Source organism: Tursiops truncatus, chromosome 5 (assembly GCF_011762595.2).
Source record: "Tursiops truncatus isolate mTurTru1 chromosome 5, mTurTru1.mat.Y, whole genome shotgun sequence".
NCBI lineage: Eukaryota > Metazoa > Chordata > Mammalia > Artiodactyla > Delphinidae > Tursiops > Tursiops truncatus.
The window spans coordinates 85904737-86048915 of record NC_047038.1 but is presented as its reverse complement, the minus strand read 5'-3'; the positions used below and the strand labels follow the sequence as shown (position 1 = coordinate 86048915).

The 144179-nt window shown below is 35.9% G+C and overlaps 2 protein-coding genes and 2 pseudogenes across 2 annotated transcripts; all 4 read left to right on the top strand.

The window, feature by feature from the left end:
• Positions 1 to 2841: 2841 nt before the first annotated feature.
• Positions 2842 to 37205, top strand: LOC101320247 (UDP-glucuronosyltransferase 2C1-like). Its single transcript, XM_019928030.2, has 6 exons — positions 2842 to 3562; positions 9604 to 9752; positions 16373 to 16504; positions 28752 to 28839; positions 30185 to 30404; positions 36747 to 37205. The coding sequence occupies exons 1-6, from the start codon at positions 2842 to 2844 to the stop codon at positions 37024 to 37026; spliced, it is 1590 nt and encodes a 529-aa protein (XP_019783589.1). The 3' UTR covers positions 37027 to 37205.
• A 17191-nt stretch (positions 37206 to 54396) lies between these two features.
• LOC101322630 (UDP-glucuronosyltransferase 2C1-like) lies at positions 54397 to 98260 on the top strand (annotated as a pseudogene).
• Positions 98261 to 102568: 4308 nt separating this feature from the next.
• LOC109548788 (UDP-glucuronosyltransferase 2B31-like) lies at positions 102569 to 119328 on the top strand (annotated as a pseudogene).
• Positions 119329 to 129724: 10396 nt separating this feature from the next.
• LOC101340031 (UDP-glucuronosyltransferase 2B4-like) lies at positions 129725 to 133575 on the top strand. Its single transcript, XM_019928032.2, is given in 4 exon segments — positions 129725 to 129788; positions 129791 to 130453; positions 131073 to 131221; positions 133543 to 133575. Coding segments are annotated over 4 exon segments (909 nt in total).
• Positions 133576 to 144179: the final 10604 nt, after the last annotated feature.

Here is a 144179-nt window from a genome sequence, read left to right as displayed (position 1 = left end):
TATTTGTTGTTCCTGGTGAAACTTCAGAGGGAAAGTTTTCAATGTTTTATTATTTGCTATTATGTTATCTGTGGGTTTGTCATGGATTGCCTTTATTATGTTGTCATGTTCTTTTTATACCGAGTTTAAGTGTTTTTATCATGAAAAGATGTTGTTTTTCCAAACTTTTTGCATCTATTGAGATGATCACATAATTTTTATTTTTCATTCTCTTAATGTTGTGTATCACATTATTGATTTACTTATGTTGACCCATCCTTGAATCCCAGGGATAAATCCCATTTGATCATGGTGTATGGTCCCTTTTTTTGCACTGTTTAATTTGGTTTGTTAATGTCCTATTGAAAAATTTTATGTCTATATTCATCAAAGATATTGGTCTGTAATTTTTTACTCACTCAGATTTTGTTTTTCTGGGAAATTATTTATCTCTATTTTTGAAGGACATCATTTTCAGGTAAAATATTTTGGGTCACAGATTTTGTCTTTCAGAACTTTGAATATATGAACCAACTCTGTCCTGGACTGTGAAGTTTCTACTGAGAAATCCAATAATATTCCAATGGGTATTTCTTTGTCTGATATGAGGTGTTTTTTAGACTTTCTCAGAACATTTCTATGGATACGTCTGTTCCACATTGCTTCTTCCCTCTTGTGGGGGATTTCTTTCAATTGTATGTCTCCTATTGATCCCACAATGCAAGCCACATGTTGAGAATCTTCCATTTATTTTCCCTAGTACTGAGTCCTGAAATGTTAGTTTGTGAGTATTCTTCCAATCCAACAGACATGGGTCTGATTTCTGCACTTGCTAATTCCTGCTGTCCATGGCAGTGCACAGAAGGATACATTTTTGTGGGTCAGGGAGGAGGAGCAGAGTGGTGTGGGTGAGATACACGAAGCACTGGAGAAACCTGTGGTCACTCAGAGGGGTCTGCAGATGAGGTGCCCAAGGAGATGGTGGGAATCCTGATGGAGTCCACAAATGGTTTAGCAGGAAGAATCACAAAGTGGTTAGTAGCAGTGCTTTGATGAGTTTAAGGCCTGGCAATGATCCCAGCCTTTCATAGCCCCTACGCTTTTCAGATCACCTCAGTAATCTCGGTAAGGTGAGGAAAAAGTGTACATTCCTTATTGCTGGGGAAACCAGGCACTCACTCATACAACTTCACTTTCCCCTGTGGGAGACATTACATTTCACATGTATCTTTCCTGGCACTAAGCCACAATAATGTGGAAAGGAATGACACAGAAAAATGAAACTATTCTTCTTACCCTCTTCAATGCACACATTTTTGGAATTATTTGCTTCAGTGGTGGAACAAAACTTCTTCACTAGACTTTCTGATTCCCAGAAAGTTATGCTCACCCCTGGGGGAATGCCAAAATCACTGTTCTCTGTGGGGATGACAGTAGAGATATCCTATTCTGCAGTCTTGCTGATGTCACTACAGAAAAGAAATTCTTACCATGAAAACCTCAAAGGAAGCTGATATCAATGGAGGTGGAACAACATAAGATTAGAAAACAAGTCAGGATCTTGTGGGTCATTTCAGAGAGTATAGGTTTTAATGTATAGACGAGAGAAAGTTATTAAAGCATTTTACTCAAGTATGATAATTTCTGAAACAGATTTTTTTTTGAAAATCAGAGAAGTTTCTCTATGGAGAGTGAGTTGCAGGTATGCAGAAGTTGAAGCAGTGATATCAGAAGGGTATTGCAGTAAGTCAAAGTTAGATATAAAAATGACTAGAGTCAGATAGATGCAGTGAAGACTACAAATGAAAATAGGTTGATTTATAATTTGTGAGTAGAATGTATAGAAATAGTAAGCAATTGAATAATTACACAATTATATTTTTATTAAGGACCAGTTATTCTCATGATAATGTTATTATCATCATATATTCTTATTGATTAATTGCTTGAGGAAAATCAACTTTTTAAGCAAAAGGATTATAGATGAAGTTATTGTCCTAAATATCATTGAATACATTTCTACATGGTATAGTGTCTTCCAGTGGTGAAGATCCAAGCAAAAAATGGAATTTTACATTATAAAAAGTACCTTAGAACAGGAAGGCAAGGAAAATAGAATTGGATGTGCTGGAAGGAAGGATAAGATTATCTAATTATGTTCTTCATGACTTCTGCATTCTAAGATATCTCTTCTCGATATAACATTAATCTGATGAGAACCAGAACTTGAACTCCTATCTTCAATAACAGTAAAAAGATATCTTTTTCTTCTTCTCTTAAAGATAGATGTGATTTAGCAGGAAAGGCACTGAATTTAGCTTCAGAACATTTGGATCTAAATCTCCCTGCCTTAACATCTCAAAGTGTGCATATTCTCTCCTTCTGGCAGTAAGTGATGGCCTCATTCTTATCTGCAATATTTGGCAGAATTATCAGTATGAGAAACACTACAGAGACCATTCTGTTCAAAAGAACATTCAAATAAAACCAGAGAAAAAGATCCAAACAATCTAGTCTTATTTGAATATGCATCAGATGATGATGGATTTTCTTAATATTATTTAGAAATTATTATGGATTTGTGTTTAACTTCACACACCCTTTTTTTGATATCCTCTAAAAGAAGTTTGGTAACTCTCATTCTGAGGTTTGTTTTTTCCTAACTTATTTTATTGACTTTATTGACATTTTTTTTTCCATCAAGGCACTTGCATTTCATTTTACTCCTCAATACAAAGTACACAACTCAAAGTTCAGCCCAACCTACTATAAATTGATTGGGAGGGTCAAGTACAAACCTTTGGATTGTGAGTTTCATGCACTTGGTTTAAGCCCAGATTTAGTTTGAGCAAACTTAATATCATGAAGACTGTGAAAGGCTTCTGTGTCCTTTTCATGCTGCATCTATGGTTCTTTGACTTTGGAAGGACTGGGAAGGTACTTGTGTGGCCCATGGATTTTAGTCATTGGATTAATCTAAAAGTTATTCTGGAAGAACTCCACCTTCATGGACATGAGATAACCATCCTGGTACCTTCAACAAGTTCTCTGCTTGATCATACCAAGATTCCCTTTAATGTGGAGATACTTCAACTTTCAATAAGTAAAGAAAGTTTCATGGAAGAATTCAGTGCTGATCTCTATACACTTTCTTTTGAACTGCCGAAACTTTCATGGTGGGACAGGCAAGTGAAAATGACAAAAGTTATAAAAAATTTTTTAGCATCAGCTAAAAGAGTATGTGACAGTGCTGTCACAAACAAGGATTTACTCAGCAGGCTACAGGCAGCTAAATTTGATATCTGTATTGCTGACCCTTTAAGCTTTTGTGGGGAATTGGTGGCTGAACTCCTCAATATTCCGTTTATATACTCTTTTCGGTTTTCCTATGGGAATGTCATTGAGAGATTGTGTGCCAGGCTTCCTATGCCTTCTTCATATGTTCCTGGCATCACATCAAGACTGACAGACAACATGACTTTTATACAGAGGCTGGAGAACTGGTTATTGTATACAATGAGTGATATGATGTCTTCATACTATGCATTTGCAGAATGGGATGAGTATTACAGCAAGATTTTAGGTAAGAGAAATTTGCATGTAATAATGATTCATATTTCATATGTAAAATGTGAATATTTATCTGACTGTAGGAAAACTTACAAAAGACTTTTTTTTTTTAAGTGAGGACCCAAGCTCCTGTTGCTTAACTGTTTTGAGTGAAAACAATAAAAACAGCTCTTTTTCTTTCTTTTTTTAAATTTTTCTTTTTCTTTTTTTTTTTTAGATCATTGAGTACTGCAAACATATCAGAGAAGGAATATTCTCTATATTTCTCCATAAATTCTATTTGATGCTACTAATTTTTTTTCCAGAGTATCTGGAAAAGCCAAATCTGACGTGTGCTTAAGTTCCATAACCTTAGACTACTTCTCTCTTGTTTACTTCTCCTTTTATACACTTGTGTTCTTTCTGATTAACCTGCTGTCTCTCAGGCTTTCTGTTTGCATCCTATCAAGGCTTGATTGACTGATTCCTGGGGTTGGAAAGTGGTAAGCATGAAACTGGAAAATAAATAAATATATCTTGATTTCATTTGCTCTTGTCTTCAAAAGGAGAAACAAGGAAGATTTTTCTCTAAAGGACCATGTTTCTAGACTTTTAAACTTATCCCATTGTTATCTTGTTATTGTTCTATTCATAATTGCATTAGAGGTCAACTAGAGAGCTTTGACCCTGAGCACAAAGCTTTTCTCAATTTAAGCAAGTCTGTAACCACTTTAATTTTCCTTTTGCATAATTGATTTTTTTATTAAAGAAACTTTTATTTAATTGTGTTAAGGATGATTTTGCATAGTATATTAGTTATCTTAGAGGAAGCAGTATCCTATTTATATTATTTAGATTTTTTGAGATATAATTAATATATAACATTGTATTAGTTTCAGGTGTGGATGAAAAAGTTAATCAATAGTCAATCTAAGAAATGGACAACTTTATTTGAGCCAATGTGGGGATTATAACCCAGGAGACAGTCTTTCAGAAAGCTCTGAGGAATGTTTCACCCATTAGAAGTCAAAGCACAGTTATATGTTTTTGAGACAAAGGGTTTTACATCAAAGGGTTATACATCAGAGTAATGTATTGACAGTTTACATAGGCCAACAAAGCGAGTAATGAGTTACTGTGACCCTTTAGGGGATTAAGGAAGGAATGTTATATCCTAAGGAGTTACCTTGTTGGCACCAGGAGGAAACTGGCTTTTTTGTTTGTTTCATTTTTGTTTTGTTTGTGAGCAGACATTCCTGTGTCTTCTAAGGAGATCTTGTTAATGTACAATGCAGATGCAAAATGGACACTAAAGGGGAGCAGGGTAGTAGCTCAAATGGCAGAGAAAATTTTACTTTAAATTTTTCTTGTCCTGCCTTAAAATCATTTTGTTTCATCACAGGTGGACAACATAATGATTTTATATTTGTACATATAGTGAAGTGATCACCACTATAACTCTAGTTAACATTCATCACCACACATAGTTAAAAGTCTTTTTTATCTTGAGATGAAAACTTTAGATCTATTCTCTTAGCACATTTCAAATATTCAATACAGTATTATTAGCTATAGTCACCATACTATACATTACATCCCCAGAACTGAAAGTTTATAACTCTCGTCCACCTTTACCTATCTATAGTGCCCACCCTCCAACCGTAGTATCTTGCAACAACCAATCTATTCTCTGAAACGTTTTTTTCTTTTTTTTTCTTTGAAGTTCCACATCTAAATGATATCAAACAGTATTTGTCTTTCTCAGTCTGACTTACTTCATTTACCACAATTTCAAGTTCCATTCTTGTTTATGCAAATGGAAGGTTGTCCCTTTTTTTCATGACTTAATATTACTCCATTGTTTATATAACCATGCTTTCTTTATCCATCACCCATTGGAAAACAGATTGTTTCCATATTATGGCTATTGTAAATAATGATGCAATGGACATGAGAGTACAGTAGGAATTTTATTTTGAGTTTTTTGAGGAATATCCATACTATTTTCCAAAGTACCTGCACCAATTTACATTCCCACCAACAGTGCACAAGTGCTCCCTTTTCTCCACATCCTCACCAGTATTTGTTAACTCTTGTCTTTTCGATGATAGCTATCCTAATAGGTGTGAGGTGATTCCTCATTGTGATTTTGATTTGCATTTCTCTGATGATTAGTGATGCTGAGCACCTTTTTATGTATTTGTTGGCTATTTGAATATCTTCTTTGGAAAGATGTCTACTCAGGTCCTTTGCTCATTTTTTTAAATGAATTATTTGCATTTTTGTTTGTTTGTTTTTTTGCTGTCAAATTCTATGAGTTCTTTAGACATTTTGGGTGGTAATGACAAATCAGATACATGGTTTGCAAATATTTTCTCTCATTTCATAGGTTGCTTTTTCATTTTGTTGATCATTTCTTTTGCTCTTCAGAAGCTTTTTAATTTGAAGTAGTCTTCACTTTTTTATTTTTAATTTTATTGCTTATGCTTTTGGTGTCATATTTTAAAAATTATTGCTAAGACCCATGTCAAGGAGCTTTTCTCCCATGTTTCCTTCTAGGAATTTTATGGTTTTTCAGGTCTTATATTTATGTTTTTAATCCTTTGCAAGTTAATTTTTGTAGCAGAGTAAAATGGGGGTCTAGTTTCATTCTTTTGCATGTGAATATCCAATTTTTTCAGCGAAAATTATTTAAAAGACTGTCTTCCTCCACTGTTTCTGGCTGCCTTGTGAAATATTAGTTGACCTTATATGCATGGGCTTATTTCTGGGCTGATCAATGGGTTTGTTTTCATGCCAGTACCATATTGTTTTGATTAGTACAGCTTTAAAATATTGCTTGAAATCAGAAAGTGTGATGCCTCCAGGTTTGTTCTTCTTTATCACAAATGCTTTGGCTATTTGGAGTCTTTTGCACTTCCATATGAATTTTAAAAGTGTTTTCTTTGGTACATATTTTAACAGAAGTATCTCTAATACCCTATCATTACTAAAAATTAATTTTATTCCTAAAGAATTAAAATTTACCCTTTTGGTTGTGATCTATTATTTTATGTAGCCACTTACATTTTTCTTTTTTGGATATCTGTTAAAAATTTCCTCTGAGAAATTATTTCTTCAACAACTCACAAACAATATGAGTGCTTCTAATGAAGTATGCTGCCCAGGAATATGCCATATATTCGAAAAAGGCATATGACTTAATCAAGGTCGACATGTTGCACTGAGGATTTTTCTGGGCACTCTGTGACAGAAACAGGTGCTTATATCTCTAGACTTGACCCTAAAACAAAAATAAATGTGGACAGAAACTGCTGTACCCATCACTTACCCAAAGTCACAGTCCAAGCTGCAAAAGGCAAAACCGAAAAAAGATAACTTAAAATCTCATCCTAGTGACATTTTCTGAGCCATGGATCAAGCAGTGACTGATCTATAGGTGTATTGAAGTTATTTGTTTACCTCTGGTTCCAGCAATTTTGTACTCAGTTTTGGAAGCTCTTTTATAGTGAGACATAAGTTATAGGACACAACTCTGTCTCTGATTCCTTGCTAGCTCTTGGCACCTTAGAACATTCTTTTGGGGAATATATCAATAATCTGAGAAAGAATAATAAAGTCTTGGTAAATAGAAGAAAAAAATTTCTTTTACTCTCATAAATTTTAAAATGCTATTAGATATAGATTATCATTCAGTATCAATTTAGTATCTCCATTATAAAATGTATTCCAAGTATATTTTTCAAATTTCAAAACTGTAACTCATAACTTATACAATTATAAATTGAATCATGTCATAGATATGTTCAAATAATTGAGGAGAAAACAAGTAAGAAGGTATCTGGTTCAAACCATATTTTGAGGAAATATTAATATAACATTTTGGGAGACAAAGGAATGTTAGGATAATACTATTGGGTTAGACACAAAAATGGTCAATGTCTAATAGGGCAATAAAATCATAATTTAGGGGATGATATTTTCTATCAGACAGAAATATACACACCAACTTTTTAACTTCACAGTGTCTGAACAAAAAAGTCCAAAATAAATCAATAATAACAAAATAAAATGTAGGCACACTTTCCTGAAGATGTAAATAATCCTTTAATCATTCAACAAATGCCCCAGCATTATATCAAATGTGGCATTGCTTTTGGAAATTTGGAAAAGTTTTTCCAAATTTGACATATTTTCTCACAATCTCCTTATTCAGATCAATTATTTTTTTATTTCTCCTACAATATTATCTTCATTTCAATAAGATGCATTAATCACACCAGATTACTAAATCAGTAGTGGAGAATTAACAGGAAAAAGATATCATCTTGATATGAAAGAAAGTGAACCAAACATATGACCCTGCAATTCTACTCCTAGGTTTATAACCAAGAAAAATGAACACATATGTCCACAGAAAACATATACATGAATGCTCAGAGCAGCATTATTCATAGTAGACAAACATGAAAACAACCCAAAAGTTCACCAACTAATGAATGAATAAACAAAATGACGTATATCCTTACAAAAATATCATTCAACAGCAAAAAGTAATGAAATACTGATACATACTACCACGTGGATGACCCATGAAAAACATTATGCTAAATGAAAGAAGGCAGCAAAAAAGACCACATAGTATATGATTTCATTTATATTAAGTTAAATAGGGTTTTTCTGGAATAGGCAAATGAAGCAAAAAGTAGATTAGTGGTTGTCACGGGCTGGGAAGAGGGAGAAATGAAGAATGACTGCCAATGGATACAGGATTTCTTTTGCAAGTAATAAAAATTTTTTTTAATTTAATAATGGTGATGGTTTCACAATGTTATAAATGTACTAAAAACTACTCAATAGTTTATTTAAAAAGAAGAATTGTACGGTATATAAATTATACCTCAATAAAACTGTCATTAAGAAAAGCGTGGGTGTAAAGCATCACACAAAGAGAATAAAATTATACCCATGGCTGATACAAATAAGGCTCCAATATGGGGTCTGTACTGGGTCTGAAACTGGATTTTGAATACTTTTGTCATTACCAGAATAAAACCCCTAAATTACTGAGATTTGCTTGTGATCTCTTACATAGATAGATTGTCCTGGTAAGATCAAAACCCTTATATTTTCTGATCAAAACTTTACCACACTTAGAACATCAAGGAGAATATTCAAAAAGCCATGCAGTGAGAAACCAGATAGCTATAGTTTCCTCCTATCAGTGATATGGAGTATGTATTTCAAAAGGACACCAAAACTCTGTGTAAGGTTTTTATACCACAGTAATTGAATAGAATTCAAAAATGAAGCTGTAGTTCCCAACTAAGTAAAATGATTTAATTCAGAGTCACTAATCTGAGTTCTTATTCTGTTAATGTTCACTTGGTTTCCACTTCAGTTCAAAGGTAACCCTTTTGTACTGTTTACCAGCTAAATATGTCAAAATAGCAAATATTTCATCACCAAATTATTATGCAGTGCTCTCTCTTCACCAAAGAGGACAAAGTCTTGTAAAACAGGAGCTATAATTATGTACAGCAAAGGAATAATCACTTTTAAATGTTTATGAAAAGATTTCCATTCCTGATAGGATATAATAAGTATGGAAGCATAGTCCCAAACACCAGAAGAAAAGATGGATACATTTCAAAAGCTGTTTTTAAAAGATATCAGAGGTTTTGGAGCAATGAGGATGAGATAAATTGGAATTCCAGAAGAGGAGGAGACTCTACCATAGTAGGCTGGGATCACTGGCTGAATTTCTTGTTCATTGCTAGGAGCACATGCTGATTCTGAGCTTGGAGTGGGACTCAGGTATGCTCAAGCAGAAAGAGTCTGTTGGCAGAGAGAAAGCAGCAGGCTTTTGCCTTGTTCCATACTTAAATCTGTGTTTGGTTATTCATAATCTCAGTATTGTGTACTCTTGGGGGGCAAAGTCCTATTGATTTCTCATGGGTTGCATAGAACTAATATTGCTTCTTTAAAGATTTTTCTTAGAAAATTCTATCGTAAAGCATGTCCCACTTAACATATCAGATTGTTTTCCCTCTATCGTCTTTTATTTTTGTTCAGGAAAACGTACCACATTATGTGAAATTATGGGGAAAGCTGAAATGTGGTTGATTCGAACATACTGGGATTTTGAATTTCCATTCCCTTACTTACCTAATGTTGAATTTGTTGGAGGACTGCACTGCAAGCCTGCAAAGCCCTTACCTAAGGTAATTAAATGTGCTTCTTTTTGCTTCTCTGAGTATTTACCTCCTGGAATCATTTCTAGTTTATTATTTTTTAGTATTTGACCCTCAAACTGAAAACCTGGACACAGGAATTATCCACCTTAGACTATTACATTACCATTAAGTATTTACTACATTATTGTGGTAATCATTAGTGATGCTTATCAAATATGCCACATATTTGACAACAGTAATGTCCCTAGCCCCTGAGTTTAGTGGAATTGTCCAATACTCTCAGGGCAATAAGAATGAACTGAAGTGACAGGTATCACTTCCAGGTCCAACACAATTATCAGGTGCACTTACTCCAGAGTTCTCTTTTCCTTTGTGATGTCTTTGGGCTGTGTTCCAGAGTAGCTACTCTGCCAATCTGAGTCCTGGTTAAAGAATATATATAACAGTTGCAGCTCAATGATGGACATATGACATGAGAAAGAAATAATGTAACAGGGAAGAGCCAAATCTTGACTACATGTTGGATCTGTTTCTTTTACTTTAACCTTTGCTTTCCGCTGCTGTTGTTCACTAAAAGGATACTGTCTATACATAATGGCTTGCCTTGGGGAACCCTACCCCTCTGCCTGAATGTTAAACCAAAGTGCCTTTGTTCAGGCAAACATCCAGACCCTGTCCACCTGTGGATGGCTGCAAGAAAGAAGAAATTAACACATCCCCTCCCCGAGGCTGGCCGTTCCAGGTGATATTTGCAAAACTTAAGGCCTTTTTACTTTACTCCCTCATATCCCCCCCACACACTTTGTGCTATAAAAGAAACTGGCATCCAAACCCCGATAAGATGGTTATTTTGAGACTTTAGTCTGCCATCTTCTCAGTTTGCCAGCTTTCTGAATAAAGTCATATTCCTTGCCTCAGCACCTCGTCTTCAGTTCATTGGGCAGTCCTGCAGTGAGCATAGCGAGTTTGGACTTGGTAACAATAAGGTGTTGTTTTAGGCCACTGAGATTTTGGAGCTGAAAGTTATTTTGCATAACCTAGTCTAAAAACTGGACATAGTAGGGAAATTATAATAGTTTGAGAAAAGATCAAATAGAGATTGATGGCCCACCCAAAATCCTGGCATAAATTCAGTAATGGTGACCTGTTTGGTTTGAATAGAGGAGAGAAATTAGCCTGGAGAGATTATCGGAGGATAGGTTATAAATAAACAAATGGGCAGTACTAAGTATTCTTTACTTCAAATTTAAGGTCAATGAATGATCAATGTATACTTTTTAAGCAGTAACGTGATACAACTTACCCTTTCATAAATATTATCTATTGAATTGTTTGGAATGGAGCAAGATTTAAAGGAGGGAAATGAGCTGAGATAGAAGTGCAATAGTTCCTGCAAGCCATTGTAGAGATCCAAACTACAATATGATAACAATTTTGAGTATAAATGGAGAGGTTTAGGAAGTATTTACAAAGAAAGTCAATAGGATTTTCTGATAGGCTAGAGATTAAGGGAGAGATTTCCAGAATTAATCTTTGGCTTTTTGTTTCTTTGTACATGTCATTTCTTTACATTTCTTTATTTATTTTTTGTACAGGCAATTTAGTAGAGAATATTATCATTTACGAGGAGAAGGAAAGGGGAACAGTTGTGAGGGAAAATGATTTGTTCATATTTGCATATGTTGAATGTGGTACAATGCAGTGTCTAGCAAGCATCTACCAAATACATTGGTTTATCTCAGGGAACAGATTTACATAGTATTTATGGTTTTTTAAATTAATAGACTATTTTTAGAGACACATTCACAGCAAAATGGAGCACAAAGTACAGAGAGTTCCACCTGTCTCTTGCCCCCTCCCATGCACAGCTTCCCCAACCATCAATATCCCACACTCCTGCAGCACATTTGTTACATTTTATGAACCAACATTCACATTAATCTCAACCAATGTCCACTGCATACAAAAATGTTAACTCTTTGTGTTGTACATTCTATATTTTGATAAATACGTAATGACATGTATCTACCCGTATACTGTCATACAGACTCTCCACTGTCCTAAAAATTCCCTGTGCTCCACTTCTTCATCCTTCCCTGTCCCTATATCTCTGGAAATCACCTTTTTTTTTTACTTTCTCCATAGATTTGCCTTTTCCATAAGCAGTAGTCTCACATTAGTAGTCAAGGAATAAGAACTCATGACTTTTTACTGGCTGCATTTTGTGAGCATTACATCACCCAGAGTGAAAAACAGAACTTGGGGTGGATCAAAATACTATAAACTAGATGCCTAAGGCTTCTGTGAAGAGGGGTTATTCCTGAAAACCTGACCATTGACATTAGAGAAATAGATGAAAGTATAGAATAAAGACATAAAGACAAGTATACTTTTTTAAAAAATTGAACTTTTAAAAAATATTTTATTATTTTTTTTTACTAAGGTATACTTGCTTTACAATGTTGTGTTAGTTTCTACTGTACAGTGAAGTGGAGTTCCCTGTGCTATACAGCAAGTTCTCACTAGTTATCTATTTTTTACATATTAGTGTATATATGTCAATCCCAATCTCCCTATTTATCCCACCCCCCTTTCCTCCCTGGTTGTCCATACATTTGTTCTCTACATCTGTGTTCTATTTCTACCATGCAAACAAGTTCATCTGTACCATTTTTCTAGATTCCACATACATGTGTTAATGTGTGATATTTTTCTCTTTCTGATTTAACTTCACTCTGTATGACAGTCTCTAGGTCCATCCACATTTCTACAAATGACCCAGTTTCATTCCTTTTTATGGCTAAGTAATATTCCATTGTCTATATGTACCACATCTTCTTTATCTATTCATCTGTCGATGGGCATTTAGGTTGCTTCCATTACCTGGCTATTGTAAATGGTGCCACAAAGAACATTGGGATACATGTGTCTTTTTGAATTTTAGTTTTCTCTGGGTTTATGCCCAGTAGTGGGATTGCTGGGTCATATGGTAATTCTATTTTTAGCTTTTTAAGGAACCTCCATAGTGTTCTCCATAGTGGTTGTATCAATTTACATTCTCACCAACAGTGCAAGAGGGTTCCCTTTTCTCCACATCCTCTCCAGCATTTATTGTTTGTAGATTTTTTGATGATGGCCATTCTGACTGGTCTGAGGTGATACATCATTGAAATTTTGATTTGCGTTTCTCTAATAATTAGTGATGTTGAGTAGCTTTTCATGTGTTTTTTGGCCATCTGTATATCTTCTTTGGATAAATGTCTATTTAGGTCTTCTGCCCATTTTTGGATTGGGTTGTTTGTTTTTTTGATATTGAGCTGCATGAGCTGTTTGTATATTTTGGAGATTAATCCTTTGTTGATTCATTTACAAATATTTTCTTCCATTCTGAGGGTTGTCTTTTTGTCGTTTTATGGTTTCCCTTGCTGTGCAAAAGCTTTTAAGTTTCATTAGGTCCCATTTGTTTATTTTTGTTTTTATTTCCATTACTCTAAAAGGTGGGTCAAAAAGATCTTGCTGTGATTTATGTCAAAGAGTGTTCTGCCTATGTTTTCTTCTAAGAGTTTTATGTTGTCCGGTCTTACATTTAGGTCTTTAATCCATTTTGAGTTTATTTTTGTGTATGGTGTAAGGGAGTGTTCTAATTTTATTCTTTTATGTGTAGCTGTCCAGTTTTCTCAGCACCACTTATTGAAGAGGCTGTCTTTTCTCCATTGTATATTCTTGCCTCCTATGTCATAGATTAGTTGACCATAGGTGCGTGGGTTTATCTCTGGGCTTTATATCCTGTTCCATTGATCTATATTTCTGTTTTTGTGCCAGTATCTTTGGAACATGGTCTTTTCTTCTTAAACTTTAGCCGCATCTACTGAAGAAATACAGGGAGAATCACAGTTAATCAGGTATGTGTGTTCTTATAACTCTCAGCACAACAATCCTCTAGTGAATGTGACCCAACTAGGGATCTGCAGTAAGACTCAGACTTTCATCTCTTTCTTGTAAGGAAGACGTACGAAAACGTTGGGGAGAGGAGTGAAAAATTTCCCTCGCACTACAACATGATAAAAATGTCAGTTTGATTTTGAATGCCACAACATAAGTTTGTGGAATTACAGAATTTGTTTTTCGTGCATCTCAGGGCAACAGAATGTATTACTCATACTCTCAGTTCATTCCACTCCATAATCAGCCCATGGCAAACATCTCTTTTGATTAATTTTTCTTACATTTTTTCTTTATCTTCTTCTCTTCCATTACCCCACAACCAGTGGGCACCCAGTCAAATGAATTTAATGTTTATCATCTTATTTCAACTTAAACAGATAACTGTGTATCCTTAAACTATATGTAGAAATGATTTGAGTTGTTTAATTATATAAATGATGTTATGCTATAATTCACATTTTCTCATTCTTATTAGTATATATAATTTTTTTCATATGTATCCAAGTTTCAATTTGTAAATTCATTTCATTCATTCTGACTGTAGCAGAGAATTTTGGTATCAGGAATGCTTAGGGGGTTACATCTTCCACATTTTACCTAGACCTTGATTATTATTCTATTTTCTAATACGGGTCAGTTTCACAGAGGTAAAGGGATATCACACTGATGAATTTTATTTGTAATCTCCATTTATAGCAAAGTTGAACATTGTTTCAGAAACTTATCAATTATCCTTATTTTCCCTTTGTGAAACTCATATATTTTGTATATTTTTTGGATAATCTTTTTTTTCCAAGTAATATCAATTCTTTCCATCATTTAGAATATCTAGGTATAAATCCTTGATCTAGCCATTGCAAATATCTTCTCCTATGAGTCCATATATTTGTTAATATTTTCTCTAATTACCTTTTTTAAACATAAAGTACCAAATTTGATGTAATCAAATCCATCTTTTTATACATTATGATTTGTACTTTTAAAAATCTCATTTAAAATACTTTTCTCTTTACTAAGGTTAAAAAGACATTCTCCTATATTTTATTGTTAAATGTATAATATTCTATTTTAACATGATACATTTAATCCATTCAGATTTTTAAAATTAATACATGATAGGAGGTAAATATTCACCTCCCTTTTTTGTCTGAATAATGAACATATTATTGTACCACCAGTTAATAAACCATCCACTTAGTGTGATATTTTCTCACTGATTATCCCAATGAATTATATCATCTTATCATACAGGAGGGTTTCACATACTCATGGCTCTCTTTCTGGCCTCACTACTTTATTCTATTGTTGACATTGTTAGCAGGTCAGTAGATTTCATTTTGTATTGTTTATTATTATCGGATTGAAATAGTCTCCAGTACTCCTTTTTCTTTTTCAAAGTTTATTCATTATTTATGAGAATATGATGATATAATTGAAAATAAATTTGAAGTGATTGATAGCTTTACATATTATATCAATCCATCTATAAATACAGTGTAACAGTTAATTTTATACATCAATTTACCTGGGCCAGGTACCCAGATATTTAGCCAAACATCACTCTGGAAGTTTCTGTGAGGGTATTTTTTTGATGACATAAACATTTAAATATGTGGACCTTGAGTAAACAAATTGCCCTCCATTATGTGGCTGAGGCTCATCCAATTAGTTGAAGACCTGAATAGAACAAAAGACTGAACACTCCCAAGAAAAATAAGAATTCTACCAGTAGACAGCCTTCAGACTTGAACTAGAGCAATGGCTCTTATCTGAGTCTCCAGCCTTATGGCCTATTCTGCAGATTAAACTTTCCAAACTCCATAATCATGTGAGTTAATTCCTTAATATAAATTTCTTCCTTGTCTTTCCACTTTAAGTCTTACACATTTTTATCTTCTCTTATTTGGTTGAATTAGTTTTGCTACTAGTTCAGCATAAGATGAAAAGATTTTTTTTTTACTTCATTATAATTAGATATGATATTTTTATTTTTAAGGGAAAGCCATATATTTCTACTATATTACTGTTAACCTCAGAGTATTCATTATAGTTCTTTCTGCATGTCTTATATGGTCAGGAATTTATATGTCTACCTCATTTCTAAATGTGTTTGTGGAAGCTTATACGAAGAGAAAATGTAACCAAAATAAAAGAAAATTGAAATTTAGAAAACAGAAAAAAGTAAATATACAAAAAATATGTCATTATACTGACTGTGATTCAGCAGAAAAATGAATGATAATCTTATTAGCATCCAAAACTAAATATAAAGTGAAGCACCAGAACTATTTAACTTAAACTAGAAATTTGGCTCTGCCAGCTACTGCTGCGTAGACTTGGACAAATTACTTAACCTTACTGAGATAGCTTTCTCATATGTAAATGTATACATATCTCTTAAGATTCCCGTATATCTAAGTTAAATCAGACATGTAAAGAGCTCTGTAATTGGGAGAAGATAACATGTAGTCAATAATTTGTAAACACACACACACACTACCCTCTATCATGCTGAAGGGAACCTCCATTTAAATCATTTTTAATTTGCTTAATAACCAGTGATTTCAGGTTATATTTTGTACACTGAAATGGTTAACATACGAAAAAACAGAAGTGTTCTAAGAATTCAGACATATTGAGAAAAGTGTGTGACATTCTTGTAAATATCAACTTTCATATAACAAAGACTATTTCCCTCACAGGAGTTAGAAAAGTTTGTTCAAAGCTCTGGAAAACATGGAGTTGTGGTGTTTACTCTGGGGTCAATGATCAAAAACCTCACAGAAGAAAAGTCTAATGTGATTGCATCAGCCCTTGCCCAGATTCCTCAGAAGGTCAGATAATCTTACTTTTTCAGTAACAGCTTCTTTAAATTCCATGAAGATATCCTTAAAAGTGTGCTTAAAAACGTAGGAAAAGTTATTGGTATTGTTAGTGTCAATTTAACTGAACTGTAAAGAAAAAATACTAAATGGTAAAACAGGATATTTGATTCTTATCTTGCTTTAAACCTGACATTACTAACAGGAAAACATATTGCACAATTTTCTTTAAATAGTGACCTAAAACTTAATCATTCACTACTGTCAAAAAATCAGTCAGCTTTGTGTCTAGGTTTTAAGGCTTCCATGTAATCTAACATTGTTTTTTGGTGTTTATTGAGTTTTTTGGTTTGTTTCTTCATTTTCTAATCTGAGACATATACACAAGTTACAACTACCTTGATGGAGAATAAAGGAATAGATATTCAAAAATACAGCCTTAATTCACTGGATGCCTTAGGACTATATTTCCTTATAATTAATGGATTTGTGCCAGGCCATGGTTGAGCCTGGAATTGACAACTTAGATTCCTGGAATACTCCTAAATAGATACTCTTCATTTTAAACAGTTAAAATCTTTAATAATACAGTACAAGATTTATGCAGTTCACTCTTTGAAGTTCCCCAAAATTATAACTTTTTATTTATACCATTCTAGGTTATAACTGAGTGGCACTGTTTTTAAACCACCATGAACACCTTTTTCCCCTACATTTAGTTAAAATAGAAAATTGCATGTAAATTTAAGTTACAAATGCTCACGATAATTATTGTATTCATAACCAAATTACTTTCAATAATTGTTTTGTGGAAGCAGCACCCATCTAAATATTTAATCTAAATTCCATCTTCATAAAAATATTAAACTTTCAATTGCATTAAAATACAATGTTTAGGGGTGAAACCAGGGTAGACTAGGAAGCACTAAGACCTGTCTCTCTATCTAAACAAAATTGTACTAGCAAAAACTGTCTGAAGTAACTATATTGGAACTCTGGACTCTAACTGAGCACTTGCAACTCGCAGTGGAAAAACTGAGCGGGAACTGTGGTTAATTTTAGTCAATGTCATCCCTTTAGAATAGCAGCATCTTCAAAGTCTTCATCACTCTGTCCCATGGCAGCCAACATGCCTGCATTCCTGGTGTAATTTGGTGGAACCGGTAGACAATAAGACCTTATCCTCCAAATACTGTGGTTCTGCATTCTAATTGCTGATTACTGCCCATGGTCATTGAGGTATATGCACAGAAGCTGGGCACAGTTGTTTCAACATTCATTAGAAGAAGCAACTTCCAGGGGTTTTAAAGGATAAGCTTTTTTTTTTTCTTTTTACTTTTTTCTCCATTTGGGAGCCAGGCATTAGAGAATTAGACATTTTAAAAAAACAACCTCACAAATAGTGGAATTTACAAAATTATGTGCATGTCCAGAGAAAAACACTGGCTCATAAAATACCTGAGAAGACCTAAAACTTTAACCTCACCCTGATTTCTAGCAAAGAGAAACACTTCAACAACAGCAACAACAAAATCAAACTCTAACAAGGGGCAAATCTGATGTCTGAAGATAGAACATTATAAAAAGCAAATGTACAATACTCGAAAAATATCACAAGGCATACAAAGATAGATGAAAGTATGGCCCAATCAAAGAAACAAAATAAACTGAGAGAAACCATTCTTGAGGGAGCCTGGATTTTGGAATTACTAGAAAAAGCCTTTAAAACCACATTTTTAAAGATGTACAAAGAACTAAGGGAAGACAATGACAAAGAGAAGAAAATGATGGAGGAACAAAAGGAAATATTGATAATGAGAAAGAAATTATTTTTAAAAAGAATCAAAAAGAAATTCCAGAGGTTAAAAATTACAATAACTATAATGAAAAGTTCACCTCAGGGGTTCAAAACCAGATATGAGCAGGCAAAATCATCAGCAAACTTGAAGAAAGGATATTTGAAATTATCGAGTTCAAGGAAGAAAAATGAATGAAGAAAAATGAACAAAGCCTAAGGGACTTGTGGGACACCATCCTGTGAATGAGCATACACATTGTGGGAGTCCCAGAAAGAGAGAAATGGGCAGAATGGGCAGAAAGAATATTTAAAGAAATAATGGCTTAACATAGTCCCAATTTAATAAAATACATAAATTTACAAATCCAAGAAGCTTAGTGAACTTCAAGTTGGATAAACTCAAAGACACCTACACCAAGACACATTATATTCAAGTTGGTGAAAAACAAAGATAATGAGTGACTATTGAAAGAAACAAGGGAAAGAATTCATCACCTAAAAGATATCTTCAATAAAGTGATCAGCCAATTTCTCATCAGAAACACTGGAGGCCAAAAGGCAGTGGATTGATAAATTCAAAGTGCTGAAATACAAACTTGTTAACTGAGAGTTTTATATCAGGCAAAATGTCCTTCAATAATGAAGTAGAGACTTCCCTGGTGGTCCAGTATTTAAGACTCCACCCTCCCAATGCGAGGGCCATGGGTTTGATCCCTGGTGGGGAACTAAGATCCCACATGCCACACAGTGTGGCCTTAAAAAAATTTTTTTAAAGAGTAGAAATTAAGACATTCCCAGATAAACAAAAGTTGAGGGACATCATTAACTCTAGACTTTCCCTGTAAAAAATGCAAAAGGGAATACTTCTTGTTGAAATGAAAGGTTGCTAAACAGTAACACAAAACCATAAGAAGAAATAAAGATCTGCAGTGAGGTAAAATTGCACTAAAGGCAATAATAAAAACTAGTATTATTGTTATTTTTGTTGTAACTCCATTTATTAAAATTTTTTCTTGGGCTTCCCTGGTGGCGCAGTGGTTGAGAGTCTGCCTGCCGATGCAGGGGACACGGGTTCATGTCCCAGTCTGGGAAGATCCCACATGCTGTGGAGTGGCTCGGCCTGTGAGCCATGGCCACTGAACCTGTGCATCCGGAGCCTGTGCTCCACAACAGGAGAGGCCACAACAGTGGGAGGCCCGTGTAACACAAAAAAAAAAAAAATTTTTCAATGATTAAAATAAAAATTTATAAAAACAATTATTGATCTATGTAATTAGGAACAGTATATATATGTATGTAATTTATGTCATCAATTATAGAGAGATGGATGGATCTATAAAGGAGCACATGTTTTTATGCTATTGCAGTTAACCATCAATAGGTCAAAGAATAAGTTACAAAAGTAATATAAAAATATTTGTTTAAATGAATGAAAACACAAGAGACCAAAGCAAGAGATGCAGAGAAAGCAGAGTTCAGAGAGAAATTTATAGCTGCAAGTACCTACATTGAAAAAGAATAATGATCTAAAATCAATTACCTAATCTTATATTTTAAAGAACTATAAAAAGAGGACAAACTAAACCAAAAGCTAGCAGAAGGAAAGAACTAATAAAGACTAGAGCAGAGATAAACAAAACAAACAAACAAAAAACAGAGAAAATCAATAAAACCAAAGGCTGGTTCTCTGAAAAAGTCAGGGAAATTATCAAAACTTTAGCTAGATTCGCAAAGAGGAAAAATCGAGTATATGCAAATAATTAAAATCAGAAATGAACCTAGGGAGATTACTAATGGCTGTACAGAGATTAAAATATTATCAGAGGATATGATGGAGCTGTGTCCAAGATGGAAGAGTAGGAAAACCCCAATCTCACCTCTTCTCACAGGCACACAAAAATAGCTCTGATTTGCAGAGCAACTACTGATGAGAAAAAGAAGATGAGCAGAAAAGATCTTCTACAACTAAAGATATAAAGAAGGAACCACAATGAGCCAGATAGGAGTGATGGAGAAGCAGTATGGTTAAGAGAAAAGAACAAAGAACCAAAATAAGAACAAAATAATGCCATTTGCAGCAACATGGTTGGACCTGGAGATTGGCATACTGAGTGAAGTGAGTCAGAGAAAGACAAATATATGATATCGTTTACATGTGGAATCTAAAAAAAGGCTTCAAGTTACCTTATCTATTGGCTTGGCCAAAAAGTTCTTTTGGGTTTTTCATACAATGTTATGGAAAAACCCAAAAGAACTTTTTGGCCAACCCAATACAAAACTGAAATAGAGTTACAGATGTAGAAAATAAACTTATGGTTACAGGGGGGTAAGAGTGGGGGAGGGATAAATTGGAAGACTGAGACTGACACATATACACTACTATATACAAAATAGATAACTAATAAGGACCTACTGCATAACACATGGAATCCTACTCAATACTCTGTAATGGCCTATATGAAAAAAGAATCTTAAAAAGAATGGATATATGTATATGCATAACAGATTCACTTTGCTGTACACATGAAACTAACACAACATTGTAAATCAACTATACCCCAATAAAAATTAAAATAAAATAAAACAAAAGTCATCTATAAAAAAAAAGATTCGTATTTCCAAGTGAGCAAATTAGCAGAGGTTGTTTCCAAGATGTGAACAGTTTGAGCCAAACATTGGGCTCCCCAGCACACATCTCCCGCACCAGGAAGTCAAGCCTTCAGAACACTGGCTTTGAAGGTGAGTGGGGATTACTTTCAGAAGAGCCAAGGGCTCATAGTACTCAACATACAGCACAGAAGATCCCAAGAAGCCCAAATTGGAGCTGCCCTACAGCATGTAGCTCTCATTACTAGAAGAGAGTGCAGTGCTTGGACACATAGGATGTCTCCTGCAAAAGGTCACTTCTCCAATGTCAGGCAATGTAACCAACCTACCAGATATACATTAAAAAAAATCAGCAAATTAGATGAAATAAGGTGACAGAGGAATATGTTCCAAATGAAGCAACAATATGAAACCCTAAAAAAAGAACTAAGTGAAGTGCATATAACAATCTACTTGATAGTGCAATGTAATGACTGTAAAGATGTTCAAAGAACTCAGGAGAAGATTAGATGAACAAAGTGAGAAGTTAGAAGTTTTTAACAAAGAGTTAGAAAATATAAAGAAGAATAAAATGGAGATGAATAATACAAAAAATGAAATGAAAAATATACTAGAAGGAATCAATAGCAGATTAGACGATACAGAGAAAGAGAGCAGTGAGCTGAAAGATAAAGTACTGGAAAACACTGAAGCTGAACAGAAAAAAAAAAAAAAAAAAGATGGAGAGATATACCATGTTCTTGGATTGGAAGAATCAACATTGTGAAAATGACTCTACTACTCAAAGCAATCTATAGATTCAATGAAATCCTTATCAAGCTATCAATGGCATTTTTCACAGACCTAGAACAAAAAAATTTCACAATTTGTATGGAAACACAAAAGACCCTGAATAGCTAAAGCAATCTTGAGAAAGAAACACAGCTGGAGAAGTCAGGCTCCTGGACTTTAGACTATACTACAGAGCTACAGTAATGAAGACAGTATGGTACTGGCACAAAAACAAATATAGATCAATGGAACAGGATAGAAAGCCCAGAGGTAAACCCACGCACATATGGTCACCTTATCTTTTTTTTTTTCCAGTATGCAGGCCTCTCACTGTTGTGGCCTCTCCTGTTGCGGAGCACAGGCTCCGGACGCGCAGGCCCAGTGGCCATGGCTCACGGGCCCAGCCGCTCCGCGGCACGCGGGATCCTCCAGGACCAGGGCACGAACCCGTGTCCCCTGCATAGGCAGGCGGACTCTCAACCACTGCGCCACCAGGGAAGCCCCTCATCACCTTATCTTTGATAAAAGAGGTAAGAACATACAATAGGGGAAAGACAGCCTCTTCAATAAGTGGTGCTGGGAAAACTGGACAGCTACATGTAAAAGAATGAAATTAGAACACTCCCTAACACCATACACAAAATTAAACTCAAAATGAATTAAAGACCTAAATGTAAGGCCAGACACTATAAAACTCTTAGAGGAAAACATAGGCACAGCACTCTATGATATAAATCACAGCAAGATGGTTTTTGACCCACCTCCTAGAGAAATGGAAATAAAAATAAACAAATGGGACCTAATGAAACTTAAAATCTTTTGCACAGCAAAGGAAACCATAAACAAGATGAAAAGACAACCTTCAGTCTGGAAGAAAATATTTGTATTTGAAGAAACTGACAAAGGATTAATCTCCAAAATTTACAAGCAGCTCATGCAGCTCAATATCAAAAAAACAAAAAACCCAATCCAAAATGGGCAGAAGACCTAAATAGACATTTCTCCAAAGATATAAAGATGGCTAACAAACACATGAAAAGATGCTCAACATCACTAATCATTAGAGAAATGCAAATCAAAACTACAATGAGATGTCACCTCACACAGGTCAGAATGACCATCATCAAAAAATCTACAAACAATAAATGCTGGAGAGGGTGTGGAGAAAAGGGAACCCTCTTGCACTGTTGGTGGGAATGTAAATTGATACAGCCACTATGGAGAACAGTATGGAAGTTCCTTAAAAAACTAAAAATAGAATTACCATATGACCCAGCAATCCCACTACTGGGCATATACCCAAAGGAAACCATAATTCAAAAAGATACATGCACCCCACTGTTCATTGCAGCACTATTTACAATAGTCAGGTCATGGAAGCAACCTAAATGCCCATCGACAGATTAATGGATAAAGAAGATGTTGTACACATATACAGTGGAATATTACTCAGCCATAAAAAGTAAAGAAATTGAGTTATTTGTAGTGAGGTGGATGGACCTAGAGACTGTCATACAGAGTGAAGTGAGTCAGAAAGAGAAAAACTAATGTTGTATATTAAAGCATAAATGTGGAACCTAGAAAAATGGTACAGATGAACCAGTTTGCAGGGCAGCAATAGAGACACAGACGTAGAGAACAAATGTATGGACACCAAGTGGAGAAAGTGGTGGAGGGGAGTGGTGTGATGAATTGAGATTGACATATATACACTAATATGTATAAAATGGATAACTAATGAGAACCTGCTGTATAAAAAAATAAATTAAATTAAATACAAAACTTCAAAAAAAAAGAAGAGTCATGGACCACAATGTTCATTGCACCTCTGTTTACAATAGCCAGGACATGGAAACAACCTAAGTGTCCATCGACAGATGAATGGATAAAGAAGATGTGGCACATATATACATAAAAAGAAACAAAATTGAGTTATTTGTAGTGAGGTGGATGGACCTAGAGTCTGTCCTACAGAGTGAAGTAAGTCAGAAAGAGAAAAACAAATACCATATGCTAACATATATATGGAATCTAAAAAAAGAAAAAATGGTTTTGAAGAACCTAAGAGCAGGACAGGAATAAAGACGCAGATGTAGAGAATGGACTTGAGGACATGGGGAGGAGGAAAGGTAAGCTGGGACGAAGTGAGAGAGTGGCATGGACATATATACACTACCAAATGTAAAATAGTTAGCTAGTGGGAAGCAGCCACATAGCACAGGGAGATCAGCTCAGTGCTTTGTGACCACCTAGAAGGGTGGGATAGGGAGGATGGGAGGGAGAGGCAAGAGGGAGGAGATATGGGTATCTATGTATATGTATAGCTAATTCACTTTGTTATAAAGCAGAAACTAACACACCATTGTAAAGCAATTATACTCCAATAAAGATTAAAAGAAAAAAAATCTTTAGCATTACTGTGAACTGGAAAATTAGTCACCCATAGCTTGTAGACCCCAAGTTGAAATTTTAATACAAAGAGAATTGGTGAGGGAGTTATATTAAAACATTAAACCTGTTAATATGTGAACTCTTCAAAAAAAAAAAAAAGTAATGAAGCCATAATAGCTGAAAACTTCCCTAACTTGGGAAAGGAAATGGTCATCCAAGCAGAGACAATCCCAAATAGAATGAACCCAAAGAAGACCACACCAAGACATGTTGTAATGAAACAGCAAAAATAAAACATAAAGAGAGAATTTTAAAAGCCCAAGGAAAAAGGAACAAGTTAAGTACAAGGAAACTCCCATAAGGCTAAAAGCTGACTAGTCAGCAGAAACACTGCAGACCTGAAGGGAGTGGCAGGATATATTTTAAATAATGAAAGGGGAAAACTTACAACCAAGAACACTCTACCCAGTAAGGCTCTCATTCAGATTTGATGGAGAGTTCAAAAGTTTTACAAGCAACCAAAAGCTAAGAGAGTTCAGCACCACCAAACTAGGTTTACAAGAAAAGTTAAGGGGACTTCTCTAAGTGAGAAAGAAAAGCCCACAACTAGAAACATAAAAATTGCAAAAGGAAAAATCTCATTGGTAAAGGCAAATATACTGCAAAGTCAGTAAATCAGCCATGTATTAAGCTAGAAGGAAGGCTAAAAGACAAAATTATACAATCATGTATACTCACAATAACTAGTTAAGGGATACACAAAACAAAAAGATTTAAAATATGATGTCAAAAACAGTAAGTGTGGTGAGGGAAGTAAAAAGGCAAGGTTGTTTAAAATGCATTTAATCTTAAGAGATCAGCAACTTAATCAAGTACATATATTTGTATTTATTTTGCTAAGTACAGTGTGAGGAACATGGACAATAAGTATGTAATATCTTCACATGTTTTAACTAGACTTATCATGATAATCATTTTGACACATATAGAAATACCAAATCACTATGTTGTGTAACAGATACTATCATAGTGTTGTAGGTCAGTTTTATTTCAAAAACAAAAAAGAAACAAACAAACTCACAGAAAAACAGATCAGATTTGTGGTTATCAGAGTCAGGGGATTGGGGAAGGGACAATTGGAAGAAGGTGGTTAAAAGGTTCAAACTTCCAGTTATAAGATAAATAAGTACTAGGGATGCAATAGACATCATAAATTTAGGTAACACTGCTGTACTTTATATGTGAAAATTGCTAAGAGAGTAAATCCTAAGAGTTTTCATGTCAAGAAACTTTTTTTAAAATTTCTTTAATGTTATACCTGCTGTGAGAATCATTTCATAATGTATGTGAGTAGAATCATAATGCTGTACACATTATACTTACACAGTGCTGTATGTCAATTATATCTCATAAAACTGGAAGATAAAAGAGGATATTATGAAAAGTTGCACAACAAAAATTAGACAATCTAGAAGAAGTGGATAAATGCTTTGAAAAACTCTATTTACTTACACTGACTAAAAAAGAAACAGATTACTTCAACAGACCTATATCAAATTAAGAGACTGAATTAGTAATCAAAGACCTGCCAAAAAGGAAAAATCAGGGTCAGATAACATCAATGGTAAATTCTACCAAATGTTTAAGGAATTGAATAATTAAGGTAATACTTTTCAAATATTCAAAAAATGTGGAAAGAAGGAAACAATAAATTACTCTATGAGGCCAGATGTTCCCTGTTACAAAAGCCAGATAAAGACATCACACAAGAATAAAATTAAGGACCATGATCATCTCTAAATATAGATATTAAAATACTCAAGAAAATATTTGCAGATCAGATCCGCTAGAATGTTGAAAACAGTATTCACCGTAGTAAAATAGTATTTATGCTATTTATGCAAAGTAAATAAATATTACATTCATTGAATTACCAAAAGTAAATCAATCAATGTAATACATTACATGATTATAATGAAGGGGAAATAAAAACACTATCAAATGACCATTTCAACTTACACAGAAAAGGAAGTTGAGAAAATCCAACATTCTCTGCTGATAAAAACTCTCAAGAAACTAGGAATAGAGGGAAAAGCCCTCAAAATGATACAGGGTATTTCTGAAAAACCCACAGCTAATATCATACTCAATGGTGGAAACTAAGATCAGGAACAATACAAGGATGTATTGTTTCACTGCTGTTATATAACCTTATACTAGAAGTTTTAGCATGGGAATTATACAGGAAAAAGAAATGAAAGGCATCCAAATTGGAAAGAGAGAGGTAAAACAATGTGTATTTGCAGATGACATGATCTTATGCATAGAAAATCTCAAGAATTCAGAAAAAGCTACTAGAACTAATTACCAAACTTAACAAAAGTGCAGAATACAAGATTAACATACAAAAATCAGTTTTGTTTATATAAATGTCAGTGAACACACTGAACATGAAATTTTTTAAACTCCATTTACGAAAACAACAAAACAAATACTTAAGAATGAACCTAATTAAGGAAGTAAAATATTTGCTGCTGAAAACCACAAAACATTATTGCTGCAAGAAATTAAAGAATACCTAAATACTTGGAAAGTCATCCCATGTTCATAGATAGGAAAGCTTAACATGGTTAAGAAGTCATTACTATCCAAAACAATCTACAGATTAATGCAATGCCTATCAAAACTCTAACAGCCTTTTTTATAGAAATGAGTAATCCAATCCTCAACCTCATATGGAACTATAAGAACTACAATCAGACAAAAAAATCTTGAAAAACAACAAAGTTAAAGGAGTCACATTTATAAACATTGAAATTAGAAATATGCTATAATACCTACAGTAAATTAACACTGTTGTACTGGAAGAAGGACAGGCATATAACCCAATGGAACAGAAGAAAATGCAGAAATTAATCCTCATATATATGGTCAATTGATTTTCAACAAGAGTGCAAGACCATTCAATTGGGGGAAAGGACAGTCTCTTCTCAACAAATAATGCTGATAAAATCTTGATATCCACATGCAAAAGATTGAAGTTGGATCCTTACCCTACACCATATGCAAAAGTTAACTGAAAATGGATCAGAGACAAACTTTAGCAGTAAAACTGTAACACTTTCCCAAGAAAATTCTCAGGGAAAACTTTATCACATTGGATTATGTCAGGATTTCATAGATATAACACCAAAGTATAAGTAAAAAAAGTAAAAAAATAAATAAATAAATTGGACTACATCAAATGCAGAACTTTTGTGCATCAAAAGATACTATCAAGAAAGTAAAATACAATGTACAGATTGGGAGAAAATCTTTGCAAATCATATCGCTGACAAGGAACTAACATGCACAATACATAAAGAACTCCTACAGCTCAACAACAGCAACAAAAACCCAATTGAAAAAGGGGAAAGTACTTGAATAGACATTTTTCCAAAGAAGGTATACAAGTGGTCAAAAAGTATATGAAAAGATGCTCAACATCGTTAATCATTAGGGAAATGCAAATCAAAGAACAAAGAGATACCACTTCACATAGGACAGCTATTATTAAAAAAAAAAAACAAGTGTTAATGGAGAAATGAGACCTCCTGCATTGCTAGTAAGAGAGCAAAATCATGCATCTTCTCTGGAAAACATTTTTGTCGTTCCTCAGAAAATTAAACACGGAGCTATCATATAACCCAATAATTCTAATCCTGGCTATATAGCCAAAAGAATTGAAATCAGGGGCTCAAACAAATACTTGCACACCAATGTTCACAGCAACATTATTCACAATAGTAAATGAGTGGATAAAGAAAATGTGATATACACACAAAACAGAATATTATTCAGCCTTAAAAAGAAAGGAAATTCTGGCATGGTACAACATGCATGACCTTGAAAACAATGCTAAGTGAAATAATGTTAAGTGGGAAAAGGGCAAATACTGTATGATTCCACTTATATCACAAGTCTAGAGTAGTCAAATTCAAAGAGACATGAAGTAGAATGTACTTTACCAGGGGCTAGGGAGTGGAGGAAATAGGGAGTTAGTTATTGCTTAATGGTACAGAGTCTATGTTAGGGAAGGTGAAAATATCTGGGGTATAGATAGTGCTTATGGTTACAAACATTATAGATGTATTTAATGCCACCAAATTCTATACTTACAATACTTTAAAATGATAAATATCATTATGTATATTTTACTATAATTAAAAAAGGCAATGCTTGATTCTATATTAATGTGTGTGTGTGTGTGTATATATATATATATATATATATATACACACACACACATACATATATATATATAACAAAGGTCAAAGCACTAACAGTTTCTTAGTGAGGTAAATAACATCTCTCCCCTTTGCCTCTGAAAACTGTTTCAAAAATCCTCTTTACCAGAATGGCTTAGTAACACCACTATGTAATTGTTTCAGGTACAGGTTATCTTTTTTCTTCATCTCCTAAGTAAGAATTAACCTGATGATGATAGCCTATCGATTAGGATTATTGCAAGCATTTGTAAACATGGTTATAGCATCAATGGTTTAAAAACATTCATTACTTAATCACTTCAGGTCTCAGTTTGCTTGTGTATTACCTGGAGGCACCGAACCAGATTAATTCTCAGTCAGTTGCTTCCTTCTGATAGGATGTGATTCTAAAAATTTTCTAGAGTAAAGGCATTTATCTTAACAGGTCCTATGGAGATACACAGGAAAGAAACCAGAAACTTTAGGAGCCAATACCCGACTATATGAGTGGATTCCACAGAATGATCTTCTTGGTAAGACCAAAGAGAAGCAAAATTAAATGGAAGTGAATGAGGGATAATCTGAATGATTACTCAGTAACAAATAAATCCAACAAATTTCTATTCAAAATAAGGAATAAACAACAACAACAAAAAACCCTTGATGTCTTCTTCACATTTCTTGTGGAGCTTGTTAAAGAAAAAATTATAAATGGCACTTGATAAAGACTGTAAGGCACACATTATTCAAAACCATCATGATACATATAGCTACTACTGCAATAGACTTCTACAGTAAGTCAGAGAGATTGGGCTCAACTCTGAGTGCAAAAAGGAAAAGTGGGAAATTTGTAGGCAAAGTTCAGAGTAGGGGGTGTCACTGGATGGCAGATTACTAAGGAAACCTCAGGGCCAAGTGGGTACCCTGGCAAAACTGCCTGAATCAGATTCTTGCTGAAGGCAAACATCACTTGGGGGATGGTGAAGTATGAAGCAACAGCTACATAGGGTGATCAGATATCAAGTTGGAAGAGTCTCGCTAAACTGACTTAGTAGGATGCTTGCTAAAATTGGGCAATGCAGAGATAAACAAATAAACCCCCAAATCAGGGCCTAGTTGAGAAGAGAGTTCAGAGGAGTTTGACTAGACTTTGGTCAAGGATAGAATCTTTGTTAAGTTCTAACATAAATATGGAATTTATAATTCTCGCATTTATGATACAATCTCTCCCTCCTCAGAATCAGAGTCAAGGAAAGTACCTTTAGATCAGGCTCTCATTAACTTTTGTATACAATATTTCAGCATCATCCTGACTCTGTATCCATTTTCTCCCACCTCTCTTCTCTTTTTCTCACTATAACTATTTGAAAAAAAATCTGATAAACCATTTCACCAACTATAATGTTATAAATGGTTCCATATTACTCAAAATAAAGGGCAAATTCCATTTTCCTAAACAGAAACCTCATGATCTTGCCCTCATCTATCTTTCTAGCCATTCTCACATTGAAACCCTGCATATATTACCCCCCTTCCCCAACCACAGAAGCATTTTTTTCTTAAATCCCTCAGTCCTGTTTACTAAAGAATTCTCACCCCAAAAACTTGTCCAAAGGCAAGTATTTTTCATCATTTAACTCTGTGCAAACCTTTCAGAGGCTTATGGGATCACTTAATTGCTGGAATCACTAGTTGCTGCTTAGCATGGAATAATCAATTGCTGCTTTCTTTAGAGTTTATAGGCATTTACATATGGCCTCATGGCACAGAATTATATAGAAGATGCTCCATAATTGAATTATTTATACAAGTGTCATGATTTTCTGTTTCTGAAACTCTTACAACATAGAATAATGATATATATTTTTTTCTTTTTAGGTCATCCCAAAACCAGAGCTTTTATTACTCACTGTGGAACCAATGGGATCTATGAAGCTATTTACCATGGGATCCCTATGGTGGGAATTCCTCTGTTTGGTGATCAGCATGATAATATTGCTCGTATAAAAGCCAAAGGGGCAGCTGTTGAAGTAGACTTGCAAAGAATGACAAGTTCCGATCTGCTTAACACTTTGAAAGCAGTTATTAACAACCCTTCGTGAGTATAGAATATATTCTTTTCTGAGAAGCATCAGTATTTTAAAAGGAGTAAATTGTTTTATTCTACTAAATTGATTACTTTTACATAATCACCAGGGGCTGGCTAACATTAAATATGATTGGCTTATACCTTTCAAATTTTATGAATGCATTTAGATTCACCTGGGCAATAGATTACTGGGCAACAACGTACAATCTCAAAGAAATACTAAATTTATTTAAATAAACTAAGCTATTACTAAATATTATTATTTTTATTAATAGTGTTTGTTGTTTATTTCTTAAAAATTGCAGATATTACCATTATAAAGAATTCAGGCAATATGACAAAAACATAAGGAGATAAAAATGAAAACCCACTTAACTCTCCTCATGTAGCTATAACCAATTACCAGTAGAAATATTACCTCAGCTATTTCCTTGTGCTAAATAATAAATAGAAAAGAAAAATAATCCTATAAAAATGGGATCATGTTACTTTTTAATTAAAAATATTTCAAGAGAAAGTCAATGAAGTAAAATTGAGAGCTCCAAGTGGAGCCATAGAAGACCCCAGCCTCCCTGTCCCCTGAAAAAGATCAACAATTAGACACTATCCATGAATAAAAATATCTCTGGGAGAGCTCTAAAGTTCACTTAAGAAATTTTAGCAACAATGTGGAACAAAAAAACTCTGAGAATAATCACACAAGAACAGTGAAGACAGCTTATTTATGCCTGCATCATCCCATCCCCAGGCCAGCATTGCTCAGCACCAACAGAGAAATTCCCAGCTAGAAAGAGTTCCTCACCAGGAAGGGAAGAGTGAACTGAGTGACCAGCTTCTAAAGCCTTTTGGGGCACAGAAGTAGAAAAACCAATCCTAAATTTGTATGAAGCCACAAAATATCTCAAATAGCCAAAGAAGTCCTGAGAAAGAAGAATGAAGCTGAAGGCATCCCACTTCCTACTTCAAACTATACTGCAAAGCTATAGTAAATTTAAAAGTATGGTATTGGCATAAAAATAGACACATAGACCAAAGGACAGGATTGAGAGCACTGAAACAAACCTTCATATACAAAGTTGAATAATATTTGAAAAAAGAGCCAAGAATAATCAATAGGAAAATGGTTGTCTCTTCATTAAATGGTACTGGGGTAAATTGATAATCATATGCAGGAGAATGAAATTTGGAACTCTATGTTCCATCACTTAGAATCATTGACTAGAAATGGATTAAATAGTAAAACATAACCTGAAACCATGAAACTCCCAGAAGAAAACAAAGGGGAAAAATTCCTTGACAAGGGTTTTGCCAACAATATTTTAGGTATGACACCAACAACACAAGGAACAAATGCAAAAATCAACAAGTGGGACTACATCAAACTTAAAAGCTTCTGCACAGCAAAATAAATGATCCACAAAATGAAAGGCAACTGGCAAAATGGAAGAAAATACTTGCAAAGTACATATCTGATAAGAGGTTAATATACAAAACATATAAAGAACTCTTATAAAGCAGAGTTACTGAATAGATACTTGTCCAAAGAAGACACACAAATGGCTAACACGTACATGAAAAGCAGTTTGATGTCACTAAGCATCAGGAAATGCAAATCCAAACCTTAATAAGGTATCACCTCACACCTGGTAGAATGGCCACCATCAAAAGACAAGGTATATTGTCTTTTCATCTTGTTTATTGTTTCCTTTGCTGTGCAAAAGCTTTTAAGTTTCATTAGGTCCCATTTGTTTATTTTTGTTTTTATTTTCATTACTCTAGGAGGTGGGTCAAAAAAGATCTTGCTGCAGTTTATGTCAAGGAGTTCCTACGTTTTCCTCTAAGACTTTTATAGTGTCTGGTCTTACATTTGAGTGTCTGGTCTTTAATCCACTTGAAGTTTATTTTTGTGTATGGTGTTAGGTAGTGTTCTAATTTCATTCTTTGACATGTAGCTGTCCAGTTTTCCCAGCACCACTTATTGAAGAGACTGTCTTTTCTCCATTGTATGTTCTTGCCTCCTTTGTCATAAATTAGGTGACCATATGTGCATGGGTCTATCTCTGGGCTTTCTATCCTGTACCATTGACCTATATTTCTGTTTTTGTGCCAGTACCATACTGTCTTGATTACTGTAGCTTTGTAGTATAGTTGGAAGTCTGGAAGCCTGATTCCTCCAGCTCCGTTTTTCTTTCTGAAAATTGCTTTGGCTATTTGGGGTCTTTTGTGTTTCCATACAAATTGTAAAAATTTTTGTTCTAATTCTGTGAAGAATGCCATTAGTTTGATAAGGATTGCATTGAATCTGTAGATTGCTTTGGGTAGTATAGTCATTTTCACAATATTGATTCTTCCAATCCAAGAACATGGTATATTTCTCCATCTGTTTATGTCATCTTTGATTTCTTTCATCAGAGTTTTATAGTTTTCTGAGTACAAGTCTTTCACCTCCTTAGGTAGGTTTATTCCTAGGTATTTTATTCTTTTTGTTGCAATGGTAAATGGGATTGTTTCCTTAATTTCTCTTTCTGATTTTTCGTTGTTAGAATATAGGAATGCCAGAGGTTTCTGTGCATTAATTTTGTATCCTGCAACCTTACCAAATTCATTGATTAATTCTAGTAGTTTTCTGGTGGCATCTATAGGATTTTCTATATATAGTATCATGTCATATGCAAACAGTGACAGTTTTACTTCTTCTTTTCCAATTTGTATTCCTCTTATGTCTTTTTCTTCTCTGATTTCTGTGGCTAGGACCTCCAAAACTGCTGAATAAGAGTGGCAAGAGTGAACATCCTTGTCTTGTTCCTGATCTTAGAGGAAACGCTTTCAGTTTTTCACCATTGAGTGTGATGTTTGCTGTGGGTTTGTCATACATGGCCTTTATTGTGTTGAGTAGGTTCCCTCTATGCCCATTTTCTGGAGAGTTTTTATCATAAATGGGTATTGAACAAAAGCTTTTTCTGCATCTATGGAGATGATCATATGGTTTTTATTCCTTAATTTGTTAATATGGTGTATCACATTGATTGATTTGCATATACTGAAGAATCCTTGCATCCCTGGGATAAATCCCACTTGATCATGGTGTATGATCGTAAGGACAACCTTCAGAATGTGAGAAAATATTTGCAAATGAAGCAATGGACAAAGGATTAATCTCCAAAATGTACAAACAGCTCATCATGGAGCTCAATATCAAAAAAAAAAAAACAAAAAAGAATCCAATTAAAAAATGGGCAGAAGACCTAAATAGACATTTCACCAAAGAAGACATACAGATTGCCAACAAACACATGAAAAGATGCTCGACATCACTAATTATTAGAGATAAAATCAAAACTACAATGAAGTATCACCTCACACTGGTCATAATGGCCATTATCAGAAAATCTAGAAACAATGAACGCTGGAAAGGGTGTGGTGAAAACGGAACCCTCTTGCACTGTTGATAGGAATGTAAATTGATACAACCACTATGGAGAATAGTATGGAGATGCCTTTAAAAACTAAAAATAGAACTACTATATGACCCAGCAATGCCACTCCTGGGCATATACCCTGAGAAAACCATAATTCAAAAAGAGATATGTACCACAATATTCATTGCAGCACTATTTACAATAGCCAGGACATGGAAGCAACCTAAATGCCCATTGACAGATGAATGGATAAAGAAGATGTGGCACATATATACAATGGAATATTACTCAGCCTTAAAAAAAATTGAGTTATATGTAGTGAGGTGGATGGACCTAGAATCTGTCACACAGAGTGAAATAAGTCAGAAAGAGAAAAACAAATACTGTATGCTAACGCATATATATGGAATTAAAAAAAATGGTACTGATGAACCTAGTGGCAGGGCAGGAATAAAGATGTAGACATAGAGAATGAACTTGAGGACACAGCGGGGGAGGGGGAAGCTGGGGTGAAGTTAGAGTAGCAGCGACATATATACACTACGAAATGTAAAATAATTAGCTAGTAGGAAACAGCAGCATAGCACAGGGAGATCAGCTTGGTGCTTTGCGATGACCTAGAGGGGTGGGATAGGGAGGGTGGGAGGGAGGCTCAAGAGGGAGGGGATATGGGGATATTTGCATGCATTTGGCTGATTCACTTTGTTGTACAAAAGAAAGTAACATAGATTGTGAAGCAATTATACTCCAGTAAAGATCTATTAAAAAAAAAATAAGACAAGTTATAACAAGTGTTGGTAAGGATATGAAGAATGGGGAACTCTAGTGCACTCTTGGTGGGAATGCAAATGGTGCAGTGACTATAAAAAAGAAGTATGGAGGCTCCTCAAAAGATCAAAAATAGAACTACTACACTCTCCAGTAATCCTACTTCTGGGTATGTATCTAAAGGGAATAAAAACAGAATATGGAAGAGATATCTTCACTCCCATGTTCATTGCAGCCTTGTTCACAATAGCCAAATATAAAAACAACCTAAGTTTCTGTCAGTGGATGAAAGGATAAAGAATATGTGGCATATGTATATAAAGGAATATTATTCAGCAAAGAGAAAATAGGAAATCTTTCCATTTGTGATAATATGGCATCATGCTAAATGAAATACATCAGAGAAGGAAAAATACTGTATGATAGCACTTATATTTGTATATAAAAAGTGAAACACACAGAAACAGATACTAGAGTGGTTGTTACCAGGAGCTAGGAGTTGGAGGAATGAAGAGATGTTATACAAAATTACAGACTTTCAGTAAATTGAAACTTACTTCAGTGAATAAGTTGTGGGGAACTTTGAACAACATGAAGATTAGCTGTAATCATAGATAAATAAATTCCTAATGATGAATGATTATATTTATTATGTTATTCTTTCTCATAAAAATCAAATAAATATACTCTGTGAGGAAAAAACATTAAAATTAAAAGTATTGCCAGCCTTTGGATAAATATTTCTTTAATATCAGATAAATTCTTACTAAAAATTTCATATAAATCTATGAAAAAATTTTGACAGTAGAGATTAGAATAATTATTTTGTAAATGTTTCCAATTTTGGTCAGTATAGAATGACTTTTACTTGAAGTCAATTCTCAACTTCCAGCCCATGTCTCTTAAACATCACATGTTAATTTCTGTCAGCTGCATTATCATTACAACATTATCAAAGCTTACAACATACACATCTTGTCCATGACCACATTTCCAACATTGTTTAGCATTAGTTTGGTGTTTATATGGACTTGATGTAATTCATGTTTTATTACAGTATTTCTATTCCTGAACGATTTTATTATTTTTTTATCTGACAAATATTTTGTTTCTGTGTCTTGGAGCTTTTGTTGTTGTTGTTTCCTTGTTTTCCTGAGATATATCCAGAGGTATTTACTCCTTAAATTCTTGTGTATTAAGAAAGGCCTGTAGTATTTTCTTTTTAAACAAAGAGCAACAGGACTTTGTATAATTTTTTTTTTTAGCCACAATTATCTTCCTCAGAACTTTCTACATGCTGTTCCACTATTTTCTATAATTTAATGTTCTGTATTCTCCATCAATGGTGACTGCACTTCAGTGTGGGAGAATAACCTCCCTTCTTCATGTCCTTCACAAACCCAAGGAAATCCTTTTTCTAAGTCAGCCGTTCAAAAACTTAAACCAAAACCAGGGACTGGTCTTCTGTTCCTTGACTAAAATTAGAAGGGTTAGTGTTCTAGTTATTGCCATTTTTCCCTCTCATCACTGCACTTGCATCCCTCTGTTGCTTGAAGCAAAGTTTCCAGCATCTACTCAATCTCAGGCCCTACTTCTTGCCCATAGGGTCATATTAAGCTTTTTGTTTTCAATTGAAATATCAGGGCCGTGAAGATCACAGACTGAAATCTTTCTTGCTACTGTTGAAGACTAGCTTCTTGTTAACACTAACACTCCAGACAGAACCTGGGGAAGGTTGAGGGGGAAGGGGAAGGGGTTCCTTTCTCATAGACCTACCCCTCAATGCTGCTTCCTGTCACTATCATGTTCCCAATACCATACTCAGCAAATGAGATCAAATTCTATATTCTCAACTCACATATTCTACATTCCTATTTCTGAACATTTAAAATTCTACTTCCAATTAGAAATTATTTTTTCCCCTACCTCCAATCATTACTAAGACTATGAAACATCCAATGAATTCCAGCTGATAGACCACCTTATCTAGAAATATCTCGAGGAAACAAACTTTCATGTGCATTCTGTGCCCTTAGTGATATATTTATGAAATAATGTATTAATAATTATGTAATATACCTTTGATAATATATAAAAATTTTAGGTATTTCATGTCCTTAACAAATTTTTCAAGTGAGTATCTACATATTTATTCAATCCTTAGCTATAAAGAGAATGCTATGAAGTTATCAAGAATTCACCATGATCAGCCTATGAAGCCCCTGGACCGAGCAGTCTTCTGGATTGAGTTTATCATGCGCCACAAAGGAGCCAAACACCTTCGGCCAGCCATCCACAACCTCACCTGGTACCAGTACAATTCTTTGGATGTGATTGGGTTCCTGCTAGCATGCGTGGCAACTTTTATATTCCTGGTCACTAAATGTTGCCTGTTTTGTTACTGGAAGTTTGGTAAAACTGCAAAGAAGAAAAAGAAAGAGTAGTGGGGTTTTTTTTTGTTTTTTTAACAGTTGGGCTGGAAACCTTGATAAACTCCATCTGAATTAATCCAGCCACTGATTTGAACAGATTCCTCTCCTACTCTCCTGGGTTCTTATCCATTCCTCAGCTTATCAGGTCAAAGATCAAAGACTCACCCCCAAAATGTGCCACATGATTTAGAATTAAGGTTTAAAATAATCTATTCTCTAAAAAGAGATGATAAACAAATAAACACATGGAAGTTGCTACCATTAAAGACTTAGTGTTTTACTTCATTCATTGCTTTCAGCTCAACAAATTGAGATGCTGCTTGAGGTCTTAGGAACATAATGATTAACAATTTTCAGTACTGATCATATTGAATATTTCCTAAATATCTAACATCATTTTGGGTCCAGCATGTAAGAATTATTACATATTATCTAAAGGAACTTTACAAGAAGTAGTGTAGAGCATACTCTCTCTAGTCAGAGTTTCCCTTCCAATCAGGAAGGTCAGGAGACTGTTAGGGTTTCTACTCTGCTATTAAGCACATTTTACACCATCACTTTCCTTTCATATGACACACTGGACTTTGTCTCTCTTAGAATACAAAACACTATTTTTTGTCTTTGATTTGAAGATTGTCTTTCATTTGGATATTAATAATGATAGTACTTCATTTGTATTGTAACACTTTGTGGCTTCAGAAAACTAGCTAATTATCATATGTTAGCATGGTTAATAGTATGATGGAGCAAAAGTAAATGATTGGAATTTAATACCCACTTTTTAAAAGTAACTTAATTTTTTAAAAAATTCTTTCCTACATTAATTTTACTTACAATAAACACATTTGGAAATAAGCAAACTTCTTAGACTACACTGCAGATTCTTTGGGGGAAAAATGCATTTCTCTGAAATACTATCTGCTGTGAGGATGATTTCTACATATAATCAGAAACTCGGTGAGTTTTCTCATTTCTTCCTTTTCTTTTACTCCATAACTTCCCCTGGTCTTCTCACAAACTGTATTGTGATCACTATACCAAGCACAAGTACTTAGGCTTCTTATTAACTAGTTGTCAGCCTGAAATCTGCAGTAAACATGAAGACAACATGTTGAATTTTAATAGAAAGTTCTCAAAAAAAAAAAAGAATATTCCCTCTCCTTCTTCTCTAACCATACAGGGTCAATTTTGGGGAGTTCTGACAGTGATTTTATTTTGAAATTCTGCCAAATTCTCCATTTAAAAAAAAGTCTCTTTCTTTCATTTCCAAAAAGTCTATCTTCAGTATGCTTGCCAATAATTTGCCCATGAGGTCAAAAAATTATTCAATATAATACATATCAACCAAGTTCAGTAATAATTTACTATGGACTTTGATATTTATAACCCAAGCAAAATAGACTGAAAGTTACTATCATAGAACAAACATAAGTCTATCAAATATAAAATTATTTTAGAAAATAATATAAAATTATCTTAGGACAAATGAAAATTATTTGGGCATTTATCTGTTTTTTTAAACAGGAATAGTGGCACAAATAAGTACAATGTAAATATAAATTTATTCTTAAATGGCAAATTAACTATAAAGAAATATAGCAGAAAAAATATATTTTCTTAATTTTATGAGATTTGAAATAAATAATTATTATACTTTAAGGTATAAAGTTTCAAAAATGTAAGCACTAATGCTGTTTGTTTTAAGATCTAATTCATGTAATCAAAACAATAACTTACCATACTTCTAAATCATTTATTCTGGCAATAAGGTAATGTTCTTTCCTATAATAATCTTTAAAATCATAGTTTAATCTTAATGTCAAGATATCTCTTTACTTTTTCATTCTTATAAAATGATTTAATATAAGGGAGTTTAAACTCAAGATTTGGATACGTTGTTAGCAATTTCTGTTTATTAAAAAAAACTACTCCTAAAAATAAATGAATATATTCTATTTATAGAGACCAAAGCTTTTCTTAAACACAAATATTTACCTATTTATATTATCTATGCATCATTATATTAACTAAATTAACAATCTGGTAATAATTTTAGGTATGCAGAGGTTAAACCTTTCTAATATGCTATATTTTTCCAGTTTAAGTTTCAATAAGAAGATTTTTCCTGGAGTTTGATGACCTCTGGCTTTCCTAGTCAGTTAAAACAATATGATTTAAAATACTCTATTTGTAAACTACATATAATCTATATTATATAATCTATATGTTAGGAAATCCTGCTCAAATATCTTCTGTGTCATGACTTATTTGAAAATGATAATAGGTGTATGCAGGTATTTTGTACATGTGCACATGCATATATGTGTGAACACAAAATGAAGCTCTATCTGTTATAAATAAAAAGTGATTCATATGGTTGTATGTCTTGATTGTCAAACTTGCTTCCCTTTTCTGATGAGGAGTGTTTGTTACTGTAATGTTCTACATATTTTACCAAAAATAATGATTAACCTACAGCCTCAGACCTACCATACTCCCCAAATTTATGGGACTATCAATGGTGATATTTCAAACGGCAATACAGTTGGGACTTTTGAGTCTGCTGCCTATGGAACAAGGAACTATCAGTTCAGCAATGCACATTGAATCACTACCTAACCTTGGCTTCTCAATGTCATTTCCTCTGCAGGTTCTTTGCTTATGAATCCCACTCCAATTCTACCATGGTTCTAGATTCTGGCTCTAATGTCTCACTCTCAATTCCTCCATTAATTTCCCACAGAGATGACCTTTTTATATCTTCAGATGTAAACCACTCCTATATGATATCAGAAGTCAACATGACACCATGAAATGCAGGCACCTGTTTTTCACCTTTGTCAGGTGGTAAAATCATGATTCTTCTACAGAGGGAAAGCTCCCCACATCGTGGATCATTTGCCCTGGTTAACATGCTTCATTTTAGATCCTGTCTCCTTTCCAGGACTCCTAGACATAAAATCTCATCATGCAGTTAGCAATAGTGATGATCCTAAAACTCATGGAGAGTTTGGAACAAATTAGACCTTTCTTCCTTTATTGATATAAAACTGCTATTTCATCATGCTCACTGAGAATGAAGAAATGCCCCAAGGTCGATATAAATGGTTAAATGAGAAATTGATTTCTAAAGATTATAATTTCTTCCATGCTAAGTATGGAAGTGCAGCATAAAGAATTTGCATCACTCACATGTGTCTCAATTTGGTCTCCAGTTGCACCTAGTCAGCCACCAGAGAATAAACAGGTTACACATGGGAAGGTGAATTTCCTTTTGGGGTGTAAAGAAAGGCAAGCAGAGAAACCCCAGTGGCTTAAGAGCCCTCCCTAATGATGCAGATCTCACCAGGAATCAACAAGTCTTCCCTTCCATAGCAAAAAGACTCATCCTCCTATGTATATTTTATAGAATAAAGGTTATTGCAGGACTAAATTCCTGGTTAATCCATGATCAGTAAGGTGAGTGATGAATGAGATGCACTAAGTGAAATGATGTCTTTCACCTCCATCTCCATGTCATTTATATATTTCTTCCTAGGTAAGCTGGAACTTCCTGAAATGTATTGATTATTGCAATTTAATATAAACAAAAGTTTGCTTGATAACTGCCTGGAAAGAACAAGTCCATGAAGAAGTATAGCATGATTTAATCTATCAAATGTTTTCCCATATCTAAATTTGTGTCTCTGGTTTCAAGAAAAAATATAAGTATTGGAAAAACTGAAAAATATTACTAAGCAAGGAGGAATGGGTAAAAGAGAGATTCAACAGCAAAAAGCTAAAAATTAGCACTTTTATATATTATAGCTTGGTCAAAATATCTCCTTTGTCAGCTTCTATCCATAGACTAAATCAACAATGCTGTGATGGGTGCCTGTTCAAGGAATGACATAAAAAATCTGGAGAGTTAGGCTGGAGAACTGACTTGGTTGTAAAAGCATATTGGCAGTAATAGTAGAATCAGAAAATAGATACTTGATAATAATAATTCTAATGTTAATCCCCAAAGCTTTAGTTTTCCTTAGCAAATGAATTTTAATCCATTGAGAAGGAAGGAGTAATAACAATGCCCAGAGACAACTCATCCATAACTAAGCAATTTTCCTTCCTAATAGAGAAATAGCACAGATACAGTAATAGAAAAATTTGATCTGGAGAAGAGATATCAGAGATATCATTCTGAAAGCTGCAGGAACATCAGGTGTGAGCCCTTAGAAATGTTTGATTTGTAAGGCAAACAAACATAAAGTTTACATAAAGTAGTCATACTTTCTTATGCTTAAAGTAGATTTTTTACTAAAACCATGTTTGAAAGATGTAGTTCCTCATGAGTTTATTTATATTTAATGAAGTTTCTTACTGCAGTATAATATAAATGGTTACGTTTTCTTTGTAACTCCTCCTATCAAGAGGTGAAGCTACTTCTCCAGCCTTGAGTTTGGTCCTGCCTCATGACCCGTTTTAAAACCCAATAGAAGGTAGCAGTGTTTGTGATATATCATGTATTTGATAAATATGGAAAAAGCAGAAATTATGAGGAAAATGAAGGTACATGTTTGTTTCTGCAGAATTAGTGCTTTGGAAAATATGATAGAATGAGAACTTTAGACCATCATAGTAAGACTAAGTGAGAAAGCCAGAGGAGCCTCCTTGTCAGAATATAAAGCAATTCTCATCTCTTGCAGAAGGCAAAAGAAAAAGAAAAATCAGTTTTATTTTAAAATAAAACATTTCCAGTTCTTCTTAAATTCCCAACGTAGTTTTAACTTTTTTGAAGAGCAGGACCCTGGTTGAGAAAGAAAAGAATGCCAAGACATCAGAGAAATAGTTAATGTATGTGAAAATCTTGAATTCCTAGATTCCCCTGAGCCCACTCCTCTCTGTGAAGGGGTAGCACTTCTCCATTGTTTGAGGATGATATAGGGTCCTCTACCCTACAGAACATCTTATGTCCCTCTCAGTATCTGCTCTTATCTCCCCTCTTGGCCACAGGCCAATGACTAGGGTTAAGTCACAGTGTATAAAGCCAGGTATAAGAAGGATCAACCAAGGGAGGAAACATAGTATAGCTCAAAAGAACTGGAGGACCTATCCAATATTTACCAGCAGGAACTGAGAGATTATATATGGAACTGTATGCTGAAGAATAGGATTAAGGAAAGTAAAACATAAAGTTGTATAAGGAAGCATCATTTAAAACTTTGGAGCACTCTCAGGACATAGGATTTAATACCTGGGTTCAGACTCCAGGAGATGGTGGTAACAGAGTACTAAGATTCCTGTAGAAACTTGGAAAAAGTGATGGCCCATAGGAAGTAAAACTGATATGCTGGAAGTGCCATGATAAACAGTGAAAGAAGGAATCCAAAGGCTTAGAATAGTGGATATATTAAGATTTATATGCTTGTAAGTCTGGAAAATCTACCACATGATTGTTTACTGAAGTTATAAATTGTTCAGTGTGGCCATATTCTGAGGGCCAGGTGGTTGGCAGTAACAAAACTGAGCTCAATGATGTTAATTGTAATCAAATCCAAAAATAAGAGAGACTAGGTGATGGTACTCAATCATCAGAAGTCAGACAGTCACAATGATCACAGTGAACAGTGAGGTTAGAGTGGCAGCCAAGCAGTCTTAACTCATGAAAAGCTATCAATATGGTGATAGAGATAAACAGGCCACCAAAAAGGGCATTGTCCTGTCTATACTACCAGAAGAGTTTGAGGATCAGTATCAGAAGGATGAGGACCATCGCTTCACTCAAATCATAATCACTTATCAAGCTTTTAGACCTGAGAGTTTTTAGACCTGATCCATTGACTAATGAAGAGACTAAGTCCTTTAGAGGAAGAACGCTGTAGCATCACAGTAAGTGTACATGCTAATAATTTCCTCAATTCTTTCCCAAGAAGATGACAGCATCCTGGGACAGCTAATGATGTTTTCAGTCCCTCAAATATATAATTGGATAGAAATACTTTGTCAGTGGCACAAATGCAAACTGTATCCTTGACATGTGGGATAAAAGTTATAATAGTGGGAAAGGTCGGGTAGAAGCACTCTGTATTAGATTCCTAGGGCTGCTATAACAAATTACCACAAACTTGGTAGTTTATAACAACTGAAATTTATTCTTTCACAGTTATGGAAGCCAGAAGTCTGAAATCAAGGTGTTGTTATGCTCCATTACTTTTTGAGATTTCTTGAAAAATCCATTCCATGGCTCGCTACAAGATTCTGTTGGCTTCTGACAATGCATGTTGTTCCTTGGCTGTGGTTTCTCTCCAATTGCTGTCTCTCTCTTCACATCACCTTTTCCTTTGTGTGTCTATAAACCCTTTCCATCCTTCTTGCCATAAGAATATCTGTCATTGGATTTAGAGCCCATCCTAAATCCAGTATGAACTTATCTCGATATCTTTAACTTAATTACAGGCATACATCAGAGGTATAGCAGGTTGGATTCCAGACCACCACAGCAAAGCAAAGGTCACAGTGAAGTGAGTCACAAATTTATTTGTTTCTCAGTAGATGTAAAAGTTATGTCTGCACTGTAATGTAATCTATTAAGTGTGTAAAAAAATGTACCTTCCTTAATTAAAAAAGATTTTATTGCTAATCAATGTTAATCATCATCTGAACCTTCAATGTGTCATAATCTTTTTGCTGGTGGAGGTCTTACCTTTTTGATGACTGTTAATGAATCAGGCTGGTGGTTGCTTAAGACAAGGGTGGCTGTGGCACATCAATTGACTCTTTCTTTTGTTTCTCTGTAACATACAATGCTATTTGAAAACATTTTGTGCTCAATAGAACTTCATTTGAAATTGGAGTCAATCCTCTCAAACCTTGCTGCCCCTTTATCAACTAAGTTTATGCAATATTCTAAATCATTTGTTTTCATTTCAACAATCTTCATAGCATCTGCACCAGCACTACTTTCCATCTCAAGAAGTCACTTTCTTTACTAATCCATAAGAAGCAACTCCTCACCCATTAGTTCTATCATGAGATTGCAGCAATTCAGTCACATCTTAAGTCTCCACTTCTTTTTTTTTGGCTGCTTCGGGTCTTAGTGGTAGCACGTGGGCTTCTCTCTAGTTATGGAGGGTGGGTTTTCTTTTCTCTAGTTGTGGTGTGGGCTCCAGAGTGCATGGGCTCTGTAGTTTACGGCACACAGGTTCTCTCATTGAGGTGCACAAGCTCAGTAGTTGTGGCGCGCAGACTTAATTGCCCCATGCCATGTGGGATCTTCGTTCCCTGACCAGGAATTGAACCCATGTCCCCTGCATTGGAAGGCGGATTCTTTACCACTGGACCACCAGGGAAATCCCTAGGCTCCACTTCTTTTTTTTTTTTAAACATTAAAATAAATTATTTTATTTATTTATTATTTATTTCTAAATCTTAGGTTCTATTACTTTTTATTTATTTATTTATTTTTTCACACACACACACACACACACACACACACACACACACACACACACACTGTATTTTATTTTTACAAAAGATAGACTGACACCAAGCACTGTAAATGGATGACCACAACAAAAGCAACAATGATTGCAATTACCAAACACGAAACATACTCATACTATGTCATAATATTGATATTCAGTCCAGTAATCCTTCACTGTAACAGTTCCTTTACTTTGCAGTAAAAATTGATTTGTATATTTTTTGCCTAGGCTCCACTTCTGAGTCCTCTTGCTATTTTCACACGTGCAGTTCCTTCCTCCACTGAAGTCTTGAACTCCTTAAAAATCATCCATTAGAGCTGGAATCAATTTCTTTGAAACTTCTGTTAATGTTGATATTTTGACCTTTTCCCATAAATCACAAATGTTCTTAATGGTATCTAAAATGATGAGTTTTTTTCAGAAGGCTTTCAATTCACTTTGACCAGATCCATCAGAGAAATCACTATCCATGACAGCTATAGCCTAACAAAATGTATTTCTTAAATAATAAGACTTGAAAGTTTTAGTTAGTCCTTGATCCATGTGATGCATGATGGACATTGTGTTAGAAGGTATGAAAACAATATTAGTCTCATTGTACATCTCCATGAGAGCTCTTGGATGATCAGGTGCCTTGTCAGTGAGCAGTAATATTTTGAAAGGTTCTTTTCTCTGACGGTAGGTCTCAGAGGTGGGCTGAAAATATTTAGCTGTAAATATACGTTGTAAAGAGATATGCTGTCATCGAGGCCTTGTTGTTCAATTTATAGAGCACAGGCAGAGTAGATTTATCATAATTCTTAAGGGCCTAGAATTTTCAAAATGGCAAATGAACTTTGGTTTCAACTTCAAATCACCAGCTGCTTGGCCCATAACAAGAGAGTCAGCCTGTTCTCTGAAAATTTGAAGCCAGATATTGATTTCTCCTCATTAGCTATGAATGTCCTAAATGGCATTTTCTTTCAATATAAGGCTGTTTCATCTACATTGAAAATCTGCTGCCTGTAGCCACCTTCATGAATTATCTTAGCTAGATCTTCTGGATAACTTACTACAGCTTCTACATCAGCACTTGTTGCTTTACCTTGCACTTTTATGTTTTGAAGAGGGCTTCTTTCCTTAAACCTTATGATCCAAACTCTGCTAGTTCCAATTTTTCTTAGGCAGCTTCCTCACCTCTTGCAGCCTTCTTAGAATTGAAAAGAGTTAGGACCTTGCTCTGGTTTAGGCTTTGGTTTAAGGGAATGTTGTGGCTGGTTTAATCTTCTAACTAGACCATGAAATCTTTCTCCATTTCAGCAATAAGGCTGTTTCACTTTATCGTTTGTGTGTTCACTGGAGTAGCATTTTTAATTTCCTTCAAGAACATTTCCTTTGCAAAAAAAAAAATCTTTGGTGCAAGAAGCCTAGATTTTGGTCTGTCTTAGCTTTCAATATGCCTTTCTCCTTAAGCTTTATTATTTTTACCTTTGATTTAAAGGAGAGATATTCAACTCTTTCAGTTGAAAACACAGAGACCATTGCAGGGTTTTTAATGGCCTAATTTCAATACTGTTGTGTCTAAGGGAATAGGGAGATCTGAAGAGCAGGAGAGTGACAGGTGAATAGCCAGTTGATGGAGCAGTTAGAACACATGTATTTATTGATTAAGTTCATCATTTTGTATGGGTGAGGTTCTGTGGCACCCCCTAAAATTACAATAGTAATATCAAAGATCACTGATCACAGATCACCACATCAAATATAATAATAATGAAAAAGTTTGAAATATTACAGGAATTACCCAGATGTGACACAGAGGTATGTAGTGAGCAAATGCTGTTGAAAATATGGCATTGATTGACTTGTTGACTCATGGTTGCCACAAACATTCAATTGTTAAAAAGCTGATATTTGTGAAACACAATAAAGCAAAGAACAATAAAATGAGGTATGCCTGTATATTTCAAAGACTGCTTTCTCCATATAAGGTCAATTTTATAGATCCTGGGAGTTACAACTTGGACATACTTTGGGGTGTCCACTAGTCAACCCATTAAAGACTTGAAACAACTTACTCTCACCACCACTTGACCCCAAAAACACAAACAGAAGACAGGATCACACTTCTGTGTATGGTGAAAATTAAAGATATTAAAGAGTTAAAGAATGCAGAATGATGAGCTCCATCCTATCTGGGCCCCTCAAAACCAAAAGATCCTGGAAAATGGTAGTGGATCCTGCAAACTCATACAAGAATTCATTCTACTCTCACACTCTGTGTCTGATGTGATATCTCTGCTAAAGCATACATCTTCAGGTACATGGGATGAGGTCATTGCTCTAGTAACTGTGTTCTCTGCCATCCCTATCTGAAAGGAGATCAGATACAGTTCTCATTCACTTGGAAAAGACAATAATATACATGTATATACAATTTTGCCTGAAGACTATATAAAATAAACTTTCTTCTCTTCCCTCATAATATAGGCCAATGAGATATGAATTATCTGGATATCCTTCAGAAAATTGTACTAACCAGCTATGTTGACAACACTATGCAAATCAGAAAGATGAGCAAAAAGTGGTTAGTATGTTGGGCAACTGTGTAAGACACATGAGCTTTAGAAAGTGGGAGAAAAACCCTGTGAATATTCAAGTGTGATCTTCCACATCAGTAAAATTAATTGAGATCCAGTGATCAGGGATATTTAAGGTTATCATTTCCAAAAGAGGATAGATTTTGCATTTTGCCTTTTTTCTGCAAAGAAAAATAATAGATATTGTAGGCCTTTTCAGGAATTAGGGGAAGCATATTTTTCCATTCTTGACTCGTAGGCCAGATAACTCAAAAGACTATCAGTTATGAATGGACCCAGAGCAGGAAAGAATTCTGCAATAGGTCCAGCCTGTAATAGTCTGCAATATTAGGTAAACCTTATAGCATTAAATACATCAGCAGTGAGAGAAGACACTGTATGGAATCTCTGCCAAGCTTAATAGAAGAATCACAACACAGCAATATAAAGTCATCTGGACTGAAGAATTATGTGTTTTTGGAAAAACAACTCCTGACATGTTATGGGACCCTGTTAAATATGGAACACTCAACCATGGGACATCATGTTATTTCTCACCAGAGACCAACCATCATAGAATTGGCATTAAGCAATTAAGTAGGCAAAATTACCCAGCCGGGTCACATCAGACTGCTTTTATCATCATCCACCCCAGTTCTGGCTCCTAGAACAAATTAAAAAAGTGACTATGGTGACAGAGAGTAAAGCTATGCATGGGCCCCAGTGTATGGGATCCTATTTACTGAGGCTCATGTAACTACTCCCTGAGTGTCAAAAGGATCATATCTGCTTGGAAGAGAATTAAACATTGAGTTCCTGATAGGGCATCATTGCTAGAGTAAACCAACTGGGCACTGAGGCCAATTTCCTAAATTGGATCCCTTTCACACTGGCTATTTACCCTGACAGAAATAGTTAGATAATACTGGAAATGATTTTATCTTATTATCTACATGGACTCTGCAAAAAGGTCACATTTCATTGACCCAGAATTTTAGCAATTTTATTGGTTCCTAAGACTGAGAGGTATAAAAGTGGTAAAAAAATCAAGATATTTTAAGGCCACGGGTGAAAATTGACTTCAGCATCAACACAAACTGAGTACCTTAGTTTTTCAGTAGAAAACAGTGTAGAGCATTTTGAATTTCCAATTTATGGCAGTTCCTTTCCCAGATGTCAATTCTCCTCAAGTTCTCATTTCTTTTTCTTCACTCATTGATACCCCCAGTTTCTGCTATTGATTCTATTTTTGGCAATGTAATCTCAAAAGTGGCTATAGTCAGAAAGCTATAGTGATCTTAGGGTTCACCTCATTAGCTTCCCTTCTCTTAGTTGTCAAGTTTCTGTGATGCCTGTTCAATACCTGAAAATAGTTGTTACATATAATTTGTCCAGTTCTCTAGTTGTTTGTGGCAGAGGGTTAGTCTGGTTCCAGTTATACCATCATGGACAAAAATGGAGTCAATACCTTAACTGACTTAATTACTAAGAAATTTAAATGACTTGGAAAAATCTTTGAATAAACAAATTGAAGCAGAACCGGAGGAAGCTTTGCAACAAGAATGGAATTTTTGTAATGTAAAAATTTAGTGACTCACTGAACTCAAATCCAAGAAAAAGCCCACTCTCTTATTTTTCCAGACTTCCTAAGACTAAGAGAACAAAATAAACACTTTTATTTTTTTCCTACTAAAGTACAAATGGTTAACATCCAAGCCAGGAAACATCTAATAACATTGAGAGGGTAATACTGATAATGGATGAATTCATTGGCTGTGGGTCAAAGTTATTTATCCCTTTTGTGGTTCATTACAAATATAATTCAGCAGAATCATTAATACAAGAAATTTTTAATGATATCCAAACAGTTATTGAGATATAATCAACATACAACATAGTATAAATTTGAGGTGACTTGAAATGCTTTTATATTAGAAATAATTACTGCCTTAGCGTTAAATAACATCTTTGAGACACCACATAATTACCATTCTTTGCTTCTTTGCTTTTTTTGTGGTGAAAACATTGAAAATGTTTTCACTTAGCAACTTTCAAGTGTAATACAGTATTATTAACAATCATCACCATGCAGTACATTAGGTCCCCAGAACTCATTCATCTTATAATTGTATGTTTGTGCACTTTTACCATCATCTCTCCCTTCACTTTAACCCCTACCTTCAAGAAACCACAATTCTATTCTCTGTTTCTATAAGTTTGGCTTCTTTAGATTCCACATATAAGTGATATCATACAGTATGTCTTTCTCTGTCAAACTTATTTCACTTAGCATTATGCCCACAATGTCCATCTATGCTGTGGCAGATGGAAAGATTTCCTTCTTTCTCATAGCTAACTAATCTTCTATTGTATACATATATCACATCAGTTTGCCCATTCATCTATTGATGGACACTTAGATTATTTCTATATCTTGGCTGTAGTTATTAATGCTAAAATGAACATGAGTGCAGATATCGCTGTTAGATCCTGTTTCCATTTGCATTGGATATGTACCCAGAAGGGGAATTGCTAAATATGTGTAGCTCTATTTTTTTTTTTTCACAAAACCTCCATACTGTTTTCCATAGTAGCTGTACTAATTTACATTCCCCCAAATAGTACACTAGAGTTCTCTTTTGTCCATATGGTCACAAATACTTCTTGTGTCTTGTACTTGATAATAGCTATTCTAACAGATGTGAGGTGATAGATCATTGTGGCTTTGGTTTGCATTTCTGTGATGGTTAGAAATGTTGAGCACATCTTCACATACCTCTTGGTGATTTATAATATGTATTCTTTGGGAAAATTATTCAATGTGTCTACCCATTTTAAAACAGATTTTTTAAACTATTAAGTATAGAGTTCTTTATGTAGTTTGGATATTAATGCCTTATCAGATATATGATTTGCAAATATTTTCTCCCATTCTGTAGGTTGCCTTTTATTTTGTTTATTTTTATTCTTCCTGTGTAGAACTTATTAGTTTGATATAGTCCCACTTGTTTATTTTTGCTGTGGTTGCTGTGCTTCTGGTGTCAATCAAAAAAAAATCAATGCCAAGACCAAAGTCAAAGAGCATTTCTCCTATCTATTCTTCTATGAATGCTTTCAGTTTTTGTTATGTTTAAGTCTCTATCAATTGCATGCTAAATTTTGTGAGTGATGTAGGATAGGGGTCCAGTTTAATTATTTGGCATGTGGTTATCCAGTTTTCTATCCCCATTTATAAAAGAAACTATCATTTCCCCATTTAGTGTTATTGGATCCCATATAAAATATGAGTTAACCTTATAGTCAAAGCTTTTTTTGTTTTAAACTCTCAATTCTGTTCCATTGGTCTACATGCATACTTTATGCCAGTGTCATACTGTTTTGATTACTATAGCTTTGTAACATAATTTGAAGTCAGGAAGTGTGAGCCTTCTAGCTTTGTCCTTCTTTCTCAGGATTACTTTGGCAATTATATTGTGGCTCCATATAAATATTAGGATTGTGTTTCTTATTTTTGTGAAGATGCCTTGGAATTTTTACATCAATTGCGTTGAATACAGAAGGCTTTGGATAGTATGGATATTTTAACAATATTAATTCTACTAATCCATGAATATGGGAATCATTCCAACTTTCTGTGTCTTCTTCTGTTTATTTCAAATAAGTCTTATAATTTTTGGTGTACAGAACTTTCACATCCTAGGTAAATTTACTCCTAAACATTTATTCTTTTTGAGCTATTTTGGATGGAGTTGTTTTCTTTGTTCTTTTTTGAGATGTTCTGTTGTTAGTGTATAGAAATACAACCCATTTCTGTACATTGACTTGTACTCTGCAAATACACTGAATTCACTGGTCACTTCTAAAAACTTTTTGGTAGTCTTTATAATTTCCTATATAAAAGATAATATCATCTGCAAAGAAATGCAATTTTACTTCTTTCTTTCCAATTTGGGTGCCTTTTATTTCCTTGTCTTGACTGATTGCTCTAGCCAGGACTTCTAGTACAGTATTGAATAGAGCACATGTGTTATTCCTGATGAAATCCCAGAGGAAAAGCTGTCACTTTCACTGTTATGTATGATGTTAGCTGTGGGTTTGCATAGATTGCCTTTATCATGTTGAGTCATGTTCTTTTTATTCCTAACTTGTTAAGCATTTTTATCATGAAAAGATGTTATATTTTTTTCAAAATTTTTGTGTCTATAATATGCTCATATGAGTTTTATTTTTCATTCTGTCAATATTGTGTATCATAATACTGATTTATGTATGTTGACCCATCCTTGAATCCCAGAGATAAATCTTATTTGATCACAGTGTATGGTCCCTTTTTTGTGCTGTTGAATTTGGTTTGCTAATGTCTTGTTGAAAAAATTGACATCTATATTCATCAGAGATATTGGTCTGAGTTTTCTACCACTTCAGCTTTTGTTTGTATGGGAAAGTATCATTCCTTTATTTCTGAAGGACATCATTTTCACATAAAATGATCATAGGTTTTTTTCTTTTGGAACTTTTAATATACCAACCAAATCTGTCCTGGTCTGCAAAGTTTCTGCTGAGAAATTTAATAATACCTCTATGGGGAGTTCCCTTGTATGAAGTGAGTTGTTTTTTTCTCTCTTGCTGGTTTGGTATTTTTCTCCCTTTGCTCTTTGTTCTTAACTATTGAGAATTTGATTATCATATGTCTTGGTTAAGTCTTCTCTTTGGTGATTCTGTGTGGGAACCTCTGAGTTTCATGTACCTGGAAGTCCATATTCCTCCCCCAGCTTGAGAAGTTTTAGCTATTATTTCTTAAATTAAGCTTTCTGCACCTTGTTCCCTCTCTTCTCCTGCTGAGAATCCAATAATGCAAGTATTGTTTAACTTTAAGGTGTCCCGTTCTTCACATAAGCCTCCAGCACTCTTTTTTAGTCTTTTTTCCTTTTTGTCTTCTGACTAGATAATTTCCAATGACTTGTCTTTGAGCTCACAGATTCTTTTTTCTGCTTCACTGAGTCTGCTCTTGAGGCTCTGTATTCATTTTTCATTCCATTCATTGCATTCTTTAGCTCCAGGATTTCTGGGGTATGTTGTTTGTTTCTTTTCATTGTTGTGTTATTTTTAGAAAAATATGGTCTATAATTTTTCCTGTTTCATTTTTGTTTCTTTTTATGATTTCTGTCTGTGTTGAATGTTTCATTTTGTTCATGTATTGTATTCTTGATTTCACTGAGCTGTATTTCATTGTCTGTGTTCTCTCACAGCTCTCTTAGCTTCCTTTAAAAATTATTTAAAATTCTTCTCAGGGAATTCACAGATCTGTATTTCTTTGTAATTTGTTGCTGGAAAGTTATTGTGTTCCTTTGGTGATGTCATGTTTCCTTAATTTTTTATGTTCCTTAAAGGCTTGTGTTGGTGTTTGCACATAAAGCATCAGTTACCTCACACAATCGTTACTGACTGGCTTTGGGACAGAAATGCTTTCACCTCTCAGTCTGACTAGAAAATCTGAGACTTTCTCAGACCTTTCTTATGGATATGTCTGTTCCACATTGCTTTTTCCCTCTTTAGGGGGATTTCTTCAGGTTGTATGCCTTCTTTTGATTCCACAATGGAAGCTGTGTGTTGAGGGTCTCCAATTTGTTTTCCCTAGTGTAGAGTCCTGAAATGTTCAAGTTTGTGAGTCTTATCCCAGTCCTACAGATATGGTTTCTGCACTTGCTTACTCTTATTCTCCATGGCAGTGTACAGCTGGAGACAGCTCTGTGGGTCAGGGAGAAGGAGAAGCAGAGTTTAGTAAAGGAGCACAAAGCACTGGGGGAGTCTGTGGCCCCACAGAGCAGTCTTCTGATGAGTTGTCCCAAGAAGATGGTGGGCAGGCTTCCTAATGGAGTCCAGAAATTGTTTAGAAGGAAGGACCACAGAGTGGTTACTAGCCTTGCTTTGATAAGTTCTAAGGCCTGGTGATGATCCCAGCCTCTCCTATCTCCTTAGCTTTGCAGATCACCTCAGTAATCTGGGAAAGGTGAGAAAGAAGTGGACATCCCTTATTGCTGTGGAAACCAAGTACTCATAAGATTTCACTTTCCACTGTAGGAAAAATTACAGTTCTCCTAAAGAAGAAGTTCTTACAAGGAACTTTCCTGGAACTGGTCCATAATGCCCTGTGGAAGGAATGACACAGGCAAAGTGAAATTGTTTTCTTACCCTCTTCAATGAATCTGTTCTTGGAATGATTTGCTCCAATGGTGGGATAAAACTTCTCCACCGGACTCCCAGAAACTTACGTTCATCCCTGGATGACTGCCAATATCAATATTCTGTGTGGATGACAGTAGAGATCTCCTTCTACAATCTTGATGCTGTCACTACAGGAAAGAAATTCTTATCATGGAAAGTTTAAAGGAAGCTGATATCAATGAAGGGGGAAAGTGAAACAACGTAAGATTAGAAAACTAGGGTCTTGTGGGCCATTTCAAAGAGTATAGATTTTAATGTACATATAAGAGAAAGTTATTAAACCATTTTGCTCAAGTATGATATTTTCTGAAATAGAATTTTTTTGAAAATCAGAAAAGTTTCTCTATGGAGAGTAAGTTGCAGGTGTGCAGAAGTTGAAGAAGTGATATTGGAAGGGTACTTCAGTAAGTCCAGATTAGATATGAAACTGAATAGGGTTAGATTGATGATAGTGAAGACTGCAAATGAAAATAGATTGGCTTATCATTTGGAGGTAGAATTTAAAGTTATAGTAGGAAATTGAATAATTATGCAATTATATTTTTATTATTAGTCAATTATTCTTATGATAATGTTATTATCATCCTATATTCCTATTGATTAATAACTTGAGGAAAATCAACATTTTAAGCAAAAGGACTATAGATGAAGTTATGATCCTAAATATAATTGTTTCCATTTCTACATGGAGTAGTGGCTTCCAGTTGTGAAGATCCAAGCCAAAAAAAAAAAGGGAATTTTACACTATAAGAAGAATCTTAGAACAAGAAAGCAAAGAGAAGTGGATACACTAGAAGGAAGCGTAAGATAATCAAGATTTCTTATTCATGATCTACCTTCTCCATTCTAAGTTATCTCTTCACAACATAACATTAATCTCACCTAGAAGCAGAACTTGACTCATATCCACAGTAATAGTAAAAAGATATTTTTCTTAAAGATAGCTGTGATATAGCCAAACTGGCACTTTATTTAGCATCAGAATATTTATATTAAATTCTCCTTGCCTTAACAGCTCTTAAACTCGACATATTTTATTTTTCTGGCAGGAAGTGTTTGTCTCTTTCCTATGTAGAATACCTAGCATAATTATCAGTAAGAGAAATACTAGAGAGACCACTCGTTTCAAACGGACATTCAAAGAAAACCAGAGAAAAATTCCAAAAAATCTAGTCTTAATTGAGTATGCATCACATGATGATGGATTTTTTTAACATTACCAAGAATTTATTATGGATTTGTCTTTAACTTTAAGCCTCTTTATTTTGATATCATCCAAAAGAAGTTTGGAAATTCTCACTTGTTTTTTTTTTTTTCCTTAATATATTATTGACTTCATCGACTTTTTTTTTTCCATCACAGCAGTTGCATTGCATTTTAATCATTTTCTTTTAAATTAATTAATTTATTTTTTAAGTGACATATGGTTGATTTACAAGTACACAATTCAAAGTTCAACCCAGCCTACTATAAAATAAAATAAAATGGATAAGATTTCGTTTGAGCAAGAGTTAATCATGAAGACTGTGAAAGGCTTCTGTGTCCTTTTCAGGCTGCATCTATGTCTCTTTGACTCTGGAAGGACTGGGAAAGTACTTGTATGGCCTGAGGATTTTAGTCACTGGATTAATTTAAAAGTTATTCTGGAAGAACTCGTCCTTCACACACATGAGATAACCATCCTGGTACCTTCACAAAGCCTTCTGCTTGATCATACCAAGATTCCCTTCAATGTGGAGATCCTCCAACTTCCAGTAACTAAAGAAGCTTTCATGGAAGAATTTGATACTGGTCTCTATACAATTTCTTTTGAAGTGCCGAAACTTTCATGGTGGGACTTGCAAGAAAAACTAACAAAAATGATCAGCAGTTTATTAACATCAGACAAATGAGTATGTGAGAGTGCTATCACAAACAAGGAGTTACTCAACAGGCTACAGGCAGCTAAGTTTGATATCTGTATTGATGACCCTTTAAGCTTTTGTGGGGAATCAGTGGCTGAACTCCTCAGTATCCCATTTATATATTATTTTTGGTTTTCTTATGGGAATGTCATTGAGAGATTGTGTGCTGAGCATCTTATACCTTCTTCATATGTTCCTGGCATCACATCAGTACTGACAGACAACGTGACTTTTATACAGAGGCTGAAGAATTGGTTTTTCTATGCAATGAATGAAATGTTATATTCATATGATATATTTCTGGAATGGGATAAGTATTACAGCAAGGTTTTAGGTAAGAGAAATGTGCATGTAATGATTCTTATTTCATATGTAAAATGCAAATATTTATCTGACTGTATGAAAACTTACAAAAAAGTGTTTTTAAGAGAGAACCCAATCTCCTCTTGCTTAACTATATTGAATGAAAAAAATAATTTTTTTTCTTTTCTTTTTTTTTCTGTTTTTTTTCCTTTTTTTCTCTTTTTTGTTTTGTTTTATATGATTGAGTACTGACAATATATCAAAGAAGGAATATTCTATATACCTATGCATAAATCCTGACTGATGCCCCTAGGTTTTTTTGAAGTAACTGGAAAACCCAAATCTGACACTGTGCTTAATTTCCATAACCTTGGACTACTCCCTTGTTTACTTCTGGTACACAGTCTGTTTTCTTTCTGATTAACGTACTGTTTCTCAGATTTTCTGTTTGCATTCTATCAGGGCTTGGTTAGTTGGTTGCAGAGCTTGGCATGTGGTGAGCATGAAACTAGAAAATAAATAAATAAATATAGCTTCGTTTCATCTGCTCTTGTTTTCCAAAGGAGAAAAAAGGAAGATTTTTCCCTAAAGGACCATGTTTTTAAACTTTTAACCTATTATTTTCTTGTTGCTGTTGTTCTATTTTAAATTGCATTAGACGTCAACTAGTGAGCTTTTACTCTGAGCACAAAGTTTTTCTCTGTTTAAGCAAATCTGTTTACCCCCTTTGTTTTTCCTTTTGATTTTTTTTATTTGAAAAGCATTCATTTAATTGTGTCATGGATGATTTTTGCATAAGACATTATTTATCTTTGAGGAAGCCCTACCCTACTTACATTATTTAGATTTTTTGAGATATAATTAACATGTAACATTGCATTCATTTCAGGGATCTACAAAAATTAATCAATAGTCAGTCTACAAAAAACTGGAAAATTGTATTCGAGCCAACGTGAGGATTATAATCCAGGAGACAGTTTTTCATAAAGCTCTGAGGAATGTTCTCCCCTTTAGAAGTCAAAGCACAGTTGTACAAGTTTTTGAGACAAAGTGTTATACATCAAAGTAATATACTGACAGTTTACATAGGTCAAGAAGGCGAGTAGTGGGTCACTGTGATCCCTTAAGGGATTAAGGAAGGAATTTTATCTCCTAAGGAGCTACCTTGCTGGCACCAGGAGGAAATTGGTTTTTTTGTTGTTGTTGTGGTGGTGGTTGAGTAGGCACTCTTGTGTCTTCTAAGGGGACCTAGTTAATGTAGAATGCAGATACACTAAAGGGGGGGTGGGTAGTGGCTCAAATGGAAGAGAAAATTTTATGTTAAATTTTTCTTGTCCTGCCTTAAAATCATTTCCTTTTATCACAGGTATACAACATAATGGTTTTATATTTGTACATATTGAACACCACAAGAACTTGTTAACACTCATCACTGAATGTAGTTTTTTTTATTTTGAGATGAGAACTTTTAAGATCTAATCTCTTAGCACATTTCACATATACAATACAGTATTATTAACTATAGTCACCATGCTGTACATCACAGCCACAGGACTGACTTATTTTATAACTGCAATTTCGTACCCTTTCACCACCTTCACCTACCTATTGTGCCCATCTTCCAGCCCCGGCATCTGGCAACCACCAGTCTGTTCTCTGGTTCTATGAGTTCATTTTCTTTTTTGTTTTGTTTTCTTTTTAGATTCCACATTTAAGTGATATCAAATAGGATTTGTCTTTCTCTGTCTGACCTAATTCACTTACCATGAAGTCCTCAAGTTCCATCTGTCGAGGCAAATGACAGGTTGTCCTTTTTTCTCATGACTTAATAATATTCCATGGTATATATAATCATATTTTCTTTATCCATTCACCCATTGAAAAACATGCAGATTGCTTCCATATTTTGGCTACTGTATAATGCTCCAAACTTGCAGTGAACATGGAGTGCCATAGTAGTTTTATTTTTAATTTTTTGAGGAACCTCCAAACTGTTTTCCATAGTTTTACACAAATTACATTCCCACCAACAGTGCACAAAGGCTCCCCTTTCTCCAGATCCCCCCCAGCATTTGTTATCTCTTGTCTTTTCATGATAGCTATGCTAATAGGTGTGAGGTGATATCTCACCGTGGTTTTAATTTGCATTTCCCTGATGATTAGCAATGGTGAGCACATTTTTATATATTTGCTACCTATTTGAATAGCTTCTTTGGAAAAATGTCTATTCAGGTCCTTTGCTCAATTTTTAATTGAATTATTATTTTTTTTGTACTGAATTGTATGAATTCCTTAGAGATTTTGGATGGCAGCCCTGTATCCAATATATGGTTTGAGAATAATGTCTCTTATTTCATAGGTCGTATTCTCATTTTGTTGATCATTTCTTTTGCTGTGCATAGTCATTTTAGTTTGAAGTAGTCCCACTTATTTATTTTTAATTTTGTTTTTTATGCTTTTGTGTCATATTTTAAAAATCATTGTCAAGACCTCTGTCAAGAAAATTTTCTGTCATGTTTTCTTCTAGAAATTTTTTGGTTTCAGGTCTTACATTGACGTCTTTAATCTATTTCCAGCTAATTTTTGTGGAGTAAGATTGGAGTCTAGTTTCATTCCTTTGCACATGAATATCCATTTTTTTCAGCAAGAATTATTTAAAACTGTCATTTTCCATTGAGTTGTTTTGGTTCCTTTGTGAAATATTAGTTGATCAAATATGCATGGGTTTATTTCTGGGCTCTTGATTCTGTTCCATTGGTCCATGTGTCTGTTTTTATGCCTGTACCAAATTGTTTTGATTACTATTGCTTTATAATCTTGCTTGAAATCAGAAAGTGTGATGCCTGCAGATTGGTCTTTTTTCTCAGGATTTCTTTGGTTATTTGGGGTCTTTTTCAGTTTCATGTGAATTTTAAAATTGTTTTCTTTTTTACTGTTTTTGACAGAAATATCTCTAATAATGCATCATTACTAAAAAATTAGTTTATTCCTGAAAAATTAAAATTTTCCTTTATAGTTGTGATCTCTTGTTTTATAACTGCTTCCCTTTTCCTTTTATCGAGTATCTGTTCTAAATGGATACAGGATTTCTTTGGGGATTAATGATTTTCTAAAATTTAATAGTGGTGATTGTTTCACAACATTATAAATATACCAAAAGCTATACTGTCATTTATTTAAAAGGAAGAATTGATTGTATTTAAAATATATCTCAATGAAACTTTTATGAAAGGGTATGAGAGTGAAACATTTCACAAAGAAAATAATATTATACTCATGGCTGACACCAATAAGGCAGTGAAATGGGATACACACTGAGTATGAAACTGGATTTTGAATACCTTTGGCATTACCAGAATCAAAACCTAAATTAATGAGATTTTCTTGTGATCTCATGCAGATAGATCTTCCTGGCAGTTCAAAATCGCTTACATTTTCTAATCAAACTTTAACACACTTAGAACATCAAGGAGATTATTCAAAAAGCCATGTGGTGAGAAACCAGATAGCAATGGTTTCCTCCTATTAGTGATATAGAGTACATATTTTGAAAGGACACCAAAATGCTGGGTAAGGTCCCTTACACCACAGTAATTGAATAGAATTCAGAAAGGAGGCTCTGGTTCAAAATTAAGAAAAATAATTTAATCAGAGTCACTAATTTTATTTCTTATTCTGTTAATATTCACTTGGTCACCACTTCATTTGAAAGGTACCCCTTTTGTAGTGTTTGTCAGCTAAATATGTCAAAATAACAACTAATACATCACCAGATTATTATGAAGTGCTATATCTTCACCAAAGAGGACAAGATCTTGTGAAACAGGAACTATAATTATGGATAGCAAAGGAGATAATCACTTTTAAATATTTATTAAAAGATTTCAGTCCTGATAGGATATAGTTAGTTGTGGTGGCAAACTCCCAATCACCAGAAAAAAAAAAAGATGGATCAATTACAAAAGCTGATTTTTAAAGATATCAAATTCTTTTGGAGCAATGAGGATGAGATAAATTGGAATTCCAGAAGAGGAGGAGACTCTACCATAGTAGGCTGGGATCACTGGCTGAATTCCTTGCTCATTGCTCAGAGCACGTGCTGATTCTGAGCATGGAGTAGGGCTCAGACTTAGCTCAAGCTGAAAGAGTCTGTTGACAGAGAAAGCAGCAGGCTTTTGACTTTGTTCCATACTTAAATCTGTGTCTGATTCTTCATAATCTCACTATTGTGTACTCTTGCAGGGAAAAGGCAATAGTTACATGGGACCAATACTTGTTCTTTAAAGATTTTTCTTAGAAAATTTGATGGTAAAACATTTCCCATCTCATATATCAGTTTGTTTTCCCTCTATCATTCTTTATTTTTATTCAGGAAAACCTACCACATTATGTGAGATTATGGGGAAAGCTGAAATGTGATTGATTCGAACTGACCGAGATTTTGAATTTCTTCACCCTTACTACCTAATTTTGAATTTGTTGGAGGACTGCACTGCAAGCCTGCAAAGCCCCTGCTAAAGGTAATTAAATGTACTTATTATTGCCTCTTTGAGTGTTTACCTCTTGGAATGATTTCTAGTTTATTATTTTTAGTATTTGATCTTCAATCTGAAAACTTGGACATAGGAATTAATGGGAATTATCCACTTGGAGTATTATAATACCATATTATTAATAACATTAGCATGGTAATCATTAATGATGTTCATCAAATATGCCAGATATTTGACAACAATAAAATCCCTAGCCCCTGAGTTTGGTGCAAATTGTTCAATACTCTCCAGGCAATGAATATGAGCTGAAGTGTCATGTATCACTTCCAGGTCCAACACTTAACTGTCAGGTGCACTTACTCCAGAGTTCTCTTTTCTGTAATGTCAATGGGGTGTGCTCCAGAGTGGCTACTCTGTCAACCTGAGTCCTAGTTAAAGAATATATGTAACAGTTACAGCTCACTAGATGGACATATGGCATGGGAAAGAAATAAGCTGTTGTTTTAAGCCACTGAGATTTTGGAATTGCATGTTATTTAGCATAATCTTGTCTAAGACATGGACAATAGTGGGGAAATTATAATACTTTGATAAAAGATCTAATAGAAATGAGATGGCCCAGTAAAATTCTGGCAGAAATTCAGTAATGATGACCTGTTTGATTTGAAAAGAGGAGAGAAATTAGACTGGAGACATGATCGGAGGATAGGTTATGAAAAAAACAAAGGGACAATGCTAAGTATTCTTCACTTCAAATTTAAGGTCGATGAGGATCAACATATAATTTGTAAGCAGTAATGTGATATAGCATCCCCTTTCATAAATTTTGACTATTGAATTGTTTGGAATGGAGCAAGATTTAAAGCAGGGAAATGGGCTGAGATACAGTTGCAATAGTTCCTGAAAGTCATTATAAAGATCCAAACTTCACTATGATAGCAATTTTGAATATAAATGGAGAGATTTAGGAAGTATTTGCAAAGAAAGTCAATAGGATTTTCTGATAGGCTGAGGGTGGAGATTAAAAGAGAGAGTGCCAGAATTAATCCTTGGCTTTTGTTTCTTTGTATATGTCAGTCCTTTACTTATTTATTATTATTTTTTTTTTTGGTATGGGCAATTTAGTAGTGAATATTGTCATTTACAAAGGTGAAGTAAATGGGAGCAGTTGTGAGGGAAAATGATCGTTTCATATATGGGTATGCTGAATAAGATACAATGCAGTGTCTAGCAAGCAGCTATAAAATACATTGTTTCAATCTCAGAGGACAGGTCTATGCAGTACTTGTGGGGTTTATTTTTAAACTAATTGACTATTTTTAGAGGCATTTATATTCACAGCAAAGCTGAGCACAAAATACAGAGGTTCCCCACCTATTTCTAGCCCCCTCCCATACACAGCTTCCCTCACCATCAATATTCCACATTCCTGCAGCACATTTGTTACACTTTATGAACCAACATCCACATGAATATCAACAAATGTCCATGGTTTACAGTAAGGTTTACTCTGTGTGTTGTACATTCCATCTTTTGATAAACGTATAATGACATGTTATCTACCCTTATACTCTCATACAGACTCTCCACTCTCCTAAAAATACTCTGTGCTCCACTTCTTCATCCTTCCCTGCCCCTAAATCTTTAGAAATAACTATTTTTACTTCCTCCATAGTTTTGCCTTTTCCATAAGAAGTGGTTTTAAATTAGGGATGTCAAGGAATAAGAAGACATGACTTTGTATTGGCTGTTTATTGTAAACATTACATCACCCAGAGTTAAAAAGCAGAAATTGGGGTGGAACAGGAGACTATAATCCAAATGTCTAAGGCTTGTGTGAACAGGTGTTGCACCTGTCAGCCTGACAGTTCGCATTAGAGAACATGAGTAGTTGACAGTACAGAGTAAAGACATAAAGATAAGGATATTTTTTAAAAGCAGAGAAAATGAAACAGTTGGAAATGTCAGTCAAAAGAAAGCAGGACACATATTAAGACTCTGTCTGGACCCTGTTTGATGTAGGTAGGGTAGAATGATTGAGCATACTTAAAGGATTATAGGGCAAGACCTGAGTTTCAGGTAAGGTCAGGAAATATATGGAATACTCATTGAAGAGGTTGAGAATTTGGGGGAATTTTTAAATCATGTAACAGAAATTTTTACTTTATCCTGTTATATGAATATATACATTAATATTTTGACAAGTTAAATGATATTGGATATCCATTCTACTTTGTTCTAAGCCATTGTTTCTGCTCAGAAAGTAATCACTTAAATATTCTGAGCCTTTTTTATTTTATTTCATAATTTTTGATAAAAGGTCTATGCCCTGTTGGGATAGTGTGAGACTTACTTATAAGTATATTTGCTATATTTAATAATTCAAAAATATTCAGAATTCTCCTATTGCCTTATTATTGACCCAGTAACACACATACACGTATATATAATGTGTGTTTGTGTGAATTTGTGCATTTATTTATTTTACCAGCTATATGTCACCAAGGATCTAACTGATTTCTTTTGTATGAACTTTAAGGATGTCCAGAAAGTGTAAGAGCTTTGAAGTATTTCCAATGGATCTTATTTCCCCTGTCTCCACCCATCAGAGAACACTAGGGCCCTGGGGACACTACAAAAGCACAATAACATCTCTGCAGTTCAATAATGACATGCTCTCACACTCATGAAAAAAAATGATTCCTAAGTTTATGACAGCTGTAAGGGGGTTCTTTAATATAGCAAGTATTTTCATAACATTTAATTGTTTGAATAATTCACATGATTAATTTTGGTATTAGAATATTTCCAGAAGATTTTCAATGGTATCCCTAACTATAAAAAGCAGATACTAGGGACCTCCCTCGTGGTCCAGTGGTAAAGAATCCTCCTTAATGGTGCAGGGGACGCGGGTTTAATCCTGGTCAGGGAACTAAGATCCCACATGCCGCAGGGCAACTAAACCTGCGCACCACAACTACTGACCTGCGCGCCTCAACTAGAGAGCCTGCCGTGCCGCAAACTACAGAGCTCACGCACTCTGGAGCTCACGTGCCACAACTAGAGAAAGAAAACCTGCACACCATGACTACAGAGAAGTCCGCATGCCCCAACGAAGAGCACGCGCACTGAAAGGAAAGATCCTGCATGCCTCAGTGAAGATCCCACGTGCTGCCACTAAGACCTAATGCAGCCAAAAATAAAATTAAATAAATAAATCTTTTAAAAAAAAAGCAGATACTAAAGTACACTGTATCTATGTTTACATACAAATATGAGTCGATGTGAATGTGCAAATTAACACATAAAGAGAGTGACAAGTAAAGTAATCGTGAGGTTTGAGGCTCTAATAGAAAGGAATATGATGGGAGAAAGTGTAAAGCTTGAACATTTCCACAAACAATAACCACATTTGTGTTCTGTTTCTGAGTTAGAGTATGTACAGTGACAGATGATATATAAGTGCGAGCCCTTTGTTAACTACATTTGTGCCTTAATCCTTATGCAGAGCTCTCTGGTAAATTAGCCTGGATCATTTGGTTAAACTCAAAGTGTACACAGCTGCTTCTACCCTTGAGCCAAAATCTTATCAATGTCAGGCAGCTATGTCAAATTAATCAGATCAATGTAAACATTAAAAGGAAAAAGCAGTATTGAAGACCCATCTTTGGAACAGGGTCTTTTCTTCTTAAATTTTTAGCCCCATCTACTGAAGAAGTAGAGGGAGAGTCACAGTTAATCATGTATGTGTGTTCTTATAACACTCAGCACAACAATCCTCTAAGGAATGTGACCCAACTAGGGATCTGCAGTAAGACTCAGACTTTCATCTTTTCCCTGTAAGGAAGATGTAGGAAAAGGTTGGAGAGAGGAGTGAAAAATTTCCCTCCAAATAAAAGTAATAAACTTATTTACCTCCTTCACACTAGTCACACTATTCATATTAACAATTCCAATTATAATAACATTTACAATTATAAACTCAAGTATTTACAAAAGTAATATATATCCATCCTATGTAAAACAACAATCTCATATGCTTTTATCACCAGCCTAATTCCAACAATAATATTTATCCACACAGGACAAGAACTACTTATCTCAAACTGACATTGAATCACAATCTAAACCTTAAAATTATCACTTCAAAATAGATTATTACTCAATAATGTTTGTGTCAGTAGCACTATTTGTCACATGATCTATTATAGAATTTTCAATATGATACATGTATTCAGATTCCATTACAACATGAAAAAGATGTCAATTTGATTTTGAATGCCAAAATGTAAGTTTGTGGAATTATGGAATTTGGGGTTTTCTTTTTTTAATTTCAGAGCCTCAGAATGTATTAATCATTCTCGCAATTCATTCCATATGATAATCAGCCCATAGCTGACATCTCTTTTGATTTATTTTCTTACATTTTTTTCTTTATCTTCTTTTTTTTCATTACCCCACAACCAGTAGGCACCCAGTCAAATGCATTTAATATTTATCATCTCACTTCAATTTACACAGATACTGTGGATCTTCAAACTATATATAGTATTGATTGGAGTTTTATAATTACATAAATTGTTTTATACTATAATTCACTTTTTCTTATTACTCTATGATTTTTTTCAAATATATCCAAGTTTCTATTTGTAAATCCATTTAATTCATTGTGAGAGTTGCAGAGTTTTGGTTTATGTATTTATCACATTTTATTTATTCCTCACAAAGGATAATTAGGTGTCCCCATCTCCATCCTACAACGGAGAATATTAGGAGGAAAATTTGCAAAGCTAGGCATATATTTGAGATCTATATCCAATAGTGGGATTAAATTATAGTATCATGGGTTATTGGCATATTTAATTGTGTTGTACATTTAATTTCACTGAATATCTCTACAAATGTGTTGTTTCATCAGGAGTGCATAGGTGGTCACATCTTCCACATTTTATCTACACCTTGATACTATTCTATTTGTCAGTTTCAAAGAGGTAAAGTGATATTACATTGCTGAATTTTATTTGTATTCACTGTAATAGCAAAGCTGAACATCTTTTCAGAAACTTACTATTCTTATTTTCCCTCTTTGAAAATCATATACTTAGTACATTATTTTGGATATTCTAACATTTTTGCAAGAAATACAAATTCTTTCCATAGCACAGAATATTTAGGTATTAATCCTTGATCTAGCCATTGCAAATATCTTCTCCTATGGCTTCATATATTTGTTAATATTACCTCTAATTTCCTTTTCTAAATGTAAACTGCCAAATTTGATGTAATCAAATCCATCCTTTAATACCTTATGATTTGTACTTTTCAAAGTCTCATTTAAAATATTTGTATCTTTTCTGAGGTTAAAGAGATATTCTCTTATATTTTATTTTTAAATGTATAATATTATAGTTTAACATGATATATTTAATGCATTCAGATTTTTCTATTAATACATGCTAGGAGGTAAACATTCACCTCCCTGTTTTGTCTGAATAATGAATGTATTGTTATACCACTACCTGATAAACAATCCACACAGTATGAATTTTTCTCACTGATTGTCCCAGTGAACTGTGATACCATTTTTAGCATAAACGGGACTATCACCTACTTATGCCTCTCTTTCTGTCCTAACTACATTATTCTATGGTTCACTTAGTCTGTTAGCAATTCAGTAGCCTTCATTTTGTATTCTGCATTATTATCTGATGAAGTAGTCTCCAGTATTTCCTTTGCTTTTTCAAAGTTCATTCATTATTGATGAAAATGTAATTTTTATATAAATTTTAAAATGTGCCAATTTATCAAGAAAAATGCCATAAATGAAAAGAAATTTAAAGAGATTGATAGCTTTACATATTAAGTCAATCCATGTAAAATATAGTGTGATGTTTAATTTTATGTGTCAACTTGCCTGGGCCAGGCACCCAGCTATTTAGCCAAACATCATTCTAGAAGTTTCTGTGAGGGTATTTTTGGATGACATTAACATTTAAATATGTGGACCTTGAGTAAACAAATTGCTCTCTATTATGTGAGTGAGCCTCACCCAATTAGTTGAAGACCTGAATAGAACAAAAGACTGAATGCTCCCAAGCAAAAAAGAATTCTGCCAGTAGACAGACTTCAGACTTGAACTAGAGCAATGGCTCTTCTCTGAGTCTCCAGACTCATGGCTGCGGCGAGCCGTTTCTGACCGGCAGAATAACGAGCCGCCACACGCAAGATTCTTCTCGTATCACACTTTATTGGAGCACAGCTTGGTTGAAGAAAGATGGAAGGAAGGACCCCGCAATCCTAGAGCAGTCTGCTTATATAGGGATTAAGAACATGTGTCGCTCTGTGATTGGCTTTCGCCGATGGTGCGATTTGTGAGCCAGCATCGGATAGGTCGCTACTTTAAAACCTCATTAGTATACTTAGCGCAAGCGCAGTGGCCACAGGAAGGATGACTCAGCTTATTTCAGCTTCCTGCTGCGTAGCAGTTAGCTGACCGCGCCCTACATCTCCCCCTTTTTTATTTATTAGAACACCAAACAGAATGTAGCCCGTACAAGTGTTCACCTCATGATGTGCTCACTGTTCGAGGGCAGTTTTCTGTTGGCATGTTTGAGACTCAGAATAATGGCTGATTCCCTATAGAGGTGCGATGGCGACAAGGCCTCTCTGTGCAAGGGCAATCAGGACAATGAATGACTCCCTATAGAGGTGCAATGGCAACAAGGCCTCTCTGTGCAAGGGCAATCAGGACAATGGATGACTCCCTATAGAGGTGCAATGGCAACAAGGCCTCTCTGTGCAAGGGCAATCAGGACAATGAATGAATGACTCCCTATAGAGGTGCAATGGCAACAAGGCCTCTCTGTGCAAGGGCAATCAGGACAATGAATGAATGACTCCCTATAGAGGTGCAATGGCAACAAGGCCTCTCTGTGCAAGGGCAATCATTTCGAATTATTCAGGGCGGAGAGCCAGGCTGCGGGAGAATCTCCTTCATTAATAGCCAGAAGTGCCTGAGTGAGCAGGACCCTATCTCGATGTGCCCTGATGCGCACACGACAGACCAACCAGAGACACAGCATAATCCCAAATACACAGCAGACTCCAAAGATTCCTACCCCCACCCACTCCCCAAAGAAAGAAAAGGCAGAAGAGAGCCAAGAGGCAAAATCTCCAAAGGCAACGGGCTCCAGCCCGGCAGCACTCAGTTGCACAATTTGAATAATCCTTTGTGGAATTCCAACTAATACAAAGACTTCGATTAAGAATCATCAGGAACATCCAGCTCAGCATCTTCTCTGAAGTTTTCTTCAACAATTCTCGTCAGTCTTGATGGCACCCAGATCGGATCTTGATCCTGTGGGGAGACACAAAGAGATCCCCTGGATCGAGTAATAACACGATCCGGGCCCTTCCATTGATTGGACAACACATCTTTCCACATCACTTTGCCATAATTTTTATGGTTTGTTGCCACATGGCGTTCAGCAGAGGTTTCTTTATCATCATTTAAATGTAAAAAATTTATGGTAAATAAGGCAAGTGAAAGTCTCTGTCTAGGGGTACAGTTCTCTGCGATTCCCCCTTTTTGTTTTATTAAGAGTTCTTTAAGTGTGCGATTTGTGCGTTCTATAATTCCTTGTCCTTGTGGATTATAGGACAAGCCTGTAATATGAATCACCTGCATTTTTTGACAAAAAAGAGCAAAGCTTTTGGAAGTATAGGCTGGGCCATTATCAGTCTTAATCTTAGCGGGTTTGCCCCACGCTGCCCAAGCTTCAAGGCAGTGGGTAATAACATTTTGAACCTTTTCTCCAAAAAGAGACGTGGCATGTACCACTCCAGAACAGGTATCCACTGAAACATGTACATATTGGAGCGTTCCAAAGGAGGAAACATGGGTAACATCCATTTGCCATAATTCATTTGGAAGAATGCCTCTGGGGTTAACCCCAGTCTTTTGGGTAGGCAAAAATTGGGCGCAAGCAGAACAACTCTTCACAATATTCCTAGCCAAAGCTCTGGTAATGTTAAATTTTTTTCTTAAGACTGTAGATGACACATGATATAGCTTATGAAACTCTTGAGCCTGTGTCGTAGAGTCTAGCGCTGTTAGAGCGCGTGTGGCCAGATCAACTTGTTCATTAGCTTTAGCCATGGGGCCGGGTAACAAAGAATGAGCCCGAATATGGGTAATATAAAAGGGATGTTGACGATGTAATATTTGACATCTTATTCCTGTCAACAAGGAAGCTACAGTGCTAGATGTTTTAACAAAAGAAATAACTTCTAAGTGCTTAACAGCATTCACCACATATAAGGAATCAGAAATTAAATTAAAAGGCTCTTGAAAGCGTTTAAAAACTTCCAAGACTACTTGACATTCAACCACTTGAGGAGCATCAGGTCGACATTCAATGATCACTGGTTGTTTTCCTTGGACCATATAAGCTCCTTTTCCCGTTTTAGACCCGTCTGTATAAATGGTCAAAGCATTAAACAGTGGCTGATCTACAGTAATTCTTGGGAATACAACAGGTTGTTGAGTCACAAACTTCAAAAGTTCACTCTTTGGCAAATGATTATCAATAATACCAGAAAATATACATATAAGTATAGACCACTCGGAAGTAGCTGCTGCTAGCACTTCTACTTGATCTTTCGTATATGGGACTACAAGCCTTTCGGGCGTTCTTGCAAAAGAGGAAACACATTGCTTAATACCCAATAAGGCTACCTTGGCAACCATAGATGGGTAATGTGACAAAGTTCTCATTCCCATAGATTTGGTGTGAATCCACAATAAAGGTCCACTTTGCCAAAGAACACCAGTTGGAAACCCCAAGGTAGGAAGAATACACATCCAAACAGGTTGAGAATCATCACAGCGTTCTAATTGTGCATTTGTAATAGCTTGTTCTACCTTTTGAAGTGCCTGATGGGCTTCTGGGGTCAATTGGCGTGGGGAATTAAGATCAGGATTTCCCTCTAATACACTAAACAAAGGTTTTAGATCCAAGCGGGTTAAACTTAAATATGGCCGAATCCAATTCACATCTCCAAGCAACCTTTGAAAATCATTTAATGTTTTTAAGCAATTAGTCCTAATCTCAATTTTTTGAGGTACTATCTTATTCCTATGTACAGTAGCTCCTAAAAAATTTACAACATCTCCCTTCTGTATTTTTTCGGGAGCAAGAAATAATCCCCTATTCCCTAAATATTTGATCAAAACGCCTAAGGCTTGTTCAAGCAACTCCATACAAGGGGCTGACAATAAAACATCATCCATATAGTGAATAATCCTAACTTTAGGAAATTCATTTCTTACTGGTTGCAAGGCCATATCAACATAAAGTTGGCACATAGTAGGACTATTGGCCATACCTTGAGGGAGCACAACCCAATGATATCTCTTATCGGGCTGTTCATGATTAACAGAGGGCAGAGTAAAGGCAAATCTTTCTTTATCTCGACTATTCAAAGGAATAGAAAAGAAACAATCTTTAATATCTACTGCTATAACAGGCCAGTTTCGCGGAAGTGCTGTCAATACTGGCAAACCGCGCTGTATAGGCCCCATAATTTGCATTTGCTGATTTATAGCTCGCAGATCATGAAGCAAACGCCATTTCCCTAATTTTTTCTTAATAACAAAAATCGGAGTATTCCAGGGTGACTGGGAGGGTTCTAAATGCCCTAATTGTAGCTGCTCATCCACTAGTTTGGATGCCGCCTCCAGCTTTTCCTTTGACAAAGGCCACTGAGGTACCCACACAGGTGTTGTGGTCCTCCATGTAATAGGAATCATAAATTCAGTGACCCTTGAGAAAAACCCAAGTCTCGGCGGTTTAAATTTCCGCGGGCTTCTATAGGGGCGGTCATGCCCTGTAACTTACGTCCTATCCCTCTATTAGGTATAAATCCCGATTTAAGCATAATATTTTGTGCGACTTCAGAATAATCATTAGTAAGTCTAAGTTTCATTTGACTTTGTACATCCCTTCCCCATAAATTAAATGGTAATCCCTCAACCACAAAGGGTTGAAATCTTCCCTTCTGATCTTTAGAGATCCAAGTTAATTCCTTGGAGCTAACTTTGGGTGTCTGTGCATATCCTAGACCTTGCAAGGTTTGAGAAGACTCTTGTAGGGGCCAAGAGCCTGGCCAATCTCTAGTAGTTATAATGCTCCGATCTGCTCCGGTATCTACCAAACCTAAAAATGTTTTCCCTTCTACGGTTAGACTCATCATAGGACGATCATCAAGGGATAATGACAAAAAGGCTGCAGAACATGCGGGATAATTTTCATGAAAAGAAGGCAAAATCAACAATTGAGCTATCCGATCACCAGGGGCTATAGTAACGATCCCTCTAGGGGATTGACACATTACCTTAATGACTCCGGTATAATCAGGATCAATCACTCCGGGTAGGACAATAAGTCCTTTTAAAACGGAGGAAGAACGACCTAACACCAGCCCAACCGTCCCTCTAGGTAGTGGCCCTTTCATGTCTGTATCTAGGGGCTGTATGCCCATGGTTGTTGTTAATACCATTCTGGAGCTGGCGCGGAGGTCCAACCCTGCGGAGCCTGACGTGGCTCGCCTTGGGGTCGGAGTGGCTGAAGGTTCACACTCTCGTGGGCCCCAAAAATCTTCGGGCCCTGGGACCGGGGGCCCGTTATCCCGTTTTTTGAATTGGCTGTATGGATATTTCTTGAATTAGCTACCTGTGCAGCGGGCTGAATGGGCTGCCCATTTATATCTTTAACAGATCTACATTCATTAGCCCAATGTTTTCCTTTTTTGCATCTAGGACAAGTTCCTGGAACTCTTTGAGCTTGTAGCATTTTAGGTCTCGCACCTGCATTTTTGCACTGTTTCTTAATGTGCCCAGGCTTTCCACATTGGAAACAAACCCCTGACTTGGCAGGGTTCTGAACACTGTGGGCGGCAGCCAGCACAGCCGCAGCAAGCCCGGTATTAGACAAAGGCCCTCCGATCTCTCTACATGCTTTCATCCAGGTTTCAATGCCCTTCCCTTTATAAGGTGTTATCGCTCTGCGACACTCTTTTGTGCATTGTTCATAAACTAATTGTTTTACTAATGGCATAGCCTCATCTACATTACCAAAAATCCGTCCGGCAGCCTCCATCATTCTAGCTACAAAATCGGAAAATGGTTCTGTGCCGCCCTGTATAATCTTGGTTAAATTCCCTGAAACTTCTCCTTTGTTGGGGAGGGCTCGCCAGGCCCGCATGTTAATTTCGTTTATTTGGCTGTAAACTTGCACAGGGAACATGGTCTGATTATTTATCCATTGTCCCTGTCCCAACAGCATGTCAACATTCCAGGCCGGCTGCCCATTGGCAGCATTCTCCCGCGCCTGACTATGTGCTAGGTCAGACACGATTGATTTCCAATCTAGGTATTGCCCCATCGTTAAGCAAGCGCGGGCAATATCCTGCCAGTCTGTAGGTGTTAACGCATTTCGCGTGAGGCGCTGCAACAACATGATAGTGTAATTGGCGGACACGCCATCTCTTTTAGCCGCTTCTGCAAGATCCCTAATGAGCTTATGATCTATCATCTCACAATATCGTTGGCGTGTAGCTGGATCTTCAAACACGGGGAAAGCAGTGGCCAACTGGGACCATGTTTCCCGAGGAATAAAAGTGCACTTTGGCATAGGAGGGGGAGCATTAGCTGCCGCAACTGAGGTGGAGGCCTGAGCAGGGGCGGAAGCTCTAGCCTCCGCAGGTTTAAAATATGGTGGGCTAGCGAGCGGCGGCATGTACCAATGCTCATACCGCTCTTGTTCATATGTCGCGGCCGCTCCTTCTAAATCTTCCTTCTCTCTAGGATTTAATTCATCTTGAAACAAATATAATTCCTTAAACTCATCTAGGATTGGATATAATCCTGGCACCGTTTCTTGCTTTTCCTTTTGTTTTCTTTTTTCTCTTTTCATAATTTCAGGCCTGTCTACCGTAGTCCCTGTTTGTTCATTCTCTGATGCGCTATCTTGACACATGCTAAGAGCCTTGCGTCCTCGTTGAATAATTTCTTCACATTTTCCTTCCTTTAGGCAAGAAAGTATCATGCTCCACAAGGGGAGAGCGCCTCGAGAAAGTTCTCCCCTTGTGTTACACTCCTTTAGGTCTTTTCCGAGTTTTTCCCATGACGGAACAGTCAAGCTGCCTGATACCCCAAACCACGGCGCGGCACTTTCGATATCTTGTAGCAGCCTACTTATGTTTTTATGAGAGAGCTTTAGCCCTCGGTCCCTTAAAAGGGCTTGAATAGGCTCATGAAAATCAGTTGTAGGCTCCGTGGACGAACTATTCCCAAAAATGCTTGACTTATCTATCGGCCAGGGAAGACACACTCGATCGGGCTGGTGGTACCGTAGCCACAAGCAAACGAAAAACATGAGAAACACTAAAAGGACAAAAGCGAAAGTAAAAACTTCAGGCTCCAAACCCCCGAAAAACATACCTGACTGGACTACTCACCGACGGTTACCACTCCGTGTGTCGAGTTCTGAATCGGTCCTCCATGCAGGGCGCGAAGTTCCCGGGTTTCGGCACCACTTGCGGCGAGCCGTTTCTGACCGGCAGAATAACGAGCCGCCACACGCAAGATTCTTCTCGTATCACACTTTATTGGAGCACAGCTTGGTTGAAGAAAGATGGAAGGAAGGACCCCGCAATCCTAGAGCAGTCTGCTTATATAGGGATTAAGAACATGTGTCGCTCTGTGATTGGCTTTCGCCGATGGTGCGATTTGTGAGCCAGCATCGGATAGGTCGCTACTTTAAAACCTCATTAGTATACTTAGCGCAAGCGCAGTGGCCACAGGAAGGATGACTCAGCTTATTTCAGCTTCCTGCTGCGTAGCAGTTAGCTGACCGCGCCCTACACATGGCCTATTCTGCAGATTAAACTTTCCAAACTCCATAATCATGTGAGTCAATTCCTTAATATAAATCTCTTCCCTGTCTTCCCTTTCAAGACTCATACATTTTTTTCCTTCTCTTATTTAGTTGACTTAGTTTTAGTTTTGTTAGTAGTTAAACATAGGATGAAAGGATCATTTTTACTTCAGCATGATTAAATATGATATTTTTATTTTTAATGGAAAGTCATATATTTCTATTATATTACTGTCAGCCTCAGAGTATTCATTATAGTTCTTTCTGCATGTCTTATCTAGTCAGGAATTTATGTGGCTACCTCATTTCTAAATGTGGTTATGGAAGCTTATACAAAGAGAAAATGTAACCAAAGTAAAAGAAAACTGAAATTTAGAAAACAGGATAAAGTAAATATACCAAACTTATGTCATTATACTGACTGCGATTCAGCAGAAAAATGAATGATAATCTTATTAGCATCCAAAACTAAATATAAAGTGAAGCACCAGAACTATTTAACTTAAAGCAGGAATCAAATGTTCTTCATTTGGAACATTGTGGAGAGGGTTTTGGAAGGCAATAGAGAGTACTGAATATAGTCATTGGCTTTACAATCAACAAGCTTAACTTAGAAATTTGGCTCTGCCAGCTACTGCTGTGTAGACTTGGACAATTTACTCAACCTTACTGAAACAGCTTTCTCATTTGCAAATGTATACATATCTCTTAGAATTCTCATATATCTATGTTAAAGGATACATGTAAAGAACTCTGCACATGGCAGGAGATAACATGTAGTCAATAATTTGTAAACACACACACACACACACACACACACACACACACACTGCTCTATCATGTTGAAGGGAACATCCAATTTAAGTAATTTTTAATTTGTCTAATAACCAGTGATTTCAGGTCATATTTTGTATACTGAAATGGTTAACATGAAAAACAGAAATGTTCTAATAATTCTGACACCTTGAGAAAAGTGTATGACTTATTCTTGATACTATCAACTTTCATATAACAAACACTGTTTCCCTCACAGGAGTTAGAAGAGTTTCTGCAAAGCTCTGGAAAAAAATGGAGTTGTGCATAGTTTTGGAAGTTTTAGCCACAGCAACCAGAGAAGAAAAAGAAATAAAAGGACTCCAAATTGGAAAAGAAGTAAAGCTGTCACTGTTTGCAGATGACATGATACTATACATAGAGAATCCTAAAGATGCTACCAGAAAACTACTAGAGCTAATCAATGAATTTGGTAAAGTAGCAGGATACAAAATTAATGCACAGAAATCTCTGGCATTCCTATACACTGATGAAAAATCTGAAAGTGAAATTAAGAAAACACTTCCATTTACTATTGCAACAAAAAGAATAAAATATCTAGGAATAAACCTACCTAAGGAGACAAAAGACCTGTATGCTGAAAATTATAAGACACTGATGAAAGAAATTAAAGATGATACAAATAGATGGAGAGACATACCATGTTCTTGGATTGGAAGAATCAACATTGTGAAAATGACTCTACTACCCAAAACAATCTACAGATTTAACGCAATCCCTATCAAGCTACCACTGGCATTTTTCAGAGAACTAGAACAAAAAATTTCACAATTTGTTCGAAAACACAAAAGACTCTGAACAGCCAAAGCAATCTTGAGAAAGAAAAACGGAGCTGGAGGAATCAGGCTACCTGGCTTCAGATTATACTACAAAGCTACAGTAATCAAGACAATATAGTACTGGCACAAAAACAGAAATATAGATCAATGGAACAGGATAGAAAGCCCAGAGATAAACCCACACACATATGGTCACCTTATCTTTGATAAAGGAGGCAAGAATATACAGGGGAGAAAAGACAGCCTCTTCAATAAGTGGTGCTGGGAAAACTGGACAGCTATATGTAAAAGAATGAAATTAGAACACTCCCTAACACAATGCACAAAAATAAACTCAAAATGGATTAAAGACCTAAATGTAAGGCCAGACACTATCAAACTCTTAGAGGAAAACATAGACAGAACACTCTATGACATAAATCACAGCAAGTTCCTTTTTGACCCACCACCTAGAGAAGTGGAAATAAAAACAAAAATAAACAAACAGGACCTAATGAAACGTCAAAGCTTTTGCACAGCAAATAAACCATAAACAATATGAAAAGACAACCCTCAGAATGGGAGAAAATATTTGCAAACGAAGCAACTGACAAAGAATTAATCTCTGAAATTTACAAGCAGCACATGCAGCTCAATATCAAAAAAACAAACAACCCAATCCAAAAATGGGCAGAAGACTTAAATAGACGTTTCTCCAAAAAAGACATACAGATGGCCAAGAAGCACATGAAAGAATGCTCAACATCACTAATCATTAGAGAAATGTAAATCAAAACTACAATGAGATATCATCTCACACCGGTCAGAATGGCCATCATCAAAAAATCTACAAAAAATAAATGCTGGAGAGGGTGTGGAGAAAAGGGAACCCTCTTGCACTGTTGGTGGTAATGTAAATTGATACAGCCACTATGGAGAACAGTATGGAGCTTCCTTAAAAAACTAAAAATAGAACTACCATACAATCCAGCAATCCCACTCTTGGGCATATACCCTGAGAAAACCATAATTCAAAAAGAGTAATGTACCAAAATGTTCATTGCAGCTCTATTTACAATAGCCAGGACATGGAAGCAACCTAAGTGTCCATCAACAGATGAATGGATAAAGAAGATGTGGCACATATATACAATGGAATATTATTCAGCCATAAAAAGAAACGAAATTGAGTTATTTGTAGTGAGGTGGTTGGATCTAGATTCTGTCATACAGAGTGAAGTAAGTCAGAAAGAGAAAAACAAATACCGTATGCTAACACATACATACGGAATCAAAAAAAAAAAGGTCATGAAGAACGAGGGGCAAAATGGGAATAAAGACACTGACCTACTAGAGAATGGACTTGAGGATATGGGGAGGGGGAAGGGTAAACTGGGACAAAGTGAGAGAGTAGCGTGAACATATATATACTACCAAACGTAAAATAGATAGCTAGTGGGAAGCAGCCGCATAGCACAGGGAGATCAGCTCGGTGCTTTGTGACCACCTAGATGTGTGGGATACGGAAGGTGGGAGGGAGGCAGATGCAAAAGGGAAGAGATATGGGGACATATGTATATGTGTAACTGATTCACTTTGTTATAAAGCAGAAACTAACACACCATTGTAAAGCAATTATACTCCAATAAAGATGTTTAAAAAAAAAAAGTTGCAGTTGTAGTGTTTACTCTGGGGTCAATGATCAAAAACCTCACAGAAGAAAAGTCTAATGTGATTGCATCAGCCCTTGCCCAGATTCCTCAGAAGGTCAGATAATCTTATTTTTTCAGGGACAGCTATTTTAAATTCCATGAAGATCTCCTTAAAAGCATGCTTAAAAATGTCAGAAATTTTATTGGCAATGTTAGTGTCAATTTAACTGAACTGTAAAAAAAAAGGTACTAACCGTTAAAACAGGATATTTGATTGCTGTCTTGTTTTAAACCTGGCATTACTAACAGGAAAACATATTGCAAAATTTTCTTTAAATAATAAGCTAAAACAATCATTCACTACTGTCAAATTTTCAGTCGGCTTTGTATCTACATTTTAAGGCTTCCATGTAATCTAACCTTGTTTTGTTGTGCTTATTGTTTTTTTAATCTGAGGCATACACACAAATTGCAGCTACCATGATGGAGAATAAGGGAATAGATATTCAAAAATATAGCTTTGATTTACAGAATGCCTTGGGACTCTATTTCCTTTTAATTAATGGACGTGGACCAGGCCCTGTTTGAGCCCGGAACTGACAGCTTAGATTCCTGAAATACTCCTAAATAGTGATTCTTCTATTTAAACAGTTAAAAACTATAATAATACAGTAAAAGATTTATGCAGTTCACTCTATGATGTTCCTATAAATTACAATTATTTATTGATACCATTCTAGATTATAACTGAGTGATGTTGCTTTTAAACTGCCAGGGACACCCTTTTCTCCTTACCTTTAGTTAAAATAGAGAATTAAATGTAATTTTAAGTTACAAATCATCATAATAATTTTTGTATTCATAATGAAGTTACTTTAAAATTATTTTGTGTAAGTAGTACCCATTTAAATATTTAATCCAAAAAGCATTTTCATAAAATTATTGAAAATTATTGAGTTTTCAATTGCATTAAAATGCAATGCTTATGGGTGAAAGCAGGGTAGAATAGGAAGCACAAATTTTGTTTGTCTCTCTACCAAAAAAATAATTGTGCTAGCCAAAGCTGTAGGAAGTAACTATATTGGAACTCTGGGGCCTGTCTGAGCACTTACAACTCACAGGGGACAGCTTGACTAGGAACTGTGGTTAATTTAGTAAATTTCACCCCTTTAGACTAAAAGCAACTTCAAAGCCTCCATCACTCAACCCCATGTCAGGCAAAATGCCTATATTTCTGGTGTAAATTGGTGGAGCCACTGAGGGCAAAAAAGACCTTATTTTCCAGATATTGGGGTTCTGCATTCTGTTTGCTGATTACTGCCTCTGATCCTTGAGGTGTAGGCACAGAAGTTGGTGAGAGTTGTTTCAACCTTCATAAGCAGAAACAATATCCAGGAGTTTTAAAGGATCAGCACTATTTTTTTCTTTTTTTCCTTTTTTGTCCATTAGGGAGCAAGACGTTGAATTAGGTCATTAAAAACAACCTCACATAGTGGAATTTGGAAAGCTATGTGCATGTCCAGGGAAAGATACTGGCTTATAAAAGAACTGAGAAGACCTAAAACTTTAAACTCAGGCTGGTTTCTGGTAAAGAGAAATACTTCAACAATCCGAAAAAAAAAAAAATTCAAACTCTAACAAAGGGTCAATTCTGATTTTTGGAGTTAGAGCATTATAAAAATCAAATGTACAGCTCTCAACAAATATCACAAGGCATAAGAAGATAGACAAAAATATGGCTCAATCATAGGAAAAAAATAAATTGAGAGAAACTACTCCTGAGGAAGTCTGGATTTTGTGGCTGCTAGAAAAAGCCTTTAAAACCACTGCTGTAAAGATGCACTAACAACTAAAGGGAGACAATGATAAAGAGAAAAAAATGATGTAGGAACAAAATGAAATATTGATAATGAAAAATAAATTACTAAAGAAAGGGCCAAAAAGAAATCCTGGAGATGAAAATTACAATAACTGAAATGAAAAGCTCACCTCAGGAGTTCAAAACCAGAAATGAACAGGCAAAATTATAAATAAACTTGAGGAAAGAATAATTGATATTTATCAAGTTGGGGGAACAGAAAGAAAAACAAATGAAGAAAAATGAACAAAGCTTAACAAACTTCTGGGACATCATCCAGTGAATGAGCATACACATTGTGGAAGCCCCAGAAAGAGAGAAATGGGCAGAAAGGATATTTAAAGAAATAATGGCCTAAAATAGCCCAATTTAATGAAATACATAAATCTACAAAACCAAGAAGTTTAGTGAACACCAAGTAGGATAAACTCAAAGAGACCTAAACTAGGACATATTATAACCAGGTTGTTAAAAGCCAAAGATAATGAGTGAATCTTGAAAGCAGCAAGAGAGAAGGAATTCATCACCTAAAAGGTATCTTGACTATGGTGACTAGCCAATATCTCATCAGAAACTTTGGAGGCCAAAAGGCAGTAGATTGATAAATTCAAAGTCCTCAAAGACAAATTGTTAACCAAGAATGCTATATCAGGCAAAATATCCTTCAAAAATGAAGTAGAAATTAAAATATTCCAAGAAAAACAAAAGCTGAGGGACATAATTAACAGTAGACTTTCCTTGTAAAAATGCAAATGGAGTCTTTCTAATTGAAATAAAATGCTGCTGGACAGTAGGTAAAACCATATGAAGAAATAAAGGTCAGCAGTAAGGTAAAATTGCAGTAAAGGCAATTTTAAAAAGCCAGTAGTGTTGTAACCCCAATTTTTAAAAAATTTTCTCAATGATTTAAAATAAAAATTCATAAAATGAAATTATTAATTTATGTAATTAGGAGCACAATGTATAAATATGTAATTTATCACATCAATAAAGAAAGAGATAGATGGGTCTATATAAGAGCACAGTTTTTTTCATGCTATTGAAGTTAACAAATAATTGGTCAAAGAATAAGTCACAAGAGTAATTGGAAAGAGATTGTTCAAGATGGCGGAGTAGAAGGATGTGTGCTCACTCCCTCTTGGAAGAGCACCGGAATCAAAACAAACAATCATCAACAGGAAGACACTGGAACTCACCAAAAAAGATACATGGAGAACAATTACACCACAGAAGTGCACCCACTGGAGTGAAGGTACTGATCCCCATGTCAGGCTTCCCAACCTGGGGGTCCAGCAGTGGGAGGAGAAATTCCCAGAGAATCAGACTGTAAAGTCTAGTGGGATTTTATTGCAGGACTTTGACAGGACTGGGGGAAACAGAGACTCCACTCTTGGAGGACACACACAAAGTACTGTGCACATCAGGACCCAGGGAGAAGGAGCAGTGACTCCACAGGAGACTGAAGCAGACCTAACTGCTAGTGTTGGAGGGTATTCTGCAGAGGTGGGAGGTGGCAGTGGTTCACCACAGGGACAAGGACACTGGCAGCAGAAGTTCTGGGAAGTACTCTTTGGCATGAGCCTTGCCAGAGTCCACCATGAGCCCCACGAAAGAGCCTGTAGGATCCAGTCCTCAGACGCCTCAGGCCAAACAACTAACAGGGAGGGAACTCAGCCCCATGCATCAGGAGACAAATGGATTAAAGTTTTACTGAGCTCTGCTCTCCAGAGCAACACCCAGCTCTACCCACCACCAGTCCCTCCCATCAGGAAGCGTGCACAAACCACTTAGACAGTCTCATCCATCAGAAAGCAGACAGCAGAAGCAAGAAGACTACAGTCCTGTAGCCTGTGGAATGAAAACCACATTCACAGAAAGACAGACAAAATGAAAAGGCAGAAGACTATACACCAGATGAAGGAACAAAATAAAACCCCAGAAAAAAAAACTAAATGAAGCGGAGATAGGCAACCTTCCAGAAAAAGAATGCAGAATAATGATAGTGAAGATGATCCTGGACCTCGGAAAAAGAATGGAAGCAAATATCAAGATGATGCAAGAAATGTTTAACAAAAAATTAGAAGAATTAAAGAAGAAACAAACAGAGATGAACAAAGCAATAACTAAAATGAAAAATACACTAGAAGGAATCAATAGTAGAATAACTGAGGCAGAAGAACGGATAACTGACCTTGAAGACAGAATGGTAGAAATCACTGCCGTGGAACAGAATAAAGAAAAAAGAATGAAAATAAGTGAAGACAGCCTAAGAGACCTCTGGGACAACGTTAAATGCACCAACATTCACATTATAGGGGTTCCAGAAGGAGAAGAGAGAAAGAAAGCACCCAGGAAAATATTTGAAAAGTTTATAGTCAAAAACTTCCATAATTTGGGAAAGGAAATAGCCACCAAAGTCCAGGAAGCACAGAGAGTCCCAGACAGGATAAACCCAAGGAGAAACACAATGAGACACATAGTAATCAAATTGACAAAAATTATTAAAAGCAACAAGGGAAAAGTGACAAATACCATACAAGGGAACTCCCATAAGGTTAACAGCTGATTTCTCACCAGAAACTCAGCAAGCCAGAAGGGAGTGGTATGATATATTTAAAGCAATGAAAGGGAAGAACCTACAACCAAGATTACTCTACACAGCAAGGATCTCATTCATGTTCGATAGAAATATCAAAAGCTTTACAGACAAGCAAAAGCTAAGAGAATTCAGCACCACCAAACCAGCTCTACAACAAATGCTAAAGGAACTTCTCTAAGTGGGAAACAAAAGAGAAGAAAAGGACCTACAAAAACAAACCCAAAACAATTAAGAAAATAGTCATAGGAACATACCTATCGATAATTACCTTAAACGTGAATGGATTAAATGTTCCAACCAAAAGACACAGGCTCGCTGAATGGTTACAAAAACAAGACCCATATATTTTCTGTCTACAAGAGACCCACTTCAGACCTAGGGACACACACAGACTGAAAGTGAGGGAATGGAAAAGATATTCCATGCAAATGGAAATCAAAAGAAAGCTGTAGTAGTAATTCTCACATCAGATAAAATAGATTTTAAAATAAAGAATGTTACAAGAGATAAGGAAGGGCACTACATAATGACCAAAGGATCAATCCAAGAAGAAGATATAGCAATTACAAATATATATGCACCCAAAATAGGAGCACCTCAGTACATAAGGCAAATGCTAACAGCTATAAAAGAGGAAATCATCAGTAACACAATAATAGTGGGGGATTTTAACACCTCACTTAAACCAATGGACAGATCATCCAGACAGAAAATTAATAAGGAAACAAAAACTTTAAATGACACAAAAGACCAGATGGATTAAATTGATATTTATAAGACATTCCATCCAAAAACGGCATATTACACTTTCTTCTCAAGTGCACACAGAACTTTCTCCAGGAAAGATGACATCTTAGGTGACAAATCAAGCCTCAGTAAATTTAAGAAAATTGAAATCATCAAGTATCTTTTCTGATCACAATGCAATGAGATTAGAGATAAATTACAGGGAAAAAATGTAAAAAAAAAAAAACGCATGGTGGCTAAACAATATGTTACTAAATAACCAAGAGATTACTGAAGAAATCAAAGAGGAAATCAAAAAATACCTAGAGACAAATGACAACGAAAATACAATGATCCAAAACCTAAGGATGCAGCAAAAGCAGTTCTAAGAGGGAAGTTTATAGCAAAACAATCCTACCTCAAGAAACAAGAAAAATCTCAAACAATCTAACCTTACACCTAAAGGAACTAGAGAAAGAACAAACAAAACTCAAAGTTTGTAGAAGGAAAGAAATCATAAAGTTCAGATCAGAAATAAATGAAATAGAAACAAAGGAAACAATAGCAAAGATCAATAAAACTAAAAGCTGGTTCCTTGAGAAGATAAACAAAATTGATAAAACTTTAACCAGACTCACCAAGAAAGAGAGGGAGAGGACTCAAATCAATAAAATTAGAAATGAAAAAGGAGAAGTCACAATGGACACCACAGAAATACAAAGCATAATAAGAGACTACTACAAGGAACTCTATGTCAATAAAAGGGAAACCTTGGAAGAAACGGACAAATCCTTAGAAAGGTGTAAACTTCCAAGGCTGAACCAGGAAGAAATAGAAAATATGAACAGACCTATCACAAGTAATGAAATTGAAACTGTGAATAAAAATCTTCCAACAAACAAAAGTCCAGGACCAGATGTCTTCACAGGTGAATTCTATCAAATATTTAGAGAAGAGCTAACACCCATCCTTCTCAAGCTCTTCCAAACAACTGCAGAGGAAGGAACACTCCCAAACTCATTCTATGAGGCCACCATCACCCTGATACCAAAACCAGGCAAAGATCCTCCAAAAAAAAAAAAAAGAAATTAAATACTAATATCATTGATAAATATAGATGCAAAAATCCTCAACAAAATACTAGAAAACAGAATCCCACAACACATTAAAAGGATCATACACTATGATCAAGTGGAAGTTATATGCAAGGATTCTTTAATATATGCAAATCAATCAATGTGATACACCATATTAACAAACTGAAGAATAAAAACCTTATGATCATCTCAATAGATGCAGAAAAAGCTTCTGACAAAATTCAACACCGATTTATGACAAAAACTCTCCAGAAAGTGGGCCTAGAGGGAACCTACCTCAACATAATAAAGGCCATATATGACAAACCCACAGCAAACAACATTCTCAATGGTGAAAAACTGAAAGTATTTCCTCTAAGATCAGGAACAAGACAAGGATGTCTACTCTAGTCACTTATTTTCAACATAGTTTTGGAAGTCCTAGCCATGTCAGTCAGTGAAGAAAAAGAAATAAAATGAATCCAAATTGGAAAAGAAGAAGTAAACTGTCACTGTTTGCAGATGACATGATAATATACATAGAAAATCCTAAAGATGCCACCAGAAAACTGCTAGAGCTAATCAATGAATTTGGGAAAGTAGCAGGATACAAAATTAATGCACAGAAATCTCTTGCATTCCTATACACTAACAATGAAAGATCAGAAAAAGAAATTATGGAAACAATCTCATTCACCATTGCAACAAAAAGAATAAAATACCTAGGAATAAATCTACCTAAGGAGGTAAAAGACTTGTACTCAGAAAACTATAAGACACTGTTGAAAGAAATCAAAGATAACAAAAAGAAATGGAGAGATATAGCATGTTATTGGATTGGAAGAATCAATATTGTGAAAATGACTATACTACCCAAAGCAATCTACAGAGTCAATGCAATCCCTAACAAATTACCAATGGTATTTTTTTACAGAACTAGAACAAAAATCTGAAAATTTGTATGGAGACACAAAAGACCCTGAATAGCCAAAACAATCTTGAGGGAAAAACTGGAGCTGGAGGAATCAGACTCCCTGACTTCAGACTATACTACAAAGCTATAGTAATCAAGAGAGTATGTTGCTGGCACAAAAACAGAAATATAGATCAATGGAACAGGATAGAAAGCCCAGAGATAAACCCACGCACCTATGGTCAACTAATCTATGACAAAGGAGGCAAGGTTATACAATGTATATAAGATAGTCTCTTCAATAAGCAGTGCTGCGAAAACTGGACAGCTACTTGTAAAAGAATGAAATTAGAACACTCCCTAACACCATACACAAAAATAAACTCAAAATGGATTAAAGACCTAAATGTAAGACCGGACACTATAAAACTCTTAAAGGAAAACGTAGGAAGAATGTTCCTTGACATAAATCACAGCAAGATCTTTTTTGACACACCTCCTAGAGCAATGGAAATAAAAACAGAAATAAACAAATGAAACAATACATTTGGACCTAATGAAACTTGAAAGCTTTTGCACAGCGAAGGAAACTATGAACAAGATGAAAAGACAACACTCAGAATGGGAGAAAATATTTGCAAATGAATCAACAGACAAAGGATTAATCTCCAAAATACATAAACAGCTCATGTAGCTCAGTAACAAAAAAACCAAACAACCCAATCCAAAAATGGGCAGAAGACCTAAATAGACATTTCTCCAAAGAAGACATACAGATGGCCAAGAAGCACATGAAAAGCTGCTCAACATCACTAATTATTAGAGAAATACAAATCAAAACTACAATGAGGTATCACCTCACACCAGTTAGAATGGGCATCATCAGAAAATCTGCAAACAACAAATGCTGGAGAGGGTGTGGAGAAAAGGGGACCCTCTTGCACTGTTAGTGGGAATGTAAATTGATACAGCCACTATGGAGAACAGTATGGAGGTTCCTTGAAAAACTAAAAAGAGAACTACCATATGACCCAGCAATCCCACTACTGGGCATATACCCAGAGAAAACCATAATTCAAAAAGACACATGCGGGATTCCCTGGTGGTGCAGTGGTTGAGAGTCCACCTGCCGATGCAGGGGACACGGGTTCGTGCCCCGGTCCGGGAAGATCCCACATGCCGCGGAGTGGCTGGGCCCGTGAGCCATGGCTGCTGAGCCTACGCGTCCGGAGCCTGTGCTCCGCAACGGGAGAGGCCACAACAGTGAGAGGCCCGCGTACTGCAAAAAAAAAAAAAAAAAAAGAAGACACATGCACTCCAAAGTTCATTGCAACACTATTTACAATAACCAGGTCATGGAAGCAACCTAAATGCCCACTGACAGATGAATGGATAAAGAAGATGTGGTACATATATACAGTGGAATATTACTCAGCCATAAAAAGGAATGAAATTGGGTCATATGTAGGTACATGTATGGACCTCGAGACTGTCATACAAAGTGAGGTAAGTCAGAAAGAGAAAAACAAATATCGTATATTAATGCATATATGTGGAAGCTAGAAAAATGGTAAAGATGATCCAGTTTGCAAGGCATAAATAGAGACACAGATGTAGAGAACAAATGTATGGACATGGGGGCAAGGGGTGGTAGGATGAATTGGGAGATTAGGATTGACATATATACACTAATACGTATAAAATAGATAACTAATAAGAACCTGCTGTATAAAATAAATAAATAAAATTCAAGAATAAAAAAAAAACCTTAAAAAAAATCAAGTGTACCATACTAATGTTAGATGCTAGTAATAGCAGAAATTGGATGTGGGGTTTATGGAAATTCTGCAATTTTTCTGTAAATGTAAAAGTATTGTAAAATATAAACTTTTAAAAAATCTGGAAAGAAAAGTAATTGGAAATTTTTTTTTGGCAGTACGCAGCCCTCTCACTGTTGTGGCCTCTCCCGTTGTGGAGCACAGGCTCCGGTCACGCAGGCTCAGCAGCCATGGCTCACGGGCCCAGCCGCTCTGCGGCATGTGGGATCCTCCCGGACCGGGGCACGAACCTGTGTCCCCTGCATCGACAGGCGGACTCTCAACCACTGCGCCACCAGGGAAGCCCCCAGAAAATTTTTTTTTTTTTGATGAATGAAAACACAACAGTCCAAATCAATAGATGTGGAGAAGCAGGACTCAGAGAGGAATTTATAGGTGCAAGTGCCTACATTAAATAAGAAGAAAGATCTAAAAATCAATATACTAATATTATACTTTAAAGAACTATAAAAAGAAGGCAAACTAAACCAAAATATAGCAGAAGGAAAAAAAATGGAGTTAGAGCAGAGATAAACAAAACAAACAAACAAACAAAAAAAAAACAGAGAAAATCAATAATACCTAAACCTGGTTCTTTGAAAAGGTCAGCAAAATTATCAAACTTTTAGCTAAACTGCCAAAGAGAAAAAGAAAAAAAGTAGATGCAAATAATTTTAAAATGAGAAATGAACCTAGGGAGATTACTAAAGGCTTTTCAAAAATAAAAAGTTTATAAGAGGATATGAAGAAGTTGTAGCCAAGATGGGAGAAGAAGAATACCCCAGCTTATCTCTTAGCACAGTGAGACAGATAGGGGGGATGAAGAAGTGGTATAGTCAAGACTCATAGCACCAAGGGAGCAAATTAGCAAAGACTGTCCCCAAGGAGTACATAGTCCTAACTCCTGGTTAGGCTCCCCAGACCAGGGCTCCAGCACCGGGAAGCCATGCCCCCAAAACAATGGCCTTAAAGGCCAGTGGAGAGTACTTTCAGCAGAGCTAATGGCTCATAGTAATCAATCTACCACAACAAGAGGACACAGGCAGCCCAAATACAGGTACCCCTAGAGCATCTAAGTCTGGTGACCGGATGAGGGTGCACTGCTTGGATGGATAGGATGTCTAATACAAAAGGCCACTTTTACAAGATCAGGAAATGTAACCAACCTTCAGATACATAAAAATAAAAACTGCAAGTTGGGTGAAATAAGGCAACAGAGGAATATGTTGCAAATGAAGCAACAACATAAAACCCCAGAAAAAGAACTAAGTGAAGTGGACATAGGCAATCTACCCCACAGAGAGTTCAAGGTAATGATTGTAAAGATGTTCAGAAAAACTGGGGAGAAGATTAAATAAACAGAGTGAGAAGGTAGAAGTTTTTAGCAAAAAATTAGAAAATATAAATAAGAACAAAACAAAGATGAACAATACAATAACTGAAATGATAAATACACCAGAAAGAATCAACAGTAGATTAGATGATACAGAGACATCGATCAGCGAGCTGAAAGACAAAGTAGTGGAAATCATTGAAGTTGAACAGAAAAAAGAATAAAAAGAAAGAAGACAGTTTAAGAGACTTCTGTGACAACATCAAGCATATTAACATTTGCATTATAGGTCTCCCAGAGGGAGAAGAGAGGCAGAAAGGGGCAGAGAACATATTTGAAGACATGATAGCTATAATTCCCTAACTTGGGAAAGGAAACAGTCATCTAGTTGTAGGAAGCAGAGCCAATCCCACACAGGATCAACCCAAAGAAGACCACACCAAGACACATTGCAATTAAAATGGCAAAAATTAAGAGAAAATTTTAAAAGCAGCAAGGGAAAAGGAACAAGTTACTTACAAGGATACTCCCATAAGCCTATTGGCTAACTTTTCAGCAGAAACACTGCAGACCTGAAGGGAGTGGCACAATATATAATATTTAAAATGATGAAAGGGGAAAACCTACTACCAGGAATACTCTCACCAGCAAGGCTCTCATTCATGTTTGATGGAGAGATCAAAAGTTTTACAAGCAAGCAAAAGTTAAAGAGTTCAGCACCACCAAACCAGGTGTACAAGAAATGTTAAGGGGACTTTTCTAAGTGAGAGAGAAAAGGTCACAACTAGAAACAGGAAAATCACAAAAGGAAAAATTGGTAAAGGCAAATATATAGTAAAGTTAGTAAATCAGCCAGATATAAAGCTAGAAGGAAGGTTAGAACACAAAAGTAATACAATCATGTATACTCATAATAAGTAGTTAAGAGATACATGAAACTAAAAGGTTTAAACTATGATGTCAAAAATAGTAAGTGTGGTGAGGAAAGTAAAAATGCAAGGTTGTTAAAATGCACTTGAACTTAAGAGATCAGCAACTTAAAATAATCATGTATTTTCACATATATATGTATGTATTTTGCTAAATACAGTGTGGGGAATAAGACAATAACTATACAATAGTTTTACATGTTGTAACTAGACTTATCGTGATGATCATTTTGAGAGGTATAGAAATACCAAATAGCTATATTGTGTAACAGGAACTAACATAGTGTTGTAGGTTAGTTATACTTCAAAACAGAAAAGAAAAAACAACCTCATGGAAAAATAGATCAGATTTGTGGTTACCAGAGGCAGGGGACTGGGGAAAGGACAATTGGAGGAAGGTGGTTAAAAGGTTCAAACTTCCAGTTATATGATAAATGAGTACTAGGAATGCAATATATATCATAAACACTGCTGTATGTTATATATGAAAATTGTTGAGAGTAAATCTTGAGGTCTCATGTGAAGAAATTTTTTTTCTATTTCTTTAATTTTGTACCTACATAAGATGATGGATATTCACTTATTCACTTATCACTTATTGTGATAATCACTTCATAATGTATGTAAGTAAAATTATAATGCTATACAACTTAAACTTAGTGCTGTATGTCAATTATATATCAACAAAACTGAAAGAAAAAAAGAGGATATTATCAAAACTTGCACAACAAAAATTAGACAGCCTGGAATACGTGGATAAATACCTTGAAAAACTCAATTTACTTACACTGACTAAACAAGAAATAGAGTATTTCAACAGACCTATATCAAATTAAGAGACTGAAATAGTAATCAAAAACCTACCAAAAAGGAAAAGTCCTGGAGAGATAGCATCACTGGCAAATTCTATCAAACATTTATATAATTAAGTAATCCTTTTCAAATATTCCAAAAAAGTGAAAAGAAGGAAACATTATATAATGCTGTGAGGCTAGATTTACCTGATATGAAAGCCTGTGTATTGCCGAAACCTGCTTTCAGTTTCAAGGTTCGTTGGACTCACCAGCAAAATACCCACTCGTCTCACACAACTGAACAGATTTAATTAATTTCTTTAATAGAAGATGATTTAAGTTAATTTCAATATACAATCATTAGAAGGGGATGAATAAAAGTATTAGAAAGACATAACAGAGTATACATCACCAGATTGGGCTGACATCTTCATCCAGATTCAAACAGCAGCTGGGAAATCCCGAGTAACAGCAATCTGGAGTCCCAGCTGGGAAGGGTCCCAGGCGGTGCGTCCACCTCAGGGGTGAAACTTCAAATTGTAGTTCTGGGGGCTTCCGTTTATAATTCCAGGCCACAAACTGATGTCATCAGTTTGCATGCAAAAATGCAGCTCTGGTTCAACTGTAACAATGCTGTTGATTTCACCATATGAGTCACAAGATTTTCTAGACCCCAGGGGACTGGCCAGGTCCCCAGGGCTCAAGAAATTCCAAGACCCACTCCCTTTCTTATTGTACTTGCTGCTTGACTTGTTAGTAAGAATTGTTAGGTGTGCAAGCAGGCCTGCAGTCCAGGCAGGATCACAAGTCAGTCAGAGGCCTTCTTTTGCCTCTGAAGCCTAAACAAGACTACTTTACTAGTTTTCCCAACAACCAGATAAAGACACCACAAAATAAAATTACAGACCATGATCATTTCTAAATATGGACATTAAAATACTCAAGAAAAGATTTGCAGATCAAATCCACTAGAATATTGAAAGCAGTATTCACCATAGTAAAATGATACTTATTCTATTTTTGCAAAGCTGGTTCAGCAAATGTAAATCAATCCATGTAATACAGCACATGAATATAATGAAGGGAAAAACAAACAAACAAATGATCATTTTAACTTACACAGAAAAGGAAGTTGAGAAAATCCAACATTCTTTTGATGAAAACTCTCAAGAAATTTAGGAATAGAGGGAGAAGTCCTCAATATGATACAGGATACTTTTGAAAAACCCACAGCTTATGTCATACTCAGTGGTGTAAACTGAAAGCTTTCTTCCTAAGATCAGGAACAATACAAAGTTGTATTGTTTCACTGTTGCTATTTAACCTTATACCAGAAGTTCTAGCATAGGAATGACACAGGAAAAAGAAATAAAAATGCATCCACATTGGAATGAGAGAGGTAAAGCAATGTGTATTTGCAGATGACGTGATACTATACATAGAAAATCTCAAAGAATTCACAAAAACCTACTAAGGATAATAACCAAACTTAACTAAGGTGCATAATACAAGATTAACAGGCAAAAATCAGTTTTTTTCATACACACAGGGTCAGTGAACACTCTGAACATGAAATTTTTAAACTTCCACTTACTAGAGCAACAAAACAAATTAAATACTTAAGAATAAATCTAACCAAGGAGGTAAAACATTTGCATGATGAGAACCACAAAATATTATTATTATTATTATTGTGCTGCGTGGCATGCAGGATCTTAGTTCCCCAACCAGGGATTGAACCTATGCCTCCTGCAGTGGAAGCTCAGGGCCCTAACCACTGGACAGCCAGGGAATTCCCCACAAAACATTATTGCTGCAAGAAATTAAAGGATACCTAAATACGTGGAAACTCATCCTATGTATGTTCATGATAGGAATACTTAACATGGTTAAGATGTCAACACTATCCAAAACTATCTACAGATTTAATGCAATGCCTATCAAAACTCTAACAGCATTTTTGTAGAAATAAAAAATCCACTCCTCAACCTCACATGGAACTACAAGAACCACAAATAGACGAAACAATCCTGAAAAACAGCAAAGTTAAAGGACTCACACTTTCAAACACTGAAGTTAGAAATTTACTATGAACCTACAGTAAATTAACAGTGTAGTAATGGGAAAAGGGCAGACATGTAAACCAATGGAATAGAAGACAAAGTAGAAATTAACCCTCACACGTATGGGCAATTGATTTTCAACAAGGATGCAAGACGATTCAGTGGGGAAAGGACAATCTTCTCAACAAATAGTGCTTGTAAAATCTTGATATCCACATGCAAAGGAATAAAGTTGGACACTTACCTTAAAAAAATTAACTCAAAATGGATCAGAGACAAACTTTAGAAGTAAAAACATAATACTTTTACAAGAAAATCCTAAGGGAAAACTTCATCACATTGTATTTTGCTATGATTTCATAGGTATGACACCAAAAGCACAAACAATAAAAGTAAATAAATTGGACTTCATCAAATGCAGAACTTTGTGCATCAAAAGATACTATCAAGAAAGTGAAATACAATATACAGATTGGGAGACAATCTTTGCAAATCACGTATCTGATAAGGAACTAATGTGCACAATACATAAAGAACTCCTATAACTCAACAACAACAAAAAACCAATTGAAAAATGGGAAAGTACTTGAATAGATACTTCTCAAAATAAGATACACAAATGGTCAAAAAGTACATGCAAAGATGCTCAAAATCATTAATCATTAAGGAAATGCAAATCGAAGAACCACTTCACACATTAAGATGGCTATTATAAAAAGTAAATAAAAGGAAAATAGCAAGGGTTGGTGTGAATGTGGAGAAATAGGACCTCGTGCGTTACAATTCTGTTACCGAATGCAAGTTCGTATACCTGATGCAGTTAGTCCAGACAAACCAAAACATAGGAGTTTGGAGCAGAGAAAGGTTTACTGCAAGTCCACAAAGGAGGTGGGTGGCTTGTGCCCAGAAAGCCCTGAACTCTCCAAAGGGTTTCAACAAAGCACTTTTAAAGGCAAGGTAAGAGAGGTATGTGGTTAGTTGTTGCAAACTTCTTGGTGTAGGACAGTACTTTGTTCTTGCCACTCTCCAAGTAGGTCAGGTCATGATGTTCCTGTAAACCTCCAACAAGACAAATATTATTTTCTGTTCTGCAACTTTTATCTCTATATTAATGGACTCTTAAAGGTCAGAGCCTTGAGAATAGGCTATCCTGTACATTTTAGGCTGTAGGCAACATTATTTTACAAAAGGTACAGAGCCAGCATGACCAACACAGGAAACAGAACAGAAAGGTTAAAGTAAAAGAAACAGATCTAATGTGAAATCAGATTTGTTCTTCTCTATTATACTCATAAGAATGCAAAATGATGTATCTGCTCTGAAAAACATTTTTCTTGTTCTTCACTAAGTTAAACATAGAGCTGTTATATGCCCCGGTAATTCTAATCCTGACTATTTATGAAGAGAAATTGAAATCAGGGACTCAAACAGATATTTGTACAACAATGGTCACAGCAACATTGTTCACAATACCAGAATGAATAGATAAAGAAAATGTGATATATACACAAAATGGAATATTATTCAGCCTTAAAAAGAAAGGAAATTCTGATATGTTAAAATATACATGAACCTTGAAGACATAATGCTAAGTGAAATAATGTTGTCAGAAGACAAATACTGTATGATTCCACTTATATCAGATACCTAGATTAGACAAATTCATGGAGACAGAAAGTAGAATAGAGGTACCAGGGGCTAGGGAGTGGGGGGAATAGGGAGTTATTGCTTAATGATACAGAGTTTATGTAGGGAAGATGAAAACATTTGGGGTATAGATAGTGCTTATCGTTACACACCACTGTGGATGTATTTAGTGCCACCAGATTCTATAATTACAATACTTTAAAATGATAGACATCATTATGTATATTTTACTATAATAAAAAAGGAAATACTTGATTCTAAGTTACTACCAAGTATATAACAAAGATCAAAGCACTAACAATTTCTTAGTGACGTAAATCACATTCCTTCCCTTTGCCTCTGAAAACTTTGTTTCAAAATCCACTTTACCAGAATGGCCTAGTAATACCAATATACACTTGTTTCAGACACAGATTGTCTTTTATCTTCATCTACAAGTTAGAATTAACCTGATGATGATAGCCTATCGACTAGGATTATTGCAAGCATTTGAAAACACTGTTGTGGTGTCAAAGGTTTAAAAACATTCGTTACTTAATCACTTAGGACCTCAGTTTGCTTGTGTATTACCTGGAGTCATCAAACCTGATTAATTCTAAGTTAACTGCCTCCTTCTGATGGGATGTGATTCTAAAAGTTTTCTAATAGAGTAAATGCACTTGTCTTAGCAGGTTCTGTGGAGATACACAGGAAGAGAAACCAGAAACACTAGGAGCAAATACCTGGCTATATGGATGGATTCCACAGAATGATCTTGGGTAAGACCAAAGAGAAGCAAAATTAAATAATTTTGCTTAATTACGAATGAGGAATAATCTGAATGATTACTCAATAACAGATAAGTTGTATTCAAAATAAGAAAAAAAACTTAATTTCTTCTTCACATTTCTTCTGGAGCTTGTTAAAGAAAAACTTATTCATGACACTTGTTAAAGACTGTAAGGCACACTTTAGCCAAGACCACCATGATAAGTACAGTAACTACTGCAATGGACTTTTACAGTAAGACAGAGAGATTGGACTAAACTGCATGCGGAAAGAAAAGTGGGAAATTTATAACCAAAGTGCAGAGAGGGAGGTCAGTGGATGGAAAATCACTAGAAGAAACATCAGGGTCAAGGGAGGACGCTGGCAAAACTAACCTAATCCGATTCTTGTTGACAGCAGGCCAGGGTGATCAGCCATCACTTGGGGGATGGTGAAAGAGGAAGCAGCAGCTCAAAAGAGTGATCAGGTATCAGTACTGGGAGAATCTAGCTAAACTGACTTTAGAAGGATGGTTGCTAAAATTGGGCAATGCAGAGATAAACAAAAAGCCCCCAAATCAGGGTCTACTTGAAAAGAGAGTTCAGAGGAGCCTGACTAGAGTTTGGTCAAATATGGAATCTTTGTCAAGCACTAACATAAATATGGTATTTATAATTCTTCCGTTTATGATACAATCTCTCCCTCCTCAGAATCAGAGCCAAAGAAAGTACCTTTACATCAGGCTATCATTATCTTTTGTATAGAATATTGCAACACCCTCCTGGCTTTCTGTATCCATTATCTTCCTCGTCTCTTCACTTTTCCCACAGTAGCTATTTGAAAAAAAAATCTGATAAGCCATTTCACCATCTACAATATTATAAATGGTTCAAATTACTTATAATCAATTCAAAACCCAATTTTTAAAACAGAGTACTACATGAACTTGCCCAGGTCGATCTTTCTAGCCTGTTATGCCAACATTCTCACATTGAAACCCTGCACATCTCAACTCCCTTTCCCTATTAAAGCAAGCGTTTGTTTTCTTAAAACCCTCCATTCCTTTTTATTAAAGTATTCTCACCCCAGCAACTGTCCAACGTCAAGTGCTCTCCATCGGTTAACTCTGCACAAACTTTTCACAGGTGTGGAATGACTTAATTGCTGGAATTACTAATTGCTGCTTAGCCTGGAATAATTAATTGCTGCTTTCTTTAGAGCCTATAGGAATTTATATATGGCCTCATGGCACAGAATTATGCAGAAGATGCTACCTAATTGAATTAATGATTTATAAAGGTGTCATGATTTTCTGTATCTGAAACTCTTACTAATGATATATATTTTATTTTTAGGTCATCCCAAAGCCAGAGCTTTTATTACTCACTGTGGAACCAATGGGATCTATGAAGCTATTTACCACAGGGTCCCTATGGTGGTAATTCCCCTGTTTGGTGATCAGCATGATAATATTGCTCATATAAAAGCCAAAGGGGCAGCTGTTGAATTAAATTTGCACATAATTACGAGTTCCAATCTCCTTAACACTTTGAACACAGTTATTAACAACCCTTCCTGAGTATAGACTATATTCTTTTCTGAGAAGCCTCGGTATTTTAAAAGGAGTAAATTGTCTCATTCAGTTAAATTGATTACTTTTACATAATCACCAGGACATAACTAACATCAAATATGATTGTCTTACACTTCTCAAATTCTATGAAAGTATTTAGATTCACCTACTGTTACTGGGTAATAGATTACAACCTGAAAGAAATACTAAATTTATTTAAAGAAAACTAAGCTGCTGTTAAAGAGACACAAATATTTTTATTAATAATACTTATTGTTTATCTCTTAAAAATGCAGATGTTAACACTATAAAGAATTTAGACAGTATTAAAAAAGCATAGAGAAATAAAAGTGAAAAATCACTTAACTCTCCACATGCAGCTATAACCATCAGTATAGAAATATTACTTTAGGTATTTCCTCGTGCTAATTTATAACTAGAAAAAAAAGATAGAAATACTTTTATAAAAATAGGATCATTCTACTTGTTAATTAAAAACATCCTATATTGGTATATTTTAATTGAAAACAAGAGAAAGACAGTGAAGTAAAGAGTGTGAGACAGTGAGATCCAAATGGAGACATAGAAGACCCCAGCCTCCCTGTCCCCTGACAAAGATCGACAATTAGACACGACAGTACCCATAAACAAAAACATCTCTGGGAGAGCTCTAAAGTCCACTTAAGGAATTTTAGCAACACTGTGGAACTAAAAAATCCTGAGAATAATCACACAAAAACAGAATGAAGACAGCTTCATTTTACCCATATCATCCCATTTCCAAGCCAGCATTACTCAACACCAAGAGGGAACTTCCCAGCTAGAAAGAGTTTCTCAACAGGAAAGGGTGAGTCGAGTGACCAGGTTCTAAAGCCTTTTGGGGCACAGAAATTGAAACACAAATCCTAAATTGTAGCTACTACAAAGCTACAGATCTTCTAAAAGTATGGTACTGGCATAAAAACAGACACATAGACCAATGGACAGGATTGAGTGTCCAAAAGTAAACCCTCACATATAAGGTAAAACAATATTTAACAAGAGAGCCAAGAATACTCAATAAGAAAACAGTTGTGTCTTCAATAAATGGTGCTGGGGAACCTAGATAATCTCATATAGGAGAATGAAATTGGACCCCTATCTTACCTCACTTACAAAGATTAACTAGAAATGGATTAAAAACTTAAACATAAGACCTGAAACCATACAACTCCTAGAAGAAAATATAGGGAAAAAAAAGCTCCTTGACAAGGGTCTTTGTAACAATATTTTGGATATGCCAACGACAGCACAAGGAACAAATACAAGAATCAACAAGTGGGCTACATCAAATTTAAATCTCCTGCACAGCAAAAGAAATGATCTACAAAATGAAAGAAAACGTACAAAATGGGAGAAAATATTTGCAAATTAGATATCTGATAAGGTTAAAATACAAAATATATAAAAACTCATATAACTCAAGTAAAGAAAAATTTAAAAATTAGTAGAGTTACTAAATAAACATTTTTCCAAAGAAGATGTACAAATGGCCAACAGATACATGAAAGGGGGGTTGACATCAGTAAGCATCAGAAAATGCAAATCAAAACCACAATGAAATATCACCTCATACCTATTAGAATGGCCATGAACGAAAGAAAAGGTATAACAAATGTTGGTGAGGAAGTGAAGAAGGGTGTTGGTAGGAATGTAAATTGCTGTAACCACTATGGAAAATAGGATGGCGCTTCCTCCAAAAATTTAAAATAGAACTACTACATCATTCAGCAATGCCACTTTGGGGTATACATCTAAAGGAAATTACAACGGAATATGGAAGAGATACCTGCATTTCTATGTTCATTGTAGCGTTATTCATAACAACTAAGATATAAAAACAACCTAATTATCCATCAATGGATAAATGGATAAAGAAGATGTGGTATATGTATGTAAAGAAATATTATTCAGCAAAGAGAAAGAAGGAAATCCTGCCAATTTGTGTAACATGGCATTGTTCTAAGTGAAATAAGTCAGGCAGAGAAAGTCAAATACTATATGATATCACTTATATGTGTAATCTAAAAAGTCAAATTCATAGAAACTGAAAGCAGGTTGGTGGTAACTAGAGTCTAGGGGTTTGGGAAGTGAAGAGATGTTGGTCAAAGGGTACAAACTTTTAGTTTGAAGTGAATAAGTTATAGGGATATTTGTACTGCATAGTGATTAGCTGTGATTATAAATAAATAAAAATATTCTCAACAGCAAGTGATTATATTTATCATTTTAGTGTATTTCAAATAAATCAAATATATTCTTGGAAAAAAAAAAGCTATATTAAAATTAAAAGAATTGCCACGGTTGGAGAGATTTTTTTAATATTAGATAAATTCTTACTAAAATTTTCCTATAATTCTATGTACAAATATTTACATTAGAGTTTAGAATAATTACTTTTTAAATATTTCCAATTTTGGTCAATATAGAATGACTTTTCACTATGAAGTCACTTTTAAACTTCCCATTCATGTCACCTAAACATCACATCTTAATTTTTGTTTGCTGTATTATCATTATAACATGTTCAAAACTTACAATGTACACATTTTGTCCACGACCAAAATTTCGAATAACATTTAGCCTTAGTTTTGTATTTATATGGATTTAATGATGCACTTTCTTTTTATTGCAGTCTCTCTATTCCTGGAGGATTTTCTTTTCATTAATTTTTTATCTGACAGATATTTTGTTTTTGGGTCTTAGAGGGTTTCTTGTTGCTATTTCCTTGTTTCCTTGAGATATATTCAGAAGTATTTATTCCTTAAATTCTTGGTATTAAGAAAGGTCTTTTTTTTTTTTAAACCAAAGAGCAACAAGGATTTGATGTTTTTCTGATTTACCGTTCCCTTCCTCAGAACTTTCTACATGCTCTTCCACTATCTTCTACAAGTGCAGCCATCAATGATGACTGCACTTCAGTGTGGGAGAATAACCTTCCTCCTTCAACTCTTTCACAGATACAAGGAAATCCTTTTTCTAAATCAGCCATTCAAAACCTTAAACCAAACCTTGGTCTGGTCTTTGTTCCATGACAGAAGTTAGAAGGGTTAGTGTTCTAGCTATTGCCATTGTTCTATCTCAACACTGGCACTTGCATCCCTCTGTAGATTGAAGCAAAGAGTCCAGCATCTACTCACTTTCAGGCCCACTTCTTGCCCAGACGGTCACATGAAACTTATTGGTTTCATCTGGAATGTCAGGGCCATGAAAATCACAGACTGAAACCATTTCCTGTTACTATTGAAGACTAGCTCCTTGCTAACACTGACACTCCAGACAGAACCTGGGGAAGGGCAGAGTGGTGGGGGGAAGGGTTCCTTTTTCATAAACTTTCCCCTCATTGCTGCTTCTTGTCACTATCATGTTCCCAATACTACACTCATCAAATGAAACCAAATTCTGTATTCTCAACCTACATATTCTACATTCCTATTTCTGAACTTTCAAAATGCTATTTCCAGTTAGAAATTCTTTTCTCCCCTGCCTCCAATCATTACTGAGACTATGAAACATCCAACAAATTCCAGCTGATAGGCCACTATATCTAGAAATATCTCAAGAGGAAACAAACTTTCATATGCATTCTGACTCTTGGTGATATCATTTATGACACAACTTATTATATAATTATGTAATATACTTTTAATAATATATAACAGTTTTAGGTATATCATGTCCTTAACAAATTTTTCAAGTTGCTATCTGTATATTCAATTTTAGCTATAAAGAGAATGCTATAAAGTTAGCAAGAATTCACCATGATCAGCCTATGAAGCCTCTGGAATGAGCAGTTCCTCTGGATTGAGTTTATCATGTGCCATAAAGGAGTCAAACACCTTTGGCCAGCCATCCACAACTACACCTAGTACCAGTACAATTCTTTTTATGTGATTGGGTTCCTCCTAGCATGCGTGGCAACTTTTATATTCCTGATCACTAAATGTTGCCTGTTTTGTTGCTGGAAGTTTGGTAAAACTGCGAAGAAGAAAAAGAGAGAGTAGTTTTTTTTTAACAGTTCGGCTGGAAACTTTGGTAGGATCCATCTGAATTAACCCAGCCACTGATTAGAATAGATTCCTCTCCTACTTCCCCAGGTTCTTGTCCATTCCTCAGCTTATCAAGTCACAGATCAAAGACTCATCCCAAAAATATGCCACATGATTCAGAATTAAGGTTTAAATTAATCTGTTCTTTAAAAGACAATATAAACAATTAAACACATGGAAGTTATTACCATTAAAGCCTCAGTGCTTTGTTTCTTTCTTTCAGTTCAACCAAATGAGATGCTGTTTGAGACCTTAGGAACATAATGATTAATTCTATTTTCAGTACTGCTCATGTTGACTATTTCCTAAATAACATCGTTTTGGGTCCAGTGTATGAGAATTATTGCGTATTATCTAAAGGAACTAGACAAGAAGTAATGTAAAATATTACTCTAGCCAGAGCTGCCCTTCTGGTCAGGAAGATCAGGAAACTGTCAGGGTTTCTAATCTGCTGTAAAGCAGATTTTACACCATCAATTTCCTTTCACATGACACGTCAGACTTTGTCCCTCTTGGAATATAAAACACTATTTTTGGTCTTTGATTTGAAGATTTCCCTTCATTTGGATATTAATAATGATAGTACTTCATTTGTATTGTAACACTTCGTGGCTTCAGAGAACTAGCTGATTATCATATGTTAGCATGGTTGATGATATGATGGAGCAGAAGTAAATGATTGGAATTTCATTCCTACCCTTTTAAATTAATTTAAAAGTTTATTTAATTCTTTCCTACATTAATTTTACTTACAATGTACATATTTGAAAAGAAGAAGCAAATTACTTAAGAGCTACTCTGCAAATACTTTGGGAAGAAAATGTATTTCTCAGAAATGCTATTTTCTATGGGTATGATTTCTCCATCAGAAACTCAAGAGTTTGCCCATTTCTTCCTTTTCCTTTGTCCCATCACTTCCCCTGGTCCTCTCATGAACTGTACTGGGACAGCTATAATAAGCACAAGTACCTAGGCTTCTTATTAACTAGCATCAGTCAGAAATCTGCAGTAAACATGAAGACACAAGTTCAATTTTAATAAAAATAAAGAATATATTTTCCTTTCTTTTCTAAAAAGTCTATCTTCCATTATGTTTGCCAGTGTTTTGCCCTTGAGGTCAAAATATTATTTAACTGTGATGGTATTACATAGTAGTAACCAAGTACATTAAATGATTTACCACAGAGTTTGAAATTTATAACTCAAGTTTAAGAGGCCTAAAATTATAGCTCTATCTTAGAATAGTTATAAATCATTTGGGCAATTATCTTCTTTGTTACAGGAATAGTGGCACAAATAAGAACAAGATAAAGATAAATTTATTCTTAGGTGTGGAATTAACTATAAAGAGATATACAAAAAAAGATATTTTCTCAATTTTATGAGGTTTTGAGATAATTAATTATAATGCTTTAAGGTACATATTTTGAAAAATGTAAACACAATGCTACCTTGTTTACAATCTAATTAATGTAATCGAAGCAATAATTTACCATAGTGCTAAATCATTTATTCTGGCAATAAGATAATGTTATTTCCTAAAATGCTCTATAAAATCATAGTTTAATCTTTGGTTATTTTATACCAATGTCAAGATATCCCTTCACATTTTTCATTATTATCAAATGATGTAACATAAAGGAGTTTAAGTAAACTCAAGATTTGGATACCTTGTTAGCAATTTCTGAGTTTATTCAAAAGAACTACCCTGGCAAATAAACAAATATATTCTATCTTGTAGAGACCAAAGTTTTTCTTAAACACAAATATTTACCTATTTAAATCATCTATACATTACTATATTAAATATATTAACAATCTGGTAATAATTTTAGGTGTGTAGAAGCTAAACCTTTGTAACATATCATATTTTTTCTAGTTTAAGTTTTAATAAAAACATATTTTTCAGGAGTTTGATGACCTCTGGCTTTTCCAGTCAGTTAAAATAACATGTCTTAAAATACTTTATTTTTAAACTATTTACTATTCATATGTGACTATATTATAGAATCCTGCTCAATTTTCTTCTGTATCATGACCATTGAAAACACTAATAGGTAGATGCAAGTATTTTGTACATTACATGCATACATATGTGAATACAAAGTCACTTTCTATACATCACAAAAAAGTGATTTATATTTTATGTTTTGATTTTCAAACTTGCTTGTTTTTTACAAGGAAGGATTTGTTTCTCTTATGTTCTACATGTTTTACCAAAAATAATGATTCACCTGTATCTTAGATTTAACATACTCCCTAATTTAGGAGAATATTAACTGTATTTTAAACAGTAATACATTTGGGACTTAGAAGCGTCTGCTGCCTATAAAATAGAGAACCATAAGTTCTGCAATGAACATTGAAACCCTACCAACCTGCTTCTCAATTTCATTTCCTCCCCAGGTTGTTTGCTTCTGAATTCCATTCCAATTCTACCAAAGTTCTAGATTCTGGCTCTAAACTTAGCCAAAGAGGCTGAGATCCTAATCTCTCATTGTCAGTTCCTGCCATTCATTTCCCCCAGAGACAATCTTTAATACACTCAGATGAAATCTTCTATGATATCAGCAATCCATATGACACCATGAAATGAAGGCGCCTTTCACACTTAAAGGAATTGTCAGATGATAAAATTATGATCTTTTCATGAAGGGAAGCCACCCCACTATCCTGGAGATCCTTTGCCCTCATGAACATGCCTCAGTTTAGACCTTGTCTCCTTTCCAGGACTCCTAGACATAAAGTCTCATCATGCAGATTATGATAGGGGAGATCCTAAAACTCATGGAGAGTTTGCAATAAACTAGACCTTTCTTCCTTTGTTGAGACAAAACTGCTATTTCATCGATAATTACTAAGAACTGAGTGAAGATTCACTGTCCAGGTGTCATGATGGTATCATCTTACCTGTGTGAGAGGTATAAGAAATCACTGCTGGTACTATTACTCCTGCACCATCCCTTTGCAGTTAACAGCCATCTTCCATTCCAGTCTTCACAAAACCCGATGCAATACCTCTGGAGAATCCTAACATGAGAAATGTGAATTTATCCATTACTTTCATATGTTTACAAGGCAAGATGATGAGGATATTGTTCCCAAATTAGTTGCTACACTTAAAAGCTTATATCACTCACAGAATGAATGTTTACTTAGAATCTGTATCCAAATCCTTTTCAAAGGAGATTCTCCTCTCATTTCAGGTCAATAGATTATTGATAGCATAAAAACAAATCTATCCCATGACATGCATCTTTCCCTTCCTACTTCTAATTTGATGGGAATTCCTGGTAAGATCATTTTAAAATATAACTTACCTGGACTACAAAGGCAGGATACAAAACAAAGTTCAGAAGAAGGTACTTAGAGGATAAATACTTTCTAAGAGTAAGTATTGGGAAGTACTGAAGAAGTGAGAGAAATATAAGGAATGTTGCAAATGTTCAGAAAAGGAAATGATCATAATTCAGAGATAATATTCTTCTTTTTTTTTTTTTTTTTTTTTTTTTTGGGTACGCAGGCCTCTCACTGTTGTGGCCTCTCCCGTTGCGGAGCACAGGCTGCGGACGCGCAGGCTCAGCGGCCATGGCTCATGGGCCCAGCCACTCCGCGGCACGTGGGATCTTCCCGGACCGGGGCACGAACCCGTGTCCCCTACATTGGCAGGCGGACTCTCAACCACTGCGCCACCAGGGAAGCCCAGAGATAATATTCTTAAATAAAGGAAAGTAACCAAAGTTGATACTCAAAGGATACCCATGTTTGGATAAAAAGGAAAAAAGGGAAGGAATAACTATAGCCAAAAAAGAACAACAGCAAGCTAAATGAAATGGGGCTAATAAAACAGGTGTGAAAATATGGAGAAAGAAATGTTTGGAAATGCTCAAATAAATCAGAATATCCTTGTGTTGACACATGCTGCTTTCGTATCTGGAAACTCCCTACATACAAGGTAATTTCTTCTTAGCCTAGAGCCAGTAGCATTTACAATGATACTGGGATTTATTTTTCACACATAGAGGCACAAGATCATCTACGCTTTTCTTTATCTATTTGCTTTCCAAAGCCTCTGAACTGGAGATTAGCTTGCAGAGAAATTATGAAGGCGTGCTCTTGGAAACAAAATCTTTACCTCATAGTCATTGTGACCTTGCTATGTGCCAGTTATATTTTAACTACTTAATTACTCCATACTGGATATAAGTGAGAGCTACCTCTGCAGTAAAGAAAGATTATGAAGAAGGTTTGGATTTTATCAAGATGTCTAAGACATGGGTTTCTCTTCTTGTCCTTTCCTTTTATTTCAGCTGTGCATCTTGTGGAAAGGTGCTGCTGTGGCCAATGGAATATAATCACTGCATCAATTTAAAGACAATATGGGATGAACTTGCTCAGAGGGACCATGAAGTTACTGTGCTAGTATCTTCACCATCCTTGTGGGTCCCAATAAGCCATCTACCCTTAAATTTGAGGTTCACTCTACATCCTTCACTAAGAATGAGCTTGATTTGCTTTTTACAGAACGGATCAAGATATGGCCATACGAGTTACCAAAGAGTACATTATGGGCATATGATTCAAAGATGCAAAAAACGTATTATGAATATTCTGATACTGTTCAAAAGCTCTGTGAGGATGCAGTTTTGAACAAAAAACTTGTGAAAAAACTGCAGGAATACAGATTTGATGTTGTTTTTGGACATGCCATTTCTCCTTGTGCCGAGCTGCTGTCTGAACTACTTAACCTACCTTTGGTCTACAGTCTTTGACTTACCACTGACAATACAAATGAAAAACTCTGCGGAGGGCTCACATTACCTCCTTCCTATGTACCTGTTATCATATCAGAACTTAGTGACAAAAGGACATTTATGGAGATGGTAACAAATATGTTGTATTAGCTATATTTTGACTTTGCATTTGAGACTTTTAACAAGAAGTAGTGGGATAAATTTTACAGTGAAGTATTAGGTAAGTCTGGTTTATTTAGTACGTTTTCCCTCTAGTAGATGGAAAGAAACCTTACTTCCTTTGTGTGGGTTAGAGTGCATATGTGTGTGTATATATATATATATATATATATATATATATATATATATATATATACAAATAATTTAAAATAAAAAATAACTTGTATTTTCTTAGCTTTAGTGTCAAAATGGAAATAGAACGCTTCTCAGTCAAAATTTATCAACTATTCAAGAAAGCATGCAAAGTATCTAGAACTGTGTGACACTGGAGATATCCCTCCATTTGACAATAATATTCCAATATGTGAATATTCTTGGGACTTGTTTATTTAGAAAGCTACATACTCACTGTGTTTTCGATAAACCATACTGTCTGTTAATTATTGTTGTAAAATCAACCATCCTAAAACTTAGCATTTAAAAGAGCAAACGTGAGAGAGCCTCCGGGAAGATGGCGGAAGAGTAAGACGCGGAGATCACCTTCCTCCCCACAGATACACCAGAAATACATCTACACTTGGAACAACTCCTACAGAACACCTACTGAACGCTGGCAGAAGAACTCAGACCTCCCAAAAGGCAAGAACCGCCCCCCCCCCCCAACGTACCTGGGTAGGACAAAAGAAAAAAGAATAAACAGAGACAAAAGAATAGGGACGGGACCTGCACCAGTGGGAGGGAGCCGTGAAGGAGGAAAGGATTCCACACACTAGGAAGCCCCTTCGTGGGAGGAGACTGCGGGTGGTAGAGGCGGAAAGCTTCGCAGCCGTGGAGGAGAGCGCAGCAACAGGGGTGCAGAGAGGAAAGCGGAGAGATTCCCGCACAGAGGATCGGTGCCGACCGGCACTCACCAGCCCGGGAGGCTTGTCTGCTCACTCGCCGGGGCGGGCGGGGCTGGGAGTTGAGGCTCGGGCTTCAGTCGGATCTCCGGGAGAGGACTGGGGTTGGCGGCGTGAACACAGCCTGCAGGTGGTTAGTGCGCCATGGCTAGCCGGGAGGGAGTCCGGGGAAAAGTCTGGACCTGCCGAAGAGGCAAGAGACTTTTTCTTCCCTCTTTGTTTCCTTGTGCGCGAGGAGAGGGGATTAAGAGCGCTGCTTAAACGAGCTCCAGAGACTGGCGCGAGCCGCGGCTAAAGCGCGTACCCCAGAGACAGTCATGAGACACTAAGGCTGCTGCTGCCGCCACCAAGAAGGCTGTGTGCGAGCACAGGTCTCTATCCACACCCCCCTTCCGGGGAGCCTGTGCAGCCAGCCACTGCCAGGGTCCCGGGATCCAAGGACAACTTCCCCGGGAGAATGTACGGCGCGCCTCAGGCTGGTGCAACGTCACGCCGGCCTCTGCCGCCGCAGGCCCGCCCCGCACTCCATGCCCCTCCCTCCCTCCCGGCCTGAGTGAGCCAGAGCCCCGGAATCAGCGGCTCCTTTAACCCCGTCCTGTCTGAGCGAAGAACAGACGCCTTCCAGCGACCTACACGCAGAAGCGGGGCCAAGTCCAAAGCTGAGCCCCTGGGAGCTGTGAGAACAAAGAAGAGAAAGGGAAATCTCTCCCAGCAGCCTCAGAAGCAGCGGATTAAAGCTCCACAATCAACTTGATGTACTCTGCATCTGTGGAATACATGAATAGACAATGAATCATCCCAAATTGAGGAGGTGGACTTTGACAGCAAGATTTATGATTTTTTCCCCTTTTCCTCTTTTTGTGAGTATGTATGTGTATGCTTCTGTGTGAGATTTTGTCTGTATACCTTTGCTTCCACCATTTGTCCTAGGGTTCTATCTGTCCGTGTTTTTTTTGGTTGTTGTTGTTAATTTTTTTTCTTTTTTTCTTAATAATTTTTTTATTTTAATAACTTTATTATATTTTCTTACTTTATTTTATTTTACTTTTATTTTACTTATCTTTATTTTATCTACTTTACTTTTATTTTACTTTATCTTCTTTCTTTTTATGCTTCCTTCCCCCTTCCTTCCTTCCTTCCTTCCTCCCTCCTTCGTTCCCTCCCTCCCTTCTTTCTTTCTTTCTTTCTTTCTTTCTTTCTTTCTCTCTACTTCTACTAATTCTTTCTTTCTACTTTTTCTCCCTTTTATTCTGAGCGATGTGGATGAAAGGCTCTTGGTGCTGCAGCCAGGAGTCAGTGCTGTGCCTCTGAGGTGGGAGAGCCAATTTCAGGACATTGATCCACAAGAGACCTCCCAGCTCCACATATTATAAAATGGCGAGAATCTCCCACAGATCTCCATCTCAACACCAGCACCCACCAATGACCAGCAAGCTACAGTGCTGAACATCCTATGCCAAACAAATAACAAGACAGGAACAAAACCCCACCCATTTGCAGAGAGGCTGCCTAAAATCATAATAAGTCCACAGACACCCCAAAACACACTACCAGATGTGGACCTGCCCACCAGAAAGACAAGATCCAGCCTCATCTACCAAAACACAGGCACTAGTCCCCTCCACCAGGAAGCCTATACAACCCACTGAACCAACCTTAACCACTGGGAACAGACACCAAAAACAACGGGAACTATGAACCTGCAGCCTGCAAAAAGGAGACCCCAAACACAGTAAGATAAGCAAAATGAGAAGACAGAAAAACACATAGCAGATGAAGGAGCAAGATGAAAACCCACCAGACCTAACAAATGAAGAGGAAATAGGCAGTCTACCTGAAAAAGAATTCAGAATAATGTTAGTAAAGATGATCCAAAATCTTGGAAATAGAATAGACAAAATGCAAGAAACATTTAACAAGGACCTAGAAGAATTAAAGATGAAACAAACAACGATGAACAACACAATAAATGAAATGAAAAATACTCTAGATGGGATCAATAGCAGAATAACTGAGGAAAGAGAACAGATAAGTGACCTGGAAGATAAAATAGTGGAAATAATTACTGCAGAGCAGAATAAAGAAAAAAGAATGGAAAGATCTGAGGACAGTCTCAGAGACCTCTGGGACAACATTAAACGCACCAACATTCGAATTACAGGAGTTCCAGAAGAAGAAGAGAAAAAGAAAGGGACTGCGAAAATATTTGAAGAGATTATAGTTGAAAACTTCCCTAATATGGGAAAGGAAATAGTTAATCAAGTCCAGGAAGCACAGAGAGTCCCATACAGGATAAATCCAAGGAGAAGTATGCCAAGACACATATGAATCAAACTGTCAAAAATTAAATACAAAGAAAACATATTAAAAGCAGCAAGGGAAAAACAACAAATAACACACAAGGGAATCCCCATAAGGTTAACAGCTGATCTTTCAGGAGAAACTCTGCAAGCCAGAAGGGACTGGCAGGACATACTTAAAGTGATGAAGGAGAAAAACCTGCAACCAGGATTACTCTACCCAGCAAGGATCTCATTCAGATTTGATGGAGAAATTAAAACCTTTACAGACAAGCAAAAGCTGAGAGAGATCAGCACCACCAAACCGTCTTTACAACAACTGCTAAAGGAACTTCTCTAGGCAAAAAACACAAGAGAAGGAAAAGACCTACAATAACGAACCCCAAACAATTAAGAAAATGGGAATAGGAACATACATATCGATAATTATCTTTAAATGGACTAAATGCTCCCACCAAAAGACACAGATTGGCTGAATGGATACACAAACAAGACCCATATATTTGCTGTCTACAAGAGACCAACTTCAGACCTAGAAACACATATAGACTGAAAGTAAGGGGATGGAAAAATATATTCCATGCAAATAGAAACCAAAAGAAAGCTGGAGTAGCAATTCTCATATCAGACAAAATAGACTTTAAAATAAAGAATATTAGAAGAGACAAAGAAGGACACTACATAATGATCAAGGGATTGATCCAAGAAGAAGATATAACAATTGTAAATATTTATGCACCCAACATAGGAGCACCTCAATACATAAGGCAAATACTAACAGCCATAAAAGGGGAAATCGACAGTAACACATACATAGTAGGGGAATTTAACACCCCACTTTCACCCATGGACAGATCATCCAAAATGAAAATAAATAAGGAAACACAAGCTTTAAATGATATATTAAACAAGATGGACTTAATTGATATTTATAGGACATTCCATCCAAACCAACAGAATACACATTTTTCTCAAGTGCTCATGGAACATTCTCCAGGATAGATCATATTTTGGGTCACAAATCAAGCCTTGGTAAATTTAAGAAAATTGAAATTGTATCAAGTATCTTTTCCGACCACAATGCTATGAGAACTATATATCAATTACAGGAAAAGATCTGTAAAAAATACAAACACATGGAGGCTAAACAATACACTACATAATAATGAAGTGATCACTGAAGAAATCAAAGAGGAAATTAAAAAATATCTAGAAACAAATGACAATGGAGACACGATGACCCAAAATCTATGGGATGCATGCAGCAAAAGCAGTTCTAAGAGGGAAGTTTATAGCAATACAACGTACCTTAAAATACAGGAAACATCTCAAATAAACAACCTAACCTTGCACCTAAAGCAATTAGAGAAAGAACAAAAAATACCCAAAGTTAGCAGAAGGAAAGAAATCATAAACATCAGATCAGAAATAAATGGAAAAGAAATGAAGGAAACGATAGCAAAGATCAATAAAATTAAAAGCTGGTTCTTTGAGAAGATAAACAAAATTGATAAACCATTAGCCAGACTCATCAAGAAAAAAATGGAGAAGACTCAAATCAATAGAATTAGAAATGAAAAAGGAGAAGTAAAAACTGACACTGCAGAAATACAAAAGATCATGAGAGATTACTACAAGCAACTATATGCCAATAAAATGGACAACCTGGAAGAAATGGACAAATTCTTAGAAATGTACAACCTGCCAAGACTGAATCAGGAAGAAATAGAAAATATGAACAGACCAATCACAAGCACTGAAATTGAAACTGTGATTAAAAATCTTCCAACAAACAAAAGCCCAGGACCAGATGACTTCACAGGCGAAATATATCAAACATTTAGAGAAGAGCTAACACCCATCCTTCTCAAACTCTTCCAAAATGTAACGGAGGGAGGAACACTCCGAAACTCATTCTACGAGGCCACCATCACCCTGATACCAAAACCAGACAAGGATGTCACAAAGAAAGAAAACTACAGGCCAATATCACTGATGAACATAGATGCAAAAATCCTCAACAAAATACTAACAAACAGAATCCAACAGCACATTAAAAGGATCATACACCATGATCAAGTGTGGTTTATTCCAGGAATGCAAGGATTCTTTAATATACGCAAATCAATCAATGTGATAAACCATATTAACAAATTGAAGGAGAAAAACCATATGATCATCTCAATAGATGCAGAGAAAGTTTTCGACAAAATTCAACACTGATTTATGATAAAAACCCTGCAGAAAGTATGCATACAGGGAACTTTCCTCAACATAATAAAGGCCATATATGACAAACCCACAGCCAACATCGTCCTCAATGGTGAAAATCTGAAAACATTTCCACTAAGATCAGGAACAAGACAAGGTTGCCCACTCTCACCACTATTATGCAACATAGTTTTGGAAGTTTTAGCCACAGCAATCAGAGAACAAAAGGAAATAAAAGGAATCCAAATCAGAAAAGAAGAAGTAAAGCTGTCACTGTTTGCAGATGACATGATACTATACATAGAGAATCCTAAAGATGCTACCAGAAAACTACTAGAGCTAATCAATGAATTTGGTAAAGTAGCAGGATACAAAATTAATGCACAGAAATCTCTTGCATTCCTATACACTAATGATGAAAAATCTGAAAGTGAAATCAAGAAAACACTCCCATTTACCACTGCAACAAAAAGAATAAAATATCTAGGAATAAACCTACCTAAGGAGACAAAAGACTTGTATACAGAAAATTATAAGATACTGATGAAATAAATTAAAGATGATACAAATAGATGGAGAGATATACCATGTTCTTGGATTGAAAGAATCAACATTGTGAAAATGACTCTACTACCCAAAGCAATCTGCAGATTCAATGCAATCACTATCAAACTACCACTGGTATTTTTCACAGAACTAGAACAAAAAATTTCACAATTTGCATGGAAACACAAAAGACTCCGAATAGCCAAAACAATCTTGAGAACAAAAAACGGAGCTAGAGGAATCAGGCTCCCTGACTTCAGACTATACTACAAAGCTACAGTAATCAAGACAGTATTGTACTGGCACAAAAACAGAAAGATAGATCAATGGAACAGGATAGAAAGCCCAGAGATAAACCCACGCACATATGGTCACCTTGTCTTTGATAAAGGAGGCAGGAATGTATAGTGGAGAAAGGACAGCGTCTTCAATAAGTGGTGCTGGGAAAACTGGACAGGTACATGTAAAAGTATGAGATTAGATGACTCCCTAACACCATACACAAAAAGAAGCTCAAAATGGATTAAAGACCTAAATGTAAGGCCATAAACTATCAAACTCTTAGAGGAAAACATAGGCAGAACCCTCTATGACATAAATCACAGCAAGATCCTTTTTGACCCACCTCCTAGAGAGATGGAAATAAAAACAAAAGTAAACAAGTGGGACCTAATGAAACTTCAAAGCTTTTGCACAGCAAATAAACCATAAACAAGACCAAAAGACAACCCTCAGAATGGGAGAAAATATTTGCAAATGAAGCAACTGACAAAGGATTAATCTCCAAAATTTATAAGCAGCTCATGCAGCTCAATAGCAAATAAACAAACAACCCAATCCAAAAATGGCCAGAATACCTAAATAGACATTTCTCCAAAGAGATATACAGACTGCCAACAAACACATGAAAGAATGCTCAACATAATTAATCATTAGAGAAATGCAAATCAAAACTACAGTGAGGTATCATCTCACACCAGTCAGAATGGCCATCATCAAAAAATCTAGAAACAATAAATGCTGGAGTGGGTGTGGAGAAAAGGGAACCCTCTTGCACTGTTGGTGGGAATGTAAATTGATACAGCCACTGTGGAGAACAGTATGGAGGTTCCTTAGAAAACTACAAATAGATCTACCATATGACCCAGCACTCCCACTACTGGGCATATACCCTGAGAAAACCATAATTCAAAAAGAGTCATGTACCAAAATGCTCATCGCAGCTCTATTTACAATAGCCCAGAGATGGAAACAACCTAAGTGTCCATCATCGGATGAATGGATAAAGAAGATGTGGCACATATATACAATGGAATATTACTCAGCCTTAAAAAGAAATGAAACTGAGCTTTTTGTAATGAGGTGGAAAGAACTAGAGTCTGTCATACAGAGTGAAGTAAGTCAGAAAGAGAAAGACAAATACCGTATGCTAACACATATATATGGAATTTAAGAAAAAAAAAATGTCATGAAGAACCTAGGGGTAAGACAGGAATAAAGACACAGACCTACTAGAGAATGGACTTGAGGATATGGGGAGGGGGAAGGGTGAGCTGCGACAAAGCGAGAGAGAGGCATGGACATATATACACTACCAAAGGTAAGGTAGATAGCTAGTGGGAAGCAGCCGCATAGCACAGGGAGATCAGCTCGGTGCTTTGTGACCGCCTGGAGGGGTGGGATAGGGAAGGTGGGAGGGAGGGAGACGCAAGAGGGAAGAGATACGGGAACATATGTATATGTATAACTGATTCACTTTGTTATAAAGCAGAAACTAACACACCATTGTAAAGCAATTATAATCCAATAAATATATAAAAATAATAAAAAATAAAATAAAAGAGCAAACATATCATTTGCTCATGATCCTATGAATCAGCAACTTGGGCTGGGCTCAGGGAAATGTTTCTTCTTTGAGGCTTGTCTGGGCTTACTCATTAGCCTACGGTTAGTTATCAGCTTGGCTACGGTGGATCAGTCCAAGAAAGTGTCACTCTCATGGCTGGGATTTGGCAGGTTGGCAGGATACTATGATTGTCTCTTCCATGTGACCTGTCCAACAGAAAAGCTTGGAATTTTTCACATGACAGAAGAATTCTAGAATAGTTTGTATGAAAGTTTTAGGCCTAGATTTGGAAGTCACACAGTATCACTTCTGCCACCTTCTATTGGTAAAACAAGTCACAACGCAAGCCCAAATTCAAAAGGTGAAGAAGTAGCCTCCACCTCTCAATAGGAGGAGTTTCAAAGACTACGTAGCCATTTATAATATATAATAGTAAGAAACTTCATTAAATATATTTAAAAATCAAGTGAAAGTCAGTCATGATTAAATATAATTTTAAACCTGGGTGTAGTAAAAAAAATCTACTTCATGTACAAGAAAGTATGACACTTTGTGTAAACTTTATGTTTACTTGTCTTTAAAATTAAACATTTCTAGGGTTTCCCTGGTGGCGCAGCGTTTTAAAGACCGCCTGCCGATGCAGGGGACAGCGGTTCGTGCCCCGGTCCGGGAAGATCCCACATGCCGTGGAGCGGCTAGGCCCGTGAGCCATGGCCGCTGAGCCTGCGCGTCCGGAGCCTGTGCTCTGCAACGGGAGTGGCCACAACAGTGAGAGGCCCACGTACCGCAAAGAAAAAAAAAAAAATTAAACATTTTATGAACTCATACCTGAGGTTCCTTTCAGCTTTCAGCATCAAAGTCTCTGATATCTCTCTTCTAGATTCAGTTCTTCTATTATTTTAATATCTCTAACATCTTCATCATCTAATATATCTATTAAGAAGGAAAATTACTTAGTGTGGATGAGTTGTCGCTGGGAATTATCTAGTATTACTCCTTCCCTCTCAATGGATTAAAAGTCATTTGCTAAGCAAACCTAAAACACTGGGGATTTATATTAGAATTATCAATGTCTGCTTTCTGATTCTACAACACTACGGTTTGAAAAATGAAGCAAAAGGCAAAGTTCCAGAATATTTTTCATATCTGGATGATTTCTAATCTTGATTCTGTGAGTACATTCATTCAACTATAAATATTTATTGAGCTTCTTCTTGTTTGAGGGGGGGTGAAGCACAGAAGGAAATTAGTAAATATTTATTGAGAATTTACTCTTCTCCAGGAAATCTTCTACATCCTTTACATTTATTAACTCATGAAAGACACATATAGAAATCCTGTTCATAGGCACTATTATTCTCGTCATTTTATAAATATGGAAACTTAAGTAAGATAACCTACTCAGGTTCTCTTGGGGAAGAAGTGATGGAGATGGGATTAAAACACAGCAGTCTGGCCCCTGAACCTAAGCACTTGTATATTGCATTAACTGAAAGAAAAGCATGAGACTGTAATTTCAAAACTCCATGTACGATTTGGAGAAACATTGTGCTAAGCACCAAGTGTTCTGCAATATAGAAGACCAAGAAGATTAGTTTTTCTTGATGTTGGTGGTCTTTATAACAAACACTCTCCATAGTCAGCATATACCGCTGAACTAACCAAACTTATTTTTGCCAGGAGAGATGCTCCCTCACCACCATTTACTCATAGATACATATAAAGCATCTTTGTGTTTGGGAAGTATTGTAAAAATTTTGGAAACCTAAGAAAAGTATCCCTTCCAAATTGATCTTAACCATCCTTGACAGAAATTCATAATTACTCTCATTGCCTAAGAATATTTAAAAGGGTAATTTACAATTACAAAGGAAATAAATATCCGAGTTATATAAACATTAAACTTTGATTACATATATAGTATATGAGGTTATAGGACGTAGTGGCTTGGAGAATAGAGCCAAGGTCAAAGTCTCAGGAACAAATTCTGCTAAAAATTAATCAAGAATCACAGATCATAGAAAATAAGCTCTTAGATGAGATTCCATTGCCAGGGCATGCAAGGCAATGTGAAGGAAAACAGAGCATCAAATGCCAAACAATCAAAGTAGAAAGCTGGTTGGTGAATGAAGTGGGAGGATGAGTAGGCCTATCTGAAATAAAGACTAAACAAATAACCCAAAGACCAAAGTTTCTAAGATAAAAATTAATCAGGAATCATAAGTCATAGAAAATAAGCTCTTAAATGAGATACCATAATAAGCACATGCACAGCAATGGGAAGGAAAACATGGCACCAAATAACAATCAAAGTAGAATGCTGGGCTGTGAATGGGGCGGGTGCATTGGTCTGTGAGAATATGACTAAGCAAATAATCCAAAGCCACGAAAAAGCTTAGAGAAATTGTAGGTAAATAAGGGGACAGAGGTGAAAGCGATTGACACAAATAGACTTTTACAACCAAGGCAGTTTTCCAGTCTGACTTTCCAGAAGTTTTTTGTCATTCCTTGAAAAAGAAGCCATCACAGCATTGCTGATTTATTCTAGGAATAGAAACTAACAAAGGAGATCCTTTGACCAAGTTATAAACACTAAAGGAATATTTTTCAGCTTTGGGCAGCTGAGTCTCCTTTATCACTCATTCCCACTTGTTCATAATATTTATTTTTAGTTTTTCCAGTATTTATAATTTTTCTGGAGACCAAAGAGACAAGTTTAGATATGGGAAAACACTTCACAGTCTGAATCATGTGATACTTCCTTAGCCTCCTATCCTTTCTAGGCAGTTATCAAGCAGCCTTCCCTTTATATTAGATTGTAGCAATTGATACAGTCAGAATGTTTCGAGTTTCCTAGAACAGAAAAAATAAATGACATAGAGATGGAAGTGAAAGACATCATTTCATTTGGTGCACCTCATTCATCATGCCCTTTCTTGATCACAGATGGTCCAAGAATTTAGTCCCACAATAAGCTTTCTTCTTTAAAACATACAAGAAAGTGTGAGACTTTAAGTTATGCAAGGGAAGGCTATTCATTCTTAGTGATATATGCATCATTAGGGAAGCTTCTTAAACCACTGAGGTTTCTCTTCTTGCCTTTCTCTATACCCCTAGAGGAAATTCAATTTCCTATGAGTAACCTGTTTATTCTCTGGTGGCTAGCTAAGTGACACTGGAGACCAGACTGAAACAAGTGTGAACAGTGCAAATTCATCATGCTGCAGGTCCTTGTTTAATGTGGAAAGTCATTAATAATCTTTAGAAAACAATCTCTATGAAGGTGAGATCAAGTTGGTGAAATAGGAACTTACCTCCTCCCATGGACACACCAAAATACAACTATTCAGAAAGCAACTATCTTTGAGAACAACTTGAAGACTAGCATAAAAGATTTCCCACAACTAAAGATATAAAGAAGGAGCCACAACTAGACAAGTAGGAGGAGCAGAGATGCAGTCTAACCAGGATCCACACCCTGGGGTTGGCCACTCACAAACAGGAGGAATATCACAACCACAGAGGTTCTCCTCCAGGAGAAAGGGGTCTGAGCCCCCACTTCAGGCTCCCCATTTTAGTAAGATAGGCCCCCAGAATGTCTGGCTTTGCAAACCAGACGGGCTTACATTTGAGAGAACAGGAGACCCTGTAAACAGAGATTCTGTTCTCAAAGTCTGCACACAAAATCTCACACAGTCTGAGTCCCAGTGAAGAGGCAGTAGTTAAAAAGGCACCTGGGTGAGACCTACTTGCTGATCTTGGCGAGTCTCCTGGAGAGGCATTGTGCAGCTGGGACTCCACCTAGGGATGGAGACTCTGGTGGCAGCCATTTTGGGGATCTTGTTCTACCATGCTAACACTGGCAAACACCATTTTGGAAGCCTCTTTCTAACCTATTAGCACCAGGGGCTTGCCTGCCAGTAGGTCCATGGCAGTCACACGATGCTGGGTCATCCTTGGAAGATGGGGATGCTCAGTTAGTTAAAAAAAAAGAAAAGTTTAAAATGTTAGAGCATTAAGTAAAAAATACACAAATATCATCAATGTGATACAAGCCCAATGCTATGCAGGAAAATGACCATTTAGAATGTAATATTCATCACATACTTAAATAATTACAGAGAGATATTGACTTAGAATTAAAATCTGTTAGTTAACTTGAACATGTAATACATGAAACAAGAATTAATCTTTAACAATTATTTGAACCTGTTTTCAAAGGTGCAGAGGGGAGAAGTTATTGTAAGCTATGTAAGTCTCTCACTTAACATGTATTTTTTTCCTTCTCTTTTTTCTGTATATATGTTTGTTTAAATTATAAAACACTGGCATTATTTGTTCATCTTGACCAACACAGACTTGAAGCTTTATTGCTATATCTTCTAAGAAAAAATGGATACAAATTTACATATATTCCTTTTCCTATTTTCTTTTTCAGGAAGACTCACTACATTGTGTGAATTGATGGGGAAAACTGATATTTGACTGATAAGAAGTTATTGGGACTTTGAATTTCTCCACCCACTCTTACCAAATTTTGAATTTGTTGGAAGACTCCACAGCAAACCTGCTAAACCACTGCCAAAGGTAAACTGGTGTCTTGAATAGTTTTCTATTCCCAGTCCAAATACTGTCTTATGGAAAAGAAACGGACAATATATAAAATTTCTTCACACCATGTCCTCACCTATTATGTGTTTCAGGTTTTATTATCACTGAAGATTCTGAGCTACATAACAGTCATGAAAAGTAAGAGAGAAATGCAAGATTGTGTGGATATAGCCACTATAAAAAAGTCTTCCAACACATAAGAAATTATATTTTTTTCAACAAATGTGTATTCTTTGTCTGCTAGATACCAGATTCTACACTCCGAAATGAAGAAGGAGGGGTGAATGAGATAGACAAAGTTGTAGTCCTTAGGGATATTATAGACTGGTCAGCCAGAAAAACTATAAATGTTAAATAGTTATTTACAATCAAGTACAAATCACAAAATGCATAAGACTGAGGTAATGTGGGAGCTTATCTCTTGTATTTTATTAAAATAAATTGCAATGAGGTATTTAAAAGAATTAAATTCTGATAATGTGATATTAAAAGTGGAAATATGTGAGAGTATTCAAAGGTTATGGAATCTGGTGCTTTAATATATGGTACTATGGTAGCTAGGAAATATACAAAAGCCAAATCCTGCCGGTAGTGCCTTTCCTATAAAATATGGATGCACAAGAAAAAAAGAAGAAAAATGAGGGAGGGGGTTTACTTACCTACCTCATTGGAGTGGTGTGAGAATAAAATGGTCTAATACAGTAATTCTTCATTATATACAGATTCTGTATTTTCAAATTTTCCTACTCACTAAAATTTATTTGTAACCCCAGAATCAATATTTGTAGTATTTCATGGTCATTCATAGCTATATACAGAGCAGCAAAAAAGTTACTCACTGGACGTGCATGTTCCCAGTTAAGCATTGAACAAGGCAATCCTCTGCCTTTTTGTTGCAGCTTTCATACTGTAAATAAGTGTCCTTTTCAGGTCTAATTAATACCACATTCTTGCATTTGAGTGCTTTTTGTTGGTGATGTCGCTGTTTGGAATGGCCCCCAAGGAGAGTGCTGACATGTTTTCTATTGTTCCGGAAAAGAAGTAAGAAGGCTGTGATGTGCCTTAGGAAGAAAATATGTTTGCCAGATAATCTTCATTCCATTCCATGAGTTATAGCACTGTTGGCTATGAGTTCAGTGTTGATGAATCAACAATATATGTTAAACAAGGTGTTTTAAAACAGAAATACACATAAAACCAGCTTATGTGTTGAGCAGTTGACAAAAATGTTGTGACAAGAAGCTTGGGTGAAACCAGGAGCAATGATTCATTACTCACAAATGACATGTTTGTGGCAACTTTATAGAACATAGTTACTAAGAATAAAAAGAATCGACTGGATACATAAAGCCCATACACAGTGCCAAGGACATAGTGCTTGATAAATATTAGCTATTGTGATAAATTTCTTAGTGCCCCTTTTGACAAAAGGAATTTGTCTCAGAAACCAAAGTAAGAAGAAGAAAATATTAAAATTGTATTTGAAGCTTTAAGCAGTCTCACTAGTATCTAGACTGGAGGGATTCCTTCTGATATATGCACTTGTGTATGTGTCATACTGGCAAACTCATGATATTTTTTCCCCCAAAATTTGTTCTCATCATATTTGAGATCAAAGAACTTCACAGCACAAAATAGAACAGAAATTATTGTATCCTGATAATACAATTCATGGAAATAAGCCTCTCTCAGGAATTGGTTGTGGTGGTGCATTAAAAATCATCCAGTAACGCATAAAGATATAGCTCTATTTCAATCATGTAAATTGCCTGACCTCACTAGCTAGGCTTGGAAACAAATAAAGTAAAGTAGATATCAGAGAGGAAGTGCCTAGTTTAGTATTAACCTGCACAATAGGCTACAAATTTTAAAATGTAAATGAAAGTCTTCCATAACGTTATGTCATGAGCCCCAATTAGTTCATAGATAGCCTGATCAGATGTTTTACCCAATAAATCACACTCTCATGGAGTAAAATCCACCCAAAATAAACAATTTACAGGCAAAATCTGTCACATTCATTATAAGTCATAGCATTAATTCCCTTAAAATATCTGGGCCATGATCAGAAGTAAAATTAAATTTATACTCAAAATTTAAACATCCCATATAAAAATAATGATAATATTTGATATTGTAATTTCATTATGTTTTGAATGAAAATAGAGAGAAATAAACTACAGGAAGTTTTGAAAAGCTATTTCCTTAAGAGAGATGAAATTAATATAGCATGCCCAGTGTTATCAGAGCATGAGGTAGAAAGAAAAAGGAAATAATATTTTAAGATAAGGAAAATTGCTTTCATCAGTCTTTTTCTCTTTCAGTCAATTAATGTAATATCACCAGAAGTTTAATAGATCAGAATCTTAACTGAGGATTAAATTTAGGGAACCCGTCAATATTGGGAATTTGAAACACCAATAAATAAATAATAAATTGTGATTAATAAATTCAGAGTCATTTATTTATATATAGATGATTTAACAAGAGCACTTTCGTTCTTTTACCAAAGCAATTATATGTAACCTCATAATCAGGTTATATTATCATATGTAGCCTTTATAATCAGGAAAGCCTGTACACCAAAAGAGACATCCTGAAAACTGCCAAGAAGAAAAGTAGACCAATTCAGTAACAAATACACTGGACATAAAATGACATAAAATCTCAAGAAGCCGAGCTACAGACAGATTCTCTGTTAGGAATTCAGGTCCTTTTAAATATTTGTCTTCTGTCAACTCCTCCAAACAAAACCAAAAAAAATCCAAACAAACAAAAAAAACCTTGTTGATCAAGCAAGGCTAGGTTTATTTGACTTATTATAGGAAACAAGAACAGCACTTTGACAGAGTTTTATTACTTTTCAGCAGAGGAAAGTCAGGGGAAGATAATTCTAAGGTGTTGGGGCCTGGTTGGCGATATCGAGGAAGAATTTGTAAAGTGAGGAACAGTTTGGGACTGGGCAAAGTTCAAGGCATAACTTTGAATTGCTGGACACAGTGAGGTCAGGTCTTGAATTTTGTCTGTGTGAGCAAGCCACGTGTTTTAATAAGCACACTATTTTACTTGGTCACAATCCTGTCATCCTGGGACAAACTACTAAGTCATTGTTGCTGGAACATAGCATTATTTAACACATAACTAGAAAAAAAATTCCTGGTCCTGCTATTGTTTGAGACATGGAATAAAAATTACACTGTTTTCAAAACTCACTTAAGAAAATTAAACCTGTGCTGTCACAACGTAAAATGTTCTTCACTGGAAACTTTCACTTTACTGCTGTCTCTTGTTGATAAGTAATAAATAAATCACCATACTTGCCTAGTAGTCAATGATTATACATTGATTAAAGAAAATAGATTTCATATTACACATCTCTTTCCAAGGGGGTTTAAGGTTTGGCATGTTAGAAGATGAGGCATTCTAACAATACTTCTCTCTTTAGAAATATACATATTCATTTCCTTCAAACAAACTAAAACAAGAATAAATGAAACAAACAAACAAAACTCTCTCTTTGCTGATGCCCCTTTGTAGTATAGCAAATTATTTCTTTTCAGGAAATCGAAAAGTTGTCCAAAGCTCTGGAGAAGATGGCATTGTATTACTTAGTTTGGGCTCAATGGTCCAAAACCTTCCAGAAGGAAAGGCTAACATGATTGCATTGGCCCCTGTCCAGATTCCACAGAAGGTATGATACATTGCCTTTGTGCTGAACAACTACTTAAATGACTCTCTTTAATGTCTATGGAGTGGGTCCATTAAAATAGTTTTTGCAAGGGGGAGAGAATTTCATAACACAATTAGATCAAAATGAACTGGTATATCTGTTTTTCTTTTGAAGTCAAAGTTTTAAATGGTGCAAGGGGGACTCATGTGCTTAAATATTCCAATTCAAGTTTTACTTTGTTCTCAGAGACACTTCTGTATTAGAGGTTATGTGTGAGGTTTCAGTGCTATTAAGTTAATAGTAAGAACACAAGAATGTCCAAATCTAACCCCACAAATGATGATTTTTCCCAGAGGAGTTCCTGGGGGACTGTGGAAGTTCTGAGCAGCAGAGAGACATTGTGTTACAGTTCAGTTAGTACTCGATATTCAATATTCAAAATAGAATTTTGAAAAAGGCTGAGTTGAAGCATAAAGATTCAAATCCTTCTTCCTGTTCCTGCTCTCTCTTTTCCCAAGATGAAAAGAGCATATATCTTTTTTCTTTCTTTCTTTCTTTTTAAAACATCTTTATTGGCGTATAATCACTTTACAATGGTGTGTTAGTTTCTGCTTTATAACAAAGTGAATCAGTTATACATATGCATATGTCCCTATATCTCTTCCTTCTTGCGTCTCCCTCCCTCCCACCCTCCCTATCCCACACCTCTAGGTGGTCACAAAGCACTGAGCTGATCTCCCTGTGCTATGCGGCTGCTCCCCACTAGCTATCTACCTTACATTTGGTAGTGTATATATGTCCATGCCACTCTCTTGCTTTGTCCCAGCTTACCCTTCCCCCTCCCCATATCCTCAAGTCCATTCTCTAGTAGGTCTGTGTCTTAAAACCAGTCGTTGAGTAAAAGACCAAGAGAGACCCCTGGGAGCCACGCTTTGTTTCCTGTTAAAGCAGAAAAGGGTGACAGTAAGAGGCATAGGTTCTGAATTTAAGGTCTCTTAGTCCTGCCCATTAACAACTTGGCCTAATCAACATACGGTTCTGACCAATTGGATTAACAGCTACTTTCTCAGAGGTGGGGAGGAAGAGGAGAGGCAAAAACTGGAAAGCATCGGAGTAGTCAGGGTTAGCACAGAGAAAATTACAGAAGTGCTCCCTGGTAAATCCTATAGTTATTTTTATGACAGTATAAATCCATCTGAGCTCTCTCACTAGTGGTGAACTACTTTCCACCTTCAGGCATGATCTAAACTGCCCCAAAACAACCCAAACAATTTTTATCTTCTACAGCCTGGAATCAGGCTGACTGCCTTGACAAGTAATAGACAGCCACCTACCTTAAAAAAAAAAAATTGCCCCAGAAACCTAGGATTCTTTGGGATTTCATCCCATTGAGAAGTGAGAATTTCAATATCCATGAATTCTTTGGGCTGGATATAGCATATTCAATACCTTCTAAATTAGTGTTTTCCATTGTATAAAATGCAGTTAGATCTCCTGAAAGCATAAACTGCTACTTTGCCTATTTTATCATATAATGGTCAGTGAAAATTAATGTGACATTGTCTTTTTTTAAATTTTATCACTTGTATTATTCTTCAGTTCCTAGTTTTGTATAAAAACGTGTAAAACTGTGCATGGATAACTCCACTCTTAGAAACTAGAAACTTTGAGGGAAAAAAACTGAGATAATATCTTGAAAAATTCATACTTAAAAGATTATAGGAGATTGGTTCAAGATGGCAGAGTAGAAGGACATGCTCTCATCTCCTCTTATGAGAGCACCAGAATCACAACTTACTGATGAACAATCATCGACTGGAAGACACTGGAACTCACCAAAAATGATACCTGACATCCAAAGACAAAGGAGAAGCCACAATGAGATGGTAGGAGGGGTGCAGTCTCAATAAAATCAAATCTCATAACTGCTGGGTAGGTGACTTACACTGGAGAACACTTATACCACAGAAGTCCACCCACTGGAATGTAGGTTCTGAGCCCCACATCAGGCTTCCCAACCTGGGGGTCCAGCCACAGAAGGAGGAATTCCTAGATAATCAGACTTTGAAGGTTAGTGGTATTTGATTGCAGGACTTTGACAGAACTGGGGGAAACAGACTCCACTTGTGGAGGGCACACACAAAGTACTGTGCACATTGGGAAACAGGGGAAGGAGCAGTGACCCAATAGGAGACTGAACTAGAGCTACCTGCTAGTGTTGGAGGGTGTCCTGCAGAGGCGGCGAGTGACAGTGTCTCACTGTGAGGACAAGGACACTGGCAGCAGAAGTTCTGGGAAGTACTGCTTGGTGTGAGCTCTCCCAGAGCCCACCATTAGCCTCACCAAAGAGCCTGGGTAGGCTTCATTTTTGGGTCACCTCATGGCAAACAATGAACAGGGAGGGAACCCAGCCCCATCCATCAGCAGACAAGTGGATTAAAGTTTTTTTTTTTTTTTTTTAACATCTTTATTGGAGTATAATTGCTTTACAATGGTATGTTAGTTTCAGCTTCACAACAAAATGAATCAGTTATATATATACATATATTCCCATATCTCTTCCCGCTTGCGTCTCCCTCCCTCCCACCCTCCCTATCCCACCCCTCCAGGCGGTCACAAAGCACCGAGCTGATCTCCCTGTGCTATGCGGCTGCTTCCCACTAGCTATCTACCTTACGTTTGGTAGTGTATATATGTCCATGCCTCTTTATCGCTTTGTCACCGTTTACACTTCCCCCTCCCCATAGCCTCAAGTCCATTCTCTAGTAAGTCTGTGTCTTTATTCCTCTTTCACCCCTAGGTTTTTCATGACATTTTTTTTTAAATTCCATATATATGTGTTAGCATACGGTATTTGTCTCTCTCTTTCTGACTTACTTCACTCTGTATGACAGACTCTAGGTCTATCCACCTCATTACAAATAGCTCAATTTCGTCTCTTTTTATGGCTGAGTAATATTCCATTGTATATATGTGCCACATCTTCTTTATCCATTCATCCGATGATGGACACTTAGGTTGTTTCCATCTCTGGGCTATTGTAAATAGAGCTGCAATGAACATTTTGGTACATGACTTTTTTTGAATTATGGTTTTCTCAGGGTATATGCCCAGTAGTGGGATTGCTGGGTCATATGGTAGTTCTATTTGTAGCTTTTTAAGGAACCTCCATACTGTTCTCCACAGTGGCTGTATCAATTTACATTCCCACCAACAGTGTAAGAGTGTTCCCTTTTCTCCACACCCTCTCCAGCATTTATTGTTTCTAGATTTTTTGATGATAGCCATTCTGACTGGTGTGAGATGATATCTCATTGTAGTTTTGATTTGCATTTCTCTCATGATTAGTGATGTTGAGCATACTTTCATGTGTTTGTTGGCACTCTGTATATCTTCTTTGGAGAAATGTCTATTTAGGTCTTCTGCCCATTTTTGGATTGGGTTGTTTGTTTTTTTTGTTATTAAGCTGCATGAGCTGCTTATAAATTTTGGAGATCAATCCTTTGTCAGTTGCTTCATTTGCAAATATTTTCTCCCATTCTGAGGGTTGTCTTTTGGTATTGAGCTCTGCCCAACAGAGCAACAGCCAGCTCTACCCACCACCAGTCCCTCCCATCAGGAAATTTGCACAAGCCTCTTAGATAGCCTCATCCACCAGAGGGCAGACAGCAGAAGCAAGAAGAACTACAATCCTGCAGCCTGTGGAATAAAAACCACATTCGCAGAAAGATAGACAAGATGAAAAGGAAGAGGGCTATGTACCAGATGAAGGAACAAGATAAAACCCCAGAAAAACAATTAAATGAAGTGGAGATAAGCAACCTTCCAAAGAAAGAATTCAGAATAATGATAGTGAAGATGATCCAGGACCTCTGGAAAGGAATGGAGGCAAAGATAGAGAAGATGCAAGAAATGTTTATCAAAGACATAGAAGAATAAAAGAACAAACAAACAGAGATGAATAATACAATAACTGAAATGAAAACTACACTAGAAGGAATCAATAGCAGAATAAGTTAGGCAAAAGAACAGATAAGTGACCTGGAAGACAGAATAGTGGAATTCACTGCTGCAGAACAAAGAAAAAAGAAGAAATAGAAAATATGAACAGACCAATCACTAGTAATGAAATTGAAACTGTGATTAAAAATCTTCCAACAAACAAAAGTCCAGGACCAGATGTCTTCACAGGTGAATTCTATCAAACATTTAGAGAAGAGCTAACACCCACCCTTCTCAAACTCTTCCAAAAAATTGCAGAGGAAGGAACACTCCCAAACTCATTCAATAAGCCACCATCACCCTGATACCAAAACCAGACAAAGATACTACAAAAAAAGAAAATTACAGATCAATAACACTGATGAATATAGATGTAAAAATCCTCAACAAAATACTAGCAAACAGAATCCAACAACATATTAAAAGGATCATACACCATGATCAAGTGGGATTTAGTTCAGGGATGCAAGGATTCTTCATGATACACAAATCAATCAATGTGATACACCATATTAACAAATTGAAGAATAAAAACCATATAATCATCTCAATAGATGCAGAAAAAGCTTTTGACAAAATTCAACACCTATTTATGATAAAAACTCTCCAGAAAGTGGGAATAGAGGGAAGCTACATCAACATAATAAAGGCCATATATGACAAACCCACAGCAAACATCATTCTCAATGGTGAAAAACTGAAAGCATTTCCACTAAGATCAGGAACAAGACAAGGATGTCCACTCTCACCACTATTATTCAACATAGTTTTGCAAGTCCTAGCCACAGCAATCAGAGGAAAAAAAAAAATAAAAGGAATACAAATCATAAAAGAAGAAGTAAAACTGTCACTCTTTGCAGATGAAATGATACTATACATAGAGAAACCTAAAAATGCCACCAGAAAACTACTAGAGCTAATCAATGAATTTGGTAAAGTTGCAGGATACAAAATTAATGCACAGAAATCTCTTGCATTCCTATACACTAATGATGAAAAATTTGAAAGAGAAATTAAGGAAACACTCCCATTTACCACTGCAACAAAAAGAATAAAATACCTAGGAATAAACCTACCTAGGGATACAAAAGACCTATATGCAGAGAACTATGAGACACTGATGAAAGAAATTAAAGATGATACCAACAGATGGAGAGATATACCATGATCTTGGACTGGAAGAATCAACATTATTAAAATGACTATACTACCCAAAGCAGTATATAGATTCAATGCAATCCCTACCAAATTACCAATGACATTTTTTATGGAACTAGAACAAAAAATCTTAAAATTTGTATGGAGACACAAAAGACCCTGAATAGCCAAAGCGGTTTTGAGGGAAAAAAAACGGAGGTGGAGGAATCAGACTCCCTGACTTCACACTATACTACAAAGCTACAGTAATCAAGACAATATGGTACTGGCACAAAAATATAGATATATGAAATATAGATCAATGATACAGGATAAAAAACCCAGAGATAAACCCACGCACTTGTGGTCAACTACTCTATGACAAAGGAAGCAAGGATATACAAGGATATACAATAAGTGGTGCTGGGAAAACTGGACAGCTACATGTAAAAGAATGAAATTAGAACACTCCCTAACACCATTCACAAAAATAACTCCTAAATGGATTAGAGACCTAAATGTAAAACTGGACACTATAAAACTATAAAACTTTGCTGGGCAGTAGTTGAGACACAGATGTAGAGAACAAATATATGGACACCAAGGCGGGAAAGCCGCGGGGGGTGGGGTGAGGATGGTGGTGAGATGAATTGGGTGATTGGGATTGACATGTATACACTGATGTGTATAAAACTGATGACTAATAAGAACCTGCTGTATAAAAAATAAAATAAAATTCAAAAATTAAAAACAAAACAACTAATACTAAACTTCCTTTGGGTTATTTGTATGGAAATATGTTAATATAAATGTTTCAGACATTACATGAAATTCCTAAAAATCTTATATATTCTGGTATAATGTTAGCAGTCATAATTCTAGTTATTATTTTAAAATGTATATCTCAGAAATAACTAAATTTCCTTGTCAATTGCATTATTATGAACTTTCATCAAATCTTTAACTGTGGTCATTGTTAAGTCTTTTGTCATTTACAGACAGTTCTGGGTGTACTCTGATGCTTTTGCAAAAATGTTCCTATAAAAGTGTTTCATCTTCTAGGAATTCATGGAAAAGACTCTGACAAGCACAGGTTTCTGGTAACTGACTATACTGCTGAACTGAATGAATAAGCATTTTCTGAACTCTAATGGAAAACTGATGAATTCATAAAAGTGCTAACAAAAGATCAAGATAAAAAAATTAATTACATGGGACTGAGTGAACTGATGAGGATGATTATAATTTTTGTGACTTGCTGTTTGAATAAAAAAAAAAAAGAACTGTTAATGATGAAAACTTACTATGCCATGGCTTAGTATGACCTGACTTGGAAATTTAGTTTCAGAGGCTTTTGTGAATATACCAAGGAAAGAGGACCTAGCTGTATCTTATTCCCACAGACCGCCAATAAATATTTGCTTAAATATTTGCTTTCAGACGTGATTAATAAAACATGTAACTACGAAAGAAAAAAAAAATAGGTGTAGGGTTTCCCTGGTGGCACAGTGGTTGAGAGTTCGCCTGCCGATGCAGGGGACACGGGTTCATGCCCCGGTCTGGGAAGATCCCATATGCCACGGAGCGGCAGGGCCCATGAGCCATGGCCGCTGAGCCTGCGTGTCCGAAGCCTGTGCTCCGCAACGGGAGAGGCCACAACAGTGAGAGGCCCGCGTACCAAAAAAAAAAAAAAAAAAAAAAAAAAAAAAGGTGTATAGTGGTACCTCATGGTTTTAATTTGCATTTCCCTAATGACTAATAATGTTAAGCATCTTTTCTTGTGCCTTATTTACCACCATATATCTTCCTTACTGATGTATTTGTTCAACTCCTCTGCCTGATTTACAAATGATATTTTTGTTTTCTAATTGCGTTCTAAGAGTTATTTACGTATTCTTGATACAAGTCCTTTATCACACATATGATTTGCAAATACTTTCTCTAAGTCTGTGGCTTGTCTTTCATTCTTTTAAAAGTGTCTTTCAAAGAGAAGTTTTAACTTTGATAAAGTCCAGTTGATCAGTTTTGCCTTTTCTGGACCATGCTTTTGGTGTCATATTTAAGAAATTTTTGCCCAACTCAAGGCCATGAAAGTTTTCTCCTAGGAGTTTTATAGTTGTAAATTTTTTTTTTTTTTTTTTTTTTTTTTTTAGCGGTACTGGGCCTCTCAATGCCACAGCCCCTCCCGCTGTGGAGCACAGGCTCCGGACGCACAGGACCAGCGGCCATGGCCCATGGGCCCAGCCGCTCTGAGGCATGTGGGATCCTCCCGGACCAGCGCACGAACCCGCATCCCCTGCATCGGCAGGTGGACTCTCAACCACTGTGCCACCAGGGAAACCCTAGTTGTAGATTTTGCATTTGATTTTATGATCCATTTTAAGTTAATTTTTGTGTATGGTACAAGGTATGGTTTGAAGTTCTTGTTTTGGTTTATTTTTTTGTTTTTTTGGCACATGCCTATCCTTTTATGCCAGCACCACTTGTTGAAAGGCTATCCTTTCTCCACTAAATTGTCTTTACACCTTTGTCAAAAATCATTTGTCCATATATGTGTGCCATATGTGTGTGGGTTAGTTTCTGGACTTGCTATTCTATTCCGCTGATCTATTTGTCTGTCTTTGCACCAGTACCATACTCTCTTGATTACATAGCTTTACAATAACTCCTGAAATCAGGTAATGTTAGTCCTTCAACTTTGTTTTCCTTTTTAAAGTTTGATATACAACTTTGGCTATTCTAGGTCCTTTTCCTTTCCATATGAATTTAAAAATCAGATCATCAATGTCTATCAAAAAAAAAAAAATCTTGCTGAACTTTAAAAACAAAACAAAACAAAAAAGCCTGCAAGGGACTTCCCTGGTGGCGCAGTGGTTATGAATCCACCTGCCAATACAGGGGACATGGGTTTGAACTCTGGTCCAGGAAGACCCCACGTGCCGTGGAGCAACAAGCCCATGCATGACAACTACTGAGCCTGCACACCACAACTCCTGAGGCCATGCACTTAGAGCCTGTGCTCTGCAACAGGAGAAGCCACCACAGTGAAAAGCCCGTGCACCACAATGAAGAATAGACCCCACTGACTGCAACTAGAGAGAGTCCACACACAGCAACAAAGATCCAACACAGACAAAAATAAATTTAAAAAAAACCCCTGCAAACTTGAAGATAGATCAATAAGATAATACACCTCAAAGAACAGAGAGAAAAAAGAATGAAGATAAATGAACTGAGGGGTTGAGAATTGTGGGACATAATTAAGCACAGTAACATACACAAAATGGGAGTGTCAGAGAAAAAGGAGCGGAGCAAAATATTTTTAAAAATAATGCCTGAGAACATCCCAAATATGATGAAAAGCATTAACCTATGTATCCCAATTGTTCAACCAAGTCCAAGTACGATAAACATAGGAGAGCCATACACAGACTTAATGAAATGTTGAAAGCTAAAGACAGAAAATCTTGAAGCACTAAAAGAAAAGTAATTTATCCATACAAGGGAACTCCAATAAGACATCACTTATATCTCATTAGAAACAATGGAAGCTCTATGGCAGTGGGATGACATATTCAAAGCGCTGAAAGACAAAACTGTCAACCAAAAGTTCTATATCAAACAAAACTATCTTTCAAAAATGAGGGCAAAATACAGATATTTCTCTCCCTCCACTCCCCCCCAAAAAATTCATTGCTTGGAAATCTGCCTTATAGGAAAAACTAAAAGAAAGTCTTCAAACTGAAGGAAGTAAACCCACATTGCAATTTCTAATCACCATGATAAAACAGAAAGAACTGGTGAGATAAGTATTTATATGACAGTATAAATGCATATGTCTTCTTTCTTCTCTTAATAAATATAAAAAGCAAGCATGTAAAACATGTATATAGTTGTAGTCCTAGGCATTTGACATATAGTTAATATATTGGGGGGGGGTGACTGGGATGCAGCAGTGTTACAGGCCCTGAGATGACAGGGTTCTACAATGGCTTAGGTCCAAGGGTCCAGGGTCCTGTAGCTGCACAGCCTGGAAATGGTGGGCCAAGATTCCAATTCTGGCCCTAGTGGAAGTCACAGAGCAGCAGCAGCGTGTGCCCAGCAATGGCCTGTTAAAGTCGCAAGTCAGGACCCATGGGCTGGGGTGCAGAGCCCCAGCAGTGTGGCCGTGGTAATTGTGGATCAGAACTCTGACCCAGGGTGAGGTACAAAGTAGCAGCATTTTAGCCCCAGCAATGATAGGTTAAAGCCATGACTTAGGCTCCAGGAATGGTGGGTAGCTCAGCAGCTCAGCCTAGGTAATGACCAGTCAAAGCCACAACTAGGAATACACAGTGAAGTCCAAGCAATAGCAGCATTGCCCCAGTTATGGCAAGAAAAAGTACTGACTTAATACCTGAGGGCAGGGCACAGAGCAGGAGCTCCAGTCTCATAGATAGTCAGGCATTGTGACAACTCAACCAGAGAAAGCAAAGTACCAGAGTGATGGGGCCCCAAGTGTCAGATCTCACCACAGCAACATTTCCAGCCTCAGGAAAGACACAGAAGCAGGGACTCTGGGCAGCTCTGTGTCTGCTGTAATCAGTGTTGGTGAAGACTGTGGAAGTCCTCAGTAGCAAACCTCTATGATGGTGAAGCTTGCTGGGATTCTCCTGCTCTTCTTCTCCCCATGGGGTGAAATCCATTTGAAGGAATTTCTGTGGGTGCCAAGCTGCTCTGAACTGGAGGATGAGGTGATGGAGGTAAAATGCTTCCCAAGCTTTTTCACAGGGCCATCCTCAGTTTTTACAATCTGCAGGGTTTCTGCTGCTTCTTCATTGTAGTCCAGAGCTTTCCCAAAGTAATTTACATTGGTTTGTAGTTGCTCATTTATTTTTTTTGTTGTTGCTTTTATGGGGGATACAAGTGTTGGAACCTCCTAACCCTCCATCCTGTTGATGTTACATTATCTCTAATTCTGTGTCAAGGGGACTGCAGACACAAGAGCCTCTCACTTGTCACTGTTGTTACACTATTTTTCTCTCTTACATAATAACTGATTTGTGTGTGCAAGGTCATCGACTTTTAGATGGGTGATAGCACTGATGAAATAATATTAAACACCAGTATAAACATGAAGTGTTCTACACTTTGCCCTTTCACTTGATTTCCACAGCTATGACTATTCATATAATGTAGTTATTTGAGGCACAGGAGTTATAATTTAACATCCTGATTGATTTCTCCTTGGATATAAGCATGAGCAATGGCAAAAGGATAATGTAATTTTTGAAAAGTACTGCATATGAACAAGATGTCTGTGAAATGGCTCTCACTTCTGCTGCTACTACAGCTGACTTGCTACTTTAGCCTGGAAATTGTGGAAAGGTGCTGGCACGGCCAATGAAATACAGTCATTGGATGAATATGAAGACAATCCTGGATGAACTTGTCATGATGGGTCATAAGGTGACTGTTCTGACAACTTCAGCTTCCATTCTTATTGATCCCAACAAACCATCTGCTATTAAGTTTGGGACTTTCCCTATGTCTTTAACTAAAGATAATTTGAAGCATAACATCAAGCATTTGGTAGAGAAATGGACATATCTGGCAAAAAATTCGTTGTGGACATATTTTTCATCATTGAGAAGTTTATTTTGGGAACTTTCTGATATGCTTATGAATATCTGTAAAGATGTTGTTTCGAACAAGAAGCTGATGACAAAACTACATGAATCAAGGTTTGATGCTGTTCTTGCAGATGCTGTTGGACCCTGTGGTGAGCTGCTGGCTGAGGTACTTAAAGTACCTTTAGTATACAGTCTCCGCTCCTCTCCTGGCTATTCAGCTGAAAAGTATAGTGGAAGACTTCCATTACCACCATCCTATGTACCTGCTACGTTTTCAGAATTAAGTGATCATGTGACATTCACGGAGAGGGTCAAAAATATGATATATGCACTTTATTTTGACTTTTGGTTCCAGACATTTAATGAGAATAAATGGAATCAGTTTTATGGCGAAGTACTAGGTAAGTCATATTTTTAGTTGGTAGCATGAAGTCCTAACTTTCCTAGTGCCTTGGAAGGTGAGTTTGTATAAAGTAACAGAATTTTGTCTCTTATAAGTGAAACAAGGAAATGAAAATATAAAATGATTTCATAAGTATTATCAAAATATTAAATTATAGGGTAAGGTATAACCCTGTTTCCCATTACTCATACAGATTCTCCTCCAGGAAGTCATAAAACACAAACTGAAGCACTTAGGACTTCTCCAAGCAGTTATATATCTATATTACTAAACTTCTTTTTTTAACTTAAAAAAAATCACTAGAAACCTCATAAAATGCCTTGATAAATGAAGACAGGTAGATTGAAGAGTTACACACATATTTGTAGCACAAGTATCTAGGTAGCATTTGGAAATTGTTTCTACTTGTGTAGCTCGATTTCTGTATTATATATGATATGATACAATATCAATATGGTGTACACTATACACATACATATATATTTGCTTAATTAGAGAACACTTTCAAACATCTTTGGCTATATCATTCCAAGCTCCTTTCCAAAAACTACCTACTATATTCACATGGCAATACTCTCATTTGATCTAACTCTTGTTGTTTTAGTTTATCCTTCCAGGAAGACCGACTACATTATTAAAGACAATGGGGAAAGCTGAAATGTGGCTCATTTGAACATACTGGGATTTTGAATTTCCTCTCCCACTGCTACCAAATTTTGAATTTGTTGGAGGCCTCCACTGCAAACCAGCCAAACCCCTGCCTAAGGTTACCTATTCCTATTTATTCTGTTTTGTTTACATTGAATTTTCAATAGGAATAATCCTGTGTTCTTTATTTAGAATATTTAATTACAGTGAGAGAGATGTGGGATGCTAGATAAAGTGACTTGCCAATTAGAAACTCATATATTTCTATACCAACGCAAGTATCAGAATTTCATTATCAATACAGAATAAAGTGGAAGACTCTGAGAATATGTCAGTAAAATTATTACTTTCATTATTCAATACATAATAAATCATCAGACTTCATTAAAAGAATTATTATAAAAAATTAAAAGAATAATTATAAAATGACTAGCATATTCCAGAAATAAGTGCTAATATGCAGAGAAATGGTGTAGACACAATTTCTGCCATCTGACACTCTACCTGGAAAGATAGAATACCAGCAAGTAGTAAAAACTTTGTGAAATTTTTATAAGGAAAGACCACAACACTAAGGAAACATCCAGCAGGAATCACAGATATTATCCCTGAGGCATTGATAATTAAGACAAGATCTGAAAGATGTTCAGGATAGGGCAGGGGTAGAAGAAGGCACAAAAGAAAAGCAGGTAGAGTAGTAATGACAGTTTCCAAGAAGTCTAAGTTTAGCCTAAAAAGGAAGAGTTTGAGTAAAGAGGCAGATGATGCTGGAGAGGTAAGTTGGAGACAGATAATTATAAGGAGTTTGAAACATCTAGTAGGAGCATTAGGGAGAAAATTAAAAGGGTAAAGAAAGGGAGAGAGATGTTCACATAAAAAAAAACACACACAGGATGTAGTCACTGGGTTGGATTGTAGAGGGGCAAGAGTGAAAAGGGACACCATTTAGCTGGTTGTTACAAGATACAGGCAACAATGATGGAAAACTAGAATACAATGTTCATAGAGTTATGTCCGCTTTAACTCTTATAATAATAGTACAAACCTCATATTGTTGTGGGGAAAAAATCTGTTAGTATGTATGAAACACCCAAAATGTCTCTGGAACATACTTAGTGATCCAGAAAAAATATTACCTATTGTCTTTATTGTTATTTTGTTGCTATTCCATACTGTCAATAACCCAATGTGTACCAGTCACTTGGATCTAATTTCTAAATTACTAGAAACTGGTTTTCCAATATATCAAGATTATATAATCTAGCAAAGTCCTAAAGAGTAGATATCCCAAGGAGTTGTTTAAAAGTAAATTTTAAGTTTTTAAATGAAAAATAAAGGGAATTAAAATTTTAATACATGTAATAAAATTTAAGTTAAATAAAATATAATTTAATACATTTAAGTTAAAGTTGTTTTATTTTAAGAATTTTTTAAGGTTTGGCTATCTGACCAGCAAGATAAAATGATAAAATTCTTTTCTAAGGATTGAGATTCTTCACTGGCGCACTAGCCAAAAAGAACACCATTCTTGAACAATATAAATGTATGATCTAACAATTTTTGGAGCCAAATTCAGCATTTCCTAGCTTTCACATCAGCACTTAAACCATTCCTCATTTGAAATCCCAGGGTTTTACAACTTGCAGAATAAAAGAGATAATTTAGTTTATTAGGATAGGTGTTTTCTGCCTATACCAATCCTATAGAAAACCTCAGTAAAGCTCCCTTAGGGATGTACATCTCAACATCATAGCTGCCTAACAGAATGAGCACAGGGAAAATATACACTGCATATATAAGAACCATAAACTCTGCACATACACTAAACAGCAAATAATTTGTACAACTTGAATCTGAAAACTTCCTGTAGTTTAAAAATACAAAGAATTCTCTTCAGTTTATAGGATGCTATTCCTTATGAAGGAAAGCAAGAATCGAATCTATTTTAAATTGATATGATCTCTTTTAAATTGATTTAAGGGCTTCCCTAGTGGCACAGTGGTTAAGAATCTGCCTGCCAATGCAGGGGACATGGGTTCAAGCCCTGGTCTGGGAAGATCCCTGATGCCACAGAGCAGCTAAGCCCGTGCGCCACAACTACTGAGTCCGTGCTCTAGAGCCTGTGAGCCACAAGTACTGAAGCCCGCATGCCCAGAGCCCATGCTCTACAACAAGAGAAGCCACCACAATGAGAAGCCCATGCACTGCAAAGAGTAGCCCCCACTCACCACAACTAGAGAAAGCCCGTGCACAGCAAGGAAGAACCAATGCAGACAAAAATAAATAAAAGATGTGGTACATATATACAATGGAATATTACTCAGCCATAAAAAAGAACAAAATAATGCCATTTGCACCAACAAAGTCTGAGATAAGGTTAGTGAAAGTTCTATGCTATCTAACCCTAGTTTTTGAAAGATTTCCCTGTTCTCATTGCAGGAAAGTGATAGCGTTAGTAAGAAGGGAGGTTAAGAGGAGAGGAATAAGGACAAAGAAAAGATGAATAGTAGGATAATGAAAATAATTAGTAATAGTAGCTGTTGCTATTAAGTTGCAAAATAAGATTTAAATCCGTCAATGATTGTGAAGATTTCATTATATAAAGAAACTATTCCTTCAAGCTACTAACTTTTCCATTCATTATTAGGTTCTCAGAAAATTTCTGTAATTTTTAAAGAATTAAGACATTTGGCAAAATGCTTCAAGAATCTTAAAAATGCTATAGCCTTTGACTTCATAGTATACTCCTAAGAAACCATACAGAGAAAATTAATCAAGGTGTGCAAAAACAATATTTTGGGCAGTAATTCATAAAAGCCAACACTGGAAGTAATGTAAATATTCAAAATTAAGCAATAATTAAATAAATTATCATGTGCACATCACACCATTACAATCGTTTTCTCAAAGAATTTTTTATTACACTAAATCAACTATAGTATGAGGTTTAGTTGGAAAATAACAGCTATAATAAGATCACAGTTTTCTTGTAGGATAAAAAATATAAATTAGAATTACAATTTTCAAAATATATATCACAATGTATATTTAGTTATAGGAGTAATTAAGATTAGAATGAAAGCACGAATTTTAGCATAATGCCATCAAAGTCCATCCATGTTGTCAAAAAATGGCAGGATGTCCTTCTTTCTCATAGATGAATAACATTCAGTTCTGTGTGTGTGTGTGTGCATGTGTGTGTGTGTATTATATATATCACATCTTTATTATGTTGAAGTATGTTCCTTCTACACCCAATATGTTGAGAGTTTTTATCAGGAAAGGATGTTGTATCTTGCCAAATGTTATTCTACATTTATTGAGATGATCAAGTTATTTTAAATTTCATTCTATTAATGCAATGTATTACACTTACTAATTTGGGTACTTTGAACCATCCTTGCATCCCAGGGATAAATCCCATTTGGTCATGGTATATAATCCTTTTAATATGTTCTTGAATTTGACTTGCTGATATTTGGATGAGAATTTTTGCATTTATATTCATCCTGGATAATGGCTTATATTGAAGGTAATACTGGCTTGTAGAATGAGTTTGGAAGTGTTCCCTCTTTCCTCTTTAATTTTTTTGGAAGAGTTTTTGAAGAACTGGCATTAATTATTCTTTAAATATTTCATAGAATTTGTCAGTGAAGCCTTCTGGTCCTGGGGTTTTCTGTTGAGAGGTTTTTGAAACTGATTCAATACCTTTACTTATTATGACTGTCCAGATTTTCTAATTCTTCCTGATTCAGTCTTGATAGATCGCATGTTTCTAGGAATTTATTCATTCTTCTTGGTAATGTAATTTTTTGGCCTATAATTCTACACAGTAGTCTCTTACAAGCATATGTATTTCTGTAGCATCAGTTATAATGTCTCCACTTTCATTTCTAATTTTATTTATGTCTTCTTCCTTCCTTAGTTAATCTAGCTAAAGATTGTCATTTTGTTTATTTTTTTAAAAGACAGAGAAAGACAAATACTAGATGCTATCCATTTTATGTGGAATATAAAAAAGTCAAACTTGTAAAAACAGAGAGTAATATGGTGGTTACCAGGAGCTGAGGGGCAGGAGAATAGGAGAGATGTCTTTTAAGGGTACAGATCTGCATCTCATAGAAAAATAAGTCCTAGAGATCTAAGGTATAGTACAGTGAATATGGACAACCATATTATATTATAATCATCAAACTTGCTAAGAGACTACATCTTAATTATTCCAACCACAAAAAGAAATAATTATGTGACATGATAGAGGTGTGAACTATCATGAAAAGTGGCTATCCTATTATAATATATTGAATATAAATGTATCAAATCAATACATTATACAACTTAAATTACATAATGTTTTATGTCAAATATATTTCATCTTCAAAATGTACATATCTCTATTTAAAAACACCTTATTGGTAATAAATACTAATTATCTTGAGCCTTCAGTGAGTCATAATCTTTTTGCAATAGTAACATCAACGATCACTGATCAGAGGAAGATCAAATGGTGGTGGAGCAAGATGATGTGGAGCTCACCTCCCCACACAAACACATCAAAAATACATCTACAGGTGGAACAATTCTCATGGAAAACTAACTGGAAAGTGGCAGAACTCCTACAAACCAAGGCTGTAAGTAAGATACACACATAATTGAGTAGGACAAGAAAAAAAGCACCGGTCTGGGACAAATACCCCTGGGAGGGTACTAAGAGGAAAAGAGAGATTGCACAGATGGACACTCACCCTGGGAAGTGAGTGGGTCAAGTCACAGACTGGGCATCCCAGTTCTAGGGTCCTACAGGAAGGAGACAAGTTCCCTTGGAGAACTGCTGGGACAGATAGAAAGTCTGGAGAAGCCTGGGCTCCACTCGTGTGGAATGCAAGGGTGCTGGCTTGCCAACAGACAGGGCGGAGAGAGGTCAGCCCTAGTGGTTGCTGCCTCACTGGGCTCCCCAGTCCAAGCCAAGCAAACACTCCTACCTCACCCACTCCACACCACAGCTTGGCCCTGGATCTAGGGAGATTTCCCACCAACTGGGAAAAGATTCAATCTTGGGATGCAGAGGTGACCTGGGGCCTGGGGTGTTTACAGGTGGGATGGTAGAGGCCATTGTTGGTGCTTACTAAGACAGCACCCCATAAGCAGCCCAGACTTCTGATGGCAGCACAGCTGCTTGAACTCCTGTGACCACAAGTATGCAATCCCAGATGAGCAAATGCTCCAGCCCTGCCCACTTGATGCCACAACCTAGCACTAGATCTGGAGTGACCACAACAGGGGGAGAGATGTGAATGTGAGCTGTGTCTGAGGTAGCCACAGATGCCTACACAACCAGTGCATCAGACCACTGTAAGCACAGGAGCCCCACTTGCTTCAGTACTCCCCTGCTTTGGGGAAAAGACCCCAGTGCAGGGAGGAGGAAAAACACACACTTAAATGGAACACACAACCAGCTCCAGCCAGATTCTCAACCTTCTGCTCCAGCACCTTGGGGGCAGACTCCACCTGTGAAAGGGTAGAGATGGCCACTGAGCAGAGTGGAAGTTCCACCTCACACCCTGCACAGGCTCAGGCTTCTCCATTACCAGCCACAACCCCTACACCAAGGTGATAGCTACCAGCACACCCTAAGGAAATGTGTGACTAGAATCCACATCAAACACAGCCCTCCCACCAAAGGCACACAAGGTCTACATAAGGATGCTTCCACATAAGAACACCACTTCAGGACCACAAAAGGTAACTGTTTCACCTATATTCACAGAGACAAAGCAAGTAAAATGAAAAGGCAGAGAACTACTCTCAATTGAAAGAGCAAGACAAAACCCCTGAAAAAAAATAATGAAACAGAGACAATCAGTCTACCAGACAATGAATTCAAACGGTTGATAATAAAAATGCTAATTGAATTAGGAAAGAGAATTCATCTAAGCACAGATCATTTTAACAGGGAACTAGAAAATATAAAGACACAAACAAAAATAGATAATTCAATATCTGAGATAAAAAGCACTCTAGAAGCAATGAATAGAATACTAAATGACACAGAAGAATGCATAAGTAATCTAGAAAATAGAATGAAAATCACCCAATCAGAACAAAAGACAAATAAATAAAAATAAAGTAACATGAGATCTTTGGGATAGCATAAAACATGCAACATTTGCATTTTAGGGGTTCCAGAAGATGAAAGAGAGAGAAAAGTTATCGAGATGTATTTGAAGAAATTATGGCTGAAAAATTCCCAAGTCTAAAGAAGGAAACAGACATCCAGGTATAGAAAACACAGAGGATCTGAAACAACATGAACTCAGACAGACCCAGAATAAGACATATCATAATTAATGACAAGAGTTAAAAATAAAGAGAGAATTCTAAAGGCAGCAAGAGAAAGACAAAGAGTCATATACAAAAGGATCACTATAAGGCTATTATCTGATTTCTCTGCAGAAACTTTCAGGCCAGAAGGGGGGCAGCATGATCTATTCAAATTCCTGAAAGGGAAAAATTTGCAACCTAGGATACTCTACCCAGCAAGACTGTCATTTAAAATAGGAGAGATAAAGAACTTCTCAGACAAGCAATAACTAAAAAAATTTGGCAATAATAAACCTACCCAAAAAGAAATGTTGATGGGTCTTCTCTAAATGAAAAAGAAGTAAGAATCTATAGGAAAGGGATAGTCACAGTAGAAACAGCCAATATAAAGTAAGGATTGAAGATCACTTTTTTTCCTGAAGAGCACTTAAATAAGCCAGTACATAGATTAAAAGACAAAAAAATATTGCAAAAGCAACTATAACTACCATAAACAGTAAAGGGATAAGCATGAAGATGTAAAATATAATATCAAAAACACAAAATATGAGGGAGAGGAATAAAAAATTAATCTCTTAGAATGTGTTTAAACTTAAATGACTATTAGTTTAAAGAAAGTAGATATAATTATGGGTTAACATATATGAACCCCATGATAACCACAAATCAAAAATGTACAATAGATACACAAAAATCAAAAAGATGGATCCCAAGCATACTATGAAATAAAATCATCAAACCACAACAGAAAAACAAAAAGAAGAAATGAACAGAAAAAAACTACAAAAACAACTGGAAAACAGTTTTAGAATGGCAATAAGTCATTAATAACTATCAAAAATTCCTTTACATGTTAATGGACTAAATGCTCCAACCAAAAGACATAGGGCAGCTGACTGGAAAAAAAAGAACAAGAGGGATTCCCTGGTGGCGCAGTGGTTGAGAGTCCGCCTGCTGATGCAGGGGACATAGGTTCATGCCCCGGTCTGGGAAGATCCCACATGCTGCAGAGTGGCTGGGCCCATGAGCCATGGCCGCTGAGCCTGCGCATCCGGAGCCTATGCTCTGCAATGGAAGAGGCCACAACAGTGAGAGGCCCGTGTACCGCCAAAAAAAAAAAAGAACAAAAGCCTTCAGTATGGTGCCTTACCAGAGACTCACTTCAGGGCAAAAGACATACAGACTGAAAGTGAGGAGGTAGGAAAAGATATTTCATGTAAATGAAAACAACAAGAAAGCAGAGGTAGCAATACTCATATCAGACAAAATAAACTTTGAAAGGCCATAATGAAAGACAAAGAAGGGCATTACAGAATAATAAAGGGAAAGCAAAAAGAGGATATTACACTTGTTAACATATACACACCCAATACAGGAGCACCTAGATATATATAGCAAATACTAACAGACACAAAGGGAGGACTTGACAATAGTACTATAATAGCAGGAGACTTTAAAACCCCTCTGACATCAATGAGCCAATCATCCAGACAAATATCAATAAAGCAACAGTGGTCTTAAATGGCACAATAGACCAGTCGAATTTACTTGGTATCTACAGGACATTACTTCTAAAAAAAATAAGAAATACACATTCTTTTCCAGTGCACATGGAATGCTCTCCAATATAGATCACATACTAGGTCGCAAAACAAGCATCAACAAACTTATGAGGATAGAAACTATACCAAGCATTTTTCTGATCACAGTAGCATGAAACTGGAAATCAGCTAAAGAAAGAAAATTGGGAAAAGAACAAACATATGGAGACCAAACCACATGTTACTACCAAAAATGTGGGTCAACAATGAAATCAAAGAGGAAAAAGGAAAACACCTCAAGACAAATAAAAATGGAAACACAGCTTTCCAAAATCTAGGGGTTGCAACAAAAAGCAGTTCTAAGAGGGAAGTTCATAGTGATGCAGGCCTTCCTCAAGAAATAAGAAAAATCTCAAACAACCTAATCTATCAACTAAAGGAATTAGAAGAACAAAGAAAGCTGAAAGTTGGCAGAAGGAAGGAAGTAATAATCATCAGAGAGGAAACAAATGAAATAGACATCAAAAAACAATAGAAAAATCAAACCAAGAACTGGTTTTTTGAAAAGTTAAACAAAATTGATTAATCTTTAGCCAAGCCCACCAAGAAGAAAGAGAGGACCCGAAAAAACAAAAGAAGAAATAAAAGAGGAGAAATAACAACCAATTCCACAGAAATTCAAAAAATCATAAAAGAATACTATGAACAATTATATGCCACCAAATTGGACAACCTAGAAGAAATGGACAAGTTTCTAGGAGCATATAGCCTGCCAAGACTGATTCAAAAAGAAACAGACAATTTGAACAGACCGATAACTAGAAGTGAAATTGAATTTGAAATTTAAAAAGACTCCCAGGAAACAAAAGTCCAGGACCAGATGGCTTCACTGGGGAATTCTACCAAACATATAAAAAAGAATTTATACCTATCCTTCTCAAACTATTTCAAAAAAGTGAAGAGAAGGGAACACTCCCAAATTCATTCTACAAGACCACAATTACCCTGATACCAAAACCAGTCAAACATAAAAAAAGAAAATTATAGGTGGATATCATTAATGAATATAGATGCAAAAATCCTTAAAAAAATATTAGCTAATGAAAAATATTAGCAAACTGAATCCAACAATACATAAAAAGAATCACACACCATGATCAAGTTGGATTCATTCCAGGGTCACAAGGATGATTCAACATTTGTAAATCAATCAATGTGATATACCACATTAACAAAAGGAAAGATAAAAATCACATGAATATCTCAATAGATGCACAAAAAGCAACTGATAAAATTCATCATCCATTCATGACAAAAACTTTCATCAAAGTGGGTATAGAGGGAACATATTTCAACATAATAAAGGCCATTTATGACAAACTCACAACAAACATATTACTCAACAGTGATAAGCTGAAAACCTTATCTCTAAATTCAGGAACAAGACAAGGATGCCACTCCCAATGCCTCTATTTAACATAGTTTTTGAAGTCCTAACCACAGCAATCAGATACAAAAAGTAAATAAAAAGTATCCAAATTGGAAGGGAAGAGGTAAAACTGTCACTATTTGCAGATGACATGATAGCCTATATAGAGAACACTAAAGTCTCCACACAAAAACTATTAGAACTAATAAATAATTTCAGCAAGGATGCAGGATACAAGATCAATACAAAGAAATCTGTTGCATTTCTATAAAATAATAATGAAATGTCAGAAGAAAGTAAGATAAAAATCCTGTTTAAAATCACATAAAAATAATAAAATACCTAGGAATAGACTTAATCAAGGAGGTGAAAGACCTACAGGCTGAAAACTATAAAACATTGATGAAAGAAATTGAAGATGATTCAAAGAAATGGAACGATATCCTGGGCTCTTGGGTTGGAAGAATTAGTATTATTAAAACTGCCTTAGTACCCAAAGCTATCTACAGATTTAGTGCAGTCCTGATCAAAATACCCAGGACATTTTTCACAGAACTAGAACAAATAATACTAAAATTTATATGGAACACCAAAAGACCCCAAATTGCCACAGCAGTCCTGAGGATAAAGAACAAAGCTGGACGTATAATTCTTCCAGACTTCAGACTACATATACGACAAAGCTACAGTAATGAAAACAGTGTGGTATTGGCACAAAAACAGACACATAGATCAATGGAACAGAATACAGAGCCTGGAAATAATCCCACACACCTATGGTCAATCTCTGAGAAAGTTAGCAAGAATATGTAACAGAGAAAAGAGTCTCTTCAACAGGTGGTGCTGGGAAAACTGGACAGCCACATTAAAAACAATGAGATTAGACCATTCCTGTACATTATACAAAAATGAACTCAAAATGGTTTAAAGGTTTAAATATAAGACCTGAAACTATAAAACTCCTAGAAGGGAACACAGGCAGAACACTCTTTGACATAAATCACAGCAATATTTTCTTAGATCAGTCTCCTAAGGCAAAAGAAATAAAAGCAGCAATAAACAAATGACCTAATTAACATAAAACCTTTTGCACAGGAAAGGAAACCATCGGCAGAACAAAAATACAATCTACAGAATGGGAGAAAATATTTGTAAATTACCTAACAAGTGGTTAATATCCAAAATACACAAACAGTTCATACAATTCATTATCAAAGAAAACAAATAACACAATCAAAGAATGGGCACAAGTCTCAAATAGACATTTTTTCCAAAGAAGATGTACAGATGGCTAACAGGCATTCAAAAATATACTCAACATTGCTAACTATTAGAGAAATGCAAATCAAAACTACAGTGAGGTATCACCTCACACCTGCCAGAATGGCTAGCATCAAAAAGTCTATGAATAACAAATGTTGGAGAGGATGTGGAGAAAAGGGAACACTTGTATATTGTTGGTGGGAATGTAAATTGGTGCAGCCACTATGGAAAACAGTATGGAGGTTCCTCAAAACAATAAAAATATGATCCAGCAATTCCTCTCCTGGGTATATACCTGAAAAAAATAAGAACAGGCTTCCCTGGTGGCGCAGTGGTTGAGAGTCCGCCTGCCGATGCAGGGGACACGGGTTCGTGCCCCGGTCCGGGAGGATCCCACATGCCGCGGAGCGGCTGGGCCCGTGAGCCATGGCTGCTGTGCCTGCGCATCTGGAGCCTGTGCTCCTCAACGGGAGAGGCCACAACAGTGAGAGGCCCACGTACCGCAAAAAAACAAAACAAAACAAAACAAAAAACAGTGAGACTATAAGCAACCTTGTTTTATTGCACTACCCTTTAATGTGCTTTACTGATACTGCATTTTTTTTTTACAAATTGAAGGTTTGTGGCAACCTTGCATTGCTAGATGATGGTTAACATTTTTTTTTGCCAGATGATGGCTATCATTTTTTAGCAATAAAGTGTTTTTTAACAAAGGTACATAGTTTTTTTAGACGTATTGCTATTGCACACCTAATAGACTATAATATAGTGTAAACATAACTTAAATGCACCGGGAAACCAAAAATTTCATGTGACTAGTTTTACTGAGATATTTGCTTTATTACAGTGGTCTGGAATTGAACCTGCAATTATCTCCATAGTATGCCTACACATCAAACTAAAAAGCCTCTGAACAGCAAAGGGAATCATCAACAAAATGAAAAGGCAGCCTACAGAATGGGAGAAAATATTTGCAAATCATATATATAAGGTGTTAATATCCAAAATATATTAAAAAACTCATACAACTCAATAGCAAAAAAACAAAACCCCAAAAAAATCCAATAAAAAATGGTAGAAGTTCTGAATAGCTATTTTCCAAAGAAGAGAAACAGATGGCCAACAGGTTCATGAAAAAGTGCTCATGATCACTAATCATCAGGAAAATGCAAATCAAAATATCACCTCACACCTGTTAGATTGGCTATTATCAAAAAGACAAGAAATAACAAGTGTTGGTGAGGATATGAAGAAAAGGGAACCCTCCTGTACTGTTGCTGAGATTGCAAACTTGTGCAACCACTATGCAGAACAGTGTGTAGGCTCCTCAAAAAACTAAAAAATAGAACTACCATACAATCCAGCAATTTCACTCCTGGGTACTTACCCAAAGAAAACGAAAGCACTAATTCAAGAAGATATATGCACGTCCATGTTCATTGCAAATTTACAATAGCCAAGATGCAGACATAACCTGAGTGTCCATTGATGTCTGAATAAAGAAAGTGTGGCATACACACTATGGAATATTATTCAGCCATAAGAAAAGAATGAAATCTTGCTATTTCTGACAACACAGATGGACCTTGAGGGCATTATGCCAAGTGAAACAAGTCAAAGACAAATACTGTACAATTTCACTTAAATGTGGATGGAATCTAAAAGAAAAATCTTTAAAGTAAAAATTTTATACAGAAAATAGGTTGGTGGTTACCAAAGGTGGCAGGTGGTGGAGGTGGGCAAAATGGCTGAAAGGGGTAAAAAAGGTACAAACATCCCATTACAAAATAAGCAAGTCATGGAGAAGTAATTTTAACAGCATGGTGACTATAGCTAACATCATATTGCATATGCGAAAACTGTTGAGAGTAAATATTAAAAGTCCTCATCACAAGAAAAAAACTTACACGTGGTGATGGATGTTAACTAAATTTACTGTGGTGATAATTTCACAATACATAAATACCAAATCATGTACACCTCAAACTAATATAATGTTACATTTCAATTATGCTTCAATTAAACAACAAATTTAAATGAATTTAAAATTTTTAAATGTTTTAAAAAATTTTTGATTTTTTTTCCTTCATTCCTAATCAACATCATATCTCGACTCTTTTGCCAGATTGCACCAGGAAACACATTCCCAAACAGAGGAGAAATAAGCTCTTCCTTCCTCCTCTCAGAAGATTGTGGGCTACTGAGTTAAAACAATGTGGCTCAAAGCCTGACTTTATTGCATACTAGCAATAAAGTCTGAAGCGCCTACTGGAGAGAGAGGATGTAAAGATTAAATGTAACATCATTAAATTTCTCCCTTCCCTTTTCTCCCTTTACCAGATTTTTACTATAAACTCCAATGTGCTCTGAGCACCTTTTCCCGACATCAGCACTTGGGTCGGATGAGTTCAAGTGCAAAGCATAACCCTGTGTCACTTTTTCTTGAGCTGAAATGTAACTTGTTTTATCAAGATGTTTGTCCATATTGATCCTGCACCCTCACTCACCCTCTGTTTTACTCA

Excerpts from the sequence above, each read along its gene's own strand:
- LOC101320247 (XM_019928030.2), top strand. The coding sequence starts at position 2,842 with ATGAAGACTGTGAAAGGCTTCTGTGTCCTTTTCATGCTGCATCTATGG. Across the intron at positions 3,563-9,603 it reads GTATTACAGCAAGATTTTAG|GAAAACGTACCACATTATGT; the intron begins GTAAGAGAAATT and ends ATTTTTGTTCAG. Across the intron at positions 9,753-16,372 it reads CTGCAAAGCCCTTACCTAAG|GAGTTAGAAAAGTTTGTTCA; the intron begins GTAATTAAATGT and ends TTTCCCTCACAG.